The 118,529-nt window shown below is 37.8% G+C and overlaps 5 protein-coding genes across 10 annotated transcripts; 3 read left to right on the top strand and 2 right to left on the bottom strand.

Annotated features, from left to right (window-relative positions):
• Positions 1-225: 225 nt before the first annotated feature.
• Taf4 (TBP-associated factor 4) lies at positions 226-22,624 on the bottom strand. Of its 2 annotated transcripts, XM_028321183.1 has the most exons (10): positions 21,800-22,624; positions 20,501-20,665; positions 19,980-20,129; positions 19,555-19,764; positions 19,033-19,179; positions 12,500-12,849; positions 11,920-12,115; positions 6,683-6,856; positions 6,041-6,196; positions 226-4,510 (listed from the first exon to the last, which is right to left on the bottom strand). In XM_028321183.1, the coding sequence occupies exons 1-10, from the start codon at positions 22,613-22,615 to the stop codon at positions 4,382-4,384; spliced, it is 2,493 nt and encodes an 830-aa protein (XP_028176984.1). In that variant the 5' UTR covers positions 22,616-22,624; the 3' UTR covers positions 226-4,381. The 2 variants fall into 2 exon arrangements, with proteins under 2 accessions (XP_028176984.1, XP_028176985.1); XM_028321184.1 differs by lacking the exon at positions 20,501-20,665.
• A 2,369-nt stretch (positions 22,625-24,993) lies between these two features.
• On the top strand, positions 24,994-89,924 carry ClC-c (chloride channel protein 3). 4 transcript variants are annotated; one of them, XM_028321189.1, is made up of 18 exons: positions 24,994-25,165; positions 34,415-34,493; positions 62,289-62,448; positions 63,063-63,092; positions 68,016-68,045; positions 68,699-68,835; positions 69,476-69,679; positions 69,751-69,901; positions 76,788-76,946; positions 77,660-77,799; positions 78,435-78,617; positions 81,031-81,245; positions 82,069-82,277; positions 82,842-82,982; positions 83,428-83,638; positions 87,633-87,796; positions 88,837-89,050; positions 89,657-89,924. In XM_028321189.1, the coding sequence occupies exons 2-18, from the start codon at positions 34,425-34,427 to the stop codon at positions 89,745-89,747; spliced, it is 2,508 nt and encodes an 835-aa protein (XP_028176990.1). In that variant the 5' UTR covers positions 24,994-25,165; positions 34,415-34,424; the 3' UTR covers positions 89,748-89,924. The 4 variants fall into 4 exon arrangements, with proteins under 4 accessions (XP_028176990.1, XP_028176991.1, XP_028176992.1 ...); XM_028321190.1 differs by lacking the exon at positions 63,063-63,092 and having other exon boundaries at positions 24,995-25,165; XM_028321191.1 differs by lacking the exons at positions 24,994-25,165; positions 34,415-34,493; positions 62,289-62,448; positions 63,063-63,092 and adding an exon at positions 67,264-67,347.
• LOC114364858 (uncharacterized) lies at positions 44,197-48,426 on the top strand. The gene has a single exon (XM_028321193.1). The coding sequence runs from the start codon at positions 44,948-44,950 to the stop codon at positions 47,000-47,002; it is 2,055 nt and encodes a 684-aa protein (XP_028176994.1). The 5' UTR covers positions 44,197-44,947; the 3' UTR covers positions 47,003-48,426.
• On the top strand, positions 73,338-76,779 carry LOC114364859 (amelogenin-like). Of its 2 annotated transcripts, none has more exons than XM_028321195.1 (3): positions 73,338-74,106; positions 74,378-74,606; positions 75,022-76,779. In XM_028321195.1, exons 1-3 carry the CDS (start codon positions 74,092-74,094, stop codon positions 75,108-75,110), a joined length of 333 nt encoding a protein of 110 aa, XP_028176996.1. In that variant the 5' UTR covers positions 73,338-74,091; the 3' UTR covers positions 75,111-76,779. The 2 variants fall into 2 exon arrangements, with proteins under 2 accessions (XP_028176996.1, XP_028176997.1); XM_028321196.1 differs by having other exon boundaries at positions 73,338-74,158.
• A 3,816-nt stretch (positions 89,925-93,740) lies between the features above and the next one.
• On the bottom strand, positions 93,741-118,487 carry LOC114364860 (protein furry-like; the record flags this gene model as incomplete). The annotated part of the gene is made up of 6 exons (XM_028321197.1): positions 93,741-98,695; positions 99,385-99,515; positions 102,576-102,700; positions 105,434-105,574; positions 117,708-117,779; positions 118,260-118,487. Coding segments are annotated over 6 exons (807 nt in total), but the record flags the coding sequence as incomplete, so codon positions are not given.
• Between the last annotated feature and the right edge of the window lie 42 nt (positions 118,488-118,529).

The raw sequence follows: 118,529 nt of genomic DNA, 5'->3' as shown, positions 1-118,529 counted from the left end.
CCTGTGATATAATCAAAACCATGTAAGGACTATACTCCAATATAAATAAAAACCAAACTTTCCCATACACTTTATTTGTTCATGTCAATAAGAAAAGAAATTAAATTACAATAAAAACTTAATAATGTACAAACTTGATTGGTAATAATAACCTATAATAAAAAAATTACAGATGTTTCACAATATCCGCGTTAATAATATAATAAATAAATCATGTTCTCTATCCATACAATGTATGGAAAATGTAATTTATTTCCTAAGGCATGAATGATGTTCATAGAACGAACGGGGTGACTCAAGGGCCATTACTATCTCCTTAACTTTTTGGTCTCAATGTGTTAGTAAGGGCGTGTGTCGACGAGCCGGTTACTGGCCAAGGCATCGAGCCGGACCGCGACTTACCCGACTGGGTAGAAAGAAACCGGCTCGTCAACTCAACACACGCCCTAAAAGATCGTGTCACTTGCACATTTGAGATAAAAAGTTATGGAGTGGTATTTACAATTTACATAATAACAATTTATTTATGAATAACCTAAACATTATTTCTACAGAAGCTCAATTTTCGTGGCGATTATGAACAGAAAATTTCACTTATTTCAAGTGATAATCAAATTAGTCTTAGCAGGGCAATGGTAGTTTCCTTGACGTAATTTATTAATTTTTATGCATTTTGATATTCTGCACGGTAGGCTAGGAGCCCGATGTAGAAATTAATTATCTACCCGCCAGCGGGTTCCTGCGCTACCGCTCGGATATGCGCTACTTTCATTGCACGGACTCTATAGATAGTTTTATTTTGTCTTTTTTATCTATGCCGTGATGGGAGAGCGATCCGCTTCTTCTATAATCTTCGCGATAAATATTGTCTATGCAGGGATGACTCCCAATTATGAACAAAAAATGAAAACATTTGAACGTAACGGACTTTTCAGTACACCTGCCTCTTTATTGCACATTGACAGCACACATTTGTTAATCAATGTGTTTCAATTAATTACGTGACTGATGAACTCACATAAAGCAATTAACATTTCTTAATTAGATAACTTAATCCTGTTCTAAAAAATAACCAGAAAAAAAGAAAAAAGCTAGCTAGTCTGAATCAGAACTTTGACTATTGGGTAGTTGAACCTCGCAACAAAGAAAATGCTCATTACTACATAGTACTATGTATTTCCATAAAAGCCCTTCGTTAGCAAAAATAGACATGGTTTAAGCATTTCTAAGATTTTAATTTTAATGAAACTACATAATATTCATTAACCAAAAAAAATCATCACACCATCATTTCTTCACGCGGTCCTACCGTCTCAATAGTTTAGGTATATTTACTTAACTTCTATTCATTTCAATTTTCAAAAATATAGCTTTTGTTTTTTTTAAATATACAATTGTATGCAAATTTTAACCACTAATTAGAATGAGGATAACCATTAACATTATAAAATTAAGACTAATAAATGAACGGACAACTCTTTATATACAATTTCCTACGAAACACTGAACAATGTAATAACACAATTTCTGTGATATATTCAGTTTCAAAGTTGGTCTACTATGCATTTATAAATGCCTCATGATTATAATAAAATTATCCAAAGGTATCCGAGTAGTATTAGCGCAGGGCCTCACATCATAACTAATATCCATAACTAATAGCATAAAGTCCGGTCACCGAGCAGATAGAATTTCGAACAATGACCCCAAACTACCCATCCTTATCGCTCACGCGTAATTATGTTGCTGTCCCGCTCCCGCGTGAGTGTGCGAGAGCAACAGCAATATAGTTACATGCGAGCGATAAGGTGGCTTGGGGTCATTGAACGAAATTCTCTGCTCGGCGACCGGACTTTAGGTGTAATTATGTTTTATGTCTCTATTTGTATATTTTGTGTATTGTTGTTGTCACCTATAATTAAGCTTACACTTAGCATGAAACCAAATGTTATTGTTGATCATATCTAGTTTAGTGCAAATGTGTTGGTGAGCTTTTTAAATAAATAAATTATGACGTAAGGTTGTGCTTAATGCATTCTCTTTAATTTATATTTTTGCTTTTCTTGGCAATTGCTAACAACATAGTTAATTAACTATTGTCACAAGTTTCATATAGAACAAACAAATTGGATTTTGCAAGGGAATCAGGCCATTAAAAATTTTGTGATTTTGGATAATTGTATTTAAATAATCTATAAATACATAACTTTTAGTAATATTCCTAGCGCAGGTTTAGGTGTTTTAGTACTTTGATACTTTGCCTCTTCTTACACTTTATTGCTTCACTAAATCTAGTGATAGCCACCAATGGCCATATACTATCATAATAGTTTCATACATTTGATACAGTCGTATTACATACACTTCTTAATCTAATTCAGCAAAATCCATAAAAGGATCTCAGATCACGCACATATATCATATGCTTAACAATTATACTATTCGCTCAGTTATCATATCTAAATATATGAAAGATAAAGAATTTAAACAGGACAACTAAAGTTAATATAACAATGGAATAATAGTTTAGTGCATAATGTGGTTACGATAGTTAATTATTTTCTTTTATGTATATTCTAGAAGTTAGAAGAAGATTGTTTGCGAGTTAATTTAGTCCTAAACAAGGTTAATTTTAATTACTTTGAGATCAACCAATTTTTTTAGATTACAGAAGGAGAAAACATCTACTTTGTTAATCATGACATTCCACTGATAAGGCATAATTCAGTAATAACATGTCGTTTTAACATTAAATCTTAGTGCTAATGCATTATACTAAATACCTTCACTTAAGGCACGCACATAATTACTACTCAACTACCCCTCGTATCTAACAGCTAGATTGATCAAAAGTAATTTTCAAATTGCAGAATTGGTGCCATAATTTAAAAGTTTTGGGGGAGGCCTTTGTCCAGCAGAGGACGTCATTTGGCTGAAACGAACGAATGTTAAAATTGTGGCACCAATATAATAATGGCACCAAAATATTTAACAAATGTTTTGTTACATATTTTTTCAGTAAACAAAATTTACATTTTGCATAAAAAGCATGCAAATAAAAAAATAACAAATAACTATCAATCGACTATGTTGGGAATGTATTAGTCTTGGATTCGTGGCTTTTTATTATATTAATTTAACTATTATAATAATAATATAGCTTTGGTTCAATTGAGGCTTCTTGACAGGATAGTGAAGCGTTATGTTGAGCAGTTTTGTTATATTTAATAGTAAATAACTGACTCTTAATATGTAATATTATAGGATAACCATTAAACATGTGTTAACGTAAGTGCAGGCAAATAAAACAAAACCATTGCGATTCCACTTAACATTCTCTCAAGAAGTCAGCATGAGATATCTGAAATGTTATTTTTATGCTTATCAAGGCAGGTATTTGACCACAATCGCAACTGGTGTTAAGTGGGATGCAGTCTAGGATAGTACATCTTTATTGAAACTCAAGAGAAAGATGGGATTATCCTTAATTTGACACTGGTTTTATTTGCAAACTGCACAGCCACAATTGAAAAAAAAAAGAACAAAAAAACTTTGGTAATAGTACGCACTGCATACCAAGTCAACAAATTTATCAAAACAATACCTAACATGGAATTGATTTTTAACATCACTTACCAAAAAAAGGACACAGTCCTAAGCTAGTAGAGAAAAACAATTATTTACACATACAACTACACGATATGTACATAGGCAATACAATAACAATGTATGTCTTATAAAATACTGATTTATATACATATCTAGTTATTCTAGATATTATTTTTTTTCCTAATTTTATGTTATTTTTAGTTTAAGATTTCCAAATTTTTTGTTGCATTTAGTCGTGCTTCAACTTTATAATAAGCTAATAATCACTTATGATATTGCACATCAGTTAATGCAGCTATACTTACCTACCATATATTATGAATATTTATAGTTTATAATAGCAGGATTTGTATGTATACTTGTAATTGGAGATAAAAATATTATCCGTTCTTCTACATGATTTAACGAATCATTTTCTAGCCTGAGCTAGGATAAGTATATGGTGCCCAAAAATTACTTTTGATGCAAAACACACTGTCCATTGTATATTTGCTAAATACAACTAAAATATTGAAAAATATTGTTATTTATATACAATAACACTGCCTATTGTGTACATATTTCCTAAATAACTAAAATATTGAAAAATATATATAATATACAATCTGTTCTCTTCATAAATATATCATGAAATCCTGTTCACTTACTCACATTCTGTTCAATCACAATGTTTAATTGGTTACTTAGATCACTTTTCACAGTTATAGCACGTGTTCAATCACTTAGGCTTGCCGCCCTTGGCCGGGTGCCGCGAGCGCCGTGCTACCGGGCCTCACTTGAGGTAGCTGCGGTACAGCATGGTCGAGTGGGCGGTGTCCCTCTCCTGTTCCAGCAGGAATATCATGTCGCGGTGGTTGATGCGCTTGAGGCGAGTCCGCAGCGCGAGCTGGCTTCGGCCCGTCTGGAAAGTCACAACTAATTTATTTCTTGCAAGTTGTTTTTAGGTATAGATCGTTTTACCCACGAAGTTGCGCCCGACTATTCTTCCGATAATATTTGAGTGTTATCGGTACACGCTAATGACGCTCGGATTGCTCGGATCAAACTGCCCGCACCCCGTGCTTCTCTCGACCAAAAAATAGTGGGGCGCGTCTTCGTGGATGAAACAATCTATACTACCTGCTTGTAATGTTCATCGCTGATAGTAATGATCCGTGACAGTTCATTCATTAAAAGTTCGGACAAAGATATCCCCAAGGATTTTCAGAATGACTGGTCTTGGACTTGGTCTGCTCGCATCCAGGTACTTCCCGCTACCTTCACTAGATCGTCAGTCCATCGCGGAGGATGTTTTACACGACATCTTTCGAGTCCGTGCTCGAACTAGAGAACTTTTGTTCCAACGGCCCCATCGGCCCCAGTTGTACTCGGTGAATGACAAAACGAGGCGACTCGATACTAGAATATTTACTAGTCTAAATATGTAAAAGGTGACTGACTGACTGACATAGTGATCTATCAACGCACAACCAAAACCACTGGACGGATCGGGCTGAAATTTGGCATGCAGGTAGATGTTGTGACGTAGGCATCCTAGTCTAGGAACAAGAACACTAGGAACTGGTAGAAGTGCAGAGTGCTGATGGAATTAAGATTTAAAGAAAAAGAAGAGTGATAGACCGTGTATTTCCAGAGAGAGAAGTGAAGTGACAGATATAAACAATTATAGTCCTTTTCACCTAAGATGATCCGTATGACACTTCAAGGTTATCCATATTACGCATACTACATATGCAGAATATTTTTGAAAAAATATTTGTATTTTATTAGCAATATAATAAAAAAATATTAACTACTTGTCTTGAAATATATAGTAAAACCTGAGTCTATTGATTAATATTTTAATTAAATACGATGTAAAAATATTTTTTATTTAATGTATGCAATGTGTGAAACGGAATAGATTTAGTGCTGGGGTATTTGCTGTATAACAAAATCGATTATTTCCGCGGTTCATTAATCGATTGCAGTGAATACTTAGTTCTTTAAAACATCACAAAAATCAATTATATTTTTCGATTGTTGACTTAAATAAACGCATTGAAAATAAATTAATAGTTTTTAATTTAAAGAAATAGAACCAGTACTTTTTAGGAATCGTTTTTTTGAACACGAAGTCCATGGAATTTGAATATTATCAATAAAAATTGTTACAAAAATATTTGTAATTAAAAAAAAACATGTTTTTTGTTAAATGACACCTATACAAAATATTTCTCTAAAAGTAGGTTTTACGAACTCTTAGAAAAAATCGATAGATAAATCGCTATGGTTTAGTTATGTGACATCTCTTTAACTTTCAAACTCGAAACGTCATACGAATCATCTTACGTGAAAAAGACTATAGTATAAAAGTCACATTCAAATATAGCTATCAAAACAGAATGTATGTACAGCCAGTTCTGGTTACAAAGCAGGTTTTTACACTTACGATGCCTCCGCTGCCGTGCGCACTGGCACCGGAGTCGCCGGCGCCCCCGGGGCCGTCCAGGCGGGGCTTCTTGCGAGGCCCGATGGCTTGCAGCGCTGTCAGGTTCGCCTCACGCTGCCGAAGCTCTTCAAGTTCTGCTCGCTGCATCTCCTTAGCCTGGCGGATTATGGAACCATTCATTTCCGATTCTAGTCTTACTTGGTCTTTATTTTCTTCGGTAACAAAATAATAAGGCCATCAAACAAAATATAGAGTTCAAGGTAAAAATACTGCAAATTACAAGTCTTTTTTGTTTAGAAAAATAGGAATCGTAATTGAGCACAAGTTAACTTTGACTAATATGCAGGTATATTATAACAAATCAAGTGCTTGTGGCAAATGAGCAATTACTTTATGTAAATAGAGTCTTACAGAGAAAAATACTTGAGTAAAGTTGGCGTTATATTGATAATCCAATGGCGGATTTACACTATGCGGAAATTAGCAGAGTCAAGTCAAAAAAACAGAGGAGTGGGGACGAAATTCATTCATTTTTCATCCCCACCCCACTGCTTTTTTGACTTGACTTGGCTAATTTCCGCGCAGTGTAAAAGCAGCATAACATCACTGTTTTAAAAATCGACTGTGCTGCATTAAACTTACCTTTGCCTTCAGCTTAGCCTGCTCGGGATCCTCGTTCTTGGAGCGGGACTTGGCAGCGCGAAGCAGGATCTCCCTTTCGGAATCCTCTCGTCGCTTCTTGTCCACGCGGTCCAACTCCTCAAGGAACTTGAGTTGCCCTTTCACGTCCTGAGTCACTTCGTACCGGGAATCAGACTGTGGACAAGGATAAAAGTCCTGTTAATATTGAGGAATTTGTTTTATGGATGACAAAATCAGGGAGGTTCTTTTGGCACGCAAGGTGTATAAATCATTCCAGTTCCAAGAGAAACTGAAAGTGTCAAGCTCATTCTCTACTAATATTATAAATGCGAAAGTAACTCTGTATGTCTGTGTCGCTTTCAAACCTAAACCACTGAACCGATTTTAATAAAATTTGACATAGAGATAATTTGAGTCTCGGGAAACGACATATGATAGTTTTTATCCCGGTTTTTGAATCAGGGACGCGCGGGATAAAGTTTTTCTGTGTCCAACGAAATTTCACGAGGGCGGAAAGCTAGTTTCATTATAAACGTAAGAAATGCTGTACTAAAACTGACTGCAGCACTGCACAGGTCTCGATCGAATCGAAAGCCTCCTCAAAGTCAACGAGGGACAAGCATAGTGACGAGTTACACTCCTCGGTCTTCTGTAAAACCTTCCGCAGCGTATAGATGTGTCTTTTCAGAAACTGGCTTTTTCGGGACTCCCAAACACGTATGCGAACGCTTAGGTTCACGAAAAACCAACGCATTCGAAAACAGCTTGTAGACATGCCCAGAAGCGAAGTGGTGGGTCTGCAATTCTTTAGTAAGGTGGTATCCTCTTTCTTGAAGAAGAATCACGCTTCTGTCCATTCCTCTGGCGTTATTCTCTTACGTAGTATGGAGTTAAAAAGATTCTGAAGGACTTTCAGTATCGGTTTTTTGCAGAATCTATTCCGTCTGACTACATTGCATACCTGATGCTCAAAATAGCCAAATGATACTCGGTGAAGGTGATTCAGGTGTAGCAATGTGTAGACGACACATTCAGATGAAGAAGTAGAAGCCATATGTATGGTAATTGTATGTACAATTGAAATTCACTTCAATGTTGTGGGGACTTCAAAGCGAAACTGGCAGGACAATTTGATATGGGCAACGGAATTCCAATGGACAGAGGTTGACCGAATTTCTGGAGGAGAACCTCCTTACTTTTTTTCAGAAACCGCCTCACAGAAAATGGACCTAGATGAGGCCGATTGTTCAGGAAAAATGAGATTAGACTTCATCATGATGACCACAAAGCGACGAATATTTAATGTCTCCGTGATCAACAGGGTGAAAACCGGTAGTAATCACCAAATGGTTAGAGTAGAGGCATACTAAATATTAGCATTAAGCTGGAAAGGTCCGTTTGATGAAGTCTACGCTCTCCGACCCACATTTATTGCCCCGAGAGCTTTCAACTCGAGTTGTCAAATAGCTTTGCATAGAAGAACTGCGGACGAGCTCTGAATTACAAATAAGTATCTAAATGGGTCGGTTTGTAAAGCAATTAAGTTCACTACCTACCGATATTTTACGTGGCAAAACACAGCTTCATTGGTGTTCATGGCATTGACGTAATTCGACATTTACATATCATTCGCAACGGATACGTGATAAATTATTTAACTCAATACTTCATGGAACAGTAATCGGAATTCGTTACGTATTAAACCATTTCGACCTTATTTCAGCATTTATTTCAATGGAACGGTAGTTTCTTGTATATTTGATCGTTCGTTTCAGCCGAAAGACGTCCACTGCTGGACAAAGGCCTCCCCCAAGGATTTCCACAAAGACCGGCTCTGCGCCGCTCGCACCAGATCGTCTGTCCACCTAGTGGGAGGCCTGCCCACGCTACGTCTTCCGGCTCGTGGTCGCCACTTAAGAACTTTCCTGCCACAGCGGCCATCAGCTCTATGACCTATGTGCCCCGCCCACTGCCACTTGATTTTAGCGACTCTGCGGGCTATGTCAGCCACTTTGGGGCCCATATTAAGCGACCACGTCTCAGATCCGTATACTCAGATCACTGGCAACCCACACTGGTCAAAGACTTCTGTCTTGAGACACTGCGGTATTTCGGACGTGAGAATATCGCGAAGCTTTCCGAATCCCCCCATGGTTACTACTAAATTGAAATAGTTGTAATAAGCTATAGCTTATTCTTTTTCTCTGTCGGACGTGGCTTAATCGGACTAATACTGCTTGGCGTACCCTCTGAAGCTCAGTATTTTTGTGGACATTCAATTCGTTTCAGGATAGACTGCAATGTTATTGCAGAAAAATGTAAATACCCCGGGACCCGACTCTTCACAGAGACATTGACTTTCATGCTACTGAAGATATACGTATCGCTCGCACTTTATTATGAGCAGATACGAAAACCTATGAATGTATGAATAGTATTTCCTTCGTTTTGAGTATAACCTCACCTAATGCACAAAACAACAGAGCAATTTCGCATTACGTCAAAGGCAAAAACAGTCATTTTACATGCATAAATTTTGGCTGATACTCGCAGTAATCTCTTGTTTGCTTTCATAGCTTTGGCTGAAATCCTTCGCACAGTGCTTTCGAATTACGCGTATAGCATCTGCTAAATAGATTTTGAATATTTTGCATCCACACTTCATGTTCTATTCGAAATAAGAAACTTATATATAATTTATATTCTAGGATTCGAACCCAGAACATAAAGTATTGAGTGTAACTTCGCAACTTTTGACTAGATGCACAGCTAGATGTCTGAATACTTTTGACAATTTCGCTATAGCTTTGTTTAAACGCTATCAGATTTAATTCGCTCGTGCGGATCACGATAATAGCATGTCCTTTCGCCTGGGAAATATTCTTTGCAATAGAATCACACGTTTCAAAGATAACCTTTCGTTTAAATTGACCTTTTAACGCACATTGACTGTATCGTTTCATTTCATCAACAGATTTTAGTGTCCGACCGAATGTTCGGTTTCGGTTGAGTTTCGGTGAAAACACGAGTTTCGGTTTAGTTTCGTTTTCGGCGGCAAAGTTGCCGAAACTACGACCGAAACCGAATGTGCATTCGGGAGTTTCCGCGCTGTTATCGGTCATGTTCGGCGCGTTGAATGAGTGAATGAATCCGATCAGAGCCAATGTCGTGATTCGCTCGCTTGTTTGTTTGCTGTTAGTTTTGTTGTGGTGGCGAGTTTTCGAGTGATTTATTTTGAATTTGGTAAGTTTTATCTCGTTTTATGTCGTTATAAGAGCGGGTAGTAAATATAAAAAAAAATTCAATATGCTTAATAAAAGTTTAATTAAGTTTAATCTAACCTATAAATATTTTTTGGTTCTGCTAGCTTATGTTCTCTAGAAAACGTAAGTCGCACTTCGCGGAGGTATCGGAGAAGATCTGGTCCTCGAGCTGGTCTTCGAGTATGCAGGTTATGATCCTCCATCCTTCTTCTTATTGTGTGCTCACTAACATTCACTGTGCTTGCTGTTTGTAAACGCTGGCGTATCTCAAACGTAGTGAGAACCCGATTTCTTGATATTGCAAGCACGATTATCGGGTCATCGCGCGCTGATTTACTCCTTAATTCCCCACTTCTTGGTCTTTTTGTGTAAAAGGCGGTCTGGTCATGCCTTTTTAAAGTGTATCTTAAGTTTGTACGCTATAAATTGAAAGTTTCAGCCATCTCCCGCTGCATACACCCTTGACTTCTAAGCAACACTATTTGAGCAACTTGAGCTGAAGTAATGGACATTATTCTCAAATTATGGAAACGAGAATAACCCTAAGATTAATTTAAAAACAAAAAACAAAACGCCAAACCCTTACAACATTTAATATCGAATTTAAACTTACCCGTACTCTTTACGCTCCAACAACGAAATGCGTTTCTAGAGTCGAAAAAGTTAAACAGACGCATTTTTTTATGAATCTAGCCTCTTAAATTAACAAAAACAAATGTTCTGTTAACATGTCACACGAAACTTAGGTATACAACACCTATTTGGCCTCATTCATATCTGCTTAGGGCATTTGGCTTGGGCCAAATTCCGTGCCGCTGAGTGTATGAGCCTTGTAAGGAAGTTTCGGTTTCGGTTTCGGTTTCGGCCGAAATAGACACCGTTGCCGAAATTCGTTTTCGGTTTCGGTTTCGGTCGTAAAACTAGTTTCGGTCGGACACTAACAGATTTCATTTAAAATATTCTCATAAACATATCGTTTCGCATTAGCATGTTCGTATAAAATGTATTCGCATTAGTTTCGAACACAGCAGAAAGAAAGCAGCATACTGAATGAAAGCTTACAATATAAATCATTGAAATCATGAGATCTATTTGTTTACAAGGTTCAGTCTAATATCAGCTATTATATCCCATACAAGAAGATGGACAAGAAAAGAGACCTGAACAAAAATTATATTAATTGCTTGAAGAAAACGCAAGGGCAACTTCCTCAAGCAAAATAGGCATAACTTTGAAAATGACTGACCTTTACTGAAGGATAAGACCGGCCAAACAAATGGTACATGGAATAGTCGATATGCGTGGCTCAGTCATACTTGGTTACATTGCATGAAGGCTTATAGTGTTTAAAAACAAGTTTCAGAAATATACATTAACACAAATAGATTAATACATTTAAAAAGAGACAAGATGAACTTATTATTTTCTTTTTCTTTTCTTTTTTATTAAAAAAGATTATTAGCAATTTGTATTGCCCAAATTACTAATAGTCCCGTTAGCCCCTCGTGTTAAGCTAAATGAGCTTGTGTTACGAGTGGGCTCACCACAATAGTCGAGCGGCGCGGTGGGATATTTTGCCAGTAAAGGTCTTTAAGGTAGTGATGGGTAGTTTTTTTTTTTATTTATTTATTTAAGGCAACATACAGTCATGCACAATCAATAGTACTATAGTAAAGATGAATATGATTAAAGACCAAATTAGTGCCTATAACATTTATAGCTATTACAATATTGGTTACAAATGAGCCACTCTTAGGACTAAAATTTTTAACAACAAGCCAAAACCTAGTGCACAGACAACAGCATATCGAGCCAACCACTATGGAATCTTATGTAGTTGTAATAGTTATTTTTTGCAACTAAAATATATGTAGATATAGGTCCGACATGCTGTCAGTCGGAAACAAAATAAAATAAAACAGAAAAATAAATGAGGAACACAAAGATAGTGACAGATTGGAAAATTTAGTTTACCTTGATGTAGAGATCGATCCTGTGCTGCGCGATGACGGCGAGCTTCTCCGCCAAGTTCTTGAGGCGCTCGTGCACGGCGTGGCTCAGCAGCCCGGCCAGCTCCAACGCCGGCTCGTCCAGCCCGTGCCGCGCCGCCGCCGCCCGAAGCCGCGCGTGCAGCGGGCCCGTCGGCACCAGGTACTCGTCCTTGCACGACCTGGAAACCACCGGACCATCGTCCGCATTCACAACAGGATCCTCTTCCAAAAACGACTCGTCCGCCACGAACACATCGTCCTCCGACTTCTCAACCTCCTTCAAAAACGAAAAATCGCTCTCACTGTCAGACATTTTACTTTTTATTTCAATTTCAACTACACGTTAGTCCGCTACGAAGAATCTATCCCGAATGGGCAAGTGGACACAAAGAAGTTAACTATTCATTTCATGCAAGACAATATTGCGCATTGCGAGTCAATGTATAAATGTATCGATTATGTGGGACACTTTAGGTGCAGGAAACTGAATAAATCTGTGTTGCATAAGCAGGCACAATTTCTAGAGGCATTTCGCATTCATGAAACCGTCGTAGCTTACATACCTAATCTGGGTGCCGATGAGCTCCGTGGAGCCCAGAATCCTTTGCGACTCCTCGGCCAAGTTGACCCCTCCCATAGCAGCCACGTCGTTGATGTCGTCATCGCCGGCCATCTTGTCGTCGGCGAAAGGCTGCGAAGAATACTGCATTTTCTTTTCCTTGTCCTTGAGAAGGGATTTCCCAGGAGTGAGGACGGTGGAGAGGGCAGCGGACGGGACCCCGGAGCGCGCGAAGTTTGCCTTGCTGTTGACGGTCATGGACTTGCCGACTTTGCCGACGTTGATTTTCGTCTGCACTGGGATGTTTTGAAGGACCGCGATCGAACTCCCCGGCTTTGGCGCGGGCTTTTGTTGCTGAAAGTGTGAAAAAATGTGAACTCATGGTAAGCACATGACTTGCCAGCGCACAGCAACAAAGTACCATTCGGCGTCTACTAAATACTAAAGTTTTGTCATGCATGTTTGATGTACAACATTGGATGCATACAACGACAAATACTTTAGGTTACTAAAATAAACTAGTTAGTTTCGTCAGGTGGATCACGGAAAACATTTGAGAGAAATGAAATTGTTCTGCTAATAGGCAAGAATGAGTCATTTTAATCGTTTCATATATTAATTATAGTGCACGATTATATGTGCCTTCAGAAGACTTCAATTTTTCCCAAATATGTTCCATTGAAACCAAAATCTAAACAGTAATATTGTCTACTTAACATTAATAAGTGAGCATATTGTTTCTACTGCGGTCATGCAACATTGAATCTATTGATAACGATAAATCTATAAACGGTCCAACTGTAAAGATAACCAAGTCAGTAATAGCGCGGTTGATTGTCACGTATGTACACGTAAAATAGTGACCTCGTGACTATCTATAGGTGGCTGAATATAAAATTGTTTAAACGTATAATAAATTAGAAAAGTGTGTACAGCCCAATAGCTTTTTTCACGTTACACAAAGAAAAAAAAGGGTGCCAACGTGTATCTTATTTTTTTAAAGCTGTTTGTCTGTCAGACAGCTTGAATCCTAACTTGTAGATACTTGAACACAGATACTTTTATGCAAATCCGAGAGAGTTTGTATGCGTATCATTGTGAAAACACGCATTTATATGGTGTTGAGAGTATGCGAAGCCCGTTATTCTGTTGCGATCTGGAAACTTAACCATTAAAACTACCCATTACTGTGCGATACATACGTAAAATTAGACCGACATTGATTACTGATAACAACAAGTACTACAGAAAGCCTTAAAATCTATACTTAACCTAAAAATGTTGAACACAATAACTAAGAATTTATCTTTATGTGCATTCTCGCTACGGTATTTTGTAACAATAGGTAATAAAAATTGTAATACACCTAATAATAAAGAAAAGTGGGTTACATAAATTTATGTACTCATGCAAATTATTCTACGTTAATATGACAATAACATTCATTACACCAAATTCTGACGATTCTAGAATATAAATAATATAACATATAAACAGTTATGGTAAATTGGTTTACAACTTCTTACTAGAATTTTCAACCTAATAGGTTATGTTCATGTTTTTAAAATTATGTTAATCATTGCGTTTTGTTACTACCTCGAACAAGACGCATCAAATAGAATATGAAAACAGCATATTTAGCTAATTTATTTCGAATTGTAGCCAAATAACTGAGTTCAATGGTATGAACATAAGGTAAACTAGATATTAATGTCATGAAAATCATTAAATATAGCTATTATTCGGTACTTAGGCCTTCCATGGCGCTTTTAAACATGTTCCAAATATAGCTTGCCCTACCTTACTTCGGGACAACATATGGGTTGGTGGTGAGAAGTGGCGGAAGAAACACAGTCACCTTTGTCAGCCTCTTTTTTAATTAGATTATAAATTATAATAGTTCGAAATGTCATTAATTTTGTATGACCATTGCTGTGCATCGAGAGACATATTAACATCTACATATTAACAACATTGAAAGATAGACGAGAAAAAATACAGCAAACGTTTTGTTTGATAAGTGTGGTGGGATATTGAATAAGTCAACTGACCACCCAAGACCAATTTGTAACCTTGTATTGCATTAAGCAATAAAAAAGAAAACGAAACGCAAAAGAAGGCGTGCAAATCGTATACACTAGTGGACTCTGTATTGATCCGTTCGTTCCGTCTCGTTTCGGAGTCTTCCGTCACATTGTTTGTTGTCTAGTGTATACGAGGACTTGTAATTCACCTTTGGCTGACTGAACATTGGAGTCGTGACAAAAAATCCGCCAATTTACACTCATAATCGACCAAAGATTTCATAGACAACAAAATCGTTTTGGTTGAAGTGCAAGTGTTTTATTATCAAAAGTTGCAGCGATACGTAGTAGACATGAAGGGATTTCCACTTTTTCTCCGTCGTTTTCTTCGATTCTGGCCATAAACGAGGAGCATTCTCAACTAAGGCATAAGCTCGTCATTGCAGTATTTTACGTAATAACTTTCTTGATGGGACAGAGACTATACTTCATATTCTGAAAGGGGACATAGCTCCCTTCCCCATGTCTCTCGTAGTTCAAGCTCGAGTATAGACGTCAAGAATTGGCGGATTCTTGCACGCTCCTTGCAAGCGTGATGCTAAGCGTCCGTGTGAACAAACCTGCGCGGGCGCCGGAGCTTGGACTGGCATAACGTTTATGGGTTTTGGCGAGGACATCGGCGGCACCAGCGTCATCGGCATGACTGGGGGCAGGAGAGGCGTGAGCGTGGGGCTCTGACTATCCTCGTCCAGCTGACAACACAACCAGCTTAGTGACCGGCCGGGGAGCGCACGCGCACACACATAGGGTTACCATACGGCAGGATTACATTGCGTATTTTTTAAAATTTCGAATTTAAAATCAAATAATCATTAATGTTAATATTCGTGATAACTATCCATTTAATAATTTTGATTTTGAGTAGCCACACGGAACGATTTTGACTCCTGATCTAAAGAATCATGCACATTTTGTAACAAATTACATCAAATACTAACAACTGAGGATCCAGCCACGGTATACCGCTTTACGGTTTCTTCCAAAAGACGTCTCCGCTTGAAGATAACTCGGCAATGGATAGGCCGGTGCGTGAGTTCGATTAATAATGACTAGACCCTATTAAATCGTCTCATGTGAACTGCTCAAGTTGTATGTCCTGATTTGTAACGACATTTAAAACGTACTGTTGACACTTTTTTTGCACCGTTATGGTTACCCTACAATAATATGCGTTCGCCACGGCCCTCAAAGAATACACCAACAAACATTATAATCATCAAATTACTACAATAATGACAGAGGACAAAGCCAGATGATACAATAACGGCATTCAACAAATTAAATATAACGTAGCAGCAAATAAACAGATAACTGAACAAAAACAAAACAAGCCGAGGATGCTTGGTTTACTCAAATAATAACATTTATAGAGAGCGAGCTTCTGCTCGCGAAGGAACAACTGCTGTACGAAAACAAAACAAAAAATCAAAATGGCAGTAAAATAAAACATTGATTTCAGAGCTTAGGGAGTCTCATGCGAGATGGTACGAACATTAAGTAAGTACCAGAAGGTTTAACACACCTGAAACGGTGAGTGTACCGAAACGGCGCCAAGAGGCATGGGAGAAAATACCGGCACTGCCATCGGCATTAGGGGCGTTAGGACAGGGCTCGACGACCCATCGTCATCAGAGAGCTGATAGAAAACCAAAACACTTTAGCTATCCCCAACGTACTGAAAAACTCAAAACACATGTCGTTGTGACAATGTCGTAACACATTTATAACACATGAATATTTTTAAATATAACGCTTTGCTCCACTTGCCTTGTAATATTCTGTGTTACATTGTGCTTGGAAATGTAAAATGCAATTAAAATTCATCGGTAATAGCTAGTATGGATTGCAACCCGGATCGATCGTCAAATATTAATTATTATTGTGATTTTAGTTCTAGATTTTTCTGATCTTCCTTCAATAAACTGTGATTATATTCACAGGTTTACTGTTATTTTTATCTTCTATAGTATTATTATGTCGATGACATTTTTTATTGTTTTGAATACTCCAGTTACCATCGAATATTACCTCAGTTTTCTTGATGATCCAGATTACACTTAATTAAAACTTAATTAAAACTTAATTAACACATAGATCTTGGATTGCTTCCAGATATCATAAAAATTGCAATCCCTAGCTATTACGAGTATTCAGTCAATAAGTATTTTTCGGTCGATTTTTCAAACCAGTTGGCTTCTGTTATTAATAGCTATAAACTAGTGTGTTTTGTCACTGCCAAAACTTTTTTCAATCGTCGTATAAAATAATATATTGCCAATCATATTTTTACATTTCAAGTCACCTGGCAATAGAAAAACCGGCCCATAATCATTCAAAAAATGTATTGTTGATACCGCTAACCTTTTTTAGTGTATTCTTATTATGAATACACCACCATGGAAGCGGAGCGCTATGATAAAGTTAGCGGTTCGATTATGGGTGCAGTCGCTAAAATGGTCTTTAAAACTAAAAAAAAATATTTAGTATGTTTCTTATCTCCTTAGTGCATGAATGGAATCACCCCTATTATAAAACCAGTATTCATTTAATTTAGTTTTACACAAGTTCATGACTAAATTATAAGGACAATGTGACAAGGATTATTAAAATTACTTTTTGAATTAAAAAAAATGAGAAAATAAAGGTCTTAGAACTAAGTTTAAAAGTGGCTGCACGGAATCGGTCCTATTGACTCTGGAGTCAGAACTTAGGATATTTCTAGGAACATTTTGAGGTGATGACACCACTCAATTCATTATGCAGTAAATAAGAGATTAATACATTACAAAACCATAGTTAATTTTCCGTACAAAGATTGTCAGCTCATTTAAAAATGCCATGGTGGTGTCATCATGCCTTTTCGTCATGAAAATGGTATCAGTTTGATGTTATTAACAATACAGTGTTAAAACTATTTTAATGTTAAATCGAGTTATTCTAGGGCTAGGGCTGCCATATACCATGGTGATAAGGGGATTCAATATTGTCTAACTGGTCTTTTGTTTCTAATAAAAAAAAGTACCATACATAATAACATTGCAAATTCATGGTCATTTCATTTGCAAATGGCAGTTTATTTAGTAGTTTATAATAGTAGTAGCTTTAGCCGTTTTTTTAAAGGACGGGGTGAAAAATACCAGCTCTAATTGGACCGGGAGTTATGGCAGCCCTGGTCTATGCGCATCACTAAACTTATAGTTGGATATAAATATTTATATTCTCCAGTTTGTCTATATCTAACCTAAAGATTGGGCCTCAATAATACAAACGTTTGGGCGTCCCTCAAGCAATTAGGGAACATAATACAATCAGGAACAAAAGATACTTCTACTGATAAACCATTGTAAAAATAAGACCACGTTAACCTAATCAAGAAAACGCGTGATCTTATTTTTTAAACGTGGTCTTATTTTTTAAAATAATACCACGTTTTAAAGGTTAATCCGATCAGGAAAATGTGGTCTTTTTTAAGGGATAGATTATTTACAGTGTCGGCAAGATATTTGAGACTTAATGATTGTGGAATGTGCCCCTATTGTATGGTTGAGAGACGCCCGACAGACGCCTGTATGATCGGGGTTCTTAAATACTTTACATCGGAGCCAGTGTACCCTAGCGCGTTATGGAAGCTATAAAAAGGATTGTACTAAATGTTGCAAGTAGACAGATGGTAGTCTGTCATTGTTAGCTTCTACTCTAAGGGCGCTAGTGTAAACGTTATGGAAAAAGCAAGGCTCAGATTATCCGTACTTGCAGAAGATATACTATGCCTGCATCAGATACTTAAGATTTTACGACAGAACCTTTCATATGGACTTATGACACTTTTCATAAGAATTTATTTTATTATAGTGTATCATATGAGCGCTTTACGATAATATAGCTGCGCGTGTAATGCACGCACACTAATTTTTATACAGCAAACTAGTAATCACACTAAGGTGTATCTGATACTCATGGCATTATTGCGGACATTTTAAAGGTAGAATCCCGATTATCCGGATCAATTAAAACCAGGGGTGTTCCGGATAATCGAAAATCCGGATAATCGATTTCAAAGTAAAATCAAACAATAATTAACTTTTTACAATGAAAGGGTTTTCAATACATCATTTAGAGTCTAAAAAACTAAATAGACTATTGGATGAATCTATTTCTTTTAACAATGAACTAAGACGAAGTCCATAACGTGTTACGGTGGCGGCGCCTTCCGTTTTTATGGGTCCAAACCCTAAATCGGTAATTAGAACTGTGAAGAATGAGTCCGGATAATCGGATATCCGGATAATCGAAGTCCGGATAATCGAGATTCTACTGTATGTTTTAATCGGATTGTAAATCTATCTTCTGGAAAATTTCTAGATAATCTAAACCTTTCTTTACAGACCTGTAATGTAATTGGTTAGTTAGATAAGCCACGAACACACTACAGTTGGTTTCTAGTTCGACTTACCATGACGTTGGGCGTTGCAAGGACCGGTTGCGGTGGCGTGGGCAGGGAAGGGATCGTGGAGAAGGCCACGTGAGCTGGCGGTGGATTGATCCCCTCAATCACCAATTCTTTTGTGACTAAGGATTGTCTAAGTAGTGGTAGACTTCTCTGAAAAATACAGACATTGAAAATTGTAATCAAGAAAACTGCTAAGAGATTCTTTTTGGAATCAATGTGGCCTCAGCATTATCAGTTCACTACTAAAGAATATCATACATTATAGTAATTATGACAAGTGGCATAAAACAAAAATGTATGATAACCTTTTTACTATCAACGAAGAACTATAGTTTAAATTGTCATTTAGTATGAAAATGATATTGTTAACAAGTGTTCATCATCAACAATGGTTTAACTTTTTTGTAATAAGGCCCTTGGTGTATTTTTTAGTGGATAGAGTAGGGTTGCTTGAATCTATACTCAAGAAATGATTCTAACTTGTGATAGGTCTTAATACTTGAGTATTACCGTCGTGACACATACCTTTAGGAAGCCGATGAGGCACGGCTGTGGACTAGCATTGAGCAGTCTTTCGAGTCTGTCGCAGAACTTCTCGGGCTCCACTTGAGCGTCGATCAGCTCCTGGATGAGATTCCGCACGTTCTCCTCCACCGACTTGGGCTCCTTGCTCGACAAATCCAGCAGGTTCGCGAGAAAGTTCCTACACTTCTCCTTGGTGTTATCGTTTGGTTTCTAAGGAAAATACGGTACAGATATTAGGGAAGTGTAAGCTTTTCCTTAGCAACATTGATTTGTAGCTCATTTCTTCCGCAATTTCCCCAAAGCCAAAGGTATATTAGGTACCTACATCTGAAGTATTATTTTATATAACACTTTATCAAATAAGATTTATGTTTGCTAAGCATAAAGTTGCATTTCACACAGTTCAATGAATATGAAATGCTCACTTGTGTGGTGACGGTAGGCGGCTGCGGCGCGGCGCCTGCCACGTTGACGGGCGCCGGGGCCACGACGGGCGTCGCCACCGGCCCCTGCGGCATCTGCGGCATCGGCCCCGGCTGCGCCATGCTCGTCGACACCGTCGCTACGCCCGGGTGCTGCGCAACAAACACACGCCTTCAAACAACCGCCGACAACACACCTGCCACTGATCAAGCACATTCACAAGCCAACACGGACCAACTACTTTAGCTTCGCATATTCATGTTACACGCATTACACATTTACTCCGAAAATGCAAATCATTTATCAGACTCGATGCACTCACAATTAACAATGATGCAAACAGAATTAATCAGGGTTAATGGATACACAATGACACTGAAAGTTCCGATTAGTTCTTACCTTGTTAATTACCTTAGGACATGCACCTTCACCACAATAGTACATGCATGATTGATTATTTGAAACCGGACAATGAACGGTTGTCCGGCTTCAGTGTTGTGGGTGTGTGGCTGTGCCTACTTACTGCCGGCACGGTCGACAGCCGGATGGTCTGAGCCTGCGGCGCCGCGAGCGAGTTGGGCGCGGGCGCTGGGCCCACCCTCAGAAGCTGGTACTGACCCGTCTCAGTCTTTAACAACAAATGACCCTGCTGCCCCGGTTGTAGACTTTGCAGGGTTTGCAGCGTTATCTAAAAATGAACGCCTTGTTTCAATTTAATTTGACTCGCAGAAATCCAAGTGATTTATGTGATTTTTTTTATATACTTCGTGATACAATGACTTTGATAAAACCGAGAGTATGATTTTAAAGCAGGTCATTTGTTAGATATAACTTGGTGAGGATTAACTAACATTTAGGTGCAACATCAAGTGAAACGGTGCAGGCAGGGTATTATGCACTGTTTATATTAGCATAGACAAGCTCAAGGATACATAGATAAAGACAGCAGATGCCAACAACATTGTAAATTCTTTTATCGACAACATAAAAAGTTTGGATAGTAATTGCCACATGTTATCCAGCCAGATAAATTAACTTATTAGATACTTAATATATTTTAGGTGATTAGTGAAAGTTGTCTAATGACTTGAAACTTGAAGTAATTAACAATGAATTAATTAACTAATATTTTCCTGAGTCATTAAATATTGAAAGAATTCGCATAAATTAATAAATGCTAAGTAGGTGTAGAAAATGTTTAGAAATTATTCTTAATCATTTCATTGAACAATTAACCAACTAATGTTAAAATAATATGTACAAATTATTTTTGCTAGCACTTTAAGACATACATTAAAATTACCATAATAAAAGTAGTAATAAAGGCATGGTATTATTATTAAACCAGAATAATGATCTTCAATGTTAAGTCCCAATCCTAACCAGCTGTTTTAAGTGAAATGAGAGATGTAGGATGAAATAATACCACTCATGCAACATGAATCATAGAAATCCAGCACTTGTGGTCCATCCAATGGTGATGTTGAAATACCAAACAGTAAACAGATAAGAGGATTACTGTATAATGCAGTATTTACAAGCTGTATTACACATTCATTTCACTGGATTCTTGCTATTATACAAAAGCATGTCACGGTGAAAAAGCAGGGTTCTCAACTTGAGAAGCAAATGTGTTAGATTTACAATAATTGTGGATCAAAATGTAGGTATATGAATTGAGTCGTCTAATAAATACCACTCTCAAGAAAAGACCCTGAATAATGATAATAATATTACTTATGGGAGTTAAATGATGGTTTAGTGACTTATTCTAACAGCAACTTTAGAGATTCATTTGAGTGGTCGAATAAATTTAACTCACACCAGGAGCAGCGGCCCTCGCACCGACCACTTGCGGAGCACCAATCACCACACGCGGTGACACTGTTGCCACAGACTTTTGAGCTGCTACATTAGGGGCACCAGGCCTCATATTCAGTATCTGCACATTAGGCATGATGGTGGGCTGAGCTGATCCCAGGTTCTGGGTTGTCACTACGACATTCTGCCCTCCTGGCTTGTTTAATGTCATCACGTTGGAGATCGCGCCAGGCATGCTGGAGTTGACAGACATGGGGACTGTTACCATTCCAGGCTGCATACTGACTTGACCGCCCGACGACCCTGGCTTAATCACTAAAGGTGGCTGCATAGCAACACCCTTGTTTACTGACTGGACCAGCTGCGCCTGACCAGATGCCAATATACAACCGTTGGCGATAGACTGAGCGGGAAACGTCACACGGTTGCTGGGGTTACACAAACCCTGAGTCTGCGAATATATCACTTTCAACGATTCCCCCGAATTAGACGTTAGCGTTTGAGACACGTATGAAGACGGGACACATTGCACATTGTTGTACGAGCCACTGCTGTTTACAATCGCAGATTGGATTCCAGTCACTACACCACTGCCACTGATTTGGTCCGTGTTATATTTTTGTACACCGATAATAGAATTTCCTCCCGATACTATATTAGAAAGCTGACTTTGAACACCGTTTAAAATATTACTATGTGAAGACGGGGCCGAAACAGATGTAACTAGCTGATTTTCAAGGGAGCCCACAATCGCGTTCACTGCGTTCTCATCAACGTCTGTAGACAAAGCTTGCTCTAAAAACTCGGCTGACGCCATTTTATACAAATCGACGAGACATCACCTACGATTCCAGTAACCGGTGAGAGTATTGAAAACCGATACCGCGTGGTATTTTTTTTTTACCAATGTGATAATTAATTTTCAAACTAAAACAAAATAAATTAAAATTAATTAAAGTAATTTTACTATAATGTTATTTTTACGAAACAAATAAATACATTAAATAAACTTTATTTTGGTGGACCGATAGTGATGTGCTGTACGGACAGTCTCTGAAGCACTGCAGTCATACAATGAAGTGCAAGCTGAAATTCATAGATGGCGTTCTATAGATATGCGTTTTAAAAAAATTATATATAGACCACAGATATGGATAGATGCAGCATGTGTCAAAAATTGTATGAAGCCGAGCGTGCCACTTTTTAAACGTCATTAGTGTCATTTTAGCGAATTTTAGTGATTGCCGCAACGTAAAAGTAATCGTATCATCGTACTGCATTCGCATAGTCATCGAATGATATCGTGTGACTCAATTCAAAAATTAATTAATTCCGATAATACTGATATTTTGTTAAATTTATAGCTAGTCTGACTGTGGATTAAAATAATTTTGTAGCGGTAGACGTTATTCTACAATTCTACATTATTAATTTGCAAATAATATTGTTGTTGTGCCTAATGTTTATGAAAGTAATGATCGTTATTCCATTATGTTAAATAGTACTACTAGTAATTCGTACTTAATTCCATACTTTTAAATATCCTAGTAAGTAAATGACCTAGTTTCATAAAANTTTGTTTCAACTACCTATTTTAAAATTTTTGTCACTTTCTAAGTGTTGAATTTTATGGGATTGGGAAAGAAGTACCGAGTTTGAAGCGTTCATGAGCAGACATTGCAGTTGAATATTCAAGTTCTGAATTTGATTATTGATGAATAATAAAATAAATCTACTAGCTCGATTGATGGTTTCATTTAATTTATTTAAATCAGGTTACCTATAATAATATTTTTTCGTTAATTTATGAAAATATCAAATTAGCCCGTAATCCTGAATCCTGATACATAAAGTTAGCCTATTAATTTAACACAGGTACGACTGTACTCAGTGTTGCACTATCAAATGCAATTGAGGCGCCTCTATGCCAGGGTTTTTATGTTCCTGGTCAGGCTATAATTTTGAGACTGTATTGAAAAAAAACATCGACGGCACTAATGTATGTCAGTAAGGATCGAAATAAAAATAATTTCACTGCCGAAATGATGCCGAATGCTTTTACTGGCTAATAAATAACTGTTATCTAACAATACCCATCTCTACAGCTTTTATCAACTACGAACGGCTTTAAACACTATTAAAGCACATCCTGTATTCCTCTTTCTCAAACCAAATTTTTCACGTGTAGGTAAAAAATTCCAACGAATAAATTACCTACTCCAATTCAATAAAGTGTAAACCGACATTCAGAAAAGACTATATACCTACCTACATTTTACTCATATTACCTACATAATGCTTTTTTAGGGTTCCGTAGTCAAATAGCAAAAAAACCCTTATAAATTCGTCACGTCAAGATTGTCCGTCCGTATGTCCCAGCCACTTTTTTCCGAAACTAAGAGCTATTAGTATTGAAACTTGGTAATGTATTTTGGTTTGGTGGTTCACCACATTAAGATTTTTACACAAAATACAAAAAATAATAATATGGCGGTCCCCATACTTAGTAGAACTGAAATTCATTTTTTTTTTCATCAAATCCATACGTGTGGGGGTATTTATGGATAGGTCTTCAAAAATTATATTGAGGTTTCTAATATATTTTTTTTCTAAACTGTTTGTAAATAGTTTGTATTTTTTTCTAAATAGTTTGCGCGAGAGACTACTTACTCAGTTCTATAGTTAGTGCGTTTAAGCTAAGCTGTAGCAAAATCATAATTATACAGGTTTGTACGGAACCCTCGGTGCGCAAGTCCGACTCGCGCCATTACTTTATGCACTTACTAACTTCATACTCAGTCCGCAACCTCATAATACTTTTTAAAGAACATGACGTATCCATTCCTCAGCATCCACTTTCAAATCATGCAAACTTACAACCCCCTTTTTACCCTTATGGGATTTAATTTCTAAAGATAAATTATTTTCTTACCCCATTTAGTACAAAACCGATTTGGATGATTTTTTGTGCGTGGCAGTGAGTGCTAAAGAAAACTTTAATGAAATATTGAATAAAAGTCACAAGAGCGTCAGCACCTGCGTTAAAATAATAAAAAATCGATTGAAATTAGCAATAAGTACTTGTATGATTATAAATTAAAATAATTATTTTGATTTGTTAAAAAATTAAAACTGTATATTACACAATTCCCATGCCAACGTTTCCGAACGTATCATCGTCGTCCCGATTGCTTGGTTGAGTTGAGCGAGCTGTCACTTTCAATGAAATGAAAACTTGTTTGATTTTCTACGTATTTGTGTTCTAATTTATTGTAATTTATTAACCTAATTTGTAAAAGTCAACGAAAACACGTGAATATTTATTTGCACCCTCGTTTGCCAACCAAAAATGTTCGAGTATTACTAGGTTTGTAAAATTTTACTATTATTTCATCTTGATTTCGCTATGTGGACATTTTAGTCAATTCACAGCTGTCCTTTTTAGTTCCTGTTGTGCTTATGCCGAAAATATCTCATCCTTTATGTGGTAAGTGATTTGTATCTGTGTTTACCGTCTAATTCTTGGGGTGATTGTGGGGGCGCAGCGACGACATTCATGGTGGCTGGCTACGTATAAGTATCCGATTGAATGAGCAATTATTTCGTTTACCAGCTATCAATAATATTTGTATCACACGCTGTCTGTGTGATAAACCATTTGAATGCGAGATACGTCTGTGTATCCAATACTTTTAATAGCGCGCGATTTAGGATGTTTGCTTGTGTTATTGCAAATTCACTGATAAGGCGGCCGCTAGCTCGTATTCATTCATCCATGTAATAGCTGGAATTATATTGGATTTATAATGTTCAGTTGCTTTGTACCAAGATGGTAGGTGTTTGCATCCATAAATTTACCTAAGTTTGTCTTCTAATTAATATTCAGGGTTTCTTAATGAAGTATTAATAAAGTAGTATTTTCAGCAGCAAAATCGTATTTATAGATGCAAAAAAAATATTACCATTTTCTAGATAATTTCATATAGAAGCTACATTATAATAAAAACACAATGAGGCATTGATAAATAATTCTTTAATGTCCTCATTTTGATATTTTTCTAACAGCATTGTTCTATTGTTAGTATGATGCCGCTGACAAGCCTTTGTTAGGTGCAGGTGTCTAGTTTCAAGACTAAAAGCCTCCTATCATGTTACTTAAGCCACTTGAGTAAATTCTCAAATATTTCTAGACAAATTTTCTCAGTGAAATATAATATTGGCTATCAGAAACATCAGTTTATTATTAGAACAGTAATCCTCTTCAATAACATTTTGTTATGAACTGATTTTCAATATTGCCCACTCATTGTTAAACAATTAAATTTTAAGTATTGGTAGGTATCAGATAATTATTGTTTTCCAAAGCTTATTAGGTAAGTTAGGTGTTTCAAGGAGTTCTTTGTATTAGTAATACTTACATGTTGTTAATTCACATCATCACTACATATTATAAAGTTGCTGTGCCATGGCTGCACTGTCTGTCTGTCCCTATGTATGCTTAGATCTTTAAAACTATGCAACTGTTTTTGATGCGGTTTTTTAAATTGATAGAGTGAAGAGGAAGGTTTTTTAAGTATATTACTTTGTACCTGTGCAAAGCAGGAGGGGATTGCTAGTGCTTGAATATAAAGTAATCATGTAATAATGCCGTTTAAATGTCTGTTTTTTTTCATTAAGTCCTTTTAAAGTGGAATAGTTCTGGCTGAATGATGTTATGTTGTTATGATGTAAATACATTTTTTACCCTAAAAGTATAATGTTACACTGGGATTTCTGCGTATTAATCCTTAGTGAATCTGTATGTACCAGCATTGTCCACCGACCCTCCTTTGTGACCCTAATTCATTTCACAACTTTCATTCAAAGGGATTTCATCTTTTCAATATAAGCAATGACAATATAATTTCTCCATATCAAGTATCCATTATTGTTGGTAACATTGCCGTGAAATTATAAATAATTCAATATAAGGGCCATTTTGTCCCTCATAATTTTATTTTTCAATACAGACTAACGGTAAAATGAAATTGCATCTCCGTCAAACATTTGGGCACATGTATGAATAAAATTTTGCCCCTTTTTAGGCTAATAAATGTTCATGTTCATTAAAAAATATTGAAGTATTAATAAAATAGATATTTAATCAGATATAAAGTATCCCAATTTACTTTCAATAAACCTCAAAGAGTGTAATTATTTTGTTAAGTGGAATAAATGATGTTCAGTGCTAAGTGCTTAAATACTGTGTTTTAATAAAAGTAGATCATACCGTTTGACGTTAGATGCAAGGAAATACTACTTAAACTCTGAAATATCGATCGGTGTAGCTCTTACGTAGCGTTAGTGGCTGTAAATATAGGTTAAGGATCTAACGAAGTACTGGTGGTTGTATAATGAGCGTATTGGCCTCTGCTTTCAAAAATAAATAAAAAATCAAAAGTCAAAAATATTTTATTCAATTTAGACCACAAGTGGCACTTATAAACGTCAAAATATATAGTAAATAAAAAAGAAGGTAGCTCTTATGGGGCACTTTACATGTCTCCTTATCTTTTGGTGCCTACCAGCGCTTCGAGACAAACATAAAGGCAAGTGCTGTGAAGAAACGCCAGAACAAACTCAGCAGCCAATCAAGTTGCTGGTCGAGTTTAGTTAGTCTCGCAGATGTAAGACCAGCTGAGAGTTAAGTGGACTGCTGAAAAGACTAAAAAACGTAGACTTTTTGCTGTTGGACAGCAATTTAAAAGCCATAATAAATGTGTCTGATGATAGAACGAATAGATTAAATCGTAGCTGAAGTGACCTATGGTTGCTTCGTGCAGTAAGAAATGGGTTACCTACGCCATATCGAATGACAAATGATCGAAAATCAAAATATCGAATACGTTTCATCGAACGATCAAAATATCGAATGATCAAAATATCGAATGCTCAAAATATCGAACGTTCAGAATATCGAACGATCAAAATATCGAACGATCACAATATCGAACGATCAAAATATCGAAAGTCGATATACCTAGACGTTTTTATTTAATTCATCTACCTTGCTCGGCTCCGGTGCATGGTTGTGTTTGGTCGTACAACTTTCTGAACGAAGCGCGTCAAATGATTTTTGTTCTACCCACTAACAGAGTAATATTTTGTGAATTTTTGTGTACATTGCAGTTTGTTAATAACTTCATAGCAGCAGTTTTGTTTTGCGAGTTAAGTATTTTTGTGCCTGAAAAGTTATAAATTTGGAGAATAATGTCCGTGGGGACCTATTATAAGCCTAGCCTGTCCCAAAAAGGAGAAACAGTCCTCATTTTGGAGGGCTTTGTAATGGCAATGAACAAAAATGTTGATGAAACATTCTATTGGTATTGTTCACAAAAATATAAATTTAATTGTAGCAGTACGGCAATAACAACGCTTCAGCAAGAACAATTGTTGAAAAGTTGTACGACCAAACACAACCATGCACCGGAGCCGAGCAAGGTAGATGAATTAAATATAAACGTCTATATCGACTTTCGACATTTTGATCGTTCGATATTTTAATCGTTCGATATTTTGATCGTTCGATGAAACGTATTCGATATTTTGATTTTCGATCATTTGTCATTCGATATGGCGTAGGTAACCCGTAAGAAATATCTCTTCGGTATTGGTAAACAGCATCTGGACACCACCTATCTTTGCAATTTAGGCTGTTTTATTGTTAGGAAGCGATCTCTAACTAAACAAACTAAAACAAACATGCAGCTGGTTAGAAGAAGTATTCATGTATCTACATAAGGGGGCTTCCATTAATTACGTGAGACAATTTTGGCAAATTTTCAACCCCCCCGCCTCCCTTGGTGAGATTTGGTGAGATTTTTCCAGACGCCCTCCCCCTCCCCACAATCTCACGTGAGATTTCTTAAAATACATATTTGCAATGTAAGGGTTAGCTTCGATTAGGATTTAATATTAAAAAAAACCGTTTCTTCTAATTTCTTTATTGTTTAGATGGTTCAAAATAATAAAAAAATATTAATAATCATTCGTTATCTTCTTCTTCATTCGTTATCATCTTAAAAAATATATTTTTTTAAATTTTAAATAACCCATTTTTCTCGCAATTTGACCCTTTTTCTTGCTGAAAAAATTTACGTGATATGTGTCGAGACCCCCCCTCTCCCCTACATGAGATTTAGTGAGTTTTTTCTTGACCCCCTCCCTCCCCTAAACGTCTCACCTAATTAATGGACGCCCGCTAATACGAGTAGTAGGCCCTTCCATTTGATACGTCAGATGATTAAATTAGAATTGGAATAGTTTTTATTTATCAGATGAAATAGCAAATAATTTGTTTGTTTTAAAAAGAAAAGAAAATAAAGTTCATAGTTCTCGAGAAACGGCTGCGTCTTGAGAAATTAGAAAATATTAATATCTGCATACAATCAGATTATTTATTTTAAACGACAAAAAGCGCACGATTGTTTTGTTGTTCGTATGGCTCTAGCCTGTAAACCTTCAAGTAGTTTCGCTGTAAAACACTTAATCAAAATACACTAATAGAACTCGACAACTGAGGTATATCGTATATCGTATATCGCGGCTTTCTGCGATTGTTTGATAATACCCGATGTAGCGTTACGTGCGTTCGCAATAAGCTGTACAGACGACGGCATAAAGCTAAACACTGCACCTTACGTGCTGGTAGTAAGTGCTAGTTTTCAACTTGTGGTCAGACTGTATTATGCGCGGGCGCGGTCGCATACAATTTTCCAATTGATTTTCAACAGTGCAATATCTACCTCGCTGCACTGTTATGAATCGCGTTAGTGTTATTGTGCTTTAATAAAACCTGTGACGACCGCTGGATTATAGTTCCGCGATGAGAACAGGCCGGTCGTGTTAGTCGCAAATTATCCTCGTAGTCACTGATATAGTGATATTAATTTTGTGGTTCGAGTATAGTATGTTCGGTAGTTAGTCGGCTATGAAGCTGGTAGGTGGATCGCATAGTAGATGTTTCAGGATTAATGCTAGCGTTTTCAGTTTTAAGTTAAAAATTATATGGCATGAGTGATTTGATACTTACTAAAATTTTATCGTGTAATTGTGCTGTTACGTGATGATCACATAAAGGTTGGCCTTGAATTTACAATCGTTAAATTTTGTGTATTGAATTTCCTATTAGATAAAATTTATCATTTAGTTCACTATTACGGGATTTAGCAACACTTGGAGAATTTACTAAAAAATGTAATATGAAAATTTAAAATATGAAATGATAAGTTAATTCTAGAACATTAATTTGTATTTGTGTGAAAATATTAATCAATATTAGCTAAGATATCCATGAAAATGATGTTGCTGTTAATAAAATAGATAATAACACAGAAAAAATATTTAAAAACTATCTTACAGGACAGTTGAGTTTTTACGAAAATTAGTGGCAAACATACAACTAAAGATAGTAATATAAAACATTGCAATACGGTTAAACAACCATACAATATTGTGACCTTAGATCAAAAATTCTTATGACACTGCGTTGAGTTATTAAAAAACACAATAATATACAATTTTCATAAAAAAGCTTTTTTCTTATACTTCTATTGTCCTTTCTTCTACATTCTTCTTTACTGTCGTGCATGCACCACGCAAGTACCCCAAATAAGGAGGAATTTGCCGTGTCCATTCGGGCAAATTCGGCCTTAGGAGTAAGTGTAGTGCAAATTAAGTTATCTTCATTATTCTTCCAGGACCTTTCCAAAACTAACTATGTTCTTCTACGATTCTTCCTTCCCTGGTAAACGACGCATGCACCACACAGGCTTCAATAGAACCATTTTTTGTCGGCTTTTATCAGACAAAAAAGGGTCCTATTGGAAATAGCGTAGGGCATATTTTGGTGAGCCATCTTCTTTCTTCTAAGTTCTTCGTGGCATCTGGCCGTCACATAAAACACACATACCTTGTCGACCCCAATTTATTAGGGGCTTAGGGTTACATGTAGGTAGGATACATTTTAGAGTAATTTAGAGCATCAATCGAATTATTAGCAATATAAATACGGTTGTTCTTTCTTCTAAGTTCTTCTTTGTCTTGATCGTTGCAATCATGACCACACAAACCCCTCTAGAACCGACTCTGCCACCTCACAAGGCAAAGCTCGGATCTACAGGGTAAATGTGATGCATGGATATGATGATGAGCACTACAATAAGTATTATTATTTAGAAGTCTAACAATAACAAACAATGTTTTCAAATTGAAGGTATTTTGTGCTTTCTTCATTCTTCTTCTCTTTCGCAGTTTTCTTGACCGCTGAAGTGTATGCACCACACACACCTCCGTAGGCCCGAATTTGTTGCTTACACATAACAACATTCGGAACTACAGGGTAGAATGTAGTGCAACATTCTTGGCGCCGTCTTAATCTCCAATTATATAGGCTATCTCTACCTTTTTCAAAGCCTTAAGTAATAACTGAAAAGTTTAATTACAAATAGTGTAAACTACCCCAAAACATTGAGAATGTCAAAAACATTTGTTTTTTGTAAAGTAGGAGTTATCTTCACAATTTTCCTAAGAATTCTTTGAAGTCACTGATCCGACCCGTGAGCCGACCATTAAAACAAAAGAGTCATTCAGTACAAAAATCTTTTACACAACCTTAGTAAAAAAACTTGATTCCTGTACATTGTTCTTGTCTTGATTTTTGCAGTACATGTTCCAAAACGTACCTTATCGACCCCGATTTTGTTAGCCTCACCGTTAACAAAATTGTGGTTGATAGGTAACGAGTTGGGCAGTGTCATTCATATGAATTAGTATACATTATCTTCTTCATAAAGTAGGTTGTTTCTTCTTTATTTCTTCTCAGTTGTGTCTTGCCCGACGCAGCGCTTGCACCACATAAACCTCTCTAGAACCGAATTTGTTGTTTTACACTCAACAATATTCGGATTCTACAGGGTAAATGTAGCGCAATATTCTTGACGCTAGCTTATCCTTAAATTATTTACCCTGTAGATACTGTTCGGAAATATTTCTGATACATATTTCTGTAAACGTGCCCCACAAGTGGCTTAGCATAACCAAATTTATGTTGGAAGAAAACAACAAACTTGGGAATGCCAAGGGACGTGGAGGGCAAATTAAACTTATACGAGAATAGAGACACTTTAAATACTTCAATCTTCATTAAAAGATTCTTCTTTCCTCAGTATCTTGACTGTGGCAATGCCTGCCGCACCCGAACCTCACTAGAACCGAATTTGTCGCGTCTTATCTGACAAAATTTCGTGTCTGCAGGGTAGGGGGGCGCAGGACCTGCACTGAATCCAGGATGTGTTCTTGCCAGTTGTAGTACTTACAACACAAAAACCTGTATGAGCGAGCTTGTCGATTTACAACTCTGACAGTAGCCCGGGTCGTACAGGTAATCGTGCTGCAGTAATGTCGATGCGTGTGCGCAGCTAACTAAATGCCTAAGTAATAGGCTAGTTTCCTAAAAAAAAATTTTTAGTCCGTCATGTTTAATATCAAAAAATATTGGACACGTATATTTTTATTTGTCAATTTAACAAATAATTACATAGTTATGGTGCGTTGAAGTTCCGCACGACGTCACAACGTGCGGCACTTTTATGCAAGCATTGACGTCACGGGCCTTTTCTTATGAACTTTGGCGCGCTTTATCTCTTAAAATTTTCATTAGTTTGAAAAAGTGAAAAATACGTGTAGAGTATTTTTTGATAACTTAACTGACGGACTAATTAAAACTCTTGCTTTTTGACACAGGAAACATCCCTATTCCAATTTACGGCTAAAAAGATATTGATGTAAAATTATGTAAATGACTAACAAAGTATAACTTTAACGGTCTTACATTTTTTTATACGAAGAAAAGTTACTGACAAAAATTACAAAAGGCAAAGTCAAACATTGAAACTTTAAAATATAAAATTGAATTGCATGAAGAATTTCCTCTTTTCAATTAAGTTGAATACATGTCAGTAGTAGTAGCAGTGGTAGAGCATATCTCGACATTCTGATGCCCCGCTGCTTGTCTTGAGAGCCATCTGAAAAAGTTCAGTTGACAAATTTAAACTCTCTCATTTAAAAATCTAATTTATTTCAACCTCGTCGAATATTATTCTAGAAGCTAAGCAAACTTCTACGTATTGTCTCCTAAAATGCGACTATATACATATTATTTTTTGCAATTTTGAATATAAAAAAATAAATAATGTGATGTGATGGTTTTTGCTAAAATCTGAAACTAAAGCGATATTATTACTATAATACTACTACTGCTACTACTAGCATACTCGAATATCGTATCTATAAATAATTAAAAAGATTAATCATTCAGTATAATTTACACTATTCTTATACTTAGGTGATTGTGGCATTTTCTTTATACATACTTAATGCATAATAATATCATTAGTACTTAATTAGTACTAGTACTAGTCTACTAGTCTTAATGGAGAACTGTACAGAATAAAATAGGTCGTCCAATTAATTAATACATTAATTGCCTTTACCCCGGACCAAGTTATATAGCTACTTACTAATTAATATTTAAGTAGATACATATCTCAATAATATTTAAGTAGATACATATTAATGTAAATATAAGTTAATAAAAAAGCAACAGCCTCTGATGGACTGGCGGTTTTTTAAGTTATCAGTAATTGGTAGAGATTTTGGGGAAAATGTTTCTACAGTAAACCCCAGTCCCAAAAGAAGGGTGTTACAATTTTTGACAAGTGCATTTTGTGTATATGGCAATATAAATCTCATGCGAAAGAATCATCTTGTTGGGGGAATAAAACTTGAAAGTTAATTAAACCACTGCAGGATAGTTTATAAAACTGTTAATTAATACGTATCTATCCCCCGACGAGAGACGCTTAGATAAGTAATATAAATTGTATATCACTACTTAAACTAAATATGATAATGGTTATGGTGGTTAGTCTTGATTTTCCGTGGGTTTGTGAATGCACCAAATGAACCTAAGAACTTGGTTTTGTTGTCGAAACTCGCACAAAACTCGAAGTGCTTAGATAATTAGGTATTTACTAACAATGATGTGGGTGATGCTGATGACTTAGAGACGGCAGCAATTCTGTAGGCCTAGCATTCACGCTATGATAAACATTTGTCGCACCATTATATCGATTTTACGCGATAAGCCTATACGTTTGTCGTCTAAAATCATCGATAAGATTTTATCACGATGCGCATCCTAACCCGGCTAAGCTCAATTCTCAAGTGTATCAACCGAATTTGTTGTCTAGTCGCTCCAAAGCAAAGAGTATCGGTAAATGCAGCATTACATTGTCGTCAGTTTGTCGTCACATTGATGATGCGATGATTTAAAGCGGCACTTGATTCCTCCGCTCCTCTTGATTTTAGGTGATTTGTGAGAGCACCTCATTTACCATAATCGCGTGACTTTGTAGTCTTAATCACAAAGTCACGCGATTTAGGGTAAATGTGGCACCTTCATTGATGATGGAGATGTCATTGGGTCCAGCAGCCTATGGTTAGAAAGAGGTTCGGCAGAGAAGGTTAGGGGAAACCTATGTGCATTTGTGAGTTAATAAAAGCTTGTTTGTTTCAGTGAAGAGGCCATGGAACGGTTCCCCCTAAAGTCTTCGGCACCGAAAATGAGCACAACGTACCAGTCGGTGTACAAAAAGGTGAGTTATCTTAAAGATACATTTTCATTTACATAATAATTAAATTTAATATTGTAGTTGTATACAGGGTGTTAGGTTAATGGGTATATGAGTCGACACTAGCCCATGTTAACATGGTCATATAAATGGTATGGTGAAGTCAGAAAATTGATATCTTCATTTTATTTTTATTATTTTTCAAAAAAATCGGATTTAATCGAATTTATTTTGTATGAAAATTTAAAAAAAATAAATTATGATATCAACTTTCTGACTTCACCATACCATTTATATGCCCATGTTAACATGGGCTAGTGTCGGCTCATATACCCATTTACCTAACACCCTGTATAAAGTAAACAATAAATTCTTATTTACAAAAAATAAGATAAGCCAAGCTCATCTTAAATTTAAATACTTATTAAGATTCACGCACCACTCATAATAATTTGCCATAATGTAAAAAATCAGATTGTCTGGCTAGAATATATTCAACCGATTGTTCAATAGTTTATTTACACATGAGGAAATGCTTATTTTCAAGCGCGTATCTTTGCAGACCACCAAACTCTATGTAAATGGTTAACGCCTACTACGAGGACTAAAATAGAAAATGTAAAACATTTACTTGCGATACCACGATTGATGTATACACATCAACATTTTCACTTACACCTATGTAACAGAACGACAATTAAAACGATACAAAGATTCAGCCGCACGTCAACCCGACGACTGAGCCACAGACTAGCGCCGAACGTCAAAAGCCCTAGCTATGGATTGAGCTGTCTAGGGCCACGATATAAACTATCGATTTTGACCCGCATCGAATAGTACTCGCGAGCGCCACGCGCTGCTATCCGAATTGCTTGTATTCGAGTCGGAGTGCTTTGTTACATCGCCCTCCGCTTCACCTGTGAGTGATATTGATTTTGCATCGTCTAGACTAAGAAATATTGGAGCAAACTCGTAGGACGCCGGCCTATCATTATTGTGCCAATGTGACTTTGAATTTTTAATAGATACAGCCGTTGTATTTGCAACGTGTTGTACAACGTGTTATTGCAACCTCCTAAGAAGTCAATTTTCTGTATTGGCTTGACTGACATTTAAACTTCGACCTAGTTTAAGTAATTAGTCTGGAGTTAGTAAATTATTTCCGTGTGGGTTCTAGTGCTGCAAGGGACAATAATATAATATGTGATATGCATGACCGCTCATAAAATTCAAATTCAAATTCAATAATTTATTTGCAATTTAAGTAAATGTTTATTTGTTATTTTATTATCATCGTCCAATCTAATTATTTTTGCTAATCGGACCGTTTTCGCTGATTATTTGTGTTGCGAGATGATATCCGGGTTCCTTTTTGTTGCCAGGTTACTAATAAATTTCACCCTAAGTAAACAATTATCTCGTTATTATTGGTTGTTTTTCTCGATAATGACCCTCTTCTGATACTCTTCGAATCTGCCAATTAGCTTGATGAATTTTCCGCGAGCTTCTACCCTCCTTCCGGTGTGTCTGTGACTACCGATAAATTAGAGGACTTCGAAAATATTCATAAAATTCGAGTTTCGATTAAAATTAAACAAATTCGAAAAAACCCATGGATCATGGCTAATCGCCATTATTGTTAATAGGACACTGCATAGAGGAACGAAAAAGTTATCAAAACATAAACAGTGTTATACTTTTCATATTAGTTATGAGGAATATTGTTATGAAGTACGATAACAGTATAATGAAAGAAAGCACATAGAGATTTAATGGCAAGTTACTACTCGCACATTAAAGGTATTTGTAGGTATGCGAAATTGCAACCGCGTTTTTAACACAATTTTCTCAATACTTCTTTTTAATTAGTGTAACAGGGGTACTAATAATGGAGACGAATTAGAATCAGCCCCTAGGGGCGAAATTTTCCACTGAGTAATTAAAGTCTGAAACATCGCAGTAAATAACAGGGCCTATTTTTAAATGTCATTGGAACAAGATCCAACTTATCCAAGGGTACCTAAAATCTCTTTTCCAGACGCTCATTATTTTTGCATTGAATAAGATATTAACTTTATTTACTAACCAAGAGACGCGACGTAAACAAGCCTACGCCGTTACCCGTTCGCACTTGAGTTGACATTTTATTCAGTGTTCAACATCGTCCCACGCTTGTGAAAGTTACCAGACACAAAGGTCTCGGAATTTTTCCAAGGAATCGTGTTCACCCGAGTTTTAATCTCGTCTGTCGACATGGCAACCTTCACGTGCGCGCGGTACGGGGTACGCCGCGTCCCTTCAGTACAGCCTTTAGCGTTAGTGCTCAAATCGTATCTATATCGGAGGAGGGGGCGCGCTGGAGGGGGAGGGAGGCAGACAGGGGGCAGGGGGGGATGGGCTGCTGCCTGTCTATTAATGTTTGCACGGCTTTATTCAGTAATCAAATCAAATAATATTTAAAATGGATCTTCAACATCGCCGAGTCGTCAAAGGCTGTGCAGAGATGTAGTTTTATCGAAATGAATGCAATTTAACTTCAAAAAGTCTTGAAGCCAAAGGAAACTTTGTGAATTTCTTCTCTTTGAACTGTTTGTCAAAGGAATATTTAATGTATATTGGGTTTTTATTTACTTTGAAATGTAACGTGGGTGCATTCTAGACGTTTATGTTTAGTAGGTACTGTTTAATTTACTGAGTGTTCAGAGGCTTCTAGCAAAACCTATTGTCTGATAGCACAAAGATGATCCTGCTAACCTCTTAGGCCGTGACAATGTGTTGTATGGCGCTTGCTTATTTAAATTTAATGCGCGATATTAATCAGCTGGTAAACCAGAATACAATGTCTAGTTTTAGCAAACGGTGTTTCGAAGAACTATGTCCTATAAAATGTAGAGTATTTATTTCGTAAGGTAAAGCCGCCGTAGTTGGACATGTACGAGTAAGCGCGCGTTATTTTATGAAAATAGACATGTTGACACCACTAATCAATTGACGTACTTTTTAAAACTGTCAAAACGAAACTCCCATAGATTTTGTATGGCACTACAAGCAAGTGACGTCACTATTTTGTCAACTCAATCAAACTACTTTTTTCAATTACAATGCGAACAAAAATCGTAATGTACAGGTAATTTAAAATTAATTAAGTTTTTAAGACCAGAATTAAGGGTCTTTTTAAAAAAGTTGTGATTTCGGTTTATTGGGGTATAGTGTCAAACTGTATATTTAATTAATATACGAAGCAAGGCCAGCGCACGTGGCGAGGGATTTTTCTCCGTACCATGAGGCGAGGCGTGGGTGTCCTGTTTTCCTATTAAATAACAACAAGTACACGACCCTCTTGCCTCGGCGACTGCTCAGTGTAGTGCTATGAATAGGAAACGGTTCCTTTGTCATATTCTTAGTATTGTTTCTCAAACTTTTATAAGCCTTCGCGAACACACAGGTGTGAGACGCCCTCCACCGCGAACAACTTTAAAGTTTAAAGTACACAGTTTTATAAATAGTATTCAATTCAAAGAGCTTGTGTATTCATGAATATTAATGTCCTAGCGGTCCTGCTTTTTTACAGTAACCTTTTTATTGGAAAATTCCATGTTTACATAGCTTAATAGGTTGTGGTTTTGATGGATGTGAAAGCTTTTAGCGGTTTATGGTTAATATCATCAAAGTTGTATTATATTAGCAGCTAAATCAAAGTGCTATAGTGTTGTTGCAACTATAATTGGCTGGATATTAATTAAGTACGATACAAGTACTGTTGTTGGCATCTACCGTCTAGAAATGAGTACATTCGGCCGTCATGCAAACGTGGCTGTTACTGAAAGTGCTCGCAATAAAAATGTGTTTAATTTAGAGAAAAAGGTTACATTGTACGAAAAATTCACCTTCCTTGGAACCGGTGGTGCTGGTAAGAAAATAACTTAACGCGAGACGCGCAAATTTTCATAATAAAAATTAAAAATTCCACCCGCAAGCTTGGTTAGCGAAACTTAATTGCAAATGTGTTTACCATTATTGGTTAATTATTATTTATTTTCTTTAGTTTTAACGCTGAGCTTCATAAATTAAACCATAGAAGAAAACTCTATATTAAAATAATTCTGCAGTTACTTTCGCATTAAAATTGTACTAGGTATTTCGCATATAGCCTATTTTTAAATATTTTGAAATTTTAGGAAAGTTCACAAAATTATAAAAATTGTATGTCGGTATACCTTTTTCAATAAAAATTAAGTAAAATAAAATTGCGATGGTGGCTTGGACAGCACAGCGTGTCAGAACTGAATTTCCATCTAAGGTGAAGCTTAACTAGCATTTCCAGCTTTTTTAATTGCATTTATTGTTTACAAGCAAATAACACACGTTTGCGGCAGCGCCGGCTTTAGGTACAAACACAGACGTCGCAATCAAAGTTGTCTTATTAAAACTTTGAACTCGCATCTTATCCGCACGACTTTAGTATATCGGAAGGGTATATTGATTGCGTATTGTTGACTGCTTATTTTTGTTTACCGGTTTAATTTGAACATTTGATACATTGTAGCATAATTTCTATTTATAGACACATTTTTATTGCCGGCACTTTCAAAACAACCAAAGTATATTACAATACTTAATATTAATAAAAATATTTTATAAATAGGATATCAAAAAACACTTACATTGAGTAGTTCAGAGCCCAGCAACCGCGCGCGTGTCCCCGTCTGTCGGCAGCCTTCGCTCGCGAGCGCGGCGCTCCACTGCCGACTCGAGCGTATTCTAACGAGCGCCTCCCGAATAATGCCCGGTACAGTCGCGCACAAGTGCAATGTGCGACGCGCAGGGTGGCTCGGATGCAAGCGGTCTGTCTAGCGTACTAACTCGTACTGGACGCCGCCATCCGCCGGTGTCTGCCAGAAGTTCAAAACAAACTTGTTGCGCACTAGAGTTCTGCGCAGCAAAGTTTCCCGGCCCGATCGCCAGATGCACTCTCACATTTGCAAATCTGAAGGCGGACTCGATAAAAAGCCTGGAGAGGTCTGAAACTGGGAACGATTGAGTTTGTTCTCAGTTAACAGAAGCTCAGCTGTTATTAGAGAGCGCTTTATAAGCTGTTTTTGTTACGTTTGATAAATGGAAAGCTCTGCAAATCTGAAGTTGATGTTTAATTTGATAGTTTTACGCGATGGCGCTGATTGATAGTTTTATTTTAACCAATGGATCATATTATTTAAGGTTTTCTAAGTTAATTAGTCTACGCCAGAAAATACTTTAATAATTTTGTGAGATATTACTAAATTGCTTTATAATTTATATGACAGTAAATAGTTGTTATATTTTACACTCCTAATAAATATTTCACTTGGTCAAAGGGCATATTATCCTGGGCAACCGAACCCGTGCCCTCCCGCTAGGGCGGCTGCGCGACCACTGAGCTCCAGATGGAGGAGCTGTTGTATTTTATCAGTTTTTCAAGCGCAAGCGCTGGAAAATCGAAGCCGCCGTCTCCTCCCGGGCGAGTCCGAACACGAAACCAATAGACACTTATAGGAATTATAGCTAAAACTACTACGTTTTATATCATAGTTTCAGAATCGGAATCATAATTTTTTCTCGTCTTCCCTTCGTTAATTTCAGCCAAATGACGTCCTCTGCTGGACAAAGGCCTCCCCCACGGATTTCCGCCTTGTCTTATTATGTATATTTATTAGGGTTCCGTAGCCAAAATGGCAAAAACGGAACCCTTATAGTTTCGTCATGTCCGTCTGTCCGTCTGTCCGTCTGTCCGTCTGTCCGTCTGTCCGTCTGTCCGTCTGTCACAGCCGATTTACTCGGAAACTATAAGTACTACAGTGATGCAATTTGATGGGAATATGTGTTGTATGAACCGCTACACAATTATGACACTAAATAGTAAAAAAAAGAATTGGGGGTGGGGCCCCCCATACATGTAACTGAGGGATGAAAATTTTTTTTTCGATGTACATACCCGTGTGGGGTATCAATGGAAAGGTCTTTTAAAATGATATAAAGTTTTCTAAAAAACATTTTTCTTAAAGTGAACGGTTTTTGAGATATCAGCTCTCAAAGTCGTAAAAAGTATGTCCCCCCCCCTCTATTTTTATAACTACGGGGTATAAAATTCTAAAAAAAATAGAGGTGATGCATGCTAATTAACTCTTTCAACGATTTTTGGTTTGATCAAAGTATCTCTTATAGTTTTTGAGATAGGTTGATTTAACTGTAATTTTGGTTAAGTTATTGTGCTTACACTGAAAACGATGGCTGAACCTTATAAGATAGATCAAAAAATATACTACAGTATTGTACACCTTTTAAAATCCGCGATGATATAAAATCTTTATAATGTAGGTACTTTTTACGAGAAATATTAGCTTATTCAAGCAATACGCCATTAATCCTTATCCAGTAATGTACCTTAAATACATTGTGCATTTGATAAAGTTTAATATTACAAATGTGATTGTTGAGTAATAATAGGTTAAACATATCCATCGAACCAATATTTTTAAAACGCGTTAATCCTATAGATTATTATTACATCGATTCAAGAAGATCGGTCGCTCGCTGCGCTGCAGCGCGTGAGTTGCGGGGCGTGGTCTCGCGCGGGAGCGGGGATAAGATAGCTAACCGCGTCGACCCGAACGGGCAGACACGTGAGGGCAGACGTCGTTGTCACTTGTGCGCGCTAAGAGAATTTCATCGTTCCCATTTACTTCTTTCGCAAGTCGAATTTGGCGTTGAGACTTTTTAATATTGAATTGTACCTATTATAAAAAATAAGTAAGTAGGTATACTGGTTTAATAGGTGCTATTAAACCGGTCACGTACTAATAAATCCCCCAATAATATAAATTCCTTTGTTTTTGGTGCAAATTTTAGTGTTTCGTAGCAGGTTTTTAAAATTTCTAAAGCTTATTGTATATCATCTAACAATGGATACTTTAGATAATACGTTTTCCTACATTCTGAATTATAATAACTATATCGAAGATGATGTGGTTCGCGCATTTCATGAAAAGTTACTTCGGTGCACATCATTTAGACCGCGTGAGCTAGAATTATTTCAACACCCTGAACTGATTGAACCTGTACCTAAAAATGAGACGCACCTTCAAGTAATTTATGACGGTGACGTGGGATTAGTGGGGCACTGGAGTTGTATTTATTACATTAATGGAATACTGCGTGTGTACGATAGTCTTGTTGGTGTTCTAGGAAAATCGCAAAAAATATATGTAAAAGCCTTGTTTCCGTATCTATCGGAGTCATGTATTCAGTTTCCAAGTGTTCAGCGACAACCGAATACTATTGATTGTGGTTTGTTTGCCATTGCTTTTGCCACCTCTTTAGCTCGGAATATTTATAAATACATATATAAAATTAATATTCATACATAAAAGTACAAGGCAAAATATCGGGAGAGTTTAGGCTCCATTCACCAGGTGTATAAATTGACATAATAAGTTTATTATATTTGCTGCTACGGAACCCTTTGTGCGCGAGCCCGACTCGCACTTGGCCGGTTTTTCACTAGCTAACGCCCGCGGCTTCGTCGGCCATTCTGCGACAGAATTTAATACCAAACCGGATTTATTACGAAAATCAAAACGAGCTTTCATATTAACATACGAGTACATGAGACATAATAGGCCTCCTCACTTAGAAATTTTCATCTCCATTTTCCGTACCCTTCATTACCTTATTTATTTTTGTGACAAAATAAAGCTCTAAGTCGAAGCTCATAAATGATTCAGAGGTTTTTCGTCCACTTAAGCGTGAAAACGTAATCGAATTGTTTTATAGCATTCGTAAAGTTCGAAGAGCTGATGGCCGCCGGGGCAGGAAAGTTCTTGAGTGGCGACCACGAGCTGGAAGACGTAGCGTGGGCAGGTCTCCCACTAGGTGGACCGACGATCTGGTGAAGGTCGCGGGAGGTGCCTGCATGCAAGCGGCGCAGGACCGGTCTTTGTGGAAATCCTTGGGGGAGGCCTTTGTCCAGCAGTGGACGTCTTTCGGCTGAAACGAACGAACGATTCGTAAAGTAAATTTTTATGAAAACTATTAAATGCGGGGTTGCCTGTGTCTGGAGTAATGCCATCAAACTGTTGAGGTGGCAATAACGTGCTCGCAAAGGCTTCTCAATTTGCCTTCGTTTCCGCCGCGCCATGTTTACGGGAGCTAAATGCATTTCGCTTGCTGACTTTGCTTGCCGTCAATAATTTTTCCAGATGCTTAGGAAATTGCTACTTTTCTCTTTTACATTTCCACTTTGTCACGTGTGTTTTTACTTTTTAGTTTTGATTTGCCGGACTGGCGATTCAAATATCGATTGCTCCTTTGAAAACGAATTTCACGATAAAGATGTCCAACCAATATTACTTAGTAAATTGGTTTCAATATTCAGTTTTTAATTTCCAATTTCTTAGCGTTTTTAGTCATCATCGAGGTGGCGATTGTCATAGGATTCTCAGACTTATGATTAGTTGTATTTTATAATATTCAAAGGTATTTTCAAATTGAATTTCAATTCAAATTACTATCCAGGTTCTGCCGCCTGATTATCGCCTCCCACCCCCCGTCACCTTTAAACTTCCCGCACACTGCAGACTTTGTTGGCGGATAGTTAAGTCGGGCTGTTAATCAGTATGAACAACTGTACGAGTGTAGAAGTGCACACATTACACCGATTGGACTATCGGCCGACTTTTTAGTCAATAGTCTATAGTCTGCGGAGACTCTTATGTCACACTACTATGACAGTATAATATCTTCTCATTCCTCCAACATATTGCATATTGTCGTTCAAGTTGAAGCAAACGTTATTGCCGTGCTCATGATCAGTCGAACTTAACATCGCAACACGTTATAGATTTTCTCTCCCCCATACTACGCCTAATTGGAATATTCAGTACGTATTACAGGTGTGCTAGTGTGCGTGTGTCTGGGCATTGCATGAACTACATACGTAATAAATCTCGTGTCTATCAACAGGACTATATTAATGTATGGGTGGAGTGGCTTTAACACGGTAAGATTGCTCTTACGTGGATCCAATGAAAGTCATTAGAGTAATTTGTTTTTTTGTAAATTGGCTTTTAAAGTGCTTTCACAATAATTTAATGAGTGTGTTGTTTTCCATCAATTTAAAGTTTAAAGCATTCTCAGCCCTCATTATGGCTCCCCTCTTCTCCCGGAAGGTTTTGTTACCCGGTACAATATGTATTAAGCAATATATGCAATGTCGCCTCTGTATTCGGTCCGCTAAATCAAATTGTGTTATTACTATTGAAGTTAGATTAGATTAATGTTATTTTTAGATATTTCAGCTAGGCTAATTAAAATACTTAGGCTTTTTAAAATCGGACATTTCAGTGAGAGAGTTGAGGCATTTTTCCTGTCATGCGGATTTCGAATACACGCACGCGGAACTGAAAAACATGCATGAAAATGAAATAATGATATTATTAATGATAATGATAATGCGGGCGGCGCAGGCGGACAATATCCGCTTACATTTTGAAAGAAGTGATTGGTCCTTTTTGTATAAGTTTGAGTGTCAAGTGAAAAGCAAGTCCACCAAGAACAATGGGTAAGTAAAACATAGTTTATATTTGGGATAACAGATGGCGCTGTGCTCCTTTAGCTCGCGCTAACATTTGTTTTTTTCCTGGCTTTATATACCCCCTGGAAATGTATGCCCACCCAGGTTCAGATAGGTTCAGCTAGGTTCATCACATAGTAGCTTAGCTTTGAATCTCAATAAACGATGCTATTGCCTGTAAAATAGCTTTCATTTTCCCATGCACACCTCGCTATCGTAGGGTTGTACATGGTCCTTACGAGTCGGATGTACTATAATAGTACTGTCTCCGGTTTCAGCGTTCCTGGTTGGAGCGCATCACCGTAGTGGACAACGACGGCGGGTCGTCCGTCCATCTGGTGTCTACGGCGACTGCACGTGGCGCAGTCGGTTCATCGGGTCCAGCCCACATCGGAGCGGCGTCTACGAGGAGACGCTGCATCATCAGCGGCAGCGGCGCAGTCGGAGCGGCGGCGCGCTGCAGCAGCAGCACGTATTACGGCGTGCGGCTTCGGGAAGGTGTGGTGCCGGCGGGAGTCGGTAGTGAGGTGAAAAGTGCGGGAAAACTGTGAGTACGGTCAAATATCTATGTAACGGGAAATAGTGTTGTGTTTGAAGATTTGGAATCAAGTGTCACGGGACTTAGTAAATTCAATTAACTTTGGGGACTTAGAATTTGAAGAAAATTGGGACTTAGAAAAATTTGTAGAATTTAGTTTAGGACTTAGAATAATTTTAAGAAAAACGACGGGACGGGGAATCCATGCCGGATTTCACTCAGGATTGTAATTAAGTTCAAACACTTAGAATAATTTTGGGAAAAAATTTTAAGACTTAGGAAAATTTTGTAAATTCTATTGGAACATTTTGGACTTTAACTTTTTGCGCAATAATGGAGGAATTAATAAGATTACAATCAGATGTCAGAAGTCAAATTTCAAGGGGACTAGTTAATTTCAAGAAATCGCCAAAGGAGAGGTTAAGTGAAGCTTACTGTCAGACTCGGTTGGAAAATCTCGAACAAAAATGGGAAAGTTTCATCAATAATCACGCGGCAATAGTAAGGCAAGCCGACTCTGACAATGAACTTTACAAACTCTATGCTGATGAGGATATCTATGAAAACACGGAGGACACTTACATAGAATTTAAGAGTGTGTTGAGGTTTGCATTGAGTAAGTTGTGTCCACCAGTGTCATCAGAATCGGGGAAATCAGTAAATGTAACGGCTAGTAATGGTAACAGTAATGCAGTGAAGCTGCCAAAAATCTGTATTCCTCAGTTCTCAGGTAAATATTCCGAATGGCAAACTTTCAAAGATATGTTCACGTCTTTGATTCATGGTAATGATAGTTTGGGTAATGTGGAAAAGCTTCATTATTTGAAAGGTTATGTAACGGGGGAAGCTGAGCAACTCATTCGACAGATTCCAGTGTCGGCTGATAATTATGTGCACGCCTGGACTCTGCTAAATGAGCGGTTCAACAATAAAAAGTACATGTCAAATTGTATAATCAAGCGGTTGCTGAGTCAAAGAAACCTCAGTAACGAAGTATCTTCAGGTTTGAAGGATTTGATTGACACAACAACCGATTGTCTGGATGGGTTAAGGAATTTAAATATTGATGTCAGTAACTGGGATATATTGGTAATACACATTTTGTCGTTGAAATTAGATCCGGAAACTAAAAAACAATGGGAGTTACATGTCAGTAGTAATGTGAGTAGCGATTGTTTGCCAACATATGAACAATTTAAATGTTTTATTACGCAAAGATACAGGGCTTTAGAATTCATAGAACCAAACAAATATCATAAAAATGTTAATGTTGACAACAATCAGGGGAAATTAAAAACTTTTCATGTTTTGAAACAAAATTGTGTTTATTGCGATCAGGAACATAAAATAAATTATTGCTCACAATTCATGAAACAAAGTGTTGATGATCGTCGTGATTTTGTGCGGCAAAAACGGTTATGCTTCAATTGTTTGAGGTTGGGTCACTTGGCTAGGGATTGTAAAAACAACACACGGTGTAAAATCTGTAGGAGACTCCATAACACTTTGTTGCATCTGGCGGGTTCTTCATCTTCTTCATCAGCTTCATCTGAAACAAAAAACAAAATTACGGAAAGGTCGGGAAGGTCAGGTGAGGATAGGGAGCAAGGGTCATCAGCAGCAGTGGTCGATTGCACACTTACTGAACAGGCAGTAGGTGGGGAGGGAAACATCACTTCTTGTTTTTTGGCGGAAACGGGTAAACAGGTATTGTTAGCTACAGCTGTGGTGAAGGTTGAGGCTAACAACGGGAAAAGGCAATCGGTACGCGCTTTGTTAGATCAAGGATCGCAGGCGTCATTTGTAACCGAATCAACGGTACAATTATTGGGATTAAAAAAGTCAAGGGCAAAGAATGTCATATCAGGTTTGGGTGGGAACAAAAAGGTTATCACAAATTCTACGGTTGTCATTAATTTGCATTCACGGGTCGATCCAAAAATCAAACTCTCGGTTAAGGCTTACGTGTTGAGTAAAATTACATCTTTTCTTCCAATTAAAAAAGTTGTCGATTTGAAAGAATTAGACTTAACAGGGATTATCTTGGCTGATCCTGAATACCATACACCCAACAAAATTGACATGTTGTTAGGCGCGGATGTGTACGGGCAGGTTCTACAAGACGGGTTTAGGAAGAGTATACCGGGTGGAGTAATTGCACAAGCTACCAGTTTAGGTTGGATAATTTCGGGTACGGTAACTGATTTAAAGAAGCAGTCGAATAGCATGGTAGTGATGCATTCACTGGTTGAGGATAATGAGACTTTGAAGAAAAGAGTTTGGAAATTGGAGAGCGAGCAAAAGAAAAGGAATGAAAGGTGGATGTATCAGGAAGAAATGAAATGTGAAGAGTTGTATAGGAACAAGGTAAAAAAAACAGGAAGATAGGGACAGCACACGAGTACGGGTTGTGTGCGATAGTTCATGTAAAGGAAAGGATGGGATAACGATAAATGATGTGATGATGAAAGATTCAGTATTTAAAGATGATCGTATGACAGGTTGTGACAAAGTAGAAGAAGCGGTAGAAATTTACAAGGGAATTAATGAAATATTAATGAAAGGAGGATTTGTATCAAGAAAATGTAGAAGTAGAACAAAGATGAACTTTTAAATGAAATAGCGAAGGGTCAGGGACGGACTTACCTGGGATCGGGAACAAGATGATTTTAGATAATCGGTGAATCTCTCGGAGCTAAGGGAATCTGTAAAAAAAAAAAGGGAAAAAATATTATCAGAGGCAAGAATGTTCGATTATTTAGGTTAACGGGTTTAGATAGGTATGAACAAGTTCTTGCTGACATAAATAAAGAATGGGTTACTTACCATAGTGGGCTGGGTACTCGTGCAGTTCTTTTGGAGACACTAAAATTGATCTCGCTGCACAGGTTTTTATCGCGACTTTCCGTAGTTTAGTTTGACGGAACGGGCTTGGTACAACTTTGGTTTTTATATTTTGTAAGTACATTTTCTTCATTTAAGTTCTCGTAGGGTAGACACCCCAAAAGATGTTGCAAAGGTTATAGAGCAATTTGTTTAGGGTGTTTGTTAATAGGTAAAATCACTGAAACATCTAGGGTTGACGAAATCACGAGGGTTGTCACTCTTAGAGCAAAATTTAATGTAATTTTATAAAGGATCGGTTTCCAAGTTGTAAATTCAACGGAAAAAATAATTGTATTATGTAGGTAAATATTTTAAGGTAAAGTCGGATTGTAATGGTTTATTGTTAATTTTATGTTTGTCAACAAATATGGGAATTATTTTGGTTTTTAAGGATTTTAATTTGATCTTTTGGTACGGGTATGGTTGTAATACTGGGTTAAAATGTTCATGGGTTGTATAGTTATTCTAGTCTGTGTTACATCTAAGCAAAACATTGTATTGTATTTCTTCACGGTGGGCGGCATTAGTTAAGTTAGGGAAACATTTAGGTAAAGTCAGGCGGGTAATATGTAAATAAACTTTGAACAAAATCTTAACATATAAGGAAAAACAATGTTGTAAATTGTTTTTGGTGGGCGGTATGTATAAGTTTGAGTGTCAAGTGAAAAGCAAGTCCACCAAGAACAATGGGTAAGTAAAACATAGTTTATATTTGGGATAACAGATGGCGCTGTGCTCCTTTAGCTCGCGCTAACATTTGTTTTTTTCCTGGCTTTATATACCCCCTGGAAATGTATGCCCACCCAGGTTCAGATAGGTTCAGCTAGGTTCATCACATAGCTTAGCTTTGAATCTCAATAAACGATGCTATTGCCTGTAAAATAGCTTTCATTTTCCCATGCACACCTCGCTATCGTAGGGTTGTACACTTTTCTTTTTTTTAAGAATATTTTAATACATAGTTAGCTAGGCCGAATTCAAACATCCTGGGAAAATTTTAACTTATTTCAACTCTCACGATCCCGCGACCGGTCGCCGTGTCGTCGTCGATCCGTCGTACGCATCTCCAGATTCCAGACGAACTTAGTCCTCCCGTGCAAACCCGCGCCGCCCAAAGTTGTGTGTGTATGTCATATGCATGTAGCATGTCGGGCCTGGACTGATCTGTCACCCCTCGCCCACCCATAGACCAGACTATCGGATTAATTTCACCGAGGTGCATTGTGGCTAGCTTTTACACTGATTTCCACTGTATTTTTTTAATTAAAAAGGCGAGGAACTTTTTTTCTTACGCGAGTTGTCGTTGAAGTAGCATCCTTAACTGTTGTGTATTCTGTGCTCTACATGTGTCAAATATTATACAAAAAGTTGCACAGACATAACTCTTTTGGTGAATAGATAATCGACCGAATTGAATTTTAAAGCGCCAGGTACGATAAATGAAGTATATTTTTAGTGTCTCCTTTTAGATTTGTTGCGTCTTTATTGCTAATATTTTCGGCCTACTTATGTTAAACTGTATTCTATTGGGTCGACGACTTGCAGGTGCCAGCAATGGTAGGAAAAAAGATTATTTGAAAGTTATTACTAAATTAGGCAGTACTGGTGACGTAGTAGACATCATCACCATCCTTCCATTCCGTGTGTATGTAGTCCGCATAATAGGAAAAACATGTATGAAATAATGTTATGTGGACGAGATCCGCACGCATGCCGAAATCGCATCACAGGAAAATGCACTTATCTATACTTCTATACTAATATTATAAATGCGAAAGTAACTCTGTCTGTCTCACTTTCACACTTAAAAAACTGAACCGATTTTGATGAAATTTGGTATAGAGATAGTTTGAGTCCCGGGAAAGGACATAGGATAGTTTTTATCCCTGTTTTTGAAACAGGGACGCGTGCGATAAAGTTTTTCTGTGACATACAAAATTTCACGCGGGCGAAGACGCGGGCCGAAAGTTAGTTGTGAATAACTTGCACAGCTCGTGACGACATTATACATTACATAAAATATCTGTCATTCTCTAATATTAATTTAGGACCAAACTCAACCGAAGCCCACGCATGTAAACAAACCACGCGAGTAACCTAAAGCCTCAATCAAATATCAGACGCACGCGAGCACTAATTGCGCGCTTTTGCCCGATCCTTTGTGGCGGCAACTATGGCCGGTCCCCGGTTCGACCCTCGCGAGGGTCACCCTCCGGGACCCCTCCGGCTGTTTGCCCGGTCTAATGGGTGATTTAACAATCGCCTAGGACTAGGTGCAAACATTTGTAATAGTGTAGAGTGTGTGGATTAATATACTTACGAGCAAAAGTATGGAATCACCCCCTTGTGTTTTGTTCCGAGCCATCTTAAGAACTGAATGCCTATGAATGTATCTATGGTATCAAACATAATTTACACATTAAGTCGTAATAGTTTAATTTTGTCGAAGCTCTGCAATTTACTACTTTAGATCCTATCTGTGGACAATGGTGCTGGTTGCATTGTTACAAAATTTTCAAATTATTAAGATTTAGTACATAAGCCCTCAATGTAACTGTTTGTTGTCCCAAATAAAGAGAAAAAAAAAATCAATTTAAAGTATATAATGTCACCTTTAAAATGGTACCATTTTTATTTATCTTCTATGTCATTTAGTTCTTACGATCGATCATAACAAACAGGGTGATTCCATACTTATGCTCGCGAGTGTATAAGTTACTAAAAAAATATTAAGTACCTAATAGTAATATAATGCTAAATTCATTCTACGTAAATCTTCCTTGATGCTTGTGTGAATTTAACTTGAACTTCAGTGAGTTAGATTTAGTTTTAGGACTGCCAATTCCCTAAAATTCTTAAAATTTGGAAAGGAATGTTGGTTATCGTGTTTACAAGAAGACAGTTTGGAAAAAAATACTGTTTTCTAAACTGATTTTTTAATAATTCCTAATATACTTAAGTTTTTTATACGTTCTATCTAATTCTCTCGATCACTGTATACTAGTATGCTACAAAGTTACTAACGTAACAACCTTCTCCACATTAAGTATCCAGATAAACTATTCAGAAACCCTGAACCTGAAATAGAAAAACATTGCCTTTTTTCACGGAAACTTCCAAGTCATAAGGGAAAATCATGTGAAAACATAGTACAGTACCTATTTCACAGTCGCGAGCAACGCAGCTGCCTCAATTTTATCCTTATTAGATGTGCCCGCTACTTCATACTACGTGTGAAAACAGTTTGAATAATTTTCCCGCTGTCCCAACATTTTAGCCTATAGCGTTCCACGATAAATGGACGTGAATAGCGGGTCCTAACAAACTAAAAATCTTTTCAACTTCATAATATTGGTAAAATATACCTCCTTTCTGACAAGCAGGTTACCTTCCTTACTGACTTCTTGGAAACCCTAATAAGGGGAATTTGTCGAATTAATTAATTAAATACATATTTTTTACCTTTTTTCCTTACTGACTCCATAGGAACCCCAATAAGTGGAATTCGTCGAATACATTTTACCTTTTTTTCTTCTAAGTAGCTTCTTTCAACTGTATGTAGTAAACATTTCCGAGAAATGTTTTCACGAATGGGCACATTACTTTTCAGACAATCAGGACCTCACCATTTAGTCTAGGCGCAGACCACCAACTTTTAGTTGGCCGATAGTTGGGCCCGATTCTAATTTGTATGAAGAATCGGCCGATACCAAATACATCTTCATACCGATTAACAGCCCGACCCAACCCAACTTTCGGCCAACTAAAAGTCGGTGGTCTGCGCCTAGGCTTAGGAAATATGAGAATGTGCGGTAGAGGTACCTTTCAAGTTTATTATTTAGTAAATATTCCCCAGCTTTTATGTTGTTTTTAAAAGCAGCATCAATCTAGATGAAAAATATTAGAAACGTTACAAAGTACCAATACCATAATTAATAACTGAAGGCGTATTATAAATATTTCAATCAGCAATTCTCAGGGCTTCTGATTGCTTCTTCCTTAATAACGTAAAGTTGAAAAGTAGAAAGAAATAAACGAAATATTGCCTCGGGCTTTGAAATCCCGATTTCATTTAGAATCGTCAAAGCTTTGATAGGAAAATTCATTGCATGCAATTGTAAAGCGCAATATTGCAGAATTGTCCCTTTGATCGAGAAGGACTTGCAGGGATGCAGACATCAAAGGTGAGGTTCATATTGCTATCGAGATTGGAGGGGTGGACGCGCCTTATTTGTTTTGTACTTGTTATGTACCTGCCCATGTATAATTGCACTCGCTATGTACCTGCCTGTATAATTGTGTAGGTGGCCATTTGTCGCCGGACTCGTCAGAAGTCGAGAATAATTTGCAATTTTGCGAACGGCGTCGCCTGTTTGCGAACTCCCGCTAATTGACCACACGCTCTTTGAAACGGGATCTGTCCCAAGCAAAAGTTAGCTGCAACATCGTTTTATGAAGCTTAACTAGCAAACTTATACTTCCTAGTATTTAAATGAGATGTCGGATACCAGTTTGTGCGATAGTTTGTTACGTGTTTCAGAACCAATTTACATGACGTTTGGTATAGTGTCAGATTAGACCTTGGACAAAAAGCTGTTTCTAATCTAAAGGCTGTTCTATGTCTAAGCTACATATCTCTTTCACTTGTCTGCTACAAATATTGTACGAGTGCAACGCAAACAATATTGTGCCCCGGCGAAGACGGGACGGGGAAACGCGGGGCATATAGGGTAATTGCGCCGGTTTTCCGTCCAGCTCCTGTTTCGTCCATTAGACCGACTTGCCACAAACAAATACGGAAAATTAGAATACAAACCTAACTTTCCGTGCAAGTTTGGACTTGTTACAATCTATAATATCTAAGTAACAGTTCTGCCTGCATGAAAATGTAATTTGACAAGTACCTAATAACTCCAAAAAAATCTACGGAAGTTGCTGCTGCACACAGGTGAATGGAAAACGTCGTCAAGTTAGAAAAAAAAACGTGCCGGTAGGGTACTTTCATGGTATGTTTAATTACTGTTTTAGCTACTTTACGTAATGTTATTGGCACGTATGTCTAATTATTAGCATAATAAACACTATTTTAAGGGTTTATTAAAGTTTTTGTATAGAAATCTTAGATAATTAAGTGGACTAATACTAGCATAACAATTTTGCAAGATTTTGGTTTTCGTCCACGTGGACGGAAGCCCTGACACCTAGTTAATATTTTTAATAATCATTTTACTTCAATGGACCTACAAAATACAATGTTTTTTCTTCCAATATGATCTTTATTGCTATTACATTAAACATTTTAGTTTACGTCCACTTTTTAACAGTGATAAACCCATAAAAACCGTTAAAAAGATGTGGACGAAAACAAAAAACAGCTTTAAACGTTGTTGTGTTTTCGTCCATGACGTCATGAGCAAGCACTGGGGTGGACGAAAACCAAAATTAGCTATTCCTGTAGATTAGTTTTCGTCCATTTGTCCTTCGACCTATGGCAATATTTTCCTAAATTTAGGTAAGAAACTTATTCAAATCTTTTTGTTATCATTTGAAAGCTAACAAAATCACCTTTCAAATTATATACCACAATCCATAGTTACTGTATTGTAGAATTGGTTTTAAGTTAATAATTCAACTGCACCCTTTTTTCTACACAGTGGTCGAAAACTAGCGTACACTAGGACGAAAACTGATTTTTTTGGACGAAAACTAGTGAAATCGCCTCTTTTACATAAAATATTTTTTATAAAAAAATCCATGGTATTTAATTATTGTCATATAATATTAACGTAAAGTAGACTATATAAGGACTAAAATGACATATGATACATATGAGTAAGGGTATTTTAAGATATTCATTTCGCATCACAAAGTTGGCAACTCCGATAATTGGACGAAAACTAGCGCACTTACCCTACCTCCCTTAACTTCCTTTTCTTGAAGCGTTACGTCGTACTTATACACCTTTATAGATTCTGTCTGTTTAGTGCTGGAAACTAACTGCTCAGGATATGATGTCGATAAATCGATCGATACTTGTTAAAAACTAGCTATTTGTAAAAATTGGTCGTAAAATCATTTTTAGGAAAAAATTACACTAAACGTACTGCCGCATTAAACTTAATTTTACCAGGTTTATTAAAACTAGTTTTTTTGGAGTTCTGTATTTAATATTGAGTAGGGTATGTATGCTCTCTCTGAGCCTATTTGTACTCCCTCGATCAGATGAATAAAATTTTTCCGGTATTCGCTCCCAGCAGAGTTATAGTGCGTTTATGAGCTTTTATTGACTATGGGTATGACTTTAGATGTCTTTGAGACTTTTTTTCAATTGGTCCCACCAATTTTTAATGGGATTGAGAATGGGACTCGCCACTAGCCGGGGTAAAATGAAAATATTGGCTTCAAGGCATGCTCTCTCAGTGATACGGGCCGCACATGCACTAGCATTATTATCCTGGATAAAATCAAATTATCACAACTTTTTATGCAAAATGGGATGACAAGATGTCAGATTATTGAGATGATACCCGACTGCGCCAGAAGGAGGGTTATGTTTTTTGTTCGATATGATTGGCTGCAGATCCTGAACCTTCGTTTAAATTTACCAGCTCTGTTTTGCCGAACAAACTTATGCCACTCACTATTCCAACAATATTGTCTTAGATTAGACGGTTTGGTATGTCCAGGCGGTCGCTTTGTGGCCCAGGGGCGCATTTAATCGGATGTACCGATCTTCGTGTACTTGTGGTTCGATTTCTGATTGAGCCACGTCTTCTAGCAACATTGCCCATCTCCAAAAATCCAAGGGGTCACAAATACCTCGAAATTATTTCTATTACTTGCGGCTGTTGAAATATCAGTTCCTTTTTTTAACGTGGCTGGGCATTCTAGCTACCAGATGTTTAGAAATACTGAGGAACAAAAAAATACTGATAGCTTAATCTGCCTCCTGGTGTTGTAAAAATTAGTTTTCTAGCCGATCTTACGCCTAAACTAGTTTATTTTTGTAGGATAAACGTTTTTTTTTTTTCAGAAGATAATATACAAAATCGGCTATTAGGCGCAGTATTTCTAATATGGTGGCGCCTGCGGCAACGATAGGAGGTCGCAAAGTTGAAATTCGTAAAGAGCGAATCGAAATCTATATAAATAAAAAAAATCATTACTCCCGGAAAACTTTCCAGGTAACCCCATTATTTTGTACCAAATGACTGGACTTTTCCTTTGAATTTTGTTTGTCAGCCAAGATGATTTTGTCTTGTCTTAAAAATTAAGTTGTTGTGTTGTGATAGGTCACTTAATATGACAAAAATTTGTCTGGATCAGCCCAGTTAATACTGCAGATGCCACTCTTGAAATGTCTACTTGTGTTTTTACTTGCATTAACATTCTGGGTACCCAAATTTCAAATAATTACCAGTTATACCAGTCTTGTTATGTCATGTAATCTATAAATATATAAAGCTGGTCTATACTATATCGTTCGAATTGATTCACAATAACAATTCCTAGACACGTGTAAAACGGATCTCTAGACATAATATCTACGAAGTCTGTTTTAATCAGACAACCAAAGTGTACGGCTCCTTATTTTCCTTTTATTCCTTTGAAATACAGCTCAACTTATTCTGGACGACATCGTCGTTACGTGCCAACTGTCTGCTTTAAGTTGAACTCCGGCGTTTTTAGGATTTCGTAGATGCTTAGATTGCCTTAATCTGGTCCTCATATACCACCTGTTACTATCTCCAAGTTTTGGCAAACGGCGCGGCGTGGGTGTACTTATTTTTATTGGTAATTTCGTATTTCTTTGGAGTTACTTCTCCGCGATTTCGCCAAGGAGCTGCTACCTTAAATCATGGACTTCTTAATAGCTAATAATAAGTCGATAAGTCGTTTATCATAGGGATTTTTTTGGACGCGACCAATTTATTACCTGCCGATATAAATAAATACAACGGAAGGGACAAAAGGGTGGCGGGGCCGTCTAGGGCGGTGGGAGGGGGCCGAGGGGTGTTGCACCGCCCATCGCCCGCTGCATACATTGACAAGTTAGGGGGATATGCGTACTATAATATCCCCTTTCAATTAGAGCCCCTCAATCGACCCCATCACCGCGAGCCCGGATGCAGCAAGGCCTGGCCAGTCTCCTGGCAGGCTCGCTCCGGAGCGGTCGACGTCGCGCGCTCTCGCTGCGTTATAGTGTCTGCTCGGCAGCCGCCTGAGACAGTTTGTTTTGGAGCTCTGTTGCTCCCACGCGTCTCCCATTCGCACCTTTTTTCGTTGGTTAATATTTCCAAATTAGCCTGTGAGTGAAAAGTTCGTGACAAAGAAGCGGCGCTGTGCCGCCTTGCTGATGGGCAGCTTTACTCCTAAGCTGATATTCAAGTAAGTGAAAAATAAAAAAATAACGGTAAAGGTAATAAAGGTTTTCATGGTAATGTGATTGAAATGCTGCAAAGAAGAAGGCGAATCGTGTCGAAGAGCGGCTCCGCGGCGGGAAAAGGTAAGCGTTGTTTTATTAGGGCTTTTCCCTAGTTAGTGCTGGTATTTGAACGACGGTCTGTTTTCAGACGCCGCGGGCCGGAGCGGGCGCCCGGGCCCACCTGTTGCCATGGCGTCGCGTTCTCCCGGACAAACAACCATGTGCTCGATCCATACGAAGTCTACGAATTATCCTCTGCTGCTGGCTGGCTGGGTGTATTAATATAAGCTTTAATAGTTATTAAGTAGGTACATAGGTAGTTTTAGAAATAATTAAGCTTCTATCAAAACTCAACACGAGTCTCAGAAATATAAATATATTTCTCATGCGTATAATAGCCTCTTTTTTCCCTTTCCCGCTGTGTTTCATAATAAAAAGAAAGATTTTTTCTGGATCAAATGTGTTTTATTTCCCTTGGTGTGTCAGTTTTTTTTATAAACAATTTGATACTGTCTTCCGTTATATTTTCCATAATAAGTTTTTGTACTCAGTTAAATATGTTGATTTCTTTTGTTTTAATATTAAGATTGGCTGTTTTAATAAATAATTAATTTTCTTTGTATATTATTAAATTATGAGTTATTTTGTATGAGTTTGTCCTTTTATCAGTTTTGTAGTTATAATAATTAATATAGCCATAATAATAATAAGTAGGTATTCTAATATTAGCATTTGATGTAGGTAGATATTTAAATTGTGTTTAAAAAGGCCGAATTTATATTATTTATTTTATAGTAAGTAAGCTAGCTTTAAGTATTGTAAATAAAATATTAATATTTGTAATTTTTTATTTTCCCTGTCACCTCCATAAATAAAAAAAAAACACCTTTGTTTTTTCCCGTTCAACTTTTTTGAAATCGGGTTCAAAGAGAGGATTGTTTACGAATCCTACGACGTTTGACGTATATATTTAATGTGACCTCTTTGTCCTGGGGGGTGGGCGTTCCCCCCGCCCCGCGTGCCTGGATGCGTCCCCCGCTTGCAGCGTATTGATTTGTTGGTTTACTTAGTACTTGCGCATCCAGGACCGGTGCATCCTTGGCCCGGGTCTGTTCGGCTCGCGCTCGGTCTGTGGTTAGTCGTGACAACTCGGGATCTCATCGCCATGTGAGTTGATCTACATTGATCGTTACTCTTACACAGAACACAATACACGTTAATCTTTATTAAGATAATCATACATAAGTATTATTGAAATACGCAGCTTTATTAAGCCTACAATTGACTGGTTATTGAATCAACGTTTTCCAAGTGGCAATTTTCCATCGTCAATGGGTAGCGATTCTGGCGACAGATTGGTGCAATGGTGTCATGGAGCACCTGGTTTTGTACCCTTCAATGGCCAAGTCACACAACATTAACTATGTATAATAATAAAGAAATCGAAGTAAGGAACCATAGACTTGGCACGACTTTGTCTAATTACTTTTTAGAGATAAACAAGCAGCTCCATCGAGACTTGGCTAGTTTTTTACAGAATGTTTTTGGTGGGATTGATCATTACTCTTACACAGAACACGATACACATTAATTACAAACGCTAAAACACGCACTCGCGTTTTGGAACTAGCTTATTTCGCCGTACAATATGTTGTACACAATTTTTATAAAACGCTTTTTTATGCGATACTAGGACGATCGTATTTGAAAATCACTTTCGCAAGTTCTCTCACTCACCTTCTCTTCACATTACCTTAGCTGATATGATTGTCTTTCTTGACCCCCGTTTATATCCAGTTCCTACTTACATTCTTTCTCTCTCGATCCTCTTCCTAGATCGTGATGTGCCTGCGATTTCGTGCGCGTGAACATTGTTTGAATACATTGCGTTTTTACACGTTTCATTTATGCTCCGCTCCTATTGATCCTAGCGTGTTATTAATAGCATAACCTTGCTCGATAAATGGACAATATTTTTTAAAAACAAATCCGTACCTAGTTCCTAAAATTGTGCATTCAACACCTTGATTTTGTTTGTAATTAGTTGTACACTCATTATGTTTAATAATTTAAATTGAAACGTTTCTCAGGAAGTGAATTATTGTTAATTCTTATGAGAAATAAAGTTCTTGAAGTTTTGAGTCTTTAATAGATTTGAAAATATTTAAACAAACAATCAAACTATATGTACTTATAATAAAAAAGTAAGAAATAATAATATTACGATGATAATTTGTTAGTATTTTACAATTAACTAGCGGCCCTCCCCGGCGTCGCACGGGTGTAATAAGTATTTAACAAAAATTTAATGCTAAGTAACTTTGGGGATGGTCTAAAGTTGGATAGTGACCGGTAGTTAAGCAACTTTGATAATGGTTAAAAGTTGGATGGGTGACCGGAAGTTAAGCAACTTTGACAATGGTCAAAAGTTGGATGGGTGACCGGAAGCTAAATAACCTTAATCATCATCATCATTTCAGCCATAGGACGTCAACATAGAACATAGGCCTCCCTCAATGATTTCCATGTCCAATGATTTACACGTCCAATGATTTCCATGTCCAATGATTTCCATGTGCAATGATTTCTATTCCCAATGATTTCCATGTTCAATGATTTCCATGTGCAATGATTTCCATGTCCAATGATTTCCATGTCCAATGATTTCCATGTGCAATTATTTCCATGCCCAATGATTTCCATGTCCAATGATTTCCATGCCCAATGATTTCCATGTGCAATGATTTCCATGCCCAATGATTTCCATGTCCAATGATTTCCATGCCCAATGATTTCCATGTGCAATGATTTGCATGTGCAATAATTTCTATGCTCAATGATTTCCATGTCCTATGATTGCCATGTCCAATGATTTCCATGTGCAATGATTTTCATGTCCAATGATTTCCGGCTTGCGTCCAGCGTGCAGCGTCTTCCTGCTACCTTTATGATGTCGTCAGTCTATGATAACAAAGTCTCTGATCATGTCAGAGGAACTAGAATTTAAAAAAAACCTTGGCCGTGGTCAAAAGTTGGATGGGTGAACGAAAGTTGGAAGTTAGGCAACTTTGGGAATGATCAAAGGTTCGATGTGTGATGTGACCGAGCATTAAGCAAGCTTGAGAGTGGTCAAAACATGGATGGGATGAAATTTCCAAAGGTGACTGACTGACTCACTGACTGACATAGTGATCTATCAACGCACAGCCCAAACCACTGGACAGATCGGGCTGGAATTCGGCATGTAGGTAGATGTTATGATGTCATCCGCTAAGGAAGGATTTTACGAAACCACCCCCCCTAAGGGGGTAAAACGGGATCCACGCGTATCAAGTCGCGGGTGGCCGCTAGTTATAAATAAACCCATCGAGTGGGCATCTTACACGTGGAGGAAAAACGTGGAAATATATTATGTGAAAAATTTCCCTTGGTCATCGCATCACGCGTAAACGGCTGAACTGATTTCTCTAATTCTTTTTTTGTTGTTTGTTATCGTCAAGTGAAGGTTCTTATAAAATAAATTGTGAAAGTTGTGCAAAATTTTTTACGAATACGAAGTCGCGGGCCTTTTGTTTTACTTATTTTTTCGTACAAAATAATAGTTAAATAACCCAGACAAAAACACCTTAGTTAATAATATCAAATTCATCGTACCGTTACATGCTTTTTACTTTCTTAAAATTAATTAATATTTGCAATAATCTAAGATAACATTGCATAGAATACACTTAGAGACAATACCAGAGCATATCATTTTTTTTCGTTCGGCCTGACCATGGACCTATAAAAAAAGGCGGACGGAACTCGCGCTGCAACAAAACTGTGACGCAAAATTTTGGCGTTTGTCTATTGTGTGAGTGAATTTAGGGATGCCATGTTAGCCAAAACATTTTACCCATTTATTTTAAGAAAAACATAGATCGGCAGATGTTACTTGGAAATGTAGACAGAATTATTCCGTGCCATTTTAAAAGGATGAAAGGTGAATGCGGTGAGGTTGAGGCGCGAAATTTTCAATGTTCAAATTTTCTTACATTGTTTGCAAGTCAGTGTGTCAGGGTATGTACAGTCGCGGAATGAAAAGGTTCGTCACCTTAGTGTCCGTTTTCGCTTGCACCAAAGAGTCAAACCTGCCAACATAACAGTGCAAGAAACAGTGCTGCTAACATTTAAATAAATATGACGTTTGCTGACGAATAAGGCACGGTAATACTATCTATACAGTATTCCAACTCGGCCATATTTTTAAAATAAATGTCAACAGCCGCGCGGTACGTCACGGTATGACAACATGCGATAGGGCTGCCCTCCTGCAGACCCTATTTTCATTACATCTGCCTACTTAGAATTTCTATCTAGTTTTGTAAATTTATTTTGTGATTGTAATTTTTATTTTATTTTAACAAACAAAATACTTCTTGAATGAAATAGGATAAAAATACACATGTATTTTATCAACATTGTTTTGTGATTATAAATTTGGCGTACAAAATGCTTGATCATTATACAGGGTGTTAGGTAAATGGGTTTATAAGCCGACACTAGCCCATGTTAACATGTGCATATAAATGGTATGGTGAAGTCAGAAAATTGATATCATCATTTTGATAATTTTAATTTTCATACAAATCTGATTTTATAAATTTTATTTTGTATGAAAATTAAAATGATGATATCACTGACCTCACCATACCATTTAATGTTAACATGGACTAGTTTCGGCTTATAAACCCATTTACCTAACACCCTGTATAAATAGGTACTTGTAATTATTTTTATTAAAAAAAGAGCGCTTACTGATTAAAAAACAACACATCGTCCGTTTATTACTGTGGCACATTCGCGACACCCCCGACTTTTGCATGTCGAGCGCATACCGAGATTTGAATTTCGAAGGAAAGCTCGCGTTTCGTCCGTTTATATGAAGTTACAATACTGTATGATAGTATTACTGTGAATAAGGTTTTGCTTGTTTATTTTTCTATCCCATCAGTGCAATGCAATGATGACATTGACCAATTGACAATAGTTTTTTTTATTTAATAGACATAATAATGGCAGGTTGAACCAACAAGAAGGTTTTAGTTTATCAATCATAATAATCTTCTTGACAAGATAAATCGTCAAACAACTTTGATCTGAATAATTTTGAACTTTACTGACGAACAGTTAAAGATTATTTTCTCTAATTTGAGATTATTCTGTAACATAGTTTCAAAAGGTAATATGTGCTCGCGATTCGTTGAAGGAATCAATTTGAAAACTGACGAACCTTTTCATTCCGTGACTGTACATCGATAGTGGAAGTATCAATTAATGTAAGGGACATTTTGGCCAAAATGAGTTATATATACCAACGCATAAATTTGCCTATGAAAATATATCCCATTAAAACACAATTATTATGATAAATTATTTTATTTCCATAGTATGCGTAATAAATAACTAAAAAGTCCTAAAATTATTATTAATTTCCCATATTTCGGGTAATTTTCCCACGTAAATAACTGAGAACACTAGTCTTTGACGTATTATTTTTTCTAGTGAATGACGTTTGATTTCAATTAATTTCAATATTTTAATGTCGGGAAATAAGTGATTGGATTATTATTTTGCCTGTGAAATGTGATTCCTTAATTTTTGTTTGTTCGAACAGAACGGTTTTTACACAATTTCGTCACACAAGACATGTCGTATTCGTGTTGTTTTTTCGCTGCTTAAATGAGTCAACTGTGTGAAGTTTGCATTCGAAGTGGTGTATCAGGGTGTGAATGTGTGCGTGCCGGCCTGTACGTACAGGCAAGCTGGTGTATCCTAATGTCACAGTATTTTGTTGATGAGAATCCGTCCGACTTTTTTTATAGGTCCATGGGCCTGACCATCTCTTACACCATCATCAGGCTAGATCGATAAAAAATGTTACGTTTAGTTATTGTCTCTAAATCTGTTCGATGTTATGTAATCTTAGAGGATTGCAAACATTAATTAATTTACAATAAAAAGTTAAGAAACATTTCTTTCAAAAATTTCAAAACGAGCACGTTGTAGATAGGAGAGAGAAAGAAAGAAAGACAAGTAAAAATATTTTAACATCCGCGTTTGTTTATATTTAGAAAAAAAATCTTATTACAAACTACACCAACTACACAAAACACAACAACATAGGAAACATCAATTCGTCATAACACAGAAAATATTAGGAAACACTCTAATACTCAAATCAACTGGTTTTACATTATGGCAGTTTTACATTAAATACTCGTAGTAACTAGTAACGTGGTACCTGAATTTTAATACTCAATTGCATTTAAATCATAAAAAAACTCATTTTTGCAACTGGTAACACTGAAGATATTTTACCAGGGTGGTGGGGGTGCGTCAAATGGGCGCAACATACACTCTGAAGATGACATGGTAGATATAACCCCTGGGCTGCAGCAGGCCGCCGAGACAACCCCGACCAACCACGGCACTTTTCAGCTATACGAGCACGGGGGCAGAAATTCTGCTGCCAGCGCTAACTGTAAGTAATTTTGTTTTCTTGACCTCCGCCTGCCTACTTTAAGTGCTACCATCTTTAGGTAAGTACAGTTTGCTTCTTCAGCCAACACATCAGCCTACCACATAATGACGAATTTCATCTGCAATAGATTTTCTTCTTTATTTTTTTTATAAGGCTTTAAGATATTTGTCACTTTGTGATTGGTTGATGTTCTTCTGAAACTGCAGTCATTCAGATCTGCAGCTGTCACAATAATCAATAATTATGTCGCTGTATTATACGCCTTTTTCAGTCTTATTTGTAAGAGTGGCTTTCACGATGCTGCAATATTAATACAGTGAAAGTTGCTCGTGTAAAAATTAATGTTATCTAAGTATAAATAAAATTCATTAAAGGATTTTTAAAGTTACTTGTAACTTTTTTCAACGTAGCACTTATTTACTTAGCTAAATATTATTTGCACTATAGCATACATAACACATTGTTAACTTTTGTTAGTGCGCCGTTATTGCTATGAATGACAATATTAAAAATAATTAAGTTTTTTTTTATTCAATATGTATATTTACCCCAACTCTTTCGGTTTAAGTAGAAACAATATTCTATACGTAATCAATTTTTTTTTCTATTTCAAGCGTACATCGCTCAGTACTTCAGTTCTACTGGTAAGATTACATTAGTTGGGCTTCAGATAATTAATTAACCACATAGCGAAAATAACTTTATCGTACATTTAGCATTAGTATTATCATAACCATCAGTTACAGATACTTCCATTCTATTTCTAGAAGTAGAACATAGCTTAAGCAATAGCACATAGCGTTTCCTGTAAGGAGTCAAACCGGTGCGAGGTGAAAAGTGAGGACCGTAGCTGTCTATCTATTTAACCCTCATGTATATTCTACGAGTTTTCGTAGTTTAGGAGTTATGATTAATTTTATATTTATTCTAATTATTTTCAACTTTTTTCTAATTTTTTAAAATCTTTGTTTCAGGTTGACTCTCATAGATTTATTTTTAAACAGAATCGCTATCAATTGTAGTTGTACCGTTACATGTTTTTTACTTTCTTAAAATTAATTAATGTTTGCAATAAACTAAGATAACATTGCATAGAACACACTTAGCGACAATAACAGAACAGATCATTTTTTTTCGTTCGGCCTGGCCATCTCTTTACCATCAGGTTATATCGATAAAAAATGTTATGTTCAGTTATTGTCTCTAAATCTGTTCTATGTAATGTAATCTTAGAGGATTGCAAACATTAATTAATTTACAAAAAGTATAAACATTTGTAATGAAATTTCCGATTTATCACTTTAGTGGGGCGATAACAAGAAATAGTGTCCTTAATATATTTTTTAGGGTTACGTGCCTCGAAAAGAAAAAGCCGAACCCTTATACTATAAGGCTATAGGTGTAAGGCTTATAGGATCACTTTGTTGTCCGTCTGTAGTACAGACGTACTACAGACGGACAACAAAGTGATCCTATAAGTACAGACTCTGTACTCTGTTTGTCAGTCTGTCAACTTTGTCACCCTTTTTAGGGTGCCGTATTCCTGACAAGGAACGTCTGTCTGTCTGTCCGTCCGAGGTTTTGCTTGAAAACTATAAAACTATTGGCACTAGAGAGCTGTAATTTTGTGGAGGAAATGTATATTAATCACGCCGACAAAGTGGTAAAATAAGTGAGGTATCAAGCTGATTCATCATAATATCATACCTATAAGCTGGATAGTTCCAGACGATCTACAATCAATTAATTTTGGCATGAAGCAACGTTTTATAGCACACACATAGGAAACATCACATCTTAGTACATAAAAAAATGGACATTTTCCTTGGTCATCGCATCACGCGTAAAAACGGCTGAACCGATTAAAATTTCTCGAACGGAACAGGAGAAGGTTCTTATTAAAAAAATGGGAAAGATCGTGCAGAATCTTAATTTTTTTACGCATACGAAGTCGCGGACTCAGCTAGTAATATCGTTCGTTCGTTCGTTTCAGTCCACTGCTGGACAAAGGTCTTCCCCAATGACATCCACATCGTACGGTTGGCACGCACGGCTAGTTTTTCATAATTTATTAAGACATTTTTTTTTAATTGTATCTAGCACTAAAGATAGGAAAGGTCAGTATTTTGTCCCACAGCTACAATATTGATAGCTATTCTGTTAAAAAAACATACGAAAAATCCAATCCGAAAACATATACTTCAACACATTTAAAGCCTAATGTCATATAACATTTAAAAAAATATAAAATTAATGATAACTCATAAACTACGAACATCGTAGAACATAGGTACATGGGGGTTAAATCGACAGGTAATGGTTGGCTCTCACCTTTCACTTCGCAACTACATGACATCCTACAGGAAACCTCCTGTATAATGCATTACTTATGCCTTCTGTAGGTAGAGCGTATTGAGTAGCCTCATCATTGCCCAATACAATCAACAATAGTAAACAATAGTTATATTACTGTGATTAATGTGTACCTACACCCTCATTCATTATTTATTTAGTTGTACGTAGATGTCATTAAATTAAATAATATATTTAAGGCAAAATATTAAGGTAGGATAGCTCGTGTTATACAAGCAATACAATAGTGCCTCACTTCCTTTCATTTGATTTACCAAGTTTGTTAGAGAGATTTCGTCCTTATACTTAACCCTAATGATCGATGTAATAAAAATAGGTACAGGATTTAATTTTTAACAGATTTTAGTTGGTTTGATTCCGGGGTGTGGCTAGCAAATTTTTGGAAATCTTTGAATGCAGTTCTATTTCTTTTCAAAAATAAAGGAATGTTTTCTTTGATAAAAAAAATATCTACAATATTAAGAGTACTTTCCCCCCAGGTGGCATTACAAATTCCACCCTGTATAATAAATTATCTAAAAATCAAGTTTTTTAAAATTAAAATTGTATGTTCTTTTCGGATGACCTACCTACCAGGCACACATGAAAAATTCACTTTCATGCTTGTTAAAATATCAATATATCAGACATGTAGCAAAGATAAGATTAAAAACATGATTCAATGAATTATTAAAAATTTGTTATCATAGTTATTAAATTTTTAGCGTTTAGAGTCGCATCTCAAACTAATTTGAAAATTATAAATAACTTGAAAAAATCGAACTGCCTAAGGCGGGAATTGAACCCACGACCTTCCGCTTGCCGGGCGACTGCTCTTCCAACTGAGCTACTTAGACACTGGATGAACCCGTCGAAATTTTCAAGTGTAATACGCTGTTACAGCCAGCGTTTGTTTCATCAATGTTAAGTATACCTACCCTACATCTAACAGAAATATTGTTGCAAATATTTAACTGTCAGTTAAGATGAAACAGCTCTTTTACATAGTTATTAAATTTTTAGCGTTTAGAGTCGCATCTCAAACTAATTTGAAAATTATAAATAACTTGAAAAAATCGAACTGCCTAAGGCGGGAATTGAACCCACGACCTTCCGCTTGCCGGGCGACTGCTCTTCCAACTGAGCTACTTAGACACTGGATGAACCCGTCGAAATTTTCAAGTGTAATACGCTGTTACAGCCAGCGTTTGTTTCATCAATGTTAAGTATACCTACCCTACATCTAACAGAAATATTGTTGCAAATATTTAACTGTCAGTTAAGATGAAACAGCTCTTTTACATAGTTATTAAATTTTTAGCGTTTAGAGTCGCATCTCAAACTAATTTGAAAATTATAAATAACTTGAAAAAATCGAACTGCCTAAGGCGGGAATTGAACCCACGACCTTCCGCTTGCCGGGCGACTGCTCTTCCAACTGAGCTACTTAGACACTGGATGAACCCGTCGAAATTTTCAAGTGTAATACGCTGTTACAGCCAGCGTTTGTTTCATCAATGTTAAGTATACCTACCCTACATCTAACAGAAATATTGTTGCAAATATTTAACTGTCAGTTAAGATGAAACAGCTCTTTTACATAGTTATTAAATTTTTAGCGTTTAGAGTCGCATCTCAAACTAATTTGAAAATTATAAATAACTTGAAAAAATCGAACTGCCTAAGGCGGGAATTGAACCCACGACCTTCCGCTTGCCGGGCGACTGCTCTTCCAACTGAGCTACTTAGACACTGGATGAACCCGTCGAAATTTTCAAGTGTAATACGCTGTTACAGCCAGCGTTTGTTTCATCAATGTTAAGTATACCTACCCTACATCTAACAGAAATATTGTTGCAAATATTTAACTGTCAGTTAAGATGAAACAGCTCTTTTACATAGTTATTAAATTTTTAGCGTTTAGAGTCGCATCTCAAACTAATTTGAAAATTATAAATAACTTGAAAAAATCGAACTGCCTAAGGCGGGAATTGAACCCACGACCTTCCGCTTGCCGGGCGACTGCTCTTCCAACTGAGCTACTTAGACACTGGATGAACCCGTCGAAATTTTCAAGTGTAATACGCTGTTACAGCCAGCGTTTGTTTCATCAATGTTAAGTATACCTACCCTACATCTAACAGAAATATTGTTGCAAATATTTAACTGTCAGTTAAGATGAAACAGCTCTTTTACATAGTTATTAAATTTTTAGCGTTTAGAGTCGCATCTCAAACTAATTTGAAAATTATAAATAACTTGAAAAAATCGAACTGCCTAAGGCGGGAATTGAACCCACGACCTTCCGCTTGCCGGGCGACTGCTCTTCCAACTGAGCTACTTAGACACTGGATGAACCCGTCGAAATTTTCAAGTGTAATACGCTGTTACAGCGAATTTTTTCAAGTTATTTATAATTTTCAAATTTGTTATCAGTTTGTGTTGACTATTGAAGTAACATACAAGTGTACTAAGTTATTAGATGATTTATTATCATGATGGTGGAAACCGATAATAGTGAAACTGAACCGTTGGTCAGCGATGTAGGTAAAATATCTTTGTACTATTAAGTTAAGCTTCCATTTCGTAATTACGCGCTACAACTTATTGTTTTATGTGTTTTATCTTACCCACTAAGACTTTCATCACTCATTGTATAGCACAGCATACAAATGAAACGGCGGCACAAAAATAAACAACTATTGCACGTGACTAGAACCGTAGACGTCACCAGCCACTCATAGCTCCAAGCGCGGTGCACTTTAGCACACTTTAGGCTGCGAAATTTGAAATTATTTATATAAAAGTTATATTAAATATTATTAATGTACAGTTTCACACTATTTCACGAATCCTATTTCGTAAGTATATTTTTTTTACCCTGTAATAAATTTACCCTAAAACGCAATGGGTGAAATTATTATTTCATACAGGCAACACTTGAGTTGACGTTTGTGCGTCGAAAGTCGATCCTTTTTGCACCATTGATTGAGGTGTCTATTTTCCTTTGTTTTTATTAAATTTAATCCAGACTTCGTATCTTAACAGTCAATTAGTTTATTAGTGTATAGATTTGACGACGCATTTGATGCTAACTGTGCAATATAATTAGCGTAGTGCATTATTATAGTGAAAAAAAGTCGGAACAATTTGTAGTGATGAAACTGGTTTCTTCGGATCGAATTAGTTGATACATTAGTGAAATATTGTTACAGGGGACGCAGTTATATTTTCCGGAATGCAAGGTTAGTTGAAATGCCAACAACCATTGAAGGTTATCCCCTAGCACCTTGCCATAGCCCGCTTTGTCAGACATCAATATTCATTCTCAACACTATTTTGTGTCGAAATAAAAAGTCCCTGAGCATGAGAAATATCTACAAATTCAGTAAATCCTACTCAGTAATCCAATGCCTGATAACTTACACGAAAAGCCACAAAAATACCCAAGTAATTATCAACTTAGGTTTCATTGTTCAGTGTTATCTCTTGCATACTAATCAACTTACCTTCCTCCCATAAATGAATGTTTCATTTCGATTTTCAGCAGTGTTATGGCCAATACTGATAATAATGATAATCAAGCAAGTCACACTTTGTGTTTTAAAGATGTTCCATATTCACCCATATATTTTCCTAATTGATACGCTTAATGTAATTCGCAGTTACCAAAAACGAGATTTATTTTTAATTTCAAAAGCAGTTTTTGTTGTAAAATTATAACGATAAGTGTGAAACATTCTTTCATTTTGACCGATTCATATACCAGGTTATAGCATAAAAATACTAACACACTGGTTGTGGGTAAATATAACTTACAATTTTATACAAATTAAAATGCGTTTACTTTTGGTTACATCAGACAGTATGTTGTCATTTTGAAAAAAATACTTTACAGGAGACGATGACATTCCCGGAATTGGACAGTATGATGACTTTCACACAATTGATTGGCAGCGAGATATTGCTAGAGATCGGATGAGGCATCGATATATTGTTAAAAAGAGGCAGGATTCACTATGGGATTTAATAAAAGTAAGTTAAAACAAGTTGAACCTGACCATGTTTGTTACATCAAAAATGGAGTAAACTATAGTTACACATGAATGATAGCAAACATGTATAGAAACTACTGTAATGCTGCTAGCGTCATGAATACCAGCAGTGTCATTTGATGAATGGAATCATCAATTTGAAGATTTCCTGCTGCGTAACCTGTTTCCTGAACTTGGCAAATAAGTCAAGCCTCAGTCAAGAGGAGAGTTGCAGAGGTGTCAAAGGATAAAGAGTTAAACAACTTGTAGAGAGTCAAGAAATGCACGCGGTGGAGTGCACGCTGCCTGGCAGTCGCAAATTCCGTGTGCATCTCTCAAGATTCGGCCAAGTTAAGGCCATGGGCTGGTGGGGGGATTTGGCACCTCTAAGGACCTTGAACTGATTGTCTTCAACATACAGAATGAATGATTGTGAATGCAATACTACCTAGATACATCTCTTCAACAATTAATGACATCCCGTTTAAATGTAACCAACATGGTCATCAATATCATGCAATATGATTCGTTTTATGATACAAGTTGTGCAGCTATCACGGCTATAAATTGGCGAATGTAAATGTTCGCATAGCTTGAGCGCTGGATCAGAGTGCAGTTTATATCACGTGATGTGGTTGTAGGGCGCACACGACGCGTGGTCCGGATGGGTGTGCGTGCTGCTCGTGGGTGTTTGCACGGGCGTGGTGGCCGGCGTCATCGACATCGGCGCCTCCTGGATGACGGACCTCAAGTTCGGGATCTGCCCTCAAGCGTTCTGGTTCAACCGGGAGCAGTGCTGCTGGTCTAGCAACGAGACGACGTTCGACCACGGGAACTGCTCGCAGGTTTGTGGTGCACCGGAGGCGCAGGCGGGCGGCGGTTGAGAATGGTATAGTGAAGTTTGTTTATGTCCTAGTGGATGACCTGGGCGCAAGTGTTCGGGGAGTCGCGCGACGGCGCGGGCGCGTATATCATCAGCTACCTGTTCTACATAGTGTGGGCGCTGATCTTCGCGGCGCTTTCGGCGTCGCTCGTGCGAATGTTCGCGCCCTACGCGTGCGGATCGGGTAAGGCGGACACTACACACTCACCACCCTCACTAATCATAATACGCGTACCTTTTGGCGTTGTGCGATTGGCTGTTAAACCACAGGTCCACTTAGCTAAGTTACTAGTTTAAGGTTAAAAGTGTTTTAAAGAATTTTTATGCTGGATAAGCGAAGTTGTTTTTAGTATTTTAAGCTATTATTAATAATTTACGCGTCTTAAAATAAAACATACAATAATTGTAAAAAAACTTTTTAAATAATATTTAAATCAAACTTATAACATCCCGTCGTTTTTTCTTCGGGGGATAGAAAATTACAAATAAAATAAACTACATTATATTTTCTTGGAAAACACAAAAAAATAAAACATTTGTTCACTGATACTGCAATAAAATATTAAAACGTGGAAGTGACTCTCATTAACAGATAAATGGAAAAAAAATGTGACCCGTTGTACAAGATTACTATATAATAAAGGAAATGGAAATGAAGAATGGAAACAAGCTGGGTATTAATAACATTTGATGCCACGAAAATATAGTATTTATCTTTTTGAAGTAAGGTAAGTTTGTGGGCTCCAGTAAGTAATCTTGTCATGGTAATTTTGTACTGTAATTAATTTGTAGCATACAATTTTGTAGTGTAATTAATTTGTAGCATACAAAAACAAACCATTTACTTAAGTATTTTCTTTCATGGAAAATATTTTAAACCTTCTTCATATAATTTGTATAATTTTATTTATTAAATTATTTTTGTATTGTTTTGTCTTTTTTCATCCCAGTTTACATTTCGTTAACAAGTGACTAAGCATTCCTTAGGTAAAGGTGTTCTTATTTAATTACTGACAAATTAATTTCTACTGGTATGATATGAGGATACGGTAATGATTTAGTCAATTTATTATCTTGTGTATGTGTGTAAATGGGGCCTCAGTTCTAGCAATTGATAATGTATTTTTATTTTACAGCAAATCGAGTTATTCGTTGTGTGAGCCGTATCCCATCAAAAATATTTATTAAAATTGCGTCAGATCGTCTAAGACATGTCTGGACGAATTCCGAAATCTCCGATTCTGATGAATTCAGACCTAATGTTAATCAAAATTAAACAGGTGTTATGATTGAATGTTTGTTGTTTGCTATTTTATAAACATGTCTTATAAAAATTTAAAAAAAGGAAAAAAAATGTGTTAGGTTTGTGCTTTTGTGCATGTTTGTGAATTGCGTTAACAAAAGAAAAAAAGATGACAAAAATGTATACAGGCTGTACCAAAATTAGCACGTCACACTGAACTCGAGGTAGCTGAACAAGCCTAATAATGTCAATAGAAAAGTTTCATATGATTTGAGATATGGCCAATAGACAATTTGACACCATTCCCCAAAAATTCGAAAACATAACTTTTCTTAAAGGACACTTCATTCTGTTCTTAAATATTAAATTATTTTTAAATTACCTGTAAATAACGATTTTTGGTCGCATTTTAATTGAAAAAAGTAGTTTCATTGAGTTGACAAAATAGTGACGTCACTTGCTTGTAGTGTCATACAAAATCTATGGGAGAGTTTCGTTTTGACAGTTTTAAAAAGTACGTCAATCGATTATGGTGGTGTCAACACGTCTATTTTAGTCATTGATGTCCATAGAAAAGGTTGATGAGTTTTGAAATAATATGAACTACTTATATTAGTTATTTTAAAAAATGGACTCTATAGACTGGTTTAATTCGACCCAAGCATATAAGTATAGGTCTGGTGTCAGTTTGACGTGCTAGTTTTGGGACACCCTGTGTGTGTTTGTATGTGTGTGTGTGTGTGTGTATGTGTGTGTGTGTATTTGAGTGAGTTTTCATTAAATTACAATATTATACGTGGTTTTAGTAAGTATTTATGAAACAAAACTTTGTTTAAATACGTAATAGTCCAGTCATTTGCTACAAAATAATGGCTTTACCTGGAAAGTTTTCCGGTAGTAATGAAAATTGGTATTTATATAGATTTCGATGTGCTCTTTACGAATTTAAACTTTGCCACCTCATAATTATTGTTATATTGGAATATTGGAAAAATGCTGTCTAATAGCAGTTTATTTTTAAATATTTCCTTTCCATGTAAAACTACCAAATGACTGGACTATAAATTAATGTACTTGAAGAAGAACAAAATTGTGGCAGGTTAATATAGTTGTTAGTAACTGACCAAAGGTCAAATGAAAATGAATGTAATAGTTTCTTAACATCTTGTGACAAGTAAAATTATCATAATAGTAGTAATCATTGTGTTTCTATAGTTTAGGTTACGTTAGTGATAAATTGGTGTGATATTAACGAGGATTTTTATTTTTTACGCTTTTTAACTGATTTCAAAAATGAAGGTTCTTAGAATTAACTTATGAGTAGTTTTGCTTAATGTTGTTTATAATAATGATATTTTATCTATCTTTCTTTTTCTTGGTAACCGGTAATGACGATTTTTCCTTATTTCAGCTACGCAGCAGCAGGAAGTCAACCCTCTACAGGCCATGTTCATGTATTTTGAGGATGAACCTATGGCTGAAGGATTCAGGGGCGTTAACCGATCGTATAGATATTAATCAAGCTTTATTTCATTATATTAATATTAATCAAGTAGTTGGTGGCAGTCACAGAGTGGAGGTGACAGTAAATTCAATTGCGCATTTGTAGCACTAAGCGTGCTCCATCATTTAGATGGTACGGTCTATGCCAATAGTGTATCACTAGCTAGATCGCCCCAGGCATTGGGATAAACGTCAAAATGAATGCTAACTTAAGGTTTAATATACCTTTATGCTAACCCCCTTACTAATATATTACCAACTTTTTTCGATCTTGTGCTATAATTTTTCTTTGTATTTCGATTTGATTTTGTCAGTAAAAATAACCTTTGTCCTAATTTATTGTCATCTCCATAATGTATTGGTTATTATGTATTAATTAGTACTATACTATATATCAATAATTATTATTATGCTATATATCTTATTAACTAACTGTAGTTTTAGTAAAAAAAAGAGATGTAGCGGTTCTATATAATATACATACATAAATCTATTTATGTGTGTGATGTGATGGTGTATGGCTTTGAGACGTGGTCGCTTACTATGGGCCTCATAAGAAGGCTCAAGGTCACCCAAAGAGCGATGGAGCGTGCTATGCTCGGAGTTTCCCTGCGTGATCGAATCAGAAATGAGAAGATCCGTAGGAGAACCAGAGTGACTGACATAGCCCGCAGAATCGCTAAAATCAAGTGGCAGTGGGCGAGGCACATAGCTCGAAGAGATGATGGCCGCTGGGGCAGAAAAGTTCTTGAGTGGCGACCACGAGCTGGAAGACGTAGCGTGGGCAGGCCTCCCACTAGGTGGACCGACGATCTGGTGAAGGTCGCGGGAAGTACCTGGATGCAAGCGGCGCAGGACCGGTCTTTGTGGAAATCCTTGGGGGAGGCCTTTGTCCAGCAGTGGACGTCTTTTGGCTGAAACGAACGAACGAACGAATCTATTTATCTCTCTTCTAATGCATAGTAGCACTTTTACTAAAACGTTGTTGACGTATAGTTTTGCAGTAATACTGCTGTCTCAGTAAAATAAAATAATATTATAGTCATACGCAAAATGGCACAACTATCATCATTGCCGCACAATTTGAGAAAATTAAGTTTACACTGTTTTGTATGTTTGTGCACTTTGGGATTACGATATTTCCTAAAAGCCGGAAAAACGATACAAAATACGCAATAGACAAGGCTTTTATGATGTGCACTTCTTGATTAGTTGTGCCTTTTGTGGCTAATCGAGAAAATAAGTGTCTGTGTTTGTGTTGTTTGTATTAGTGTAACAAAATAAATTATAAATTATAGGTAAGTGTCAGTATGTATTCGTTTTTAGTGAGTAGTCTTCGTGACATTAAAGCACTTGGTCTATTGAATTTATTGAAGTCTCGTTTACCTTTATAGATTATTATAATTTAATATTAGTAGGATTATGTATGACCTGTTTATACCTGATGTTTCTTTCACAGCAACTTGACGCATTATTTACTATTAATACTGATAAATGATAATTCTATTCGAGCACAGCTATTCTATATATATCACTTGTGTATTGTAAAGGTAACAAGGTAAAGGTAATGGTTTTTCTTACAGAGACGCAATGGATCGCCCTGAAGTGCGCTACAGATACGTGTTAGGATGAAAAGCATAAAGGTGAGACTGCCGGGAGAGGAGCGGTGGACCCGCGTCGTGACGATGTTCAACGGTAGCGTCTCTTTTTGCTTAGTGTAGGCACACACTAGACGACACGCGACTGCGACAGCTCGGTGACTACACGCCTATTCTAGACAAGTTCATATTAGGTTGTCGTCGCGTCTAAGTCGCCGAGCTGTCGCTGTCGCGCGTTGCCTAGTGTGCGCCTACGCTTAAAGTGGAAGATTTTTTCAACATATTTTCTGTTGCTACATATTGTTGTTTTTTGCAGAGGCATATCTCGTCGATCCCGTCGAGTTCGACGAGCCCGTCGAGCCCGTTGAGCCCGTCAAGCCCCTCCAGCCAGTCAAGCCCGTCGAGCCCGTCAAGCCCGTCGAGCCCGTCAAGCCCGCCGAGCCCGTCAAGCCCGTCAAGATCGTCGAGCCGCCATACCGTATTCGCCTGGTCAGCCAGCCGGGCGAGCGGACATGGCGGCGATATAAGATTTATTATTAAAAAGGGTAAGCCTTTGACATTTTAAGATTTTGCAATACATTTTCTATTACTCCTTTTATTTAATGTATGCTATACTAATATTATAAAGCTGAAGAGTTTGTTTGTTTGGTTGATAAGCCTCAGGAACGTCTATTCGATGTTTTTTTGTGTCGGATAGCCCATTTTAAAAAGTGGAATGGTATAGACTTTACCATCACGCTACGACCAATAGGAGCAGAGCATTAATGAAAATGGTTGCGTAAACGGAAAAAAATTATTCAATCTACATATTTTTACGCGTATGAAGTCGTGGGCACGGTTAGGTAGTATTTTTTATAATTATAAATTGATAATACTTTAAATAGGTCCATTTAAAGTCGCAGGCCTCATTCGAAGGAAGAGGCCTATGGAACAGAAGCTTATTGTAATTTTTTTTTGCAGACCATACATCTGAAGAGTACCGGAATGGTCCCCTTTCCATTGCAGCAGCTTCAACCGAGTTTTATTTGGATTTCATGATTATCTTATAGTTGTGTTCTTTGTGTTGACGAGTAGGTCAAGTTTTTGTAAACTTCGGCCCTGGCATACGTAGTAGTCATGTATTGTTCACGTTAGTAAGCCAAAAGCAATTAATGTCAAAGTTTAGTTGCAAATTAAAGCAGTGATAATTAAAGCGTTTTACTGTCCCAGTGGTTCTCTAGATTACTTTAAAATTTGGCAGGAAATATTCGTTCATGTTCTTACATTGTGTCCATGTTCCAGAATGTCTCGACGCATTTATGAAAGATCGATATGGTCTTAATCAATATACGAAAGGGTGTAAACGTTGAATTTTCTCTGGTGTCGAGATAGTCGCCCCACAATCAGATTAAAATGGTACTGTCACTTACTACAACAACGGCGTTGCTGATAGTAAAATTAAACTATCGATTTATTTGTTTCAAGTTGGTTTGTTTTGTTATTTTAGTTATAAGCATAAGCGAAGGCATTTAAATAACATAGATTGTTATATTGTTTGTGGGTTTGTTATTTTCGTACTTTAATATTAGTACCTACGATGCTAGGTTCTATAGTTATAAGCAAAGCGAATGTGTTTTTCTATACAGTTAGTATTAGTAGTTGATTAGCTATAGCTTTTAGTATTTGATTAAACTGCATCGTAGCAATCACTATTTCATTTCCTCATTTGGCCAAGGGCGGAGTTCCTTTGGTTTGTCGTCAGGTCTGCCGCTGGTAATAAGGTAATATGTTATCAGCGATTTTTTTATGGGGAGAATCACCCATTCGGCCCGGTTTCCGCCAAAGCGGAGGCGAGCGGAGAGGAGAGGTGGTAACTGGTATGGCATCAATTTGCAGAGGAGATGTTCGGGGAACAGCGGTGTTACGGGTGGGGTGCCCAGCCAGGGCGGGGTGGGGTTGACAGGGTCCTGAGGGTCTTGTCGAGGGGTGGGCGCCGGGCATACGCTTCGAATGGTAAGACATCGTCGAGCTCCGCTTGAGTGCTGGCCGCGGGAGCTCCGCACAGGGAGATGTGGCAATAACTGTTGGGCTAAATCCTCTCCTCTCCGCTCTCCTCCGCACTGGCGGAGACCGGGCCTCGGTCGTTATTGCCACATGTCTGCGTAGCGTCGGCGGGCAGTATTCGAGCGGAGAGGTGTCGCGGTGTTCCGAGCGTATGTCTGGCGGAGCCTCCACGCCCTACCTGGCTCTCGGGGGCTTATGGACCAGCTGTGTCCGCGCTGTGTCCGGGACTTGACCCCCGCCGCTCTGGCAGAGACATCTCACCCGCTGCGTTGCTTTCCCCTTTAGTTTTAAGGTTGATTAGAGATTAGATTTAGAATCACCCACCGTAAGAAGATAAGATTGTAAGTTAGGACCATGTAATTAAAATGTGTTCACACTAAACCGTTGTTGTCATTTGATCATAAAATGTAACAATACAATTACCTGTGGTTTAACAGCTGTGTACACCCACCGTCTACCTACGTAATACAATTACATGTTCATTTCATACTGTACATTTTCCATTGTTTATTGATAGTGCATAAGTTTGCATTGAGGGTTAAAAGTTCGCATTCCTCAATGCAGTCCTGTGCACTAATATCATAGTATTGACAAACTTTATTTTAATATTAACATGGTAAAGTAGATTGCTTTGCGTTGTCAGGTAAGGTAAAATGGGTTTTAAGGTAAGGTTATTCTCACAGGTATCCCTGAGATCAAGACCATCCTGAGCGGGTTCATCATCCGCGGGTACCTGGGCAAGTGGACGCTGATCATCAAGGTCGTCGGGCTCATCCTGTCCGTGTCCTCCGGCCTCTCCCTGGGCAAGGAGGGGCCTATGGTCCATATTGCTAGCTGTCTAGGTAAGTCTTTCTAGCTTTGCTGCTTTTTACAAACTCTTTATAATGTACTTCGTTTTATGCTAAAGCCTGGTCCGTGAGCACGTAGAATTTTGTCCAATGACCCCAAGCTACCCATCCTTATCGCTGGCCCGTAATTCTGTTGCTGTCGCGCTCGCACACTCACTGCGGGCGCCCGTCGCACAGTCGCGATAGCAATATAATTACGCGCGAGCGATAAGGATGGGTAGCTAGGGGTCATTGGACAACATTCTACGTGCTCACGGACCAGGCTTTACCCAATTTGGCACCTAACAGTGCCATCTACCATCATCGCTACGAGTCGATCAAGTTCTACCAAGGAAACCTAAGTGAGCTCTGTACTGTTGCCAAATTTGTTATTATGGTATTCTTAAATATGTATATTTTCCTCAAATTGTTCGTTAGTTTTTCCTCCCGTTTTCAATGATGCAGCATTAGGCCCAAAACAGACGGTGAAACGCAACTGCAACGAAACTGCAACTGCTAGTTACTTTTCAGTTGCATCTAAGTTTCTGCCATAGCGTCCGTTGAGAGACCACACATGACGCGACCAGTTTGAAACTTTCATTTTCAGTTTCATTCATCAGAATCATCAGATAGTTGCAGTTACGTTGCAGTTGCGTTTCACCGTCTGTTCTGGGCCTTAGTGTAAGTTGCCAACAAAGCCGCAGTACTGACAGGCAGTGTTTCCCCAGGGAATATCTTGTCGTACCTGTTTCCGAAATACGGCCGCAACGAGGCCAAGAAGCGCGAGATATTGTCGGCAGCCGCCGCCGCCGGAGTCTCTGTCGCCTTCGGAGCGCCCATCGGAGGAGTCCTCTTCAGCTTAGAGGAAGTAAGTCACATTCAGTTCAGTTCAGCACATGTCATTGGAATTGGAGAAACCATAAGCAGGCCTGTTCATCTCCGCGAGTTTACATCGAAAACAAAACACGCCCGATGGCCCACCTACAGGATACTATTCGACAAGGCCTCACATACGAGCGAACATTGACTCACGCACGCGTATTCTTGTGTATGATGTAGGAAAATAAAGAAAATGGTGTACTAAATACTGTGCAGTATTTAACTGCCTAAATAATAATTAAAACACAGAATGTACTTTTTTAAGTTGCCTCAAGACACTGAGAGGTAAATAAGTAGTTAATAATTAATATTATTCATGCTAAATCATGTATTTCCTCCGCCATTTTCCGCAGTTTGGCACCTCACGTCATATCATTTTACCGAAGTCAGCCCTATAGCTTCGGCGCAGTGCCGATCACTGACGTTTGTCAACAAAATGGTGCTTGACTCTTGAGACAGGCTAAATTACACCATATTGTTAATGACATTGAGCATACATTTTTTTAAATACCTTCGCGAAGTAAAACTTTTGTACGTAGTACTTTTATTATTATTCTGTGCCATAAGTAACAGTTCTTCATTTTATTGACGCTTCATGATTTTAACTGAATCCTGTATTTTTAGGTATCGTACTACTTCCCTTTGAAGACACTATGGCGTTCGTTTTTCTGCGCTCTGATAGCCGCGTTCATTCTGCGGTCAATCAACCCGTTTGGCAACGAACACTCCGTCCTGTTCTTCGTGGAGTACAACAAACCGTGGATATTCTTCGAACTTATTCCGTTTGTGGGATTGGGGATAATAGGGGTAAGTGCTTTACAATCTTAGCTATTTAAAGTCTGTTCGCCGAGAGTTGATAAATATTATGAAATGTCTTGCAATAGCGACTGTCGCTTAATTATCGCATTCTGTATGGCGGGCGTCGTTTGTCACAACGCGCACTGAGTACCATGGTACTAGGGATTGCAATCCGGTATCATTTTCAATCCGGCCGGATTTCACCGGATTGACGCTAATCCGGCCGGATCCGGACGGATCCGGCCGGATTGCGAAGTAACTTGGTCTAGTATTTAGTGATTTTTAGTTTTGATAATAGTACATAAAAAGAACAAGAAAATACGTATTTATGGAAAATAAAGTCACTTTTATTGATATTTTTCGGTATTAATTGTAATTTTTGGTAAGTACTAATTTGTACTAATAAAATTATGAAAATTCTAAATAATAAAGTTAGTAATCAGTCTGACTCTCACTTATTGCTGTATGTAAGTATCTGAAAGTACTTAAGTAATAATACTATTAAACTCTTATTAATAATCTAGGTACACATACTTAAATCAACAAAACAGTATTTTAAATTTGTACTTATAAATTCAACTTCAGTTCTTTTTAAGAAACAATATGACTCCTAAGAAACAAAAAAACTAGAAGCATTTATTTTTTGCAAAGGAAAATACAATGTAGTGTCGCGGCACGTCTAGCGATCTGGCAAATGCGCGCGCGCTCGACTTTCCCAGTTCACGTTCGCGTATTTTTTGCTTTACCGGATCCGCCTCCGGATCCGGCGCCGACTCACCGGATCCGGTAGGTCCAAAAACACGCCGGATCCGCCGGATTACCGGATCCGCCGGACCGGATTGCAATCCCTACATGGTACGAGCCACGCAGCTGTCGTCAAGCGCCCCGGCCGGCGGGCCGCAATGTGTGAAACGGAATAGATTTATTTTACATAAGACCGAAATGAATGGTATGACAGTGGGTAGGGCTTTGCCCAACATTGGGATACACTATAAGCCACTTGATAATAATGAAATACTTTTTATCCAACACATGGACGCCACGTGTTTGATCCGTATCCCCACGAATGCCCTAACCGGAATAATTCCCGTAAAAAAAGAGATAATAATGATAACACTGGTCAACAAAAAATCAAAATTAAAATGGTGCCGAGATTCTGTTGATAGTTTATTATTAGGTGTGTATTAGTAATAATAAAAATAATTTTTTTTTTTTTTCCCTACGTGTAGTTTTTGATCTACCCTCAGTTTTAAATTTTAGCTTTAATCGGTACTTTGGTTGCACAGTTTGTAATGTTATCGGTATATTTTTATAACGAAATTTATTTTAATATCATGTCTGCATTGCCAAGAAGTTGCCTCAACGATCCAAATGTAATTTATTACATTTGTGATGTGTACACAGTTAAGAATTTCAAAAATTTTGGCAAAATTTTAATAAAAAGTGCTTATTTTTCTTACTTTAAGTCGGAAATTGTGGTTGTATTCAAGCCGTGGATACCCGAAATTGTTTGTATAATCTGCTGTGAACACTGAGGCAATGTTTCAATGGTCAAAGAAGCCATAACATGAAGTTCAGAGTGGAAAAAGTGAGGAAAAAACAAAAAAAAACCTGGTTTGAGCATAAAAAAAGGTTAAAGCAGAAAATTTTTGATGGCCCACAAATAAGAATATTAATAAAAGATACTGATTTCTTAAGTTTGATGGACGTTTGGAACGATTTACGTGGACTTATTTCGTTGAAGTTACTAAAATTTTTTTCGGATATCACAGGACTAATAACTACTATGAAATTGTGAGACATGCCCTAAAAACTCAGGATGTAATAATTTTCATCAAAGGGCACTACCTCCACAGTCATCTTGACCAATTCCCAGAGAATCTTGGGTCACTATAGCATGCTATAGCTAAGAACAGGGAGAGCGATGCTATCAAGACCTAAAAACCATTGGAAGAGAGGTGCCAAGGCAGATGGGATAGCTATATGATGGCTGATTACTGCTGGAGGATGTAACGTGATAGTTCCATTACACCTCATTCACAAAAGTCGTGGAAAAGAAAGTTTTTAAGCACTTCAAAATATTATAAACGCTGATTTTGGTGAAATTTTGTATTTTTCTATACACGTCAAAATCTAGAAAACCACACGTAGGAAATCAACAAATTTGCTACTAAAGCAACCAGTATAAGGTCCTTAATCAAAAAATATATACAGTTCCTTGGCACCAAAACCACTGTTGACCAGTGTAATCTACTAACTTTTTCATTATATCGACAAAAATAATTAGCGGGCCGCAATTTATAATGAGTTTTGAACCTCTGATATTTTTTTTTTTTATCAACTCTCGGCGAACAGACTATAGAAAATCTTTTCTGTTTTCGGACGGTGTATTGACTTATGAATTGTGTATTTTCCCAACCAGGGGTGTATAGCCACCATATTTATAAAAGCGAACATATGGTGGTGTCGGTACCGCAAGTACTCGAAGCTTGGTCAGTACCCGGTCACGGAGGTCCTGGTGGTGACCCTGGTCACAGCGGTGGTGGCCTATCCCAACCCGTATACGCGCATGAACACCAGCCAGCTGATCTATCTGCTTTTCAACCAGTGCGGGATATCCAATTCGGATCCTCTATGGTGAGTCAAGAATCTTTTAGCTTAAGGCCCGGTTTCTATCAAACGAAGAAGAGAGGAAACTAGAAACACAGTATATATATGAGCTAAAGCAGTACGGAAACTAGGCCCTTTCGTCGAGTTAAATACCTACACTTCAATTGAGTGTTAGGGTTGTCGCGCGGAGTCGTCCGCGCGCGTCCGGGCGTCTCTTTAAATCTGACGTTTTAGAGTGACTACAACATCAGCTCATTGGCTAAACGATACCGTTTTTTAACGTTTTAGATTTTTCACCATTAACAGTACTTAGTTTACAAAAAAAAAAGTTCAACAATTCAACATAATACGATGTCGTTATTTTTTGTTAGTTAGGTATAAGAAGTTACATATAAACAAGAAAATCAAAATTAAATCAAATTACTTATCAAATAGAACAGATAAATTGTTAAGAAGCGTAATTACGTAATTAATTAAGCATTTTATTTAAAAAGTAACATTAAATTATTTTCACCTTTCATTATTACGAAGTTTAAAAACGCAATATACTCGTGGCATATTTTTAAAAATACAGCGGACAGCGAATGCAATAAAGTTATTATTAAATTAAAAACACAACGCGCGCGACACCCGCGACGGATGGACTGCGAGGTTCGCTTAGAGCTGTGTAAAGCGTGCGTCTGTGTGCGTGAGTGTGATTTCGAGCGTTTGTATGAAGCTTCCGTACTGTTTGATTTATCTACTGTGCTAGAGATGAGAGCTCTCCGCTTTTGGTAGTAACCGGACCTTAACCTTGACTGCCTTTTTTTTATGATGGTCACGTGTATCTGACTGTCAATGTTTTGTGCAGTGACTACGATCGGAACTTCACGGACGTGAGTTCAGCAATAACTCGGGCTCCAGCCAAGCCCGGGGTGTACAACGCGATAGGACTGCTGTTTCTGGCGCTGGTGCTCAAACTCGTGATGACAGTGTTCACCTTCGGCATCAAAGTACCGTGCGGCCTGTTCATCCCGAGCCTGGCCCTCGGGGCCATAGCGGGCAGGATAGTGGGAATAGGTCAGTATCAGTACCTGTACAGCTTACAGCAGTGAATCACAGCCACCGTCCGGTTTCTGGTGCCGCCTCAACTTGTGCATCGCTGGAAAAATCTATTAAATCAAAATCAAAAATATTTATTCAGTTTAGACCACAAGTGGCACTTATGAACGTCAAATATAAAAAAGGTAGCAGCCCTTATGGGGCACTTTACTTGTCTCCTTATCTTTTGGGCCCTACCAGCGCTTCGAGACAAACATATGGCAAGTGCTGAGAAGATATTGATGATGACGATTGATGGTTATTGATATAGAATTATCAATAACCATCTTTCAGTCAATAGCAGCAACAATAACCCACAGTTGGTGACCGGTGGTGACTGGTGGGTCCAGGTTCCAGTTTCGTCTTAAATTCGGTGCCACTGAGGGTTCTGCGGCACTTGCCACAGTCATGATGTGTGGATCTGACCTCTAGTCCTGCCCAAGATTTTTTAAACATTATATTAGCCTTCGTTCTTCGTCCTGACATAGCTTTATTGTTCTGCTACCATTTAATTTTAACCTGTAATATGATTGTTTGTAACAGGCGTGGAACAGCTAGCGTTCCACCACTCGAAGATTTGGATCTTTTCTGGGGAATGCTCAACGGGAGACGACTGCATAACGCCCGGCCTGTATGCCATGGTTGGAGCCGCGGCCGTGCTCGGCGGCGTGACTCGCATGACAGGTAATAATAATATAATAATAAATACTCTTTATTGCACACCACATAAAAAGAACAGAAAGAAAAGGAACACATTAGGTACAATTAGGGTACGTACATATTACGTAAATATTATTCAACTAGCGGCTTCGTACTTCGTACGCGTGGATCCCGTTTTTAATCCTTTAGGGCTGGATTTTAGTAAAATCCTTTCTGAGCGGATGCCTACGTCATAACGTCTACCTGCATGCTGAATTTCAGCCCGATCCGTCCGTCCCAGACTAATGTAATGTAAACAAAGTCCTACCACCAACCAAACCGAGCAGAAACTTTTGCCCCCATGTGGAATCAAATCTGGGATCTCTGGGTCTGAAGCAGTAATTGGGTTTAAATTTCATCGGACATGTAAAGACCTGTAGTACAATGCTTTTCTGTCGAACCGTTTGACATAGTATGGTATCTCCCGCAGTGTCCCTAGTGGTGATAATGTTCGAGCTGACGGGCGGAGTGCGGTACATAGTCCCGCTGATGGCGGCCGCGATGGCGTCCAAGTGGGTGGGCGACGCGCTGGGCCGCCAGGGCATATACGATGCCCACATTGCTCTCAATGGATATCCCTTCCTGGACAGCAAAGATGAGTTTCAGCATACGTCCCTCGCGGCGGACGTAATGCAACCCAAGTGAGTACAACCTCCTATTAACTAACTAAAGCCTGGTCCGTGAGCACGTAGAATCCCGTCCAATGACCCCAAGCTACCCATCCTTATAGCTCGCGCGTAATTATGTTGCTGTCGCGCTCGCACACTCACTGCGGGCGCCCGTCGCACAGTCGCGACAGCAATGTAATTACGCGCGAGCGATAAGGATGGGTAGCTTGGGGTCATTGGACAACATTTTACGTGCTCCCGGATCAGATTATAGTTTTATTTTTAGCCTACGTCATTTGCCCCACCGCAGACGAACACTGTAGTATTTTCTTGCCCGAGTGATGTATAACCGATGGAGATGTAGCAGTCAAGAAATGAGATGCATTTATTAACAGTTTATCGGTAACTTCACATTGCCGGCGAGAACATTTTTCCTCTAATTTGTAGCAGTGATAAAAACTGACGAATGTAATAGCCGGGTGATGCACGCTCGCGGATAGATCACTCGCCGAGAGATAGTTCAGCGACAAAACTAGGGAACAAATTTCCACCAACTCTTATAAATAGTTTCTACCTTCACTCGTTACGTTCGTCGTCCGCGGTGGGAGAAATTTACAGGTCTTGGAAGTTCTTCCAGATTGCCCTTTACTATGTAATTACGTCGTAATTTACGACAGTTTGACTGGCTAACCAGAACCAGAGGCGACAATAATTGTTATGATTTTATTAACTCATTTTTGTTGTCTCTTTTACAAGAGAGCTACTCTTATATGCTCTTATTTGTGTTGATAAGAGCACAAGAAGATATTGAGTAGTCACACCTAATCCTATGTCAGATAGTACGTCAGAGTTAACACTTTTATGAGATTTTTTGTTCTTTATCATTGCTATTTTATTTGCTGTTTGTATCTGTATTTCCTTGCGAGTTTTTTGTGTTTCTTTTTGCATTTTATTTTTGCTGTGCGATTACCTTTTGTTTTTTTTTGCGAGTGCTAAGCTCAATGCAGTGCGATAATAATTATCCGTGTTATTGCGCCGCTTTTAAGCTGACGCAGAACTAATTGTTGCTAATCTTTGCATCGCCAATTGATGTTGTTTTTTATAAAATTTGCAAACACCACGGCATATGGCGGATGATCCTTGACACGGTCTAATCAGCGAAAGCGGTAGCAAGGGGTGGCACTGCAAGGGGCCGCATTCGTTCTTCATTATCCTGCTTGCATTGTTTTCTTTTTTGTTACAATTACATTTTCTGTTACTTTAATTTTGTTTTAATGAGTGGATAGCTTATTAGGAGAAACACATCTTTGGGGGAGGCCATTGTTCAGTTCTGCACGTCATTTAGCTGAAACGAAGGAACCTCTGTTTCTTGAAATGTAAACATGAAAGTCGTTTAATGAGACTTCGATGTCTTATATGCAATTAGGTCACAGAATGTATGCACGGGTAAATCGATACAGCCTACATATTTGATGCAGCGCTGGCCTGTTACCCACTTTGTGCAGTTGATGAAGTAATTTCATGTAACTAGCTGCTATTAACATGTCAAGATTATTGATTTTCCATTGTTGAGCCCTATTTTGAACTACAAGGTTTGTTTGTGTTGTTTAATATTTTAAACAGTGCCTTTTACTGATATTGCACTTTAAACACGGCTTGCTGCATTCGAGCGCCTTAAATTAATCAATTAATTAATTATGCGTAGCGAAGAGCATTGGTTGGGCGGTAGTTACAATAATTCAGCTATTGAAGTAATTATTACGTGCTCACGCGATTTGCCCGCACCGTAATGTATGACGTGTGGTTGGGTTCGATTCCCACCATAATATTGCATTACGAAGGGTTGTTTATTTGATTTGTTTCGAGTTTACTTTATTTTTGCAAATTAATTAATTAGTGCGAACTTTTTTCTTTTGTTTTATTACACGTTTTAGTTAGGCAAGCTATTTGCTTATTGGCAATAATTGAGGAGTGTCTATTCAAAAGGGGATATTTACATTTTTATTATTTATTCAACTGAGTATGCAGTCTTGTTCTTAGTGCTGAATACTAACTTTCGTCACTTAAATCTTAATCAAAACGGGATATTCTCCCAAGTAAAGCAGCTTCAAATATGAGTGTTCATTTCAAAACAGGATATTTACACTTACAAAATTAAAAAAATAATAGTTATTTTTCATTTCATAACAAGAGAGGATATTTACAATACAAATATTTACACTATACCAATTAGCCGTTTCAAAATGGGATATTTACTTTTACATAGTGTTTTATTTCCTTTAACTTTATGCTTTAGGATTTATTTTTAGACATTTTACTCTGTAGAACGGAACGCAAAATTTGTATGTTTTGAACGCTTCGGTATTTTTTTACTCTGGCAAGTTCAAGGTACCTATTTTGACGTCTATTTGCTCAAGAAACAGTTTGGCGAAGAGTGTGGTACAGTTTAGATGAACTGAAGTGGTATAAAAAATTATTAATTGATGATCCAAACTGCAGCCCTGAAGACCAACAGAATACCGAAATGGAATCTATGTTGTGTGATTGTCTGACACCTGATATTGGACAAATCAGGATTTGAATGTCTAATAATTAAAAAAATATAATTCTGTTTAGTAGCGTCTTTAATTTTGGTCATTATTATTATTAAAAAAAAAGAATAATCTGTGTTTTATTATCATTTAAAATCTTGAGATGCACAATACAAAAGAGGATATTTACAAAATAGTACACAACTAAAGGGGATATTTACAGTAAGTACAGAACAAAGGGGGATATTATAAAAGATCCGTGTCAAAAGAGGATATTATGATTTTTCTGAACTCTGTAACTTTAAATTAATAAGTCATATTTTTTGGCAAAAAGTGTAGTTAGAACACTGTAATGAAATAGTTTCATAACAGAAATAATGCTTTTCGGTAGGTCTGTAAATATTTCCCATATAAGTTTTTCCCATTTTGTGAAAAATAAGATAGAATGTAGGTATCCCCTTTTGAAAAGACACTCCTATTGTTGTTTTTATTTTTTTTTGTTTAGTTGAGAATTGTTTTTTATGATTTCTTATTTTTTTTTATTTTAGCTGTTTTTGTTGTGTGTAAGTGTGCAAATACATTTAACATAGTGCGATGCCAAGCAATGTTGCACGAAGTTCGATTACCAAAAATTCAGGCAAAAAGTTTTGCGTTGTTTATCTCTGATTTATTTTCTCACTCTGACGTGCTATCTGGTTAGGATTGAACATACACGATTGAAGCTTCTGCAGTTTTTAGATCCAGCACGATCTCATAGTCTTTGTAAGGATATTATCCAGGACTGCCAATTAGGTTAGAGGCAATTCTGGCACTATTTCTGCTCCTAACAAGGTCCAATTCCACTTGTTCAGACAAAACGACATCCATATTAGACTTAAGAGCGGGTGAACGCCAGACCTACGTCATTTTATAAAAGCTGAAAGTATGTCAGCGTATGTTAGCAAACGCTGACAAACTTTCAGCTTTTATAAAATGACGTAGGTCTGGCGTTCACTAGCTCTTAGTCTATATCCGTAACTGCCAAATACTGTCAAGTAACAACAAATTCGTCCTATGGCTTTTCGAATAGATGTGTAAAGTAACAGGCAAACATCAATTTGTAGCCACGATAGCCGAACGGTGAAGGGGTCGGACTGGCCGACTCGTGATCTATGTAATAACAAATGAGTAATTTGTGTAATAACAAATTACTAATAATCATTACAAAAAAAAAAAAAAAAACAATTGTTTTCGCAAACTATCGCACTTAAGGGTCTTACCGCTATACTACCATATAATATTCCACGGGTGGGAGCCTGGTGACCTGTAGAACAGGTTTTAAACAAAACCTATTTCAGGCACCAGTCCCACACAAACTTAGTATTAAGTACCTATAGCGTAATGTATTTTTTACCAAATGTAATTTAACCTAAGTTTGTGAGGAGAAATAAATGATTTATTTTATTTATTATAATCCTGCCCCTATTCCTCAACTAACAAGGTCCGTTTCCGTTCAGACGCAACGACACCCTGGCGGTAATCACGCAAGACTCGATGACAGTGGACGACGTAGAGACGCTGCTCAAGGAGACGGAGCACAACGGGTACCCCGTGGTGGTGTCCAAAGAGTCTCAGTACCTGGTGGGCTTCGTGCTGCGCCGCGACCTCAATTTGGCCATAGGTGAGTCATGAAGTGTCTTTCAAGCCCATTTTCCGAACATACTTGTATGTAATTTCAGTTTAGCCACATGTCTTGTATGTCTTCCATCATCGGGGAGCCAGACGCAGGTTAGCGTACCATCCCTATATAGTTGACATTCCACCAGCTCGCACTAAGCGTTTCGATGACTCTTATAATGCGAACAGCTAGGGACTGGAATTCGTTGCCTGCTGCTGTCTTTCTCGAAGACTACAATCCGGGAATTTTCAAGGCGAGAGTGAATAGGCACTTACAGGGCAGATATGCACCATCCTAGACTACATCCCACTTAATATCAGGTGCGATTGTAGTCAAATTACTACCTTGTTATGCATAAAAAATGTTTATAGTTTAGCTGTAAGCTTGCGTGGGTGCTATGTGCCGTGAGCCCGCGCCAGTGCCGGATTAAGACCTGTATGCCTACGTAGCACAAACTATCTTACTGATCAAGGATATCAGTGGTCAGAGCGTGGTAGTTTTAGGTTCTTCATTTCAGCCATAGGACGTCCACTGCTGAACATAGGCCTCCCCCAATGCATCCCCATCGCACGGTTGGTAGGTTAGGTTAGGTTGGTAGTTCCTGCTACCTTTATCAGGTCGTTGGTCCACCTTATGGGTGGACGTCCCACGCTGCGTTTATCGGTACGCGGCCTCCAGAACCTTGCTGCCCCATCGGCCGTCAGTTCTGCGTACTATGTGCCCTGCCCATTGCCACTTGGGCTTGATAATCCGTCGGGCTATGTCAGCGACTTTAGTTTGTTTACGGATCTCCTCATTTCTGATTTCCGAAGGTAGCGGGTTCGATTCCCGCACAGTACAAACATTTGTGTGCATGAACATATTTGTTTGTATTGGACTGGATGTTTTCTATGTATAATAAGTATGTATTTAAAAAAAAAAAGTATTTAAGTATGTTTATATCCGTTGTCTGGTACCCATAGTACAAGCTTTGCTTAGTTTGGGACTAGAAGCGCAGTGTAAAATGTCCAAGGATATTTATTTTATTTATTTATTCCCGCTAGCGAACGCCCGGCGTACTATCGAGGGCATCAGTGGGCAGAGCGCAGTGGTGTTCGCTGGCAGCGGGCCCGCGCCGGCCGGCCCGCCGCCGCCGCTGGCCCTACACCGCATCCTCGACATGGCGCCCATCACCGTCACCGACCAGACGCCCATGGAGACCGTCGTCGACATGTTCCGCAAGCTGGGCCTGCGCCAGACGCTCGTCACGCACAATGGGTGAGTTCAATGTGACAAGTGCACTGGCCCGTCAATAAAATTTGTTGCATAATCGTCGTTTGGCTGGGCGTCATTCGCACCGCCTTCTGATTGGAACCCTGAGCGTGTACCAGTTAACCAGTCACTAGTTGATTTTCCCCTTACTTTGAAGACGTTGTTGGCCATTTAAACTCTTCGATTTTGTGATATTATTTATCGAACCAGCGGACTTTGGCCCAGTCCCAACATGTTTTGTCAGCAAGTGATGGTCATCTCTACTCGATACTGGTTTGACTTTGAATTAATTTCAACTTAGGACACAGACAGTGAAACGCAACTGCAACGAAACTGCAACTGCTAGTTACTTTTCAGTTGCATCTAAGTTTCTGCCATAGCGTTCGTTGAGAGACTACACATGACGCGACCAGTTCGAAACTTTCAGTTTCAGTTCCATTCATCAGAATCATCAGAAAGTTGCAGTTTCGTTGCAGTTGCTTTTCACCGTCTGTTCTGGGCCTTAGTCTTAATTACCAGTCAAATAACTTCATAAACCAATAGCCGCAGTCAAGATTTATTTCGCGATAGGCTTACTTTAGGGACAGTAGCTCACAAGCGTGTTGTTTGCAGACGCCTGCTTGGGGTCATCACGAAGAAGGACGTACTACGCCACGTCAAGCAGATGGACAACGAGGACCCCAACTCGGTCCTGTTCAACTAGCGGCCGCCGCGCGCGCGCGCCACCCCCGCCCCTACCCTCACCCCCGCTGAACTCGTCTCCTGCTACTTCTGAACCTCGCCCCACCCCGCACCAGCTCACACCACCTCACCCCCTCCACACCCCACTATCCTTCCCGCGACAGCACAGTGGCGTCAGTGCGAATACATCGGAACTCATGTGGTTAACAGTTTATGAATTACTGAACGTATTACTGAATAACGTAGTCTACAGGGTGTTAGGTAAATGGGTATATGAGCCGACACCAGCCCATGTTAACATGGGCATATAAATGGTATGGTGAAGTCAGAAATTTGATAGCATCATTTTATTTTTTTTATATTATCATACAAAATAAATTTTATAAAATCAGATTTGTATGAAAATTAAAATAATTAAAATGAAGATATCAATTTCCTGACTTCACCATACAATTTATATGCCCATGTTAACATGGGCTAGTGTCGGCTCATATACCCATTTACCTAACACCCTGTATATGTTACTTGGTGTGTCATCTGTACGATCCCTGCGATGCGTCGCCGACGATATTTAGAATAAGACGATCGACTCATGACGGTCTTGTAAATACAAGTCACTCGCTTGAGGAACGCTACATCTAAGAGCAGTCGTGTTTATTGATGTTATTGTATTTAATATAATGTGTACATGTTCTATCGAGATTATTTATCGCGTCCATCGCGTTTTAATTAGGATTATTATAAAATGCAACGTTCGCCCGACGTCTCACGCAAGCATGACTACCCTGATATGCAGCTAGTAACTAATAATATTGTACAAAGTGCTTTGTTATTTATCAGCTATTTTATAGTGTAGGCGAACTTGCTACTATTTATTTTAGATCAATTTACTATCCGACTACATCAGGACCTAGTATCGTGAAATATTTCCTGTGTAGCACGAACTATCCTACTTAAGTGAGCTATAGTATTATAGCGTATAATAGCCGATGCAGCGAGTGAGCTCGCGAGGACTCCACGCGCCACTAGAATAATAGATTATTAGGATTTTAGCATTTGGAATGCGAGGAAATGTTATTATAATAAATATTGCTATTATAAAACTGAATGTATATCTTGTATGTGTAAATGCATAATATTTTACCCCCATCACTTTATTTTTTACACACTGTAGATTTTATTATATTTTTTAATGGAATTTGAACAAAGTTTGTAGCTGATACGTAACTCAGAATCACAAGAGATCGGAATTATTTCAATCGAAAATTAGGATTGCATTGTATTGAGAATTTTATCATAAAATGAAAGATTACCATATTTTAGTAAATATGTATCAATATTGTACTAAAGATTTATATGTTTTATCTCATTTTTAATAGGTTTTAGTGAATTTTATTTTTATAATTACTTTTCTTTTAACTACATAACACTATATTATACAATTTTATTAAAAGTATGTGTACGAATAATTTTAATTCTTGGACATGATCTTAGTCTGCTGCTTGTCAAATATAATAATTTCATGCGAATTAGAGCCAATAGCAATTACAGAAACATTGAATATAAGTTTTCGAAGCTTCCGTCATTTCTACCTCGGAAGGCAGCGTTTAATAAATAGTGTAGCGTCGATAAGTGTAGACCAGATGATAGTGTATAGGTGTTGACACATTCGCGAACCAAAAATGTTTTGTGTTAAATAAATCTCTATGTTCAAAGTAGATAACAATGCCGCGGACAGCATCATAGTTCAGCATCGACCTGTGTTCAGTGTCCCACCTTCTGATACAATCGAACATCCGTTGCGAAGTCATCTTCAGTAGTGTGCTGTAGTACGTAATCATGGTTAGCTAGCGTCAGGAGCTGTAGTTTGGTAGCCAAGTCGCGTTGCCTACGCGCACCGAATACTGTAATGGGTTAGTACTAGTAGAAGTCGTATATACTAGGAAGGCATAGTGTAAACTTGAAAGTCATAATAATTGGTAAAGTGCAATGTAATCTTATAAGTGAGGTTTAATATAAGAATCTGTCATCTACCGCGTGTCTTTCATGAAAGTAGTGTTGTAAAGTTTTCGTAAATCTAGATGTGACGTGTATATATTGTAAATAATGTGGTAATAACACAAAACGTGGTATTGTAGGCTCGGAGGGTCGGGCGGGGATAAGGTTCGTTCGGCGGCATCTTCGCCGTCATGATGTGCAAGCATTGTCAGAGTTCGATATAAATATTGCGTATTCTTTTGAATCATGACCTTTTATTAATTGTTGCCTTCTTATACATCGTTCTAATAATTATAGTTTCACGATTTTAATGATTCCTATTATTATACACACTATGTATTTTTATTATGATTTTAATATCCTGTCATGCAAGTAAGTTGAATTAGTTGTTGAAGTTAAATTTTAGAGAGAGGTTACGGTTCACGCCACTACTTGTGTTATTACTATTGTTTTTAATATTGGATGTTTATATTTATGAGATTTAAAGGTCTACTGTGTATTGAGGCTCTAATCCATATAAATGTATTTGTTTATTGGTATTATTAACACAATCATAGTCATAAGTGTCATGAAATTGTAATTCTTATTTGCCTTCACTTTACGATCATATCGTTTGTAGCAATACATCAATGTGTATGATAAATTATTTGCAATCGCTCGGGCGTTGCTGACGACCACCATAGTTTACAAATGTTTATATTGTTCTTGATGTTCTACAGTATACCTGTCACTGTATTTTATATAAACGGACTGATATTTATCGATATTAAGTGTTTGTAAATATTACACTAGGTGTACCTGCTCTGCTGTGACTTTTTGTAAATTGTACTTTTGTTCTGGGCAGCGCTTGTCTATTTCAATAGTAAAGGCAATAGTATGCCTGCATAACACACCACAGACCGACCGAAAGTCAAAGTTTTTTACTTCTGAAACCTAAATTTGACAAAAATCGGTCAGATCTATTCTGTTCGTTTTGTGTTTTACTCGCTGTCGAGTGTTTCGGTCGGTCCTTCTGGAGCAGAGGCGAGGTATAGGTAGGAAGTCAGTCTGTAGGTTTCTCGATGTCGATCCGCGGCTTGACAGCTCTAGGTTCTAATTGGATGTTAACTACTTACAACTAGCCGGTTAGTCTCCTATCCTGTACAATGTGACCACTCCTTTGAGTGTAAGTACGTACATTTTATTGGATATCGTCGTTGTATACATGTTTTACTATCTTAATGTATAAATAAAATGAAGTTACACTTATAGGAAGCATGTAATGGTTTATGTTTACGCTGTATAATTTATTTATATTTAAAATGTTTTATTTCTAGATGTTTTGAGTTTAGAATAATTTATTGAATAAATAAATAAGATTTGCAGACATTTAAGGAGAGTTTTATTTAATTTGTTTTTTACACATACTCTTTGATTTGCCCCTTATACTCCTATTTTATTATAATACACTCTTTATTAATTAAATTCATAGAAATGAACATAAAACTAACCGACTTCGTTTTGGTTCATTGGCATATTAGATAATTAAAGAAATGAAACACTCGATTACGAAGAAATCATTTATTATTTTTGTTAAATACATGTACATCAGGTTATACAGTAAACATTAGTTTTCTAGGAACATATTAATAATCATATAGTTTAACATTATCTAGGAGGAAGGTTTGTCGCGTGACATAGCCGCTGGCACGGACTAGTGATATACTGCAGGGGGCTCTGACTACAGCCAAGCATACAAAAATATTAGCCAAATGTACAAAAATATTAATCCGTGATATATTTAAATCCACTCGTATAACAGCAAGGCTAACAGTCGCGGTCCGCGCCGGCGACCACGCTCGAGGCTCCCTGTATGTTACTACGCCACAAACGAATGGTAGGAAGATATAAAACAAAACTAAATTAACAAATAAATATTGTCATCCAATATTACAATACAAAAGACATAATATCACAAACTACAGATGAGTAACATCAAAACATAGTACAGTTAAATTATGAACGTTATTAATACCTATTGTACCAGACAGGATATGTTTGTTATTGCATTAGATTGGTGCACATAATATCTAAATACATTAGCAACATATCGTTACAAAATTAATTGATCTCTGCGGCGATTTACGTTTATTTTATTATTTTATTTAGTTTTGTGGAAACAAACAATTTTGATATACAGACAATCTAAAAGTAAAAAAAAAGTGTACGTATTTTTTTCCTTAAAAAATAGTCCTACCAACAAATTCTACGCATATTATCCAGGATGATTGAAATTGGAAAGTAGGATAGGTATTAAGCGCAGGTTAGTACGTTTTCACCTTCGTAACAAAAATACATCGACTTACAGAGATAGTGGGTACAGCGCGACTGGGCACATGACCCGGCGCAGTTTTGTTCTCAGAGTTTTAGGCTAACTTGTAAAATTACATCAAGTATTTGGTTCTCACAATCGATATCCTACCTGAGATCAGATAATAAAATTGAAAACTAAAGTCAGTACATACATACGTTAATATTATTACTACTGTCAGTATATTGATTGGTTACTAACTAACTATGTCATTAACTTAGCGCCGCCGCCGCCGTTGTTCAAAGTTATTATATTTATTATGAATAATACCATAATCTAATCGCTTTCAAAAGGATTTTCTGCAGCTGTAAACGAATATAAAACAACGTATAGAATGATATGAGAGGACTACAATTTGATTGTAGATAGCCGTATCAGACCTACATTTATAAAATGTTTGTAATTGAGAATAATTTGTGATTGAGGCTATGTTACATCAAAGTACCTAATTTGATCCATGTCAATTCATCAAAGACAAAACACCTGAAAAACGCTCACTGCCTTAGAAATTCCCTTCAAAAGACTTCAAAGGTGGTAAGTGACATCGAATATTCCGCGTTTAATCTTGCTCTAAAATAGTATATTAATTGTGTTATTTTTAAAGAAACTACTAAATGAAAGCGATTACATAGAGACAACGATTAATATGGTTACTTTACTTTGTTCGTTAGTTGCTCGTTTCTAAACAGATAAACTTGACCACCGATTGGTTTGCGGTGATCTCAGCGTTCTGCACTATTTGTGATATGGGAAGTCTTAAACTAGGTCGTCGCCTCGGACTCGTGATGGCGAAATAAGCTCTTATATTAGGTAGCAAATATTCTGTTTCATATATCAAATGCCAGAAGTAAAGGCCGCGATTTATAAGCTACACACTTTCTTACTTATTATTTATAATTGATTAGTATAATATTGTGTAGATTAAAGTAGTATAAGATGGCAATAAATTGCTGCATATTTTATCTATTATATTGTGTTGTACTCTTTTGTCAACAAAAGTGAGTGATTATGCTTATTTCGCTTAATTATTGAATCTTTAGTTAGTCAGTGTATTATGTATTACAGATTTATTATTAGATTTATAAATACAATGCCATTCGTGGGCTGTCATTATACTCGTAGATTATTTCTGAAATTTCTAGTAATTCTCGAATCTCAGCCGACCTGGTAGACTTTATTATGCTTTAGGACCGATACACACCAATTGCCTTATCTAAAAATACACCCCTTTCAATCCCAGCTAACTACTTCAAAGAAAGAAGAAAACAAGTTTCTATACTCATCCATCAAACATAATTATAGGCTACTTCGGTTTTAAAAAATGTGGGTTCTTGGCTGGCCTACACAACCATTGCTGCATATTGGTTAGGATAATGTTTAAACAAAAAATAAATGGTATATCAGCGTTGTCTGATAATAATAATATCCTTCTTTTACAGGACTGAATACAATCTTCAAATAAAGATCCGCTATTTGTTACACAATTTGGCCAGACTATAGTTTCTAGAGAATTATGATATCTGGTATCACGATATCACATTTTCACTTCATAATTTTTGCTGATGCTACTTACACTAGTCGCGAGGGATGAACGTGAGGGCCACAGTAGCGGGGTGTGGTCGATACGGCGCAGTCATGGAAACTACACAATCAGGTAACTACAGGAGAGAGCCGGCGCCGTAGGAATTGTAAGTCCTTAGAAAATGAATGCCCATTCGGTAGGTATACATGTACTTACTGTAATTTAACACATATCTTGAAACGGTAGTCTTAGACGATATTATTATAATACGTGTTAGTACATAAAGTAATTTGCTATTTATTCATAAAAATTAACTAATTAAAAATAAAACATAAAACACAATTCATTCCTAAAAACAAAAATATAAATGCCACTAAATCAGCATCAAAGAAGCGTGCTCTGGAGATATCCAGTGTACAAAATATTTACGTGCCTTCTTTATTTTGAACTGCGATATCTCCATCGTGGGATTAAAACCCTGCCGTTTTAATTTATGTCCAAGAATACGTTTACACGCTTTAATATTTCATTTAGTTGAAAGTACCAACATACAAATATGGCTGCCAGTACCGCCATTTTAAATGAGTATCGAACAAAAAACAAAAGGTATTAACAAATAATCCGCGAGGGGGGCAGACCACGCCCCGGGGCGGGGCCGGGGCACACGCACACATGCAACCATCTACTTATGTTAGAGTTTGCTTTACTGTGTGCAGTTTACGCACACTTCAAGGCTCAAGCCCACTACTCTATTATTAATAGAGCCAATTTATAAAAATATACCTGCTCTTTGAGTCCAGGTAGTTTTATAATTGAAAGCATTTACTACGCGATATTTGCTCCCATGGTAAGAGTTTATAGAGATAACTTGACTGGCGTGAATATACAGAAATATGATGGCCGGTATGATTAGAATAAAGCAGTGTTTTTCAACCTGTGGGTCGCGACCCCCGGGTGGGCCTCTATAGAAAGGTCGCGCGAGGTCGTAACAACTACCTCAGTAAAAAAATCAATAAAGTAATAAAGACAGATTTATCCGAAATCTAATTATGTGTTGTATGGATTGAAGTATTCGGTACAACATCTTTGTAACATTATAAAATGCATGAAAATAAGCGAACAATCGGGGGGACGCAAAATATTTTTTTATAGGTACTAGGGGAGTCGTGTCATGAAAAAGGTTGAAAAACACTGCAATAAACGACAGTGAAAGAATTTTGAGTGGTTGTGCACTTCTCACAGGATCTCGGCGACTGTTATTTGTCATATTGTTATCGAGAAGAGGCATTCAAGTACTTTCTTAAACTGGTACTCCCAGTTTCATGTTTGCAAACATGTATCACAAGCTATAAGCGTGGGACTCAAAAATACCGGAGCACCCTTTAGAAATCTTTCCAGTTTGATTCACTAGCGCTTTCTTTTATGGTCACCGCGGCCTTTTGTATAAACACTTACATGCACTCGATTTTCCACAGCATCACATTAACATGGATCCAATCCTCAAGGCTGCTTTGTGAAAAACATTCGCAACAATGTGCGACTGACATACGTTCGGAAAACAATATTTAAATCGCGACCTCACTTCGTCTAGACCTTTCTGAGTTATTCCTGCTATACTGAATGTCAAGTGTGTGATTGAATCTCAAAACACGATATTTACAATATCCCCTGAGTAGGTACGTTTCAAGAAACAGGCAGTCGATCTGGTCATTTATTATGCAAGACTGTCTACAACAGTTGATTCCGTCCCTAGATTTCCATTAACTCAAGATTAAGTAACATACTGTTATCACGAGTATGCTAGGCGAACGTTGGAATATAGATATTTTAATAGTCAGCAATTTTTATTATTAGGCACTTCATGCTATTTTCATGTTGAAATCAAAAACGTTGTTAAGCTGCAGCAACAAGTACAATACAATTTGTAGGGCCAGGCTACGCGACGATGTTTAATTTTTTCGTTACGCTAACTAAGAACTATCCAAATTAGATAATTCATTTAAATTACTTTCACATTTCTGACATATTTATTCAAGTACAGTAGAGATTGTAGGAATATAGATGCACATATGGCCGTATACTTATAATAACGCTGCGTGCCTGCGTGGTTGCTGCTAAAAATTTTAGAAGAAAATAAGCATTGTTTCATTAAAAAGTTCATACAATTACATCTATTTGAAAGGCCGTGCTCATGATTTCTATTTCATCTCTAATTCGGGAGTAGACACCTTCATATAATTTCAAAACTTTTCTTTTATATTGTGAATTAACATTTTTACCACGTTGTCTTTCTCTTGAAAGTCAATCTTTGGGCAAAGCAAATAGCAACGAGGCGTGAGTTCGTGTTTCCATATTCTAAAAATAGATCATATTGACCCACATTATCCTTCCGATCAAAGTTTCAGGAGACAAAGATCCGGATGTGACGGAAAAGTGTGCCATGAGGTCATGACCTCTACCAAAATAAGACGATAGGTCATGGGCGCCATGCATTTTGTCGAGTCAGTGAACATAAGAAAAGACTGCAGGAAAATAGTAACAGGTGAATGTTAGAGAAAATGGCCGCTAAGAAACTACAGATCGCCAGTTCGGCATTAGCCGACTAAAACCTGTAATAATGTGTTATTTACGAGTCAGATTACAGATAATTATGCGAATTAGGGCCGATTTTTCAATCGTCAGTTAACTTTTATCTGAAGAATTAACTTGTCATTTTGACATAATATTTCCCATACTGAAACTGTCAATATGCCAAACTAAATTCTTCAGTTAAAAGTTATTCAGCTATTGAAAAATCAGGCCTTATTAAATGAAAAAATACGAATAGTGTCGACTCCCTACAGCTATCTACATAAATTCGAAGAATTTAGCGAAACAAATGGAATTTATGGTGCGAATGGTGTCGATTTCCTACAGTCATCGTCATCACCTAGCTTAAATTGCGCCGCGGCCGTGGCTGCGGCTGCGGTGGCGGTGGCGGTGGCGGTGGCTCAGCCGAGCTCGGAGCGCTGCAGCGCCACTGACACCTTGTAGAGGCTCTCCATCATGAAGGACAGGTTCTGCGACAGCTCGTTGACGGGCCGCGTGATGGCCACCATGTCTGTAGGGAAAATGGAGTCTAAATTGACGTGTTATGGACAACGATTGATTTGGAATCTAACAAGAGGCACTTTTGATGAGATGGATTTGTCTAAATACAGTAGGACGCCAACTGTATACCTATTACAAGATTTGACATTTGTAAGTACAAATGTCAAATCTTGTAAAAGGTATACCTATTACAAGATTTGACATTTGTAAGTACAAATGTCAAATCTTGTAAAAGGTATACACTAGTTACAAGAAGCTCAAGAAGAAGGTCAAGATCAAACTGTTTAGGCCTAAAGCCGGTGTGTTTCCGGCAGAATCTTAATCAGAATTTCCGCTCTCTCCGAGAATATCGCAAGAGGCGACTAAAGGAGAAATGTGCAGACCTCTCCGACCCGTCTGACCAGTGTGAGGATCGTCCTCTTGTAGTAGAAACTAAAGATGTTGATGATGAAGTTAGAGATGGTCTTCTGTCTGTTCCTGTTTGTAGAGACTAAATAGCTTGATGATGATGGCGATGAATAAAGTGTAGGTGGTTAGTTTTTTAAATTATTTTTTATGTGACTACACAAAAATATTAATTATTTATTATGTGCCCGTCAAAACTGAATTTTTTAACAAAAATTATCGTTAGCCATATCCCAAACACACTGTATAATCCGGTCTCTAATGATGATGAACAAAGTGTATGTATGTTGTTACCCGGGTGCGCCTGCGCCAGCGCCTTGCAGTAGACGTGCAGCAGGCACGCCACGTCGTCGTCGGGCAGCTCGCCGCGCTCGAGGATCCGCTCGGCGCCCCGCTCGCGCGCCGCCGCCAGCGCCGCGCCCCACCTACGCAACGCATCGCAACGCAGCGTTAATACCACCACAACAACCACCAGTGGCTAGGTAACCGTAGCCAAAGGCCCTGTTGGCGTATTCACGTAACAAAACTTCAACGACATGCAAGCGATTTGTCAGTTTTCGTATGTAGTAAAGTGGTCAGTCAGTATCCGATCCCAAAATATCACGACGATTGAGAAAAAACTAGTTTCTATAGAAAAAATACAAAATAATACAAACATCGGTTTCAACGCCCTAATTATTCATCATCCTAAGGGGCACCTTTAACAATAGTACAATGAAACAGACACCCTCTTTGAGGGCTATCGTTTTAGCGCTCACCAGTTGGCGCCACTGTAGAGTAAGGTCCTGTCACTTGCTAGTAGCGAAGACAGTGGCGCCGGCTGGTGAGCGCGAAAGTGGTAGGAGGACTATCGTATTTGCACTCATCAAGATGGCGCCACTGTCTACAGGGGTGCCAACTGTTAAGTATAAAAACGATAGCCCTCATTGACGATTGACCTTGACGATAACGTATATGTGAATTTTATTCACGATTTTTATGTTAACCATGTGTACGAATTTCATATCTTATTCAATAAACAGGTATGATGCTGCATTTGTAAGGAGTAAACTCTCAATTGGTATTTAAATTCCCCTTTTAAATGTAAATCTCTTTTATGCGAGTACAGCCAAAATTGGGCGCCACTGTTGTAAGGAACAGGAACAAATCTTATGCTTCTTTTGTACCGTCCATCATTAGGTTCCGTGCAAGCCCTGAATATTCCATGTTCCGACAAGTTAAACTTGTATCGACCCTTTGATAGAGACACAATGGCGACTGACCATCTGTCGGGATGAAAGGAAACCAAAAGACCGAGTCAAATGACCAGCCATTATAACGTGACTTAATCAACTTTCAAGAGACTCGGCACCCACTGGCCGTGTAATTGTTCGCAGCTTAGCGCAACACAAAATGATTCATTTAAATACCCACAAAAAGAGATATCGCGTTTCTTTTTTGTCAATGTGATCAAATCTCGCGTAAATATTGTAGAAATATTAGTGAAGAGTGGAAGAGTGAGTTTAGCATGAAAGGGACTGTGATGTATTGCCAAATAATACGCCGCAAACTGCTATGAATAAAGGATTCGTCTCGCTCACTTTGGGCGCGGGATATTGACGTTTATTGAGTTACACGTGTAATTTGGCGTAGTCCCCTAACTCAACACATTTTTCTGGCGGTGGTGCATCTTATTTAATGTTTTAGGTAACATTGAAACATTATGGTTCCAGCTATTTCAGACTATAAGAGAGGATTGCAGAACCGAATTAGGTAAGCGGAATGACTACTAGTTAGTTATACAAGATGTCTACATCGTCATCAGCGGTAGTGGAAACACCTTCAGTTTTTGTTGTATTCCTCAAAAATAATCTCTTCTCCACTCCTTAAACGCTATTTTTCCAGGTCAAATAAGCAAAAGGCATGAATCTAAATAAAATATAACTCAAAGGTGACTGACTGACATAGTGATCTATCAACGCACATTCCAAACCACAGGACGGATCGGGCTGGAATTTGGCATGCAGGTAGATGTTATGACGTAGGCATCCGCTAAGAAAGGGTTTTCCGAAACTCCACCCCTAAGGGACTAAAACGGGATCCACGCGTACGAAGTCGCGGACGGCCGCTAGTCTATAAGATACAAAAGTCCAGCAGTAGTGTCACCGGCAGCAGCAGTAAGAGTAGGCGCACACCGTTGATTTTTCGTCGGCCGATAGTTTAGTCGGGCAGTCGATCAGTATGGACATGTATTGGGAGTGCGCACACTACGGCGATTCGATTTGGCCGATTCTTCATACGATTTTAAAATCGGGCACAACTATCGGCCAACGAAAATCAGCGGTGTGCGCCTACTAAGGGAGGCTTACTAGGCTTGTTCTTACTCGGACACTGAACGGATCGCTCCGAACTAGTACAATCGGCCAAATGAACTAGTTCGGTTTTCTAGTACTATTAGCAGGCCTGTTCATCTCCGCGAGTTTACATCGAAAACAAAACACGCACGATTGCCCCCTACAAGAGTACTATTCGACAAGGCCTCACATACGAGCGAACATTGACTCACGCACGCGTATTCTTGTGTATGATGGAAAAAAATAAAGAAAATGGTGTACTAAATACTGTGCAGTATTTAACTGCCTAAATAATAATAAAAACACAGAATATACTTTTTTAAGTTGCCTCAAGACACTGAGAGGTAAATAAGTAGTTAATATTATTCATGATAATTCATGCTAAATCATGTATTTCCTCCGCCATTTTCTGCAGATTGGCACCTCACGTCACATCATTTTACCGAAGTCAGCCCTATAGCTTCGGCGCAGTACCGATCACTGACGTTTGTCAACAAAACTTCTGACAAACTTGCTTGACTCTTGAGACAAGCTAAATTACACCATATTGTTAATGACATTGAGCATACATTTTTTTAAATACCTTCGCGAAGTAAAACTTCTGTACGTAGTACTTATTATTATTCTGTGCTATTAGTTCATTTTAGTACACTGATTCTATTAGGTAGATCGAACGAAAAAAGTCTTTTTTCGTATGTATTTATGGCCTAATATCGAAAAATACTTGCAACAGAGTTACAGAACCGTACCCATCTCACTCGCGCTCACATGTCACCAATTTCACGTCTCGTTCACACCTGTTCATTCGTGATCGGCTGTACTAAAGTGAACTAAAAGACCGATTTGAACGACCAAAAAGGAATAGTTCGTTCTCGTTCACTTAAAGGAATTGCTTCCTATTAAAGCCTGGTCCGTGAGCACGTAGAATCCCGTCCAATGACCCCAAGCTACACATCCCTATCGCTCGCGCGTAATTATGTTGCTGTCGCGCTCGCACACTCACTGCGGGGCGCGCGTCGCACAGTCGCGACAGCAACATAATTACGCGCGAGCGATAAGGATGGGTAGCGTGGGGTCATTGGACGGGATTCTACGTGCTCACGGACCAGGCTTTAGTACGTAGTACATGTACAACACAAGCCTAAGGCTCACCTCTGGCGCTGCATGAGCAGCAGTAGCCGCGCGTCGTCAGCGGGCGCGGGCGAGGCGTCGGCGTCGGCCGCGCTCGCCAGCAGCGCCGCGCGGACCGCGCACACGCTCATGCTCATCTCCACACCCTGTATACATATTTATTACATTTTATACACAAGACAAAAATATTATATAAATATTTCGAACTCCTCCTATGTTGAAAATTATAAATAACTTGAAAAAATCGAACTGCCTAAGTTCTTCTGATTAATTTCGTTGCGGGTCCAATGACAGTTTAACTTTCCCCCGGGACAAACTTGACCTTCATTGGTTGGGTTTTTGTGGCGGTCAAGCTGTAGATCCTGGCTACACAGGAGTTGCAGTGGTGGGAACGAGAGGTGGGAATAGTCCCGTACAAGGCAAAAATATTTGGAATGTTTAAATGCTTAGCTCGCATCAACATTTATAACTATGTATATTTTAAAGAATGTAAACTCTTCACAAAGAGGCTGACAATAGTGACTGAGTTTCTTGCGCTGCTTCTTCTTAGCACTGGCCCATTTACTGTCCTGAAGCAGTGGCAGGGTTAATACTGGGACGCGTAAAATTTTTTAAAAGCCTACTTGCAAGTTTTTATGAGTTTTTTTAAACCATAAGCAGTTTGAGGAACTCGTCCAAAATACTGATCCAAAATATAAAACACCAGCAAATTCATATCATAGATCAGACTGATTAGCCATTATTAAGCTTTCAGTCTCAAACGTAATTAATGGCCGGCGAAAATTTAAAATCTGTATACTATCGTTAACTTTTCGAATATTCTAGCTAGAGTGTATTAATAAATTAACCGTCCAAGAAATATTCAACATAACAGTCTTTGTAAAAGAAACATCTTTAACAATTCGCCGGAGTTCTTTTTGCTTCACCCGCGCACTTGTGAAAGGTTTTGCCCAACGTTATAAAACTTTGTTCTTCTACGACTTCTAGTAAGTCTTAACCACTACTTTCAAAGTTGAGCAAGAACTCTTTCTTAGAGAATTAATGTGAATGAATTTTTCAAGTCTCGCTGAAACTTTCACAACAAAAACTGTGTTTGATGAAGCTTTTAACAATAACTTCAGGTAACTACTTAACGGACCAACCGTTAAGTAGTTGTGCTTAAGTTTTGCAAAAGTTTTGTTCATTTTATCGTGGTAAGTATTAAACAAACCAATCCATGATTGAAAAGGCGATTAGTTATTTTCTTTATTTTATTTGGAAATTCACGGCCAATTTTATTCCATATTCACAGCTGGCGTGATTTTTTGGGCATTACCATCGAGTTGATTTGATTACGAGGTTTTTTGATACCATAAAACAATAACGTCAATTTAACTTTTCAAATAAGTAGGTAGGGGAGACTGGGTACGGTTGAAACAAAGGACGGTTGAAACAGAGCAAATATCTCGTAAACGGTTCCACGGGGAGTAAGGGGTCCTAGGGGAAAAAGAAGCGGACGATAGGTCCGAACACGAATTTAGTGCCTAATAACTTCCTAACGCGTTGACGTTGTGTATAAAACACCATTTTGTTTTTTACTACCCAAAGTAAGTATTTTTCTTCAGACATTAACGCTTATACTACCTGTTCTTTTTATGTGAATGTATCGAGTGTGCGTTTGCGACTATAATGAAGCTTGTAGAATAAGGGACAGTAACTATTTTTATTGTATGATTATTAGTGTCGAAACTATAAAGTATATTTTACCAAAAGTGGGGTTGGGGACGGTTGAAACATTTTTTTTGGGTACGGTTGAAACAGAAAATGTATTAATGTTTATTTTTTGTAGATGCCGAGAGTTTGGGTAAGGAAGATTTCCAGGGAGGAAATTGACTTGGTAAAGCATAAGAGGAGGTAAAAGCTGGAGATTCCCTGCGGAAAGCGGCGGAAAAGTATGGTTTGAAGAAAAAAAAAGTTTTTCGTTAACTTTATTCAGAATGTTAATATTATTTTATTATTAATGTTTATTAGATTTGGAAATATCATTTATTTTATCATATTTATGTTATTTTTTTTAATGTTTACTACTTATCAAAGGCTAATTAATGTTTTAGAAATATTAAATACTTAGACTGATTAATGCCGTCATGTGGTACCATAATTTTAACATTCGTAGTATTAATGATAAATAAAACACGTTTTATTAGTGATTATTGTATTATTTGTATGTATTTCAACATACCCCAATCGCTGTTTCAACCGCCCCTGGCATGGGGACGGTTGAAACAAAATTTCTTTTTTTTTAAATTTCGTATATTTCTTAAAATAGTAACCCGGGAACTATAATGATACAGCCATATCATAGCTAAAACTTCAAAGTTCAATTTCACGTATCGTAATCGTCACTTGGTTAATAAACAACAAAATTATAGACAATAAAAGCAAAATTGTTTCAACCGTACCCAGTCTCCCCTACTGGGTCCGTGGCCGAGTCCCCCAGTATTTGACGCACCCGTGGTGGACGCCCCCGATTTAAATAAATTTAATATCATATTTTTTTCGGCTTTTGCACTAAGTACAGTCAACGAAAAAAGTTTCACAAGCTAATTATTATACTAAACTATGCATGTTTGACGCTATTTATGCAATCTGGGAGCAAAATTGTAACCCAAAACCAGCAGTAGTAAGAAACAAAAAACTTTTGTTTTCATTTCTTTAGATTCATTTTTGTGTTTAATTCTACTGGCCTAATAAATATTTATTCGTTTATAAACATTTTTGTGCCTGACTGTACATTTGATTAAAAATTGCTTCAAATCGAATTTAACTGACCGGGGGCGTCGACCACGGGTGCGTCGAAAACTGGGGGACTCGGCCACGGACCCATGTGTGGTACGTACCCTGTTGTCTAGCGCCGCGTGGTACACGGCCACCACCATCTTGTTGTTGGTCTCCAGCAGCAGCAGCAGCTGGAAGATGAGCTTGTACAGGCCGCGCGCCGCCTCCTCGCCCGCGCCCGCGCCGCGCGACAGCTCCAGCGTCTGGCGGGGACACATACATTCCATAAACTAATACACTCAATGTCAAATAAATCGCACCTCCCGCGACAAGTACTTTCAAACGTATGCATCCCAACTTTCCAAAAATGAGTTTTTAGAAGGACCCAGTGTCTCTTTCGTGAATTGCAATAACTATACCACAGGTTAAAAAAACCGGGAACAGGGAAACCACTTTTTATTTACTTTCGAAGCTTCTTCATCTCAATAATGACATATGGGGGCAACAATTCAACCACCACAATTAACAAAATACTCGATATTGTTTTGAGGGTATTTCGTTCAAACTGTTCTGACTTCTATTAGCAGCGTTTTTGATGAAAACCCTAATACAATACGTGAAAACTAAATGTAGAAGATAAATAAATTCATTTTATTGTAAATATTGCACTTTTTAGACACTAACTTTGTTTCTCCCCGTGACTAAATACGCAATTATCCTTAAAAGGTTTTGTTCTAATGAACGGCCACGTGAACATTGCCAGAACGAACGTATTTGTTGTAAAATTAACCAAAAGTTTTGTAGAGGCGAACAAGCAAAACAATAAACTCGTACTTTACAGGTTTCACTGGACGTAAAAGGCTAACGCGGGCCAACAAAGGTTAAAAACAGTATGAAGCCGTAAAAAATAACTTTAGGGTACTCGACATTACCTACATTAAGAAACGGTCAGTGGTTATACAGGGTTTGTACGTATAAACATTTTGATTATTTCTCGTGATGATACACATATCATCACGAGAAATAATCAAAATGTTTATACGTACAAACCCGTAGTCGTATTCTAAAAAATAATAACAAAAATAAACTTTTTTAAAAACAAGCTTTTATTCTGAATTTCGAAAGCCTGTATCGCGCATGGAATTTATTCCTCTTTTTCTCTGTTTGCGCTACAAGCTTTCGAAATTCAGAATAAAAGCTTGTTTTTAAAAAAGTTTATTTTTATTATTATTTTATTTTACAATTTTTAGTTATATCTTAATCTCAGGACCCTGGACATTGTCTAATACTAAAGTGCTCAAAAAGACAAATCCAACGAACCCAAACACGATGAGATTCCGCCGTTTTGTTTAGGAGTTCCTATGGCCACCTCCCGACTCCATCATCAGACCAGCTCAATGGTACCATAATATTGCATTGTCATCGTACTTACATAAGTATACCAAATTTCAGCTCAATCGGTTGAGGAGAACTGGTCTTAAATTCAGTTGCAAGATTTGTCCCACACATACTAAGAAGTGAAGTCAATATAAAGCTTGTAAAAATGGACATTAATAAAGCAAACGTGAAGGTATTCGGAATTAAATGAAAATTTCCTATTCAAATTATACCTACCTACCTCTTAATATAAGTATTAGATGCGTCCAAAAACAATCCAAACAGTTTTCCTGACCTAGATATCTAACAGGTGAGCGGCTGAAAATAAGTAGAATAATTTCTGCAACGTTTGCCTGGCAACATTACTTTATGGTAAACTTTGCCATATTATAAATAATGTAGGTACAAATTCTGGTCAACGCTTACAAAAGATTATTTTATTTAGCACTTCGTTTAATATCACATTGTTATCACAGATTGATATTGTGCTGTGTACTATCCTTAAATAAATAAATATCAAAAAAGGGTAACGCGTAATTTAAAACAAGCCTTTGTTCGCTAAGCCTAAGATGGAACGTCACATCTCACATATTAATTTGGTCAGCAGTTGCACGTATTTAGGTACAGTCAACGACAGCATTTGTTAAGCAGTTGCACCTTTTACAACGTTATACATGCCATAGTATTCAGTTGGACGTGTGTCGTCTATTCATTTAATAACGTTATAGCGGAAACAGTCGGCTCGGCCGGGGAGGAATAAAGGACGTCGCACATTTATCAACCTGGAAATGGATCGTAGCCGTATCAAGTCGAGGCGGCAGTGGCGGATTTACAGTTTTGCCTCCCGTAGGCTAGTGTGGGGTTGGATCTTTATTTCACTTTTATGTTCTGAAATCGAGTAAGCGTCATCTGAAATCTGCCGCCCCTAGGCCGCGGCCTATACGGCCTATTGACAGATCCAGGCAGCGTTGCCAGACGTCCCGATTTTGGCGATTTTTAAATCAAATTTAAATGTCCCGCGCGGGACAGGCTCGGTCCCGCTTTTCGGAGAGAGACACTCACTTCACCAGACTATTGTTTGAAACGCCATATTATTCTAAAGAATAAAACTTTTTTAATTTCAATTTTTTTTTGTTTTTTTATTCTAAAGACCAATTTAACGATAGAGTAAATTTAAAATATTATTTTTTGTTAAAATACATTTTATTTGGCTACTTTTGCTATCTATTGTCACGTAAACGTAATTTTAAGTCAAATAAAAAGATAAATATTTGAATAGGCGATACGATGTATATCCCTTTCTGAGTTGATAAGTCTGCTATGAGCTTTATGGATCACGCTCCACGCCGGACACGGCATCAATAACGTGCGGTTTTGGCAGAAGTGCATTTAACTGAACATCGCTTTCATTATTGGTAACCACCACTCAAAAAGCTTTCATGATTTTTATTACATAAGTAGGTATTAGCACAGAATAATAATAAGTACTACGTACAGAAGTTTTACTTCGCGAAGGTATTTAAAAAAATGTATGCTCAATGTCATTAACAATATGGTGTAATTTAGCCTATCTCAAGAGTCAAGCACCATTTTGTTGACAAACGTCAGTGATCGGCACTGCGCCGAAGCTATAGGGCTGACTTCGGTAAAATGAAGTGACGTGAGGTGCCAAACTGCGGAAAATGGCGGAGGAAATACATGATTTAGCATGAATTATCATGAATAATATTAACTACTTATTTACCTCTTAGTGTCTTGAGGCAACTTACAAAAGTAAATTCTGTGTTTTTATTATTATTTAGGCAGTTAAATACTGCACAGTAATTAGTACACCATTTTCTTTATTTTCTCCCATCATACACAAGAATACGCGTGCGTGAGTTAATGTTCGCTCGTATGTGAGGCCTTGTCGAATAGTATCCTGTAGGTGGGCCAATGTTTTCTTCCTAACGTTAATATTTATATTAATCTGGAAGTCTCCATTGTGAAAGCTGAAGACCAAGTGTGTTTTAATTGTTAATGCTTTAAGTTAGGATCTACCATGTTCATTTATCTGAAATGAGTCATACAAATTGCAATTAAAACATGAACTCGAACATAGGTGCTTGTCTGAAAATATAGTTCAGTTCTCCGTGGAAACAATACATATTTAGTTTTACGACAAAAATTAAAAAAATCTAATTGAAATGTGAATTTTGTGCTTACCCCATCATTCGTCCTGCTTGTTATTTATTAGCAACAGAGACGCAATTAGGGCAAGCCTCTCAGGCAGGCTGGGGCTTGTGGGGCTAGCTTTGGGGGCCCGTGCAATTAGCGAGCACTCTATTGATTGCAGATTAAATGGGCCCGCTCCCCTCAGAGCCGGCTTGTAAAATAAATCCCCGCGATCTTTTAATGGACTGTTGCAGGGTGCAGATGAGATGTTATTATTTTTTGTGAATTGAAACTTTTATGGCTTAAGTATACATGTGGCGAATTACTCCCTTTTTAAAGGGACTTTCCCTTTGCACGTGGTAGTGTTTAGTCATAGGCGTTTCTACACATTTTGTATAAACAATAAGTTGTATTCAAGATTTATAAACACAGAATCTAATATGGATGATTTCACACAAAATAAGCAAGTTAATTACATAATACGAATTTGTATAATATTTGAAAACTGGATTAGGTTTAAAACGTGCTTTTGTTGACATTTCTTCCTCGTCCGTTGTCAGTACCTGATATACTAATTAGGCTACTGTACTGTTTTTATTCTTAAGTTCACATGCATCAATTCATGCTGTTTGTTTCCTTAATAAAGAAAAATAAAATAAAAATACTACCTGCTATCTGCTGGTATGTCAAGTTGCTATTGTAAGAGAGGGAAAGTAGGTACTTATTGTGCGTTAATCCTTAGATTCCCCAGTGAGCTTTTGTTTGCTCTTCGTTTCTAATATTTCATTGATCCTTGTCCCGCCCACACTTATTGTCGAATCACATAGTGCGGTTTAGGGTGGAGCCGTTTTTATGGTACAACCCAATCCACCCATTTGATAACAAAAAATTACTACGATTTCTCAATGATATAGTAAAGATGCCGCGATTGTTTTCGAGAAGTAACTCAAATCATCGGAGACTAGGAAATTGGTAAAAACAACTTTAGTAGCTCGTGAAAATCTAAAGGAATAAATAGTTTAAACTCATAAAAACGCACTCAAAAGGCTTTTAAAAAGCACTTTTACGCGTTCCAATATTATTGACCCTACCACTGCTTCAGGACAATAAATGGGCCAGTGCTGAGAAGAAGTAGCGCAAGAAACTCAGTCACTATTGTCAGTTTAATGTCAAGTGATTCATAAAATTAGGATTTTATAAAACAGCAAATATGCTTTAGTAAACAGACCCCACTATCATACCTAATCATAATCAAATTAGATCAGATATCATTGAGCAACCTAATCGCGGTGCGTCACATTATAATTAGGTATTCATATTTATTTGCATATTATGGTGATGGTCGATTTATTGTCCTGATAGCTGAGAGAACAGGACCAACAGGGCGAGAAGGGAACGGGTCCAGGGGGTCACCAGGTGGCCGGGATTAACCTCAATATGTAGTGGAAGGTTTAACTAGTGTCATCAAATAGAGTCATCATTTTAAACTTGAGAATAATAAGACAGAGTGGGTTTCCATTCAGCAGGTGATCCCTAAAATGTAATCCAAAGAACACATTATAAATGTCGGCCGTTTGGTGTAGTGGTTCGAATCGGACTACTATTCCGGAGGTTGCGGGTTCGATTCCCGCACAGTACAAACATTTGTGTGCATGAACATATTTGTTTGTATTGGACTGGGTGTTTTCTATGTATAATATGTATGTATTTACAAAAAAAAAAGTATTTAAGTATGTTTATATCCGTTGTCTAGTACCCATAGTACAAGCTTTGCTTAGTTTGGGGCTAGCGGCGTAGTGTAAAATGTCCAAGGATATTTATTTATTTATTTATTTTTTATTTATAAAAATAAGTATAGGAAAATTCCCATTTGCCAAATTAGTGTATGTGAGGTCCACTCAAAAGGAGCGAACAAAAGGTTCATTTTATTTCATACTGAAATACTACGCATTTCAGAAGCCAAAGTAAGACTCAGAGCTAAATATAGAAATTGCAACAATGTAGTTTTCATGTATTCATTCATGTCTTATTCATGGGGAGCACAAATAATGAGGTGATCTAGTAGACTGACGTTTAACAAAGCAGTGTTCGCCTCTGACGCACGCTGCAGTCTGCGGCGTAGTAGATAGACTGCATAAATTGAAATTTGAATAAAATTGTTTTTCTAATAGGTATTAGCAGTAGTAGCAAATTCAATTTTAATGTACAGGTAACATTTATAACTGCATGTATGCGTTTTAAATTAGCAGGCCCGGACCAGAGTAAATACAAATGAATAAATACAAATCTTCATAGGAACGCACGGGCGCGGTTTGTATGTGAGCGCGCCAACACGTATGCGGCGCGCACACACTCACTGACAAAATTTAGCGGTGATTAGAGGTGAGGTGCGCCGTATTGTGTTACTACTAACGGGTGTTTTTTTTAAAAGGGATACAACTTTAAATTGGTTATACTGTTTCTAGTGATAGTTAATTTGATAGTTGGTGGTACCTTTGTGAACAGTATGTTTTGGCATTTCATAATTAAATAGAATTACTTCAGAATAATGTTTGCAAATTGTGCAAAAAATATTTTAAAAATCATGGTCAGTTTTCCATACAAACGTCCATATTACGGTCGACGTAATTTTCGGAACTTTTCATTCCTCAGATGAATGATATCAATGTGGCAGAGCTATGGTTTCAACAAGATGGTGTTACCATCAAACCAGCTCGCGACAGGTTCAATTTATTGCGGGAAACATTCGATGAGTGCATAAATTCACGTGATGGTTCTTAGAATTTGCCTCCACAGTCGTGTGATCTACCTATGGATTATTTTCTCTGGGGATATGTGAAGTCCACTACTGCGCAGATAAACTACGGAATTCAATGCCAAAATTCGTCGCGTTATTGCTGATGTATTCGTCGCGTTATTGCTGATGTATGGCCCCAGTTGCTCGAAAAAGAAATTGAAAATTGGACATCTCAACTACGTAAGTACGTTACATTTGAGCCAACCGAGGCACCCTTAGGCCCGAAATCAGTTTGAAGCATAAATGCCATAAGAAAATCTTTTAAATAAAATATATTTTTACATATTTTATTTCATTTTGAAGTTGTATACCTCTAAAAAAAACACCCTATATTTATAAAAGTAAATCTTTAGCAAAAATCAAACGGAGGGTGCTGCGTGACGTGATGTAGCGATAGCGAAATGCGCCAAGTCTCAAGTTGTAGAGCTACGATATTTAAACAAACTCTGGGCTGGATTCCCGCCGGGTCGCCATTATTGGTAATTTTTAGAAAAATTCAAAGCCCATGGTAGAGCATATTATTTATTTAAATCTTTTTTTTTTAATGTCGAGAACTGAATTGCGATTCATAAAGGCACGTTGAAAGGGTTGCGGAATGGTCACTAACAGCGCTTATTTTTACTTCTAACATTTCCTTTGCGAAAAGAAAACATTGAAACTCAAGGAGTTCGGACAACTTTAATTGTGGTAAAACGTGGAAAAATTGGGCAATTTACTGTTATAAAACGGGCGTTAGGGGCTGCTCCCTCAAACTCGTGTCAATGTTCAGAGGCGGCTGAGCTCCCGGGGGCTTCACGGTTCGCGAATCTTGCAATTTGGCTACTCAATCTTTTCTAAAACAGTGAATAATAATCGTGTTTGGTGATCCGGAGAATTTGCGAGGTAGGTTTTTTGGATTTTATTTTAATTTGGACAACGGGATACTTATCATTGCGATGAATATATTACTTATTAAGTAAACGTCAGTAATAGCATTTAAAGCCTCAGACAAACCGCGGGCGCGAATGCAAAGCAAGGGTTTATTTTGCTACTAATTACATTAGGTGATGGAATAGTTTCAATGGCACATTGACGAAGAACAGCGAAAAAAGGCAGAAAGTCTTGGACATTGGAATGTGTGAAAAAGAAGCAGAATTATCGCTTTTTCATGAAATTACTTGCAGGCGCTGTTAAAGTTAAGTATAGGTACTAATTATTATTGACCCGTTATAGTATTGCACAAAGACAAGAAAGATAATGAACAGAAAAGTTAGTAATAGTAAAAATACAATGTTTTATATTCTATGTTGCCAACAATGTGACATTCTTTTCGCTCTTTACTTTTGTGGATTCTCGAATTTAACAGTTAGTTTTAGCTGGTATAGAGTTGAACAGAAAGAAAATAAATATCGCAATGATGCCTTGTTATCCCAAGTCGTAATAAAACATAATACAAATTAATCCCTGTTTTCCTTGGTTACGGCACCACGCGTGAACTGCTGAACTAATTAGGTACTCTTACGGCACCACGCGTGAACGGCTGAACTAATTAGGTACCTACTCTAATTATTTTTGTTGTGTTTGTTATTCTCCTGAGAAGGTTCTTAAGTAAGAGAATTAAGCGAGTTGCGCGTAAAATTAAAAACAGAGTAAAATTTACTATCCTTAAGACAGGACAGCGTCTGTCGGGATAGCTACTTCTTTCAAAAATCTAGTTGGTAGCCGTTTTTTTTTCATAATCAGTTCGGCACGAACTTGAAGCTCTTCTGGCCCGCTCCACTTAGTTTTTGTACCTACCACACGCCACCAATATATTTACACGACATACAAACACAATACATTATACTTAACATGTATTGGGATTGGGATAAATCGGTGCAAGTATCGTAATACTATCATTGACGTGGATTTGTTATTTCGAAAATGATATTCAGATACTCGTGAGGCTCTTTGTTAACTTAACAAAATCGGTTTCGTTTGAGTTAAAAAATAGTTTTCCGGTTACAATCATTCAAATAACATAAAATTGAATCGTTGTATCAAAATCAAACATTTTCAGATTGTATTATGTCTGCGTCATTGTGAAATCGAATAACAAAACAAGAATTGCAAAATGGTCGATTGGTCTAGATTTTGAAGACCAACTGTTTATAGTTCCGTATCTAAGATACAACAAAGATAAATGACTATGACTACGAGGGCGGCACTGAAAATTTCGGGAATCAAGGAAGTGAAACAACATTACTATTTAAAAATGTATTTATTGCTTTTTAAAGTATTCTCCGCGAAATTTGACACATTTTTCCAAACACGAAACCAATCATTGAAGCAACCATTCCATTCGGAAGTTTGGGTCTCCAAGATGGCCGTTTTGTAGGCGTCCACAGCTTCTTCAGGTGATGAAAATGTCTGACCACGCAATTTATTCTTTATTTTAAGGAAAGTATAGAAATCATTAGGGCTTAGGTCGGGGCTGAACGGCGGATGGTCTTATAATTCTATGTTTTCTTGCTCTAAAAACTCTTTTGTTCTGTGCGCGGTGTGAGAACTCGCATTGTCGTGATGGAGGATGATGCCGCGGTTGCAGTTCTCTTTACGGAGTTCAGAAACAACCTGTGGCAAACAAATGCTAGCATACCATTCTGCATTAACCGTTCTTTGTCCCCAAAGAGGAATAGTCGCAACATGGCCGGTTTTGGAGACAAACGTGGCCACCATTTTTTTTGCAACACTCCGTGAACGAACAATTTTTGTTGGCTTTAACTCATTTTCGAACACCCAAACTCGTGACTGGTTTTTTGTTTCGGGTTCGTACGCGTATATCCATGATTCGTCACCTGATACGATGTTGTATACAGCATTTGAGGATCCTGCATGTAATCTCCCGAGAGTTCTGACGCACCAAGTAACGCGAGCCGCTTTTTGCTCTTCACAGAGCGAATGCGGTATCCATCGGGAAAACAACTTTTTTACACCTAATTGTTCATGCAAGATTATTTGTATTTGACTCATGCCAATGTCTAAAGTTGCCTGAATTTCGCGGTATATCACATGTCGATCTTCTTCAATCAGCTTACGCACAGCATCAACGTTTTCTTAGGTGACTGCAGTTTTTGGACGACCTTGACGGGGATCATCACTGAGCTTGACACGTCCACGTTGAAATTCAGGAAACCAGCGATAAATTGTGGTTTTGGATGGGGCTTCATTACCAAATGCAGAAATCATCCGGTCAACACACTGTTTTTGTGTTAAACCACTTCAAAAGTCATAATAAATCATCGCTCATGAATTTTCTCGAGACAATTCCATTTTCTCAACGACTAAACAAGTTTGACAAGACCTTGTGATACGACCGAGAATCTTTTTTTAAATAAATAAATGGTATACGATTTTTGAAACCCTGGAGTTTGCAATTAAATAGATTTTAATATGACTGGAACAGTGGAAATATTCCATTCCCGATACTTTTAGTGCAGCCCTCGTATCAATGAAGTAGGTAGCTAATAATACCGCGGGCGACAATTTGTATCATGGCTTATGTTTACAAATGGAAAACTTCCAGAAGGAATATCGATTTCGTGCGAAGGCTAGATAAGACCTTCGTGTCTTGAATGTGGGCGCAGGAGCAGGGTTGAGGGCAGCGGGTGAAGCGGCGCGGGTTCTATTCCCGTTCAGAGCGTGGGCACTGGGCGCGGCTTATGTTTGAAGGCCCGTTTCAAAAGATTCACAGACTACGTAGGTTTGTTAATAAAGCAGTGAGTCAGCATAAAATCAGCGCTTTGAAATTACTCTACAATTATTGTATCTCTCTCTCTCTCTCTCTCTCTCACTACAGCTATTATCGCGCTATCGACTCAATAATATCGGACACTTGGCCGGTTTTTAAAAGCTGTTATTTATTTATTAAAAAAAAATAGTGTCCTAGACGAAACCACAGTAGATTTCAGTGCAGTATTTGGGGTACGATGAGGTTAACCACGTCAGACCATGAAAAAAAATTGCAGGAATCTTGTCTGAATCTAAACATCAATTATATTAAATAATACTGTTGCTAATTTCATGTGATTTACATAATAAATGTAATGAAGTTAGGAATTTTTGGCGACTTTGTGGCGAGTAATGAAGTTAGGAATCCTGCAGCGGTAGCTGCTGGGATGTAAAGTGCAACGTCTTTTCTTGACCGTTTTACTTGATAACTTGTAATACTGAGAAGTTAATTTTACTTTAACGAGGTAGTCAATAAGACTATTTGACACCACTAATCAATTGACGTACTTTTTAAAACTGACAAAACGAGACTCTCCCATGGATTTTGCATGGCAATACAAGCCTGTGACGTCACTATTTTGTCAACTCAAACTACTTTTTTCAATTACAATGCAACCAAAAATGTTAATTTACAGGTAATTTAAAATTAATTAAGTTTTTAGGACCAGAATGAAGTGTCTTATCAAAAAAGTTGTGATTTCAAATTATTGGGGAATGGTGTTAAATAGTCTATTATGCTCTTGACAAGGACTCGAAAATAATTTAAATAATTTAGTTTTCTTCGCTTTAAATAATATTTGAAAATAAAAATTGTACACATTATGTTGTTTTTGGGTATAAACATCCAAAATCGAGTGTAGGTATAAGACACCGAAACAACCTAGAATGTCCTATAATAATAGCGGAAAACTTTATTTTCTTGACGTATTACAAAAAATAGAGAAAAAAATGGGTAAAATTAAACTTTGCATTTTTTTGCGATGCAAATAATGATTTAAAATGAGGAGAGAAAAAAAATCCGCTACTATCAAATCGCGATGGCGCTGGCGTTACACCGTATCGATTTCACCCCTGTCCCCCCGTTGCCCCCTGTCTGTCGAAAGTTCTGGAATAACAAGCGTATTAGCGGGCCCCGCCCTTAGTTTGTATGTGTGCAGGGCCCGAGCCATGGAAAGGGAAAGGGGTAACTGTGTATGTGTGCAGGCTAGCAACGCCTTGTGCTTGTGTGAGTGCGTTAAGTGTGATAACGATGACTCATTCTGTAGGGTTATTACAGATCTTTATAATATTATTTTTATTAATTATAATGATACTTAAGTATTCACCACTACGTATGGGACCCGAAGTAGGCACGTAAGTAGTGTAATTGAGATTAACGCCCGTATTCTCAAACATAACTATGAGATCTCACAGGACGCGTGGACGCACAGGGTGACACACGAACTAATCACAGAGCTCTATTCAACGCTGCGCGTTCGATTTTCTGCTTCACTTAAGCAAGCATCGTTAGGGAGCTAATGTTTAGCCGAAGCTACATTGCATTACATACTTCGAGCGCGTGCTCCTTCTTAGCAGTCCCCCGCGTTGTGATGTCTTTCCCTCCGCCTTGCACTCTCACGAACGCTAACATTATCGAAGTATGACACTCTACTTGCCTTGTCTATCTATACTCTATACTAATATTATAAAGCTGAAGAGTTTGTTTGTTTGTTTGTTTGTTTACTTGAACGCGCTAATCTCCGGAACTACCGGTTCGATTTGAAAAATTCTTTCAGTGTTAGATAGCCCATTTGTTGAGGAAGGCCATAGATTCCCGGCCGGGCAGAAATTTAAATGATGAAATTTAAGTTTCTGTGACGGGTCTGGGTTAAAAAGTAGTCACATTACTACTACTACTACACTACTAAGTAGTATATGCGTTAAGCTAGCACCCATAACACAAGCATATTAGTTGCTTACTTTGAGGCTAGATGGCGCTCCTTTATGCGCAAATTGTCAAATTCGCAAATTGTCAAGGGGTCGCAATCTGCCAAATTCGCCAAATGTCAAATGAGCAATTTTCAAATTCGCAAAATGTCAAGTTTTCAAAATGTCCAGTTGTTTAGATTTAATAATAAAATTACTTGACTTTTATTATTAAACCTAAACAACTGGACATTTTGAAAACTTGACTTTTTCGAATTTGACAGTTTGCGCATTTGACATTTTGCGAAATTGTCAATTTGCGAATTTGGCAGATTGCGACCGCTTGACAATTTGCGCAAAAAGGATGGCGCTGTGTGAAATTGTCAAGATATAAAAGAAGCTGCAATACATACCTCGAGCGCGTGCTCCCGCCTGTCGAAATACGTCTCAAGATGCTCGCTGATCTCGAGTGCGGTGTGACTTACCTGACTGAGAAATGTTTAGCTTCTAGCGTATGTTCTCTCCAGTCGAAGTGTATGTAGTACTCCACTTGTTTAACTGACGCCAAGTAAGCTAACGAGCTAACGTTAAAGGCTTCCACAGACCAAATGCGGGTCAGAAGCAGTGCGGGTCAGTTGCAGCGCGGGTCAGTTGCAGCGCGGCAGTAGGCACACTAAAGGCAGCGCAGTTTCAAAGCAGTTGCAACGCGGGTGGTTGTCAAAAATTCAATATTCGAAAACCTTTCAACGCGCTGCTACCGCCCTGCCTCCTGTGTGTCATGCTAATATGGCCGCCACAGTAATACAACAGCGCAGGCCCGCGCTCGCGCGGTTTGGTCTGCCGAAGCCTTTAGTTGAAGGTTCATGACGTATGACATACCTCGAGTGCGTGCTCCCGCCTGTCGAAATACGTCTCAAGATGCTCGCTAGTCTCGATAAGCTGAAGCTACATGACGCATGACATACCTCGAGCGCGTGCTCCCGCCTGTCGAAATACGTCTCAAGATGCTCGCTGATCTCGAGCGCGGCGTAACGCACGGCGTCGCGCACTCGCGCGCAGTCGGCGGCGGCGGCGCCGGCCCACAGGAGCGGCGGCTCCTCGCCCGCCAGCCGGTCCAGCACGGCGCCCAGCTCGGCCGCGCCCGGCGCCAGCGCGGCTGTCTCGCTGCACAGCGACACCGTCTTGCACGTCACCTCCTGCGGGGAGAATACCCTTTAATATACCCGCTCAAGGAC

Source organism: Ostrinia furnacalis, unplaced genomic scaffold, assembly GCF_004193835.3.
Source record: "Ostrinia furnacalis isolate ACB-3 unplaced genomic scaffold, ASM419383v2 OfSCF7477, whole genome shotgun sequence".
NCBI lineage: Eukaryota > Metazoa > Arthropoda > Insecta > Lepidoptera > Crambidae > Ostrinia > Ostrinia furnacalis.
This window is presented reverse-complemented; position numbering and strand designations above follow the sequence as displayed.

Bases quoted from the DNA above. Each gene is read 5' to 3' on its own strand.
- LOC114364858 (XM_028321193.1), top strand. From the start codon at position 44,948: ATGGAGGAATTAATAAGATTACAATCAGATGTCAGAAGTCAAATTTCA.
- ClC-c (XM_028321189.1), top strand. From the start codon at position 34,425: ATGGAACGGTTCCCCCTAAAGTCTTCGGCACCGAAAATGAGCACAACG. The intron at 82,278-82,841 runs GTCAGTATCAGT...TGTTTGTAACAG, and splicing joins GGGCAGGATAGTGGGAATAG to GCGTGGAACAGCTAGCGTTC. The intron at 87,797-88,836 runs GTGAGTCATGAA...TATTCCCGCTAG, and splicing joins CGACCTCAATTTGGCCATAG to CGAACGCCCGGCGTACTATC.
- Taf4 (XM_028321183.1), bottom strand. From the start codon at position 22,615: ATGGCGTCAGCCGAGTTTTTAGAGCAAGCTTTGTCTACAGACGTTGAT. The intron at 12,116-12,499 runs GTATGTAAGCTA...GGTGGTTTCCAG, and splicing joins CTCATCGGCACCCAGATTAG to GTCGTGCAAGGACGAGTACC. The intron at 6,197-6,682 runs GTAAGTTTAATG...ATAATCCGCCAG, and splicing joins AGGCTAAGCTGAAGGCAAAG to GCTAAGGAGATGCAGCGAGC.
- LOC114364859 (XM_028321195.1), top strand. The intron at 74,607-75,021 runs GTAAGCCTTTGA...TTTTTTTTGCAG, and splicing joins AAGATTTATTATTAAAAAGG to ACCATACATCTGAAGAGTAC.